Below are 144179 nucleotides of genomic sequence, written 5' to 3'. Positions count from 1 at the left end.
TTGCTATCGAGTGGAAGACTCCTGAGGAAATATGGTCGGGGAAACCTGCTGATTATTCACGTATATTCGGATGTCTTGCGTATGCTTATGCGAGTGATGGTAAACTTGAGCCGAGGGCGAAGAAGTGCATATTTTTGGGTTATGCACATGGGGTGAAAGGTTACCGACTGTGGTTCACTGATCCCAAATCATTCGATTTTCTAATCAATAGATATGTGATCTTCAACGAGACTGCAATGTTTCAATGGAGGAGTTCTGAGACACAACCGGTAGAGAAGACAAATCATGGTGTCATTAGTGAGGTAGAGCTTCAGGTGGAGACTTTGGAGACCTCGAAGGTAACAAAAGTTGAGACTGTAGATGAAGCCGCAGTTCCTAAAGTCGGTGATAGTGAACAACTAGCAAAGTGGCAACACACTATAACCGCGGATAGACAAAGAAGATAAATTAAATTATCGGTACGTTATGGTTATACATATATTGCTTATACATTGATTGTAGATGATGAGGTGGAAACAGATGAGCCTTCATCTTACTCTGAGGCAATGGCTAGTTCGGAGTCGTCGTAGTGGCTAAGGGCTATGAGTGAAGAGATGGAATCACTCCATCGAAATCAGACATGGGAGCTAGTTAATATACCTAAGAGCCAAAAGATTGTCGGAAGTAAATGGGTTTTCAAACAAAAAGATGGCATTCCCGGCGTTGAGGCAGCAAGGTATAATGCGAGACTTGTGATGAAGGGGTATACACAGCGTGAGGGCATTAACTACAATGAGGTGTTCTCTCCTATGGTAAGATATACTTTTATTCGTGTTTTACTTGCCTTAGTTGCTTCACAAGATCTCAAGTTAGAGTAACTAGATGTGAAATCTGCGTTTCTTTACAGAGAGTTGGAGGAGCAAATTTACAGGAGGCAACCAGAGAGATTTGATATTCTAGGTAAGAAAGATCATGTTTGCTTGTTGAAGAAATCTTTGTATGGGCTAAAACAATCTCCTAGGCAGTGGTATAAACGTTTTGATACTTTCATAGCTAGTCATGATTATTCAAAAAGTTAGATGGATAGTTGTGTTTACTATAGGGAAAATGGTTCTTTGATTTATCTTTTCTTATATGTTGATGATATGCTAATAGCAGTTAAGAATATGTCTAATATTCATGTGCTAAAGAGGCAATTAAACGCTGAATTTGAGATGAAAGATTTAGGTGCTGCAAAAAAAAATTTGGGTATGGAGATTTTGCGTGACAGAGCTACAGGAGTTTTACATCTATTTCAAAAGAAATATATTGAGAAGATTGTGGCGAGTTTTAATATGCAATTGGCAAAATCTATAAGTACACCTTTAGCAATTATTCCAGCACCCATCACAAAAAACAATGCAAAAACCATATCAGTCATAGAAGAAAATAAAGTAAAAGAAGAGAGAAAGAGAGGATGAAGATGAAGGAAAGTAGGACCTGCGAAAGAAGAAACTTACAAAAGGAATGCAAAGGCTACTGAAAGATGGAACCCACAATGCGTAATATGGTTACTATCGCGACCTTCCCGAAGGTGAATTACCCAAGAGACAACTAATGGATTATTAAGTCTGAAGACTTAGCATGGATCCTCTCAAGTCCTATCGATCGCAACTTGACACTAAAAAAATTATCCATTTAAACATGCAATTTTACTCAATTTGCAGCCACCACTAATTAATTAGGGTTGATTAAAAACTCAAGTAAAGTATAAGAGAATACTTTACCTTTGCAAACCAGAGATTCAATAAGTTCGGAGACATGATTAGGCTAAATTGATCTGACGCCTTTTCAATACATTTTCATTTTAATTTCAAAAATATTTTGCAAGTAGTCTTAATTAATTTGAACTTAATCCACTAACATAGAAAGGGTGGTCATGTAGACGCACACTCAATAAGATAACATTCAATAAACCCAAGTGATAAATTGAAAGAATTATGACTAACCTAAGCAAAACAAACTACGACTTTATTGAGGTTTATTCTAAAAAAGAAAAAAAGAAAAAAGCCTACAAAATGATAATTAAAAATGCATGCTCTAAACATGATTTCTAAATGATATCACACCTAATTTTTTTAATATTAATTATGTGCAATCTTAATCTAAATTTGATATGCATGATTTTTGCTCTAATGACGCGTATGACATAACTTGAACTATCATAACACGTGTGCAATCTAATTTACATGATCTTAAATATGCATGTGCTACATGATATGGAATGGATGACGTGGTAATTCTATATGCATGTCTATTTGTCTTATGATTTTAATTTTTAATTTTTTATGACTTTTTGTTAGAAAAAGAAGTTACTCCATATTTATTATGTTATTATCTAAACTAAGGAATAACTAAATCTATCTTAACCATGAAATTTCCTATATTTTCCTAAAAGGCAATTCTTACATGAAATGCAATCTGACCTATTATGTAATGCAATTTTTATATAAAAAAATTTATAAGAAAATTTACTAGAAATTAACACAAGAAATGTAATTAGCCACATAAAAGATAATTCACCACAACTCAAGACGGAAGATCACAATAATAAAAAATCTCATCTGATGTCTCTCGGCTCATTATATTGATCATCGTGAGCCTCGACACGACAATCTTCTTGATCAGATAATGTCTAACAAAATCACCAATCATGATTAGGAATAAATAACTGTAAATTAAGTAACAAAATAACCAAATTAAATTCAGTTAAAGAGATTACCTAGCTCAGAGAAATTATCTCTGAAGAATGGGACCAGCAAGGAACAATGCCAAGCTCACACGGCTGAATTCACAATTGATGTGAGAATTCCGCTAAAAATACAAGATAGCAAGGTAGACCTTCTCAAACACCAAGTAACCTGCACAATGTTAAATTAATGTCTCAAGTTTGATTTTGGATAACGATTTGTTAAACCGAATTTTTTGATAAAGTTTTTCTTCGAAGGATTGGAAATTGGATGAAGAAAGAAGAAACAATTTCCTTTCTTGGAATTTTTTCTATGAAACATGCAAAGCAAGACAAAAGGAGAAATAAGAGATAAAAGAAAATGAAAATTGAAGTTTTTCTTCTTCCCTTGCAAGTTTCCATATCCTCATCAAAGAAGAAAATTAAAGTGGTGGGGCCCAATTGACCTTGGGCACACATGTACACACAAAAGAAAGGAGTAGGTTTTTCTTCTCTTGTAAAAAGTGACTACTGTAGGAGCTGCAGAAGGGAGCCGCACATAAGAGGAGCTGAAGCCGCGTGAAGCCTTGATTTAGAACACGAAGCTCGAAAGAAAAATGCTGGAGTTCTTGATTTTGGCGTACGTAAAGCGTTATATTTTGAGCTTGAACGTGCGGTAATTTTGTGATGTGAGTTTGTGTCCAAATGAGTTATTTATTTATAAACACTTTGGGTTTGGGGTTCAATCTAGATATGGGAAACACTTGAGCATTTGATCGATTGTAGACTCTAATACTCCGATTATAGTGGATTATTTGCTACTAACTCTCCCCATGAACGTAGGTACCAATTCTCGGACCGAACCACGTAAATTTCTAATGTCCTTATTATTTATCGTTTATTTTTCTGATGATTTTGCGTTGGCATAAATTGCAAGATCATGTCATTTGCGTGTATTATATTCCAACAATTGGTATCAAAACTTGGGATTGGATTTCTTGATTGTGATTTAGAGCTTTTGCTTGTTTGATTATTATCTGGAAATTCTGTTATTGCAATTATGTTTGAGGGGAAATCTAAAATTGAGAAGTTTAACGGGAGCAACAACTTTGTGTTATGGAGCATCAAGATGCAAGCTTTATTGACAACCCAAGGTTTGGGCAATGTACTAGATGGTGAAGATAAGTTGCCGATTATAATGAAAGCCTCAGAGAGGGTAGAGCTAATGGAAAAAGCAAAGAGCACAATCCTTTTAAATTTGTCGAATGAGGTCTTAATAGAGATCACTAAGGAGAAGGATGCCGCAGCATTATGGGCAAAACTTCAAGCACTCTATGTGAAGAAATATTTGACCAATTGTTTGTACATGTTGACGAAGATGTTTCAATTTAGATATACTAAATATACGTCTATCAAAACTCACCTAGATGAATTTAATAAACTCATGATGGATCTGAAGAACATCGATAAGATAATTAATAATGAAGAATAGGGCATGATGTCATTAGCTTTTTTACCAAAGTCATGGAAGCACTTTGCTAGTTCACCGTTGCATGGGCGTACTACTATTACCTCAGAAGAGGTAAAGTCCGTCTTATTCTCTAAGAAGTGGCAGAGAAAGTTGCGAGATGATGGTCTAGCACAAGGAGTAGCGTAAGCACTGACGATTCGGGGTAGAGAATAACATCAAGGGCTTAGTAGTAGCAGAGGTAAAAGCATATCAAAATCACACCATATAAAGTCCAAGGAACACGTGAAGTGCTTTAAGTGTCACAAGGCGGGGCACATCAGGAGAGATTGTTCAAAGCGGAGGAATAAAGTTGATAGGCAGAATGCCACAAGCAGTGTGGCAAACGTTGCTGAAAGGAGCAATAGTGATGCAAAAGCTATTTTATGTGTGACTGCTACTTCGTCAAGAGATGAATGAGTGTTAGATTCAGGGTGTTCTTATCATATGACGCCTCATAAGAATTGGTTTATTACTTACCAGACTGCAATGATGGTAGAGTTCTTTTAGGGAATAATGCAATCTATAAGGCTGTGGGGATGGGGACAATTCGGATTCGGATGCACGATAGGGTGGTGTGCACATTAACAAATGTAAGGCATGTACCTGAGCTTAAGAAAAACCTTATTTCTCTGGAGACTCTCAATGACATTAGGTGTAGGTACAACGCTGAAGGTGGAGTATTGAAGATCTCTTGAGGTGCCATGACAGTGATGAAGGGGAAGAAATGAATATTCTTTATCATCTACTAGGAGAGACCATGATCGGAACCGTTGCAATTTCATTAGTTTGACTCAATTATGGCATATGCGTTTAGGGCACATGAGTGAGGCAAGTATGATGATGCTGAGTGAAAATGGGTTGTTGATGGGTTAAAAGACAAGGAAGTTGGACTTATGTGAGCACTGCATCTTTAGGAAGGAGCATTAAGTTAAGTTTACTACAGCTATTCATTTGACCAAACGACTAGTTGAATATGTTCATTTAGATGTCTGGGGCCTGTCTTCGGTTCCTTCGAAAAGAGGTGCTCAATATATGCTGACATTTATCAACGATTATTTGAGTGATGTATGGGTATACTTTCTAAAGTATAAATATGAAGCGTTTGATCAGTTCAAGAAATTTAAGGCATTGATTGAGAAGCACTAAGATAAACAAATCAAGTGCCAGAAAACCGATAATGGCATGGAGTTCTGCAGTAAAGATTTTACCGAGTTCTGCAAGAAAGAATGTATTGTGAGACACCACACAGTACTTGGGACACCACAACAAAATGGCGTGGCAAAACGGAAAAATAGAAATTTGCTTGAGCAAGCTCAATGCATGCTTTCGCATGCAGGACTTAGTAAATAATTTTGGGTCGAAGCATTGAACATGGCATGTTACTTGGTTAATCGATCTCCATCATCTGCTATCGAGTAGAAGACTCCTGAGGAAATATGGTCGGGGAAATCTGTTGATTATTCCGGATTACGTATATTCAGATGTCCTACGTATGCTTATGCAAGTGATGGTAAACTTGAGCCGAGAGTGAAGAAGTGCATATTTCTAGGTTATGCACATGGGGTGAAAGGCTACCGACTATGGTGCACTAAACCCAAATCATTCGATTTTCTAATTAGCAGATATGTGATCTTCAATGAGACTGCAATGTTTCAACAGAGGAGTTCTGAGACACAATCAGCAGAGAAAACAGATCATGGTGTCATTAGTGAGGTAGAGTTTTAGGTTAAGACTTTGGAGACCTTGAAGGTAACAAAAGTTGAGACTGTAGATGAAGCCGCGGTTCCTAAAGTCGGTGATAGTGAACAACTAGCAAAGCGACAGCACACTATAGCCACAGATAGACAAATAAGATAAATTAAATCACCGGTACGTTATGGTTATACATATATTGCTTATACATTGACTGTAGATGATGAGGTGAAGACAGATGAGCTTTCATCTTACTCTAAGGTGATGGCTAGTTCGGAGTCGTCGCAGTGGCTAAGGGCTATGAGTGAAGAGATGGAATCACTCCATCGAAATTATACATGAGAGCTGGTTAATATACTTAAGAGCCGAAAGATTGTCGGAGGTAAATGGGTCTTCAAACAGAAAAAGGGCATTCCCGATGTTGAGGCAGCAAGGTATAATGCGAGCTTGTGATGAAGAGGTATACACAGTGTGAGGGCATTAACTACAATGAGGTGTTCTCTCCTATGGTAAGATATACTTTTATTCGTGTTTTACTTGCCTTAGTTGCTTCACAGGATCTCAAGTTAGAGCAAATAGATGTGAAAACTGCGTTTCTTCACAGAGAGTTGGATGAGCAAATTTATAGGAGGCAACCAGAGAGATTTGATATTCTAGGTAAGAAAGATCACGTTTGCTTGTTAAAGAAATCTTTGTATGGGCTAAAACAACCTCCTAGGCAGTGGTATAAACATTTTGATACTTTCATAGCTAGTCAGGACTATTCAAAAAGTTAGATGGATAGTTGTGTTTACTATAGGAGATTGGAAAATGGTTCTTTGATTTATCTTCTCTTATATGTTGATGATATGCTGATAGTAGTTAAGAAGATGTCTAATATTGATGTGCTAAAGAGGCAATTAAATGCTGAATTTGAGATGAAAGATTTAGGTGCTGCAAAGAAAATTTTGGATATGGAGATTTTGCGTGATAGGGCTACAAGAGTTTTACATCTATTTTAAAAGAAATATATTGAGAAGATTGTGGCGTGTTTTAATATATAATTGACAAAATCTATAAGTACACCTTTAGCAAAGCACTTTAAACTTTCAGATAAATTATTACCGCAAACTAAGGAGGAAAATGAGCATATGTCCCGTATTCCTTATTCTAGTGCCGTGAGTAGTATTATGTATGCTATGTTGTGCACTAGGCCTGATATTTTACAAGCTGTGAGCGTGGTTAATCACTATATGAACTGTCCTAGTAAAGCTCATTGAAAAGCTGTGAAGTGGATTCTTAGATATTTGAAGGGGACAATAGATGTGGGTATAGTGTACTGGAAGGACAGCAATGGCAGTAAGACCACTGGTTTTATGGATTCGGATCACATCAGTGACTTGGATGATTGTAGGTCTTTAGCAGGGTACATATTTACGTTAGTGGGTGGTATAATTAGTTGGAAAGCGTCCTTACAGAATTACATTGCCTTGTCTTCGACTGAGACAGAGTACATGGCACTAACCTTTATAACGAAGGAGGCAATATGGTTACAAAGTTTGCTCTCGAACTTTGGGTTAGAATAGAAAAGTATGGATATACACTATGATAACCAAGGTGCGATATATTTGGCGTATAATCCAATTTATCATGAGTAAACGAAGCATATCAATATCAAGTACCACTTCATTCAAGGTGTCTTAGCTAAGGGTAATATTATTGTCAAAAGGATTGTTACAATAGATAATCCAGCAGACATGATGACTAAATCTATTCCTTTGGTGAATCTCAAGCTCTGCTTGAGCTTTATTGGCGTATGTGGAAAGTGAACGCACGTCGGGGCATTCGAAGAACAGCATAAATAATGAGCACTATAACTTGGCTTCAAACATTGAGCCAATGTGGAGTATTGTTAAATTAATGTCTTAAGTTTGAATTTGGATAACGATTTGTTAAATCGAATTTGTTAATAAAGTTTTTCTTCTAAGGATTGGAAATTGGATGAAGAAAGAAGAAAAGATTTCCTTTCTTGGACTTTTTTCTATGAAATGTGCAAAGCGAGAGAAAAGGAGAAATAAGGGATAAAAGAAAAAGAAAAATGAAGTTTTTCTTCTTCCCATGCAAATGTCTGTATCCTCATCAAAGAAGAAAATTAAAGTGGTGGGGTCCAAGATCAAACTTTTGACCTTCGGCACACACGTACACATAAAAGAAAGGCGTAGGTTTTTCTTCTCTTATAAAACGTGACTATTGTACAAGCCGCAGAAGGGAGCCGCACGTAAGAGGAGCTGAAGCCATGTGAAGCCTTGATTGATTTAGAACGCGAAGCTCAAAAGAAAAATGCTGGAGTTCTTGATTTTGGAGTACGTAAAGCGTTATATTTTGAGCTTGAACGCGCGGTAATTTTGTGCCATTAGTTTATGTTCAAATGAGTTATTTATTTATAAACACTTTGGGTTTGGGGTTAAATCTAGATGTGGAAAATACTTGAACGTTAGAGCGATTGTAAACTCTAATACTCCAATTATAGTGAATTATTTGCTGCTGACTCTCCCCGTGGATATAGGTACTGATACTCGGACCGAACCACGTAAATTTCTGATGTTCTTATTATTTGTCGTTTATTTCTTTGGTGATTTTGCGTTAGTATAAATTATAAGATCTTATCGTTTCCGCGTATTATATTCCAACACGCAAGAAAAATGGTTCCAACAATACACAGTTGGAAGACCTATGTGTGTAACTAGCAATGGTGTTATCACCAATGAAGAGCTGCAACGTGGCTGGATGTGCAAGAGACGTCAAAAGACCACACCAGAAATGTTGCCAGGAGTAAAGCACGTTGGAGGAACGTCAGGACTGAGCTTGAACTCGCCAGTTTAACTGGTGCGAGGCCGTAAAACACAATGCTGAGGCAAACTAAGAACCTAGGACCCACAGGGCATGATTAAGATCTTGCCCGGATGGCTCGAGGATGTTGCACAATGTCTATCAGAGGCGTCGAGGAAACGTGTTGATAATATTCATGTCAGTGCGGGCTTCAAGAACGCACGACGCGACAACCGAAAGCGCAAGACTTTGCAAATTTCTCCCCCCCGGTCAACCAAGCCACCCCACCTTAAACGAAGCCTCATCAACACTTTGCAAATTTCTCCCCACCGTGTCACTCATGAACACCCCGCAAATTTCTCTCCCTCTCACCTTTTCTCATTCCCCTTCAGCGGAACCTCACGAACTCTTACCAATTTCTCTTCCCCCACTAAGCAAAGCCTTTCACTCTCTATTTATAGAAAAAAAAAAGTAAGTGAAGATTGTTCAAGATAATTGCATATATTTATTCAACCGCTGACGATCATCTTAGGAAAAGAGGGGATACACTCAACAAGAAAAATGCTCCATTATTCAAAATCTAAAATCTTTCTAAATCTCCCTCCACAACCAAATTATTTTATTTTATAAATCATTTTTCTATTCTCTCTTTTTTGTTTTCTATTTTTTTAGAACAATTTTTGAAAAGATAAGTCCAGTCCTAAATGTTATTGTTACCTAAATGTAATGTTATGAAATGTTTAATGTAATTTTGACATTTTTATATGACGAACAAGTAAGTAAAATAGTCAAAATTTAAGTGTCAATAGTTACAGTACTTTGTTGGAAGTGTTTTGGCCAAATTAGGAATGGAAAAAATGCAGTCATTTTCTTTTCAATGAAGTTATCCCCAAACAAATGCACTTTGAATGTGTTTATCTATACAATTTTTGAGTGCTTATCGTAACAATCATCGAAGGAATGGCATGTTTCCAACATGCAATTTCAAGATCTCTATTCACGCTTGATTTTGACTTCATCCCTGATAAATTTTAAAAATAAATAAATTCATACAAGCAAATTTTTTTATGGGTGCTTTGGGCAAGATAAACCCTAATTTTCTTTTATTTTTTTGTGTGTATTTTGCCCCCGGGTGGGGGGGGGTGGCGTTAGAAACATCGTCACTGAAAATTCAGGACCTACCATGAAAATGAAACTTGAATTAGATTCTACGGATGGTGTGGAAAATCATTCATCTGTAGTATGTCCTCGTGCTTATTGACCCATAATTCTCAACGTGCAATTAGTGTGGAGCACGTTGCTCATAACAAAGCTCGAGCTTCGTGTCGTCGTCGACCTTGACAAGCCTTAATGGATGACAACGAGATATCTTGACGCGAATATCATACCTTGACGAGATATATGCAAAATCATGTTTTATAAGTGAAAACGGAAAGATTGCCCAAAACATCCTTAATCTATTGCACTTCAACTAATGCAGTCTCAAAATTTTGATTTTACCAATTAAATCTACATTTTACTAATTGAATTTATCTAACTAATTTTAGCCAGAAATTGCTAGCGTACATACCGGCTATCCTACATAACATGTTGGCATTGATGTAATAATTTTTATAATTTTTTTTAAATCTTTAAATATTTTTACTTTTTCTTTCTTTCTTTCTTTCTTTCTTTCCTTCCAAGCCTAGCAAGGATCACGGCCCCTCATCTAGTGGCTGACAAGGGTCGTCAACCATCCTACATAACACAACATTGGCATGATAATTTTTATAGTTTTTTTTTTAAATCTATGATCTCTTTTACATTTTTTTTTCTTTCTTTTGTTTTCCTTCTTTTTTTCCTTCCAAGCCTAGCGAGGGTCATAGCCCTCACCCAATGGCCAATAAGGGTTGCTAGCCCTTGCCTTTGGCCAGCCGGCAACCCTCAATGGACATGATCAGAAAATAAAGAAAAAGGAAAAATAAAACTGAAAAAAAAATAAAAAAAATTTATAAAAAAAAAATTGTCCACCTTAATGTTGGCCATCCTACATAGCACTACGGGTGTCCGTGTTATGTTTTTTTTAGATAATTTTCCAGCAACGAACTTATGTGTGAAAATTCACATAAATACAATCAAAGATAAGTCAGAAAAGGTTAAAGTAAGATACATTACATGATACTAGAAGGGTCTATTAAAAGGGAATAGGTAAAAAGTTCAAAGCCCACTTATGTTAGTTCCCTACTCCCACACGCTCCCATTAACTTGAAAAATCCCTTCTTTCTTCATTTTTTGTAGATTGATACATATTTAAACGGTAAAGAGTCTCGCCTAACAAAAATTCTTCCATGGATGGGATCTATTCATCAAAATAATAATAATAATAATAATAATAATAATAATAATAATAATAATAATAATAACTACCGCATTACGTTTAGTACTTGGAAAATGACTATCAAAAGATGCGAACTCTCTATTCTGCACGGTACTCCCATCGGTGACTCGATTTTTTTAACCAATGAATTTATGGAAAGGAGCTGGTTGTAATTTAGTGAGATCTATGAAGACATCAAGAGAAGCACCGTGCGAGATAACAGATATTCCTTTCATTTAATGTAAAAGAGAGAAAGCAACTAATGTCAGAAACAATTGTAAAGTTGAATTTCGCCACAAAAAATAGGCAAAGAAGAAATGTCCATTCCTAGCTACACATTCCATCGTAAAATGCCAATTCCAACTTTATAACTTAACAATAGAGATGGAAACGCTCTCATTTTATGCCATTAGATGAAGCCAAACAAATATATGGTGATTCGCCAAATCAACAGTGATTCGAGGCCAAAGCAAAGAAAGTTTTACATAATATTCATGAGGAGAGACGACCTATGCATGTGAGCCTCTCGTGTGGGCACACCCACATCGAGACTAATTCAAAGTACGGCAAAAGAAGGGCTTGGAATGCCTCTACATGAGGAGGGAGATCAGCTGGAATAGTGCGAAGGAGGTGCCTGCGGATCCCAACCGCCGGAAGCGACGGCGTCCACGACAGGTCCCATCTGCTTGTAGTTGTAATACACGAGACTCGGGCTCTCGTGGTTGTGGACGCCCTCGTACGTTGTCATCACGTAGCTCGAGTCGTCCCTGTCCCTCTCCACTCTCTTCTTCACGAGGCACCCTCTGCTCGAGCATTTGTAGTAATTCCTACAGCACCAAAGGGTCGACACAAGTGAAATTTAACTTCGCATCAACAAGCCATGATCAGAATCCTTCACGAGCTCGACATGAACGCGATTATATTTTTTCTGCTAGCTATCTACAGTGCTAAAACACGAGGCATTGAATGAGAGTATTCCTTTCACAGATGCAGAGTATCCACCATATAAAACACCCACGAATCAGCAGAGTATAGATGAAATATATACAGAATGCAATCGAATATTACTTAAAAGGCAACTTAATCAACACGCCGTCAGGACCACAAAGTTCGTACACCTTAATGGGGTCCTTGTTTCCAATGATAACGAAGTGACGGCATTTAGGTTATGCGTCCACTTGGGTAGATTGTGCCAATCCCTATTGATTTCGACATACAGATATTTCCGCACTAGCTAGAGATTACACACCGGCATTCGTAGCTTCCCGTTGGATATTGCTCCAATACCAACACCAAGTTGCACTTCGGACATATGTTAAAGAGTGTCCACAAGCATCTTTGGCAGCGGACAAACCCTAGAAAGTAATGTTCTTTCATGGCCATATTGTCCATCCAAAAACAAGGTAAAGCATGTTGACAAAATAGCAAGACAGATACTTGAATTTTGCCCCTATAATATTGCAAGTTATATATATTTCCATCCATATCCTATTTCCCATATAACTAATTTTCTTAGAGAACATGGGTTAATTGGATTTATGAGCTTGGACTTAGGCATTCTCTTGTTAATCTCTCCGAATGAAAGTATTAGATTTCTATTACATCAACCCAAGAATTCTTTGAATTACTTCGTGCAAATAACTTCGTGTTTGGATTATCTACTCGGGTTTCGACTCATGCATCATCCAGTCTACAAGTTTAGTGATTATTTCATGAACACGAAAACTATCCACCTATGAAGGGGTTGGACGTTACAGAAGAGAGAAGCAGAAAACCAACGGCCATAAAAGCGCCAAACTAGGGGCTGCATGCATGAGCTGAGAACCACACTATCGCTTGCTCTGTGCAAGGTTTTTATATTCTTGTGGTTGCAGAAAAGTAGGTCGTCATGTCACCGACCCGGAGGGGACGGATGCAATAATCCAGAAAATGAGAAAAAGGTCTGCAAAATTAAAATAGATGATGGTGAAATATGGTTTATTTTGTTTGTGTCTTCTGATAAGACATGTCATTTTCATTTTGCCTCTGTACTTATTCATTCAAAAACTATATTTCTCTTTCAGATGGGGCTAACTCCCAAAAGAGATTTGCTTATTTTATATATTAAACGAGGAACTCAGGCTTGCATGTGACTGGATTGATAAAACCCTCATAGCAATTCCTTCATGTTCGAAAGAAGAGAACGCAGCTGATTGCTTTATCATTCATATGCCATCACCAATTAACGAGCTGGAAACGAGAAAGAAAACCCATCTGCTTAAACCCTAAAACCCGCTTGAAGGAAGCAGGATCAACTTCTTTAAAGTGAAACTAACCCATGAACATTCATCATGATAGCTCGTGTAAACAGAACGTTATGAAGACTGTCCATACAAAAAGAAGATAAGAGCTAAGCTCATGATATCGACCCACAGTACACTCCTCAAACCACACGATGAGGATGAAGACCAATATGCAAAATGAGAAGGAAAGGTGCGGTATGAATATAATATGAGAATTAAATTGATGCTAAAACAGAAATGAACTTGTCAAGGAGCACTTCGAAGTGTCCCATGTAAGTATATGTTCTAATTATGTTGTGGTCAATTAACGTAAATGATGAAAGCGCACAATCTACCTTTTATCCGAGAGCACTTTACACCACAATAAACCCTTCAACACGCTCTCACCACAAAAGGAGAGCACGAGTGCTACTTTCCCCATTAAATATCGATAATGACAAAAGAAGTTAGAGAATATTATATATATATATAGTGTGTGTGTGTGTGTGTGTGTGTGTGTGTATTTATACGCAAATTTTGGACATCACAGAGCAACCTTTTCTTATATTCATCAGACGAAACCTAGACAAATCACAAAACCGATTGCCCTGCGAATATCAACTAATTAAGATTCGTCTGCTAGCCTTAAAATATACCCACATTAAATACAAGGCAATAACGGGTCCACAGGAAATGGCACCTTTCAGATCTAGTGGTTTTAGCGAGCCATATGCATTTATAAAAAGCTTTGACTGATTAGATCAATAAATGCGAGCGATTCAACCATTATTAATTTATTTTGTAATTACAACAAAAATCTCTTTTTATCGCCGAAATGCAAAGATATATGATAATATCGTTTGATGAATGATGATGTTGAAATTGAAGCAAACATTACCTAGGGTTAGGGCTGTTCTTGACTGATTTCTTCCCATACTTTCGCCATTTGAACCCGTCATCCATGACCTCGAGCTCCGATTTTGTCCTGAAAGCAACCCTCATTCCGGTACCAGACTTGTTCTTCCCTCTTTTGCATCTTCTGCCAGAGAAGAAGATACATTCAGTAATTAATTAGATAATTACATCCTGATCACAAAAAAAAGAAAAAAAAAGATCTAAGCATCCACGCTCGTCTTCTAGGAAGAAAGGGGGACCAGCGTGACAATCACACAAATAGAGGGCATGATCAATAATTCACTTGCATGTTACTGTTTCTTCTTTCACTGGCTTCGGGGGGAGCAAACCCGTTGGAGCTGCCCGCGGAATTTTCCTCGGAATTAGCCATTGTTTTCGCGGAAAAATCTCCCTCGAAATCACCTTCGAGAAGGAGATAATCTGATAATTGGAACTCCGGCAGATCCACCATCTCTTCGAAGCGAGTGTTATTAGGGTTAGGGTCCTGAGGGCCGTTCATGGTCAAGGATATGGGAGAGAGTGAAAGAGAGAAGGAGAGAGGGAGAGAGAGAGAAGAGCGAAAGGAGGCAATGGGTGTTATTCAAGATCTTATCTTAAACTCGATCACATGAAGACCCTAAAGAAAGGAAACTCTGTTCATGCTATTTTTCCAGGAGGAGGTTGCAGAGAAGGTGCATGCTTCACTTGGCGACAAAAGGGTCGCAAGCGCATGAGATAACTATGAGGTCAGCAGATGACCTAGGGTTCTCTTTTTTGTGTGGTGTTGGGGTTGGGACATGAGAGGGGATCGTGGCATTGGGACCTCCATGATTGGGACTTTATTCTTTATTATTTTAATTTAGGCAGCGGCGGCTAACGCGCAAATTATTGTGGGGGCAGTGAACTTGGCCAATTCGGATCTTTGTGCGCGCAAAATAGCTCTTGCTGTTCATGCTTGAATGGTGACTTTATCTGAAAAGTTATTGATTGCATTGTACTCTCGATGGAAAGCGAATATGGTGGGCTAGGTATTCGGAGCATCTGCGTATCACGAAGTATCTCTACTTACTTCTAAATTTAATAAATGGGTTCATGAAGAAGACTCGGACAGAGTTGGCATTTGGTGGAGTCATGGTGAAGAGCTTTCCCATCTCATGGAGGACCTCTCAAGAGATCAGTCTGCGATGATCTGTTTTAGTGAAGACATCTCAAAGTCGGACTTGTCATAGTAAGGAAAAATTGTTCGAAAAAAATCATTAGTCTATTGCACTTCTATTAATTAAGTTATAAACTCTTCAATTTTGTTAATTAAATAATAAATATTTTCACATTTTGTTAATCGTGTCCATCTAGCTAAGTTTGACGAGAAATCGATGATATGGATGTCAACCATCTTACGTGGCATGACTGACAATGACGTACTAAGAAGCATCAATACTTTTTTAGAGTCTTCATGTCGTGTCGGATACTTTAATACGTGTCCGACACTCTCGGACACTTTTCAACACTCGATCAACACGTGTTGAAAAATTCAACATTTGATCAACTTTCTCGACACTTTTCAATACTCAAATTGGAATTTTAACATGTGAGTTTTTAATTTCGATATGCGAGATCAACTTTAAAAAATTTCAATAAATGAGGAGTCAAAATGTATATATGTAAAAAAATAAATAAATAAGGAAAGAAGAAAAGTTAATTTTCTCTTATCTTTTGACTCTCACTTCCCATGATACGAAATTCACACCCCAAGTTTTTTTTCTTTCTTTTCGATATGTCTGACAAGTGAATCCATGATGTGAATTGCTTGTTTTCCTTCTCTAAGTTTTATGGATAATTGGAATGGAGTTGAATTTGTTAAATTGAAACAAAGAATGATATCAATAAATGATAAATTAATATTTTTAGTTTAAATTCATCCTAGACTTTTTTTATTTATTTATTTATTTATGAATTTGAATCAAATTAATTTAATTGAAATAATCATAAAAATTATAATTTATTATGTATATATAAAAATATACATTTAATATACAACATATCGAAATTCTCTTTTTTGAGAAACGACGTGTCACGTGTCATGTCGCGCGTCACGTCCCGCATGTATGTCGCGTGTCAGTCTTCTTAGATAACATAAATAATTTTTAATAATACTTTAATAATCTTTCAAATTTTTATTAAACTTTTTATTTTTCTTTTCTTTTATTTTTTCTTTTTACTTGTAGCCGACAAGGGTCCAGCAACCATCATCGACCATTGGGCAAGGGTAGTGAATCCCCACAAGCTATTGACAAGGGCCATGACACCCTCGATAGCAAATAAAAAGAGAAAGAAAAAGATAATATAAAAAATTTAAAAATATCATTAAAAAATTGCCAACATCAATGACGCCATGTCACGTAAAACAGTTAATGTCCATGTCAGTAATTTCTTACTAAAATCAACCTGATAAACTCAATTAACAAAATGTGAAAATGTTTGATACTTAAATGATAAAATAAAAAGATTTAGAATTGAATTGATAAAAGTACAATAGGTTTAGAATTTTTTGGACAATTTTTTCGCCGTAGTAGTGTGGAGTCTTTATGGTTACACCAAGGAAACGTGGCTATGTCAGTCGCCTCTGCTTCACCCATTTTCTAGAGTAATGAGTTTGATTCAACTTTTATATACATATTGGTTCCTTCTTATGATAGTTTGAATTTTGAGGTGGCCTGACCTTTGACACTTTGGTGAGGTACCACTTCCTAACCGTAGAAGAGGACCACATGCTTGTTCTCTTTGCGCGGTGAGTAGGGCAACTAATCGGTGGTCCTATATTGTAAAGATCCAATTGCCGTCAAGTGATGTGCAATACTATGATTATTTGGGTGCATATGCGCGTGTCGATTTATAATTCACTCAGTATGACCTCTCCCAACCAATAAAAGACTCGGGATGCAATATGTGTTGTCACGTGGTGGATAAGAAATTGACTTAAATTAAATTTTACTTATAGACTAAGATGGCTGTATAGACAATGGATCATGCCTTTATTATCTCTTTTTGGCAACTTAATGGAAAAAAGGGCTTGCAATTACCATGCAGGCTCATTCATAGGAGCACCAATTAGTGTTAGGATTAAGCAAAACTCTTGTTTATCCCAAATTGAAACGTTTTGAGACTAAATTAGCATATGTATAATAAGTTTATGACTTTTTTAATCCCATTGGACCATATATATGTCATTTACTGGCAAGCCCATCCTTAATCTACTTAAAACCATTTAAAATGTTGAGATAAGCATGTTTGCACGTCACTCAAGTCAACACCCAACAAGTTAAAGTGTTTAAACATTATTTTCAGTCGACGCATCATTAAAAAGTAAAAAATCGATGTTTGGAATTCTAATCACAACTAAGGGTGAGCAGCGGTTTAGGGTCGACCCTGGACCGACCCCCTGACCGCCCAACCCCGGTCCTGGTCCGGTTCCCATGGGCGGTCGGTCCTTGGCCCCGAATTCCAAGACCAACACCGCAGTGCGGGTTGGTCGTCCACATTTTGGGTCGGTCTAACCCTGGACCAACCCCGTATATTATATTATATTATATTATTTATAATTCTTTTATATATTCAAACCTAAGTAAAATTTATGTTATATTATATTATATATAATTCTTTTATGTATTCAAACCTAAGTAAAATGATGTTAAAGTTGTTGACTCCTCATGCTCACAGTCATGGACAGACGGCATCCAATTCCAAAAGGCATGAAGTTTACGCTGTAAAAGTCTTCACGGCCTCCTCCTCCACAATCTAGACTCCATAGTACATTCTTCACCGTGAGGACCAAGGATCCTCATAGTCATGGACTCGCGATGTCCAAAATGGCGCGAAGTTTATGCCGTAAATGTCCTTACGGCTTTCTTCCCTAAACTACGTTCTCTTCCATTTTGTCTTCTTTGTTCTTCAATTTGCCAAAATCAAAAGTAGCAACATCCCGCTCGCCTTTGGTTGCCTGCGCCACTCACCTTTGACCGTGCACGCTGCTCATGCCGCTCGCCACTCACCACTCGCCCTTTGTTGTTGTCGCTGGCCTCGCTAAACGCTCGCCACTCACCACTCGCCGCTAGTCTCGCTCAACGCTCGCCGCTTGCCGCTGGCCTCACTAAACGCTTGCCGCTTGCCGCTTGCCAGTTGACGCTCACCCCACTTGACATTTGACGCTTGCGCTCGCCACTCACGCCGGTCACCTCACTTATCGCCGAGTAAATCAAAAGGAAAAAAGAAGAAGCCCTAATTAGAAACCCTAATGCTCGCTTGCCCTTGCTTTCCAAACACAACTTGACTAGTGATATCTACTTTGTGCTTCATTTGAGATCTTGTATTGGTATTTATAGTTTAGTTGCACAATGCCGCATTATCGATGGATGTGTAATTTGAATTTGTAGGTTTACTTTTTAGGAAGTATAAAAACAAGACGAAATAAATTATCGATCGGTCTTAGGGTTGACCGAACCGGACCGAACCCATTGGGTTGGTTCGGTCCTTGGTCCCAGGCTCGCAGGGTCGGTCATCGGTCCTAAAAATTGAGGATCGACACTGTACGGGTTGGTCCTAGGGTTAGGGGGTGGCCCGGACCAACCCGGACCATGCTCACCCCTAATCACAACATAATCCATTTCTCGATCAAAAAACGTTGATTTTCATTGCTTTCTGGTATAGTATCACTATTAAGTGATTTTCGAGTTATTTTCAAGAAAAACCCGAAAAGTCAAACGGTTAACTTTTGGGTTAACTTTTTGGTCAACCCTTTGACTTAAAGCCACTCCCAGGCTAAAAATTGACTTTTTTCCTAAAAAGATTTTATTTACTTTTTATTTTACTCTTATCAAATAATTTCTCAAAAATTCAAAGATTTGACTAAAGAAAATCAACTATCTAGGAAAGGTCAGCTAAAGAGTTAACTTTTGGTCAAACCTTTGACCAAAAATTAAAAAAAAAATAAAAAATTCACAAATACATTCTTTTTAATGTCAATTTGACTTTTATGTCGAACATTTCATAAAAATCGATTAAACACCTTATTTTCTGAATTTTTCAGTTTTAGGTTCTAAATCAACAAAAAAAAAATTTACTTTTATTTTAGTCATAATTAGGCATAGTTACTTCTTCAACATTTGGTTTAGGAACTATTTTAAATTCACCCATGCATTCAATTTCACAAATTACTGAGTCAAATGCGAATTGGCGTTTTGAGCCCTAATTAGAGGACCAAAATCGATTCTACATGACTTGCAAACAGACAATTGTTTTTCACTCATTTCCTTAAGATAAGTCCAAATCCAAAACCGATTTTGGAAAATTCATATAAAAACTTCTTAATTTGAAGAATTTTACTTTTCCAAGCATAAGCAATTAAGTTTCAATCAACAAAATTTGAATTGACCCATTCATGGTTATGGTTTAATTTCATAAATCTATGTCCAATTTTGATATCGGGCCTAGATTCATTTTTGACATAAGCTCGAGCGCATCAATTCAAGGTCAATTTGAATGCAATAAGTGATCTTACACGTAGGTAGGTCATTAGATAGGACAATCGTGATATTAATTGAATTCAATTTTAGTTAATATGCAATCTTGCCAATTGAATTGTAAATTTAACCATTTTAGCCATTTAGACTCAATTTAAAGCACCATGGTTTTGATCCATTGTCTTTCACAATAATCATTCCATTAGATCCATAAAAGATCCACAGATCATATTCATAAGGTTTGATTAGTTTAATTGAATCTTAATCGGTCAATTTCTTTTTAAATAGGATAAATTTCATTTTCAATTTGATCATTTAGGAACCAAATTGCATAAATTTTGTACCCACAAGAGTCCAAAGTGGGTGAAATAGCCGAAACCGGACCAAATCAGTTAAGAACTAGTCAAAAATCAGTCAAACTAGAACGAACTGGTCTGACCAGTCTAATCGGACCCTAGCGGGGATGGTCGGTTCAACCCCTTTCTAGTCGGTTCTAGACCTCTTGCGACCAGTTATGGGATCATTTCAATGTCAATTTCACTTCTACACTTTCAATTTCTCAAAATTTTACAAATTATCCTCGAATTTTATTAAATTGCAATTTAACCTATAATTGGATATTTTGACGCAATTCTTGATTTTGGCTCGGGTTTTTGAAATCAAACCCATTTGATAGACTACTCAAAACCTTGAGATCATGACCCAACCTTTGAAAAATTTCGACTGTCAAATTGAACCGACAGACAAAATTGGATGGTTTAAGGATAGTATATAAGCCTGTTTTCCCTCCATTTTTTGGGGGCTCATTTATGCACAAAATTTCCTCTATCTACCAAATCTCTCTCTCTCTCTCTCTCTCTCTCTCTCTCTCTCTCTCTCCCCGCCTAACCATCTCTCTCTCTCTCTCTCCTCTTTTTTCTCTCCACACTAAGTCGGTTCTTACTAATCTACCACCATCAACCTCACACCGGTGCTACCGTTCGCCGATTCAGCCCTCGACAACCACACCTTCCTATCCTAGCCATTACAAGCCGATGATCAGATCAGTTTTGATCGGAACTTTTCCAATCAAATTGAGCTCCCTCGATGATACAAACCAGTCCATTTGGATCGGTTCAGTATTGATCCATGATCCGACCGATTTGAAGTTGATCCTTGCTATTTAGATTTGGTCCTTGGTGGTTCACTTAAGTTTCGACGAAAGTTTCGATCGATTGCAATCAAAATCGATAAAAACACATCAAAAGGTAACGATCTCGATCTCGAACCCCATGAAGCAAGACCAAATTATCCGATCAGGGCTAGGGTTCAATTTTAGATTAATATGCTATGTTTAGATGTAAAATCGAAGTTTGATGTTGATTTGCTGTATGTGATTGTTCTTAAATGATATGGATGATTGAACTTGATTTGGTCTTAATCTGCATTTTCACAGTTCTGTAATAGGCTTGTTGTTTTGGCCAAAACAAGGTCCAAAATGACATTATTTTAGTTGAGTTCTTCTAGACTTTGATAATATACGTCACAAGCTTTGAATCAATAAGTCGCACACCCCAATCAAGTGACGTTTGACCCTCAAAAAATATCTCCAAAGATGAGTGATTCTATAGTAATTTAGGTTGATTTTCAGTTTTGTCCAAGTTCCGAAATGTGATTTTGTTACTTTTGTGCAACTTTCTGTGTTGATTTATGGAGGAACTTTCCTCATGAAAGTTATTTTTTATTGTGTGGTATATGTTATGTATTTTTTTTCCAGAATTTTAAGACATGATTAGTTATGTCAAAATTACTCAGATCCGAGCCTAGGTCAGTCAGCTCTATGTTGATTTTTGATTTTGTCACTCCTGTATTGATCTTTGTATTGATTTCAAGAGAAACTTTCCTTCATGAAAGTTGCTTGTAATTATGTGGAAAACATTCTATAATTTTTTTGAAATTTTTGGATGTGTTAAATTAGGTCAAAATCACTCAGATCCGAACATAGGACAGTCTGCCCTACATTGATCTGAATTGCATTTTGGTAAAATTGAGTCCACAAATGAGTTTGTTTGGTCTCAAATTCTTCATGAAGAATGAAATACATGATGTGTGTTCAACTGAGTGGACGATATTCAAAATGTCTATGATGCTTGTAAGTGCATTTATGCGAGCCCTGAGCTAGCCTTGGTAATTGAATGTGTTCCATAGCCTAAATTTTCCTTAACTCGAAATTTTTCAAACCTCTTTAAATCTTGATTTGACATTGTGAAATGTCACTGTTTGAATTGTATTCAAAATGTCTGCAACACTTGTGAATGCATTTATCTGAGCCTCAAGCTAGTCTTGGTGATTAAATGCCTTTCATAGCTCAGGCATCACTTTGTCTCAAAACATTTCATGGATGATTTCGAAAGATGTCTTCGAAACATCACATATACTCTATGCTTACAATCATGTCATTCATTTAGAAGTGCTTGTGTTTATGATTAGCGTATGCCCTTAGTAATAAGTGACCCGCCGACGTTCACTTTCTTGCTTGATTGGTTGAGAGACAAGGTCCAAAAAACTTGCATACATGTTTAATTCCTGCAATACATGTAATTTTTAGATGTATAATAGGATCAATGCATGATATCGAGGGAAAACCCTAAGATCACATAGATCGTTTGGTTATGAGACTGATAAGTGTTATTAGCCATGCAAAAACACAATTGATCAATAATGGCTGTAAGTTATAAAATGAATAGGGCAGGTGTCTTAGAGAGACCTACGCATGAAAAACAAAGGCCGACCCTGAGGCTTAAATCTGATTTGTGAAATTGAATTTCTTTTGAGAGATCGACCTTAACATGATGTCGTGTTTTTAATTGTTTTGATGTGTATGCTTGTCTCTTTTAATTGTATGTACCTAGTTATATAGTTTTTTTAGGACTAGGTTTAGATTAGAATCCTGAAGATGGAGAAGACATGAAGATGGTGGAGGTCAATGTCCATTCCAACTATTATTATGTACTATTCATTCTCCGACATATGTCTCCGGTTTCTTTTGTTATATAAAGCTCGACGAGTTGCGGGTTCTCTTTTCTTCTTATTCTTTTCGTTTGTGTGTTCCTTTTATATTTGTCCTAGAATTGCATGGTAGATTTACCATTTTCCTTGTTTGTTTACTTAATGCTTTGCAAATTTCAATTCAATTGGATGTTTCTTTTCATTTTCTTTTGAAATAGAATATCATAAAAACGATCAACAACGTATGATCGCTTAGTTTAGTACTAATGATCCTGAAATTTTAAAAATAAATGCATGGACACATTAGATAAACACAACATATTGTTTAAGTACCGAAAGTGCTAATAGAAATATTGGTGTAACCTAAGTTCTCAGACCTAGATATTTGGCTGCGTAAGAATCAAGGGAACACTCCCGCCCTCAATTTAATTTCTAGCCGACCCCCCAAAAATGAGGCTAGTGGCTACTCCCGAATTGTTTCTAGGATGTTTTAAATCATTAGATCGTATAAATGAACCCGTCACGTGGAGTATGGGTATTGATCAAACTCATCATGGTTTAGCATACCCGCATGTGGAAAACTCCTAGTGGATGAAGTGACACCATCCTTAGGGAAGAGAGTACCAAAGGGAGGGCTACCATAGTAAACCTGTCAATATTCACACTCGACCTCCTCTCTCGAGGTGTGTTGCCCATGTAGATACAAGTCGCGACACTCCACTGTCACGCTGGTTATGAGTTTGGGAGGACTTACAACCTTGTAAGGGGAACTCACAAGAGGTTCATCCGGGGGATAAGGTGATGACATTCCTATGATTGAGAACCGTAAGGGAACTCTCCCAGTCAAATACCCTTAAATCCAATTTTTCCCCATTTCTTTTCCTCGAGAGAGGGATTGGCGGCGAGATCGGGTCGCGACAAAAGGCAAGATCAAATAGACTTAATTTAGCTTGTTTCCATGTCAAGAGGGAACTCAACATTCAATATATGTGTTTGTTACAATTGTTGCGGAAACATAAGCAAACAAAACAATTACAATAAGAAACAAATTGCAGAAATTAGACCTGCATACAGACGATTCAATGTGCACCCTACTGGAGAATGACAAGAAAAAGCCTGTTTCCCTAACCTAGGGCTTCCTAATCTTGTGAGTTTCCTATTTTGGAGGGTATCAATGTTATGTTATAAAAACCATGTTCTGTCCTTTTTTTTGTGCAGTGAGATTGCTTGAGATGTCGAGGGATTCAGAGAGACGATTTTTTTTTCCTCTCTCTCGAAAGAGAGACATGAATTAAAAGTCAAGGATACACGGGTCGCAATGCATTTTATGAGACCATGGGAGCAAAATTCTCAAGTGAGATTGAGTGCCTCTTGATGACACTCTGGGCGTGTGAATTTGAATTCGCACCCTCGTTGAGTTGACCCGCCACATCAACCTTCCGGAGTACCGAGACGTGAATGTGGTTGGAAAAAGTATAAAAAATTATTTTGAATTTATTATGTTTATGTCAATTAAGTTGTAAACATTTCTACCGTATTAATTAAAATCCTAAACATTTTGACGATTTATAATGTAGTCCTTCTATCTAATTCTAACATGAAATCGCTAACATGAATGACTACCGTTCTATATAATACAACCGGCACTAATACGGACATATTTTGATTTTCTCTAAATATTATTATTTTTATTTTTTTTTATAACTAAATCAACCACAATTGTCTTGCCTAGGCAAGCACGGCAAGGCCCTAGCTAGCCATGAACAAGGGCCATGACACGCTCATGAACCACAAACGAGGGGCTTGCGGCCTTCTCCTCGATCAGGGCGAGGGCAAGGAGGACCTCGCCTGGACTAGTTGGTCCACAATTGGGAAAAAAAGAAAGAAAAAACAAAATAAACTAACAAAAAATTCCAATTTTTTTTAAATGTAATAAATTGTTAATGTTAGCATCGGCCATTCTACATATATTGATCAACGTTCATGATAACGATTTTTAATTATAATTAGCATAATGAACTATATTAATAAATCGTCACAAGGCATATCATATCAATTTGCATAGGGAAACAAATGCATCCTCCCCTTCAAGTGCCTACACACACAAGGAAAGACATGTTTCCAACATTCAATTTCTATATCTCTATTTATGTTTAATTTACCTGCATGTATATCAAATTTGGAAACTGTTTATACAGGTAATCTTTTGCTGGTGTGTTGGGCAAGATGAAAACCCTAAATTTTTCATTTTCTGGGATTATTTGTAAGGAACATATAGTCAGTGAAAAATCATGACCTACCCTGAGAAAGCACGTACGTTTCTTCGAGTTCACCTACGGAAAAAGAACTTGTCTAGATTCTACGGATGGCAGAGCACATCATTCACCTGCCGCATGTCCTTGTGCGTATTGACCCATTAACTACGGAAAGCAAGACCGACGACTCAAAGACCTCCTGTTGACTTTGACCAGAAATTCCAATGCCTCCAAGAAAAAAAACTATTTTGATAATCATCATTTGTGGGAAACAAGAATAAGGAGAGAAGCGACTAGTCAAATTCAAGATTAACTCATCATTGTCATTCTTTAGATTTTATTAGGAGTAATTTGCCCTTTAAGAGAATCAAATCGAGATGTTTTAATATATTACAATAAATAGAACTCCTTATTCCATTAAGTAAAATTACATCTTAAGCTATTTTATAATAAATAGGATGACGTATACGTATATATATTGACGAGATATACATGAATTCAATTGAAATTGAGTTTAAAAAAGAAAACCCGTCCGATTATAAAATTCAAAATTGAGGTGTGAAATGAGATTAATTGCACAAATTTCTCTCTCAACAAGGGGAAAGATGAAGAAAATAGGACAACCAAGATTGCTGACTCGGCCGTCTTGGTGCGATTTTGACACGAGGGGGACAAAGACATGGTTGAGAGATGGGGTACAGATGGGGTATGAAAAGCGAGAGAGAAGGTGCAAGGAAATGTCTCATGTGATGACATTTATCTTTGACCATCCATCTCCAAAAGTCCTCCTTTGCTTTTCGATTTTCCTGGCATCAATTATTGATAGGAAGGAGGAGCGAAGCTTCGGATGAACTTGACCAAAGCATGCGAATCTCAATTGATTCGATGATTGACATTCATTTCAACCCACGTGATATGGATAAATTATTTAATCAATCTTAAATTTATTATATAGATGTAAATTCAACCATAAAGTTTCCAATTTCGTCAATTTGAGTTCTAGACCCTTGAGCAAAATTCCATATATTGTTAGAGTAATTAAATATTAAACAACTTATTTATCTAATAGCTTAAACTTTTAAAATAGTTAGTAGTAGTCTCACAAAATCTCACATGATATCAGAACTAGAAGTCTTGAGTGCGAATCATTCCATGCCCCATTTGCCTTCCCAATTAAATTTTCACACTTAGTACTGAGTAGAAATGACCTAATTAAGTGTGACGGGGAGTCTTAAAGTAATGTGGTGGTATGCCACTTATGGATGTCATGTTAGCGATTTCCAACAGAAATTGATCATAATGACTACATTAGATTTTTGCTCAAAAGTTTAGGACACAATTGGCGGAGTTGGAAAGTTTATGAATGAATTGATGTATGTACAATAGATCCATAGCTAATTGGAAAATTTTCCCCATATGACATGCTCATCTTATAACTACTTATGATAGATATGGATATGAGCAGATAATGGCAAAAATTCACAGAATTTTTTTTTTAAGGTACAGCATACACGCATATGCTATTGGTGTCCAACAGTTTTTTTTTTTTTTTTTTTTGGTTGGTGTGTTCAACAGTTGAGATTCATCAATTTGTTGACTTCTATGTCGATCGATGTTGTCCAACAGCCGACAGCTTATCAGATGGAGGCCCAATGCATTGATGTAAGTTTAGCATCATGAGTCAAACACATATAGCTGTTCACATTGACATGAAATTGATCATGAAATTGTTTGACAGAGTGACAATTTCACATTCAAGCCAAGAAATAGTGTCCTCATGATACCCATTTGTCGGTTTTGATCCCCAAAATAATAATAATAATAATAATAATAATAATAATAATAATAGAATGGATCTTGGGCATGGAGCCCTAATGGGACGCTTAGGCCGGATACTTGATAAAGGGCATTGAGTTATAAACAAAGCCCGACCCGGATCAGAGCACTTGGACAGCAGATTAGATCCAATTTCCAGGCCCGACCCAAAGGCTTACTCAATGATCACGATTTGTGTATAGTTAAGGCCTCTCCCTGTGGTTGTAGTTTGTGCTTATCTTCTTCTGATAATTATTCAAAACAACAGCCAAAAAAAGAATTTCGAGAATTACCCAATGAGTCCTATCGAGAACTCTAGCGATTTCATTGCCAATCTGGGGAACTGAATCAATCCGAATGGCAGAATTTCATATTAATACCACAAATTAAAGTTAATAACATGGCGGTTGTCGACAATAGGGGTCCATTTGCACTCATTTCCGTTGGGGGCCACTGGGCCAATTTAGATCGCCGTCGTAGCACTCACTGTTGAAGACTGGCACTCACAATTGAAGACGATGCGAATCACTGGTGTGATCAATCAAAAATTGGCATTTGAGTGGGCCTCAGATACCCACGATATGGAAAGGGAATGAATAGGTTTGATTTCACGGTAATTCTAACATCACTATATTTTTTGGAATGGAAAAAAAAAAAATACTATGTTCTCTTATGACATTAAGATTTCTTTCCATCTTAAGACCACTACATTGGAAATCTAGTAATACAAAATTGGACTTGATGGACAACACGAAGGCTAAGGGCCCGTTTGGTTTGGCTTTGAGGAAATGCTATTGAGGTTTTTCGAAATGTTACACCGTTTGATAAATTGTAACATTAAAAAGTTACTCAGCATAAATATCGTTTAGCAAAACTCACATTTGTAATGGGCTTTTGCTTCTTCTTCTTTTTTAATTTGAAAGTTAAATTTGGCGGATTGAGGCCTGGTTCGCGCGAGCCAAAGGAGTTGGAGCACAGAAGCAGGGAGTCAATGCGGTGCTACTTGTGCTCGTCGAAGGGGATGGATTTGCCGCAGAAGAGGAAGGTGTCGACGGTGGAGGCGAAGGCGGCAATGGGGCCGGCGGAGAACTCAAAGTCAGGGGCATCCTAGAGCGGCAGGGTGGGAGGGCCGTCAGGTTGGTCGAGGGGGGTGGTCAAGGCCAGATTTGGCGGCCTGAGGCCTAGTTCGCATGAGTCGAAGGAGTCAAAACGCAAAAGCAAGGAGTCGATGCGGTGCTGCTCGCACTCATCAAAGGGGATGGATCTGCCACAGAAGAGGAAGGTGTTGACGGCGGAGGCGGCGGCGGCGGTGGCGGTTGCCGGAGAAGCGTAACTCTCAGGCGGGAAAGACAAAAACGAATGGGGAAGAAGATGAACAATAATAATACATGAACAGTGGAACTTGCATTTTGGAAATACCGAATGCTCAAAGCACCTCAAGACTTGCATTGGGCTTTCAACATTGGGAATGCTGATATTTGCCCAATGAGCTTTCAAAAATGACTCCCAAACGCAAATATTTTCCCCAAGGGACTTTGGATAAATTAAACGAGGCCTAAGTACAATGAGCAACTTTTCATCCTCTTCCCTAACACCGTAATATTCAGATCTCACAAAATTACTCTAAATTTAATTAGAACCAACCTTGGGTTTTTGCCTCAATTGGCCTTGCTTCATTGACAATGAGGCTGAACAAGAACCTCCCTCATGATATAATCCTCCAAATTCTCAAGTGGTTGCTAGTGAAGCCTCTTATGAGATTCAAATGCGTGTCCAAATCATGATGGTGCATGATTATGTTGTAATTATGGTTATAATTATGGTTAATGGATCAACGAAAACCAATAAATTAAGATACGTTTTTTCTATTCACGTATCTCTTTTGGATTCATGAATTTCCTCAACTTTTATGTTCACGTATCTATTGAATTCATGAATTCCCTAGATTCATGTATCTTTTAGTTCATGTATTTATTTAGTTCATGAATCTCTTGAATTCACGTGTTTTTGGACTCATGAATCTCTTGGATTCGTGTATCTCTTTATTCATGAATCTCGTGGATACATGCGTCTATTTAATTCATGTATCTCTTCTATACATGAACTAAAAACTCTATAAATAGATATGAGCATAGAGCTTCAAAAAAGTGTTGGTTTTGATTTTGGTTTTTCCGACTCGATTCCATAAAAGCTTTGATATACTTTTACTCCTTTGATTTTTCTGAGTATGCTGATTCAATTGAACGGTTCGACTAAGTCCTGTTTGCATAGAGCTAATCCAAATAGGTTCGAGGTGTTGTATCTTGGGAGGCATAGTTCGTGAACTGTGGAGCGCCTTTGGCAGGAACTAATTGCCTTAAGGAGATTCGGATATCCATACCTCACCTCCATTTTTATGTTATATCTTATTTTCTTCTTCTCAAAGAGTTGTAAGTTTACATAAAAAGAAGAATATTATATAGCTGTTATCATCTTCTTTACATTGATGTTCTGATTACAACAAACATTGTGTATTCTTTGGATATAATTTCTAACAATCTTAAGGCAATTATCATTCACTGTTTGTTGTTCTTGTCAGATTATTGAGATGGCTAAAAACAATCAAGTGCCTTTTTAATGTCCCAAATGTTTCAGGAGACGTTCTTATGGTGATTCAACCATTGCTATGGAAGATGTTCAACCCTTAGGGTCTAAATTTGTAGCAGCCAATGCTACGGGCCCTTGGGCTAACATCAATTTTGGTGGTGCCGGTATAAGTCATACGACTGGTATGCCCGGGACTATTTTTCATAACAGTATAGGCCAAATGGCTTTTGGCTTTGTTTCTGGAGGGACGGTTCAACGAACCTTGCCTACTGTGATTGCAACACCTCTAGTTACAGCTAATGAGAGATTGTCTACTGTGGTGATGTCCAAAGCATCTCTAGTGTCGAACACTAATGGCTGGTGGCTAGATATAGGTGCCACGAATCACATCTGTGTAGATAAACACATGTTCTCATCTTATGAGAAGGCTGAAGAAGATGAGAAGATTTATATGGCTAACTCTACATCTGCAAAGATTGCCGGAAGAGGAAATGTGATCCTAAAGGTTACATTTGGCAAGGTCGCCTTGTTGAATGTGCTGTATGTACCAGAGATTCGAAAAAAAATCTAATTTTTGGCCCCATACTTGTCAATAAGGGTTTCAAAGTTGTATTTGAATCCGACAAATTTGTACTATCGAAATGAGGGATGTATGTGGGGAAATGGTACTTGTGTAATCACCTATTTAAGGCCAATGTGGCTGTCATTGATGTAAACTCAAAGTATGTGTACCCAAAGACTATTAATAAAGAAAAGTCTTCAGTTTACATTGTTGTGTCTCCTTATCTATGGCATGGTAGATTAGGACATATAAACTATGGTATAATGAAGAGAATAGCAAACTTGGGGTTGGATGCCCGTTACAAGTGTAAGACTTTGTGTTGAGACCAAGTTTGTCAAGAAACCTTTCAAATCCATTGAAAGAACAAGTGAACCTCTACAATTAATCCATAGTGATCTATGTAATTTAAAGTTTGTAGAAAGTAGAGGTGGAAAGAAGTATTTCATCACATTTGTGGATGATTGTATTAGATTTTGCTATGTTTATTTACTAACTAGCAAAGATGAGACTATGGGCATGTTTGTCAAGTATAAAAATAAAATTGAAAAACCAACTTGATAAACGAATCAAAGTGCTAGGTCTAAAAGAGAAGGAGAATACAGTTCAATCAATTTCAAAGAGTTTTGTGCTAGTTTTGGAATAATTCTCCAAACGACCACACCTTATACTCCACAACAAAATAGAGTTGCTAAATGATTGAACAAAACATTAAAGGAGATGGCTAACGTCATGCTTTTGAGTTCAGGTTTACCTCAGAACTTGTGAAGGGAGGCGGTTTTAACTGCAAATTTTATTCTTAATAAAATACCCCACAAAAGGCTAGGTAAAACTCCATACGAGTTATGGAATGAAAAGTTATCATCCTACAATTTTCTTAAAGTGTGGGGGTGTATAATGTGATTTATAACAGTAAGTCTAGACACATTCGTCGTAGACATAATACCGTAAGGCAGTTGCTCTCAAATTGAATCATTTCTTTAGACTTTGTAAAGTTAAAAGAAAATATTGCGAATCCGCTGACAAAAGGTTTGTCAAAAGAGCAAATAAACTGTGCATCGAGGGAAATGGGTTTAAAAGCCTTAACCCAATAAAGAGATTCCAGGGTGGAAACCTAACCTATGCGATTGGAGATCCCACGGTCTAGGTTCAATAGGACAATGCAAATTTTGGAAATTCTAGTGTAAGCATTGTCTCCCATTCCTATGATGCAACAGTGCTTTCCTACAACGTTATTAAGGGTACGCTATGCGTTTAATGATTTCTATAACTTGGAATATAACATCCAAGTAAGATATGATAGGATATCTTTAATAGAAATGCACCTATATGCGTGGAGCTGGCCAACTCTATGAAAATCTTTAAAGGCTAGATTTTCTAAAGCATGCATGAATCTCGAGAGGTTCAAGGCCAAAAGAACGAACACAACCGAGAACCAATCTTGAATTGGAAATACTCCGTGTGAGGTTTATTGTCTAAGCTTATACAAACAACTAGCGATTCAAGACTTAGTCCATCTACTAGTTAAGCAAGTCCGATAGGCTTTCACTAAAGAATGTTCAAAGTGAAAGCTACCTATCTTGATGCGGTGTATTTCAACAGGCATGCTCAGATTCCTTCGAGTAAAAAATGTTTTGTTGATCCATTAATGTGGGGGATTGTTGTAATTATGGTTAATGGATCAACGAAAACCAATAAATTAAGATACATTTTTTCTATTCACGTATCTTTTTGGATTCATGAATTTCCTCAACTTTTATGTTCACATATCTATTGAATTCATGAATTCCCTAGATTCATATATCTTTTAGTTCATGTATTTATTGAGTTCATGAATATCTTGAATTCACGTGTTTTTGGATTCATGAATCTCTTGGATTCACGTATCTATTTATTCATGAATCTCGTGGATACATGCGTCTATTTAATTCATGTATCTCTTATGTACATGAACTAAAAAGTTCTATAAATAGATATGAGCATAGAGATTCAAAAAAGTGTTGGTTTTTGGTTTTGGTTTTTCCGACTGGATTCCACAAAGGCTTTGATATACTTTTCTACTCTTCTGATTTTTCTGAGTGTGCTGGTTCAATTGAACGGTTTGACTGAGTCATGTTTGCATAGTACTAATCCAAACAAGTTCGAGGTGTTATATCTTGGGAGGCATAGTTCGTGAATTGCGGAGCATCTTTGGCAGGAACTAATCGCCTTAAGGAGATTTGGATATCCGTACCCCACCTCCATTTTTATGTTATATCTTATTTTTTCTTTTCCAAGAGTTGTGAGTTTACATAAAAAGAATAATATTATATAGCTGTTATCGTCTTCTTTACATTGATGTTCTGATTACAACAAACAGTGTGTATTATCTGGATATAATTTTCTTAGTGGCAACAGTCTCTTGGATTGATTTTCTTGATCAGATGAGTTGTAAGTTTACATAAAAAGAAGAATATTATATAGCTGTTATCGTTTCTTTACATTGGCCATTACAACAAACAGTGTGTATTATCTGGATATAAGCACTCTATTCTTAGTGGCACGAATTGGTACGTTAGTCTCTTGGATTGGTACTTTTCTTGTGATCAGATGAGTTCTTTGTATCCAAATAAGTCTCTTACTGTGGCTTCTAGCCAGAAATCAAAGTTCCATTCATTAGCCCTATAGGCAATCATAGTGCGGTGGGTTCATGGGATGGATTGATTTGTACTACTAAGGCTAATACCAAATATGGCAGTCAAACAATATTTTTATGGAATGTATTCATTAGAAAGCACGAGGTAGTTCAAAGTTCGCGTCCAGATTTTGTCGACGCTCGAATGATTTTAGGATTTGGGTATGGTGACAGAATTAATGACTATAAGGTGGTTAGGATTACTTATTTTCATGATGAATATGAGGGATACTAGGGCGGATTAGAATGTGAAGTTGAAGTTTATAGCCTGATTACAAATACGCGGCGGCCGGTCGCAGTTGAAAATGGGTGTGAGCTGAGCAACCTCTTTGACAGTCTCTTTCACTGGAAATTTGCATTGGATATTGATCGTTGCCGATGAAGACCGTTTTTGTTGTTATGGATCAATAATGACATTCGAGGTAGCGAATGAGGTCTTCAACGAGATAGTGCTGTCAAAGAGTATCTTGTTAGAGTCACGTACCATCATGCCTATCTGACAATTTTGAATAGCTCATAGGTGCTGTTGATTAATCATGTGGACTCGAGAGGTCAATTCAACGATATGTGTTATGTTTGAGTTATGAGGTAATATGGCGTGCCCGAGTCTTGGACTAAGTTGCACACCTTAGATCTCAATGAAGGAGCGTCGAGATTTCATGGCCTCGTGAGAAGCGGCGAGCTTCTCATGGATACATACCAACATGAGCTGATATCATTGGAATCCAAGCATGGGATTGACACGATTCTTTTGGACACTAGGGGCATTTCATTTAGTGACTGGTGGAGAGTCACAATCAATTTTTCAATTTAATAACTATTGAATAACTGTTGTATGCATGTAAATTCATTTATAAACTTTTTAATTTTATCAGTTTAATCTTAAATCTTTTGACGAAATTACAATGCACTCTTTTGATCAATTTTCACAAAAATCGCTGATATGGCGGTCCAATTATCACTAACTGTCCTGCATGACACATCGTCTTGTCAATGATTTTTAGCAAAAATTGACCAGAATAACTATATTATAATTTTACGCAAAGGTTCTAAACTAAATTGAGAAAATTGGATATTTATGATTAAATTGATATCCACACAATAAGTTTATGATTGATTGGATAATTTCCCTAAAAAAGACAATAATCAGAGTTCAGTTCATCTATGCAATACAGTTCGGTTTATATATTGTTTATTTTTTGTCAAACTATATTGGTATGACTAGCTAGTAGATCACTTTTTTTTTTTGTCGACAAAAATTTGTATTCATGGCTCAAAAGGATACATAAGAAGTACATAGACTTTCATAGTAAAGTAAATTGAAGCAATGCACAAGCCAGAACACTACAAAATAAAGCCAAATCCTGAAAACAATGAGGATCAATAAAGCACCAGCAGATTAAGCACACACTCATTTCAAGAGAAAAAAATCTATCAAGCAAAATAATTGGCAACCAATCATAGGTTCTTGTATCATCATTAGTGATGAGCAAATGCCAAAAATTCATTCTCCAATAATTATAGCATTGCAATTTGTCGATACACGCCTAGGTTTAGCTTTCTCTACACCATCACCGTATAGAGACAATCAAAATAGGTTGAATAAACAAATATTTAACCTTTGAAAGAGCAAATCTTTATAGTTTAGCAAGACAAGTTTCTACGATCATCATTGAAATTGGAGGCAGAAAACCTATACGCATGCAAAGTATGACGGTATCGAATCCCCAAAAATATTATTAAACTTCTAGATCTAAATTAGGAGATAAGAACTCCTAGGTCTAGAACTAAATTTGGAGAGTTCAAACTCTCGATTTAGAACTAGATCAGCATAGCACAACTTCCTGATCTAGATCGAGAGAGAAAAAAGAGGAAAAGTATAGAAAGAAAGAAAAAAATTCAAAGAAAATCAAAACATATGGAGGGGAGGGTGAGACTAGCTCAAACCCTCCCATGGTTGAAGGTTGAAGAAGACAATGAAAAAAGGAGAGAGATGAAAAGAGGAGAGAGAGGAAAGGACTTTCAGCTTTTTGCTAGTGGATCAAGTTCAAATGCTAAACTTCTGCACGAATTTGAATGCCAACAATCTAAATTTACATGTGGGAATCACTCTTGAGCAGAAATATTTCATCCCTAGTTATAATGACAATTGAGAATCATTCTGCTAGCAATTTTAAATAAATTTAGAAGATTTACGAATACAATTGGAGCATTCATATTGTACCTGTAGTTGGACCCGATCCATTCAAATCATGGGTTCTGGTAACATTTTCAATAAATCACCTCTCGAATTTGAACTGGTATGCAAAATTCGATACGGACACTGAAATACGTGGGAATTCAGTTGGGTCTTGCGTGAAAAATTGAATGTGAAGTCCTAGTCCGTATTGGACTTGCTGGCTTAATCCGGTAGATGCAAAAAATTGGAAAGTTTGACTTGGAGTCAAAACACACATAAGGGTGTCATATGTGTTTTGAAGAGAAAATACTGAAATACGTGGGAATTCAGTTTTGGTTTTAGAGAAAATTCTAAATAAGGACCAGAAGTGTCTTTATTTTTTCAAATTTAAATGCCCTCACTTTCTTAGATAAGAGCTTGAAATGAATATTATTTCAAATAAAAATATAAAGTTGTCATATCATTCTTAAATAAGGCCTAACTCACCGGCTGATAAATGCATTTTAGTCTTTTACTTTTTTGAATTTTCTTCCTTCTTTTCCTTTTTTTTTTTTTTTTATATATTGGATGAAAAAAATAAATTTAAAAATAAAGGGGAAGGGGAAGGGAAGATGGCATGGGCTGCAGCCGTCGTCACCCCACCATCATCGAGAAAAGTGGGGGATGGCCGACCTCAGGCCCTCACCCAAATCAAGCGCGAGTCATTGGCCCTCCCCTAGATCTAGTCAAGGGCTGCCACTCGCCTTGCAGTTGACCCCCACTAGTGCGGCCCTTGACCAAATTTGGGCAAGGGCCAAGACCCAACTCTTGCCCAACCATCCCCCATCATTTCAAATGCTAGCATTTGGCCAATGAGGCCTCAAAAAGCTTAACCAAACACTTAATATTTTTCTCAAAGGACTTTGGAGGCTCAAAGTCTCTTGGGAATGCTAAACCAAATGAAGCCTTAATCTGTGCAGTCGGTTAGCTTTTGCCATTGCACGACATTTTGACCTCAGAATAATATGCTCAAGAGTAAAAAACATCATACAATTTGCCATGATACTGATCATTGAGTCATAGCAATTTAGCTGTGGCAGAAGACGCATCCAACCCACCTCCAACTATTGAATTATTTCTTACTTTTTTTTTTCCGTTTGGTAAGGCAGGATAGCTTATTGAATTTTCAGTTTGCGTCCAAATCTACAAAAAGTTTGGTTTGAACATGTTGTCTTGAATGCGGCACACATTTTTTATCTGAATGCCATCTATAATAGAATTATTTAAATCTGTAATAAAGTACTAATATGGCATGCATTTAATAGAAAGGGATGGAATATGGCTCAAACGGAATGTTTTGTTATAGGTGTGAAATTCATATAGTGATGTTTGGGAGATTCCATATCATTTATTTTCGCCTTTTTCTAGACTACAAATATTATTTCATAAAAAAACATTTCAAAGTTGGTGCATGCACAAGGGCAATGAAAGAGTCCCACGCACATCACACTATGAGTTCAACCTTACTTGATGCACGTGGATATGATGGTTTATGCATATTCATAAAGATTAATTGAGTCAAAAGCTGAATAAACATGCTAGAAAAAAAAAAGAGAGAGAGAGAGAGAGAAGAAAACACTTATTTAGTGCATTATCGTTGGGGAGAACATGAACAAAAATCTCAAACAAACGATACCTGAAAAAGCCAGCGGTGCTTGCTCATCATGTCTTAATAATGGCATATCATATCAAACAAAGACCCGGTACTGGTCATCCCTTGCCTCCAAAGTTTTCTGAGCTGTCGAACGTTATTTTAAGGTTGAAAAACTGGAGGAATGTCCTAATTTCTACCTCGGAAGAGGAGCGAGATGCATTAAAGAACATAGGGCTAAGTTCATAGACTGTTGAGCCAGCCATTTTGGGGGTGTGCTTTGGCTCCTTTTAGTTTTTATGGCGCCTAATTTGCTGTGTCGCTGGCTATGTTTTGTGATGCGGGTCATAATTAGATGGTATCTCGATCAAATTTTCACACATGTCAACCTCTCGATTTCGATCGAAAACCGAATGTCCATGTGGGCACTAGCGAAACAAAACCCGTATCTAGATCTTGGGAGTGTTGTTGGATAGAATCTTTCAGTATTCTTTTTAGCTATGATAAAAAGTGGTGTGGCTTCTATAAAATATTGGACAAACACTTTGCAACTGCATAAGTTTCAGGCAACTTTTGAGATTCTGTCTTGCCTCAACTTTTAGGACGTTGCAACTTAAAATCATGTGAGGAAAATTAGGGTACAAGTCATAAAAATTATTAATTTCGTGCATTTAAATTCTAAAATTGGACAACTTTATACACTCAAATCCTTCCATTATCTGTGGATAGAAAACACCAAGTGATTTTTTTTCTTCGCATTTTCCATCTTATGTTGCCATTAATGTGGTGAGGGAGTGCTTGCTACCAAAACATCTCTCTGGCACCATATTAAAATTATAAAGAAACACAATTAGGAAAAACTATTAAAAAAATAAAAAATAAAAATCCGAAAAATACAAAAAGAAAACTAAAAATAAAATAAGAAGACGGCAGCATGGGCGGCACCGCCGCTGCCCTCTGGACCGCCCACCCAATCCTTCATCTGCTATCTTTTTTTGTTTTTTTCTATAATTTTGAGATTATTTGTGGGTTTTAAAGATTTTGTTTGTTCTAGCTGTGTTGTAATTTTCTGATGTGTTAGGACAAAGGTGCACGAAGCTGCTGACGAGGAGAGCACACGTACTAAGACGGTGGTCTCAAGCACGTCCGTGACCAACCTGGAACAACATACTAGAGGTCTGAAGCATGTCCTGGGGACACAACGGCCAAAACAGTCGGGCTAAAATCATGGAAGAAGACAAAGATGGAGGAGAAAGAGGCAGTCACGACAGAAGAGCCAGGAGGAGGAGTCCACGAGAGGAACAGAGGAGAAGAAGAAGAGAAAAGGAGAAAGTTCTTAGCTTTGATTGGGTTTGATTTGACTTGATTCCGTCTTTTCTTAATGGGATAAAAGAGCTTCTTCGCTGGCAGGTGCCCATTTCTCGTTTCCTTAGTTGGCGAGCCTCACATGGCCCCTTGGTCCCCTTCACATCATTGATTTATCACACCGAACAAACCCACAAGTAAATTAATAATTCTAAGCTTGGCTCCACGGATCACAGCAAGCTCTGGAAGAAGGGGAAGGAAGAAGAATTGCCAGAAACGTTCCTGTGGAAAGTGGTCTCTGGAAGAGAGAGATCATTAGGTGTTTCATCTTTTGGAGCTCATACCCACGAGGAGAACAGGAAAGAGCAATTGGAAAATAGGCTTGTGCTGTGGGGAGTGTTGCAGTCACTTTCCTCTGCCTCTCTTGGCCTGCTTTGTGGAAGGGAGAATATACATACGTTAAAATCTGAGCTGGGTCTTCATGGATCCTTTGAGGAGAAGAACCTTGCTCAAGGTCATAGTTCTTGGTGACAGTGGGTACACTCTCTCTCTCTCTCTCTCTCTCTCTCTCTCTCTCTCTCTCTGGGTAGAATTTTTCACATGACATTTCTTTTGGATAAAGCTGATGATATTGAGAATGTGATGAAATTTCTAATATGGTTGAGTTTTTCCAGAGTGGGAAAGACCTCCTTGATGAACCAGTATCCTTCACAGCAATATCATGTTTTTATTTCACAACCATCACTCACGTGTCTGCAGCAGATAAGTAGTACACTCATCATCCATCAAACCAGATATGATTGAATTTACATTCTCTCTGTTGCATAAGTTGTTGCAAATGATTTAACTCCCGCAATTCAATGGGTTGCAGCTCTGGCGCCAAGGAGCAAGCCGATCACCATTTCAGCAAAGCAATTCTAGGTTGAGAGAATCTGTTCTCAAATAGATAATCTTAAAATATCAGTGTTCTTATTAGTGAAGTGTGGCATATCCGTCATATGAAACACTTTCTTATTTGTGTTACCCTATTTCTTTTAGACAATTACCCAGAAGGTAGTTTGTCTACACAATGCTTGCAACAATTACTACAGCGAGCGGAAAGCTTAGAAAAGATGTGTTTGTAATTGTACCATACCAAGTGATACTCACTTGAGCTTCTGCACACTGGTTTAATCTAAATACATACTTTGGATGCTTTTTGCTAGTAATCTGCTTGAACCCTTGACTGGTTATTTAGATACGTGTACAAAAAGTTCAGCCAACAATATAAGGCTACGATCGGAGCTGATTTTGTCACTAAGGAACTGCAGATTGATGACAAACTGGTCACCCTACAAGTGGGTGATTCAACTTTGTGTCTTCTTTGTCTTCTTAGATCCATTTCAATCTGCTTGTGAAAATATTCATAAATCACATGCGTTTGCTGTTTGGCAGGTCTGGGACACGGCAGGGCAGGAACGGTTTCACAGCCTCGGAGCCGCATTTTACAGAGGTGCAGATTGCTGTGTCCTTGTATACGATGTCAACGTCGGTAAAACCTTTGAATCACTTAGCAACTGGCGCGAGGAGTTCCTTAAACAGGTCAGCAGCTTATTAAGTTCATATGACATCTTCAATGATATTCGACTTGACGTTTGGAAAGTTCCTGCTGAGGTTAAACTTCAAGTTGGCAATGGCACGAATGCACCTCTGAATGATCATTTGAAAAGCACATGGGAGATGTATTGAATCTTCTTCAGTTATCTTAAATGCAATTTCTTAATTAATCAAGCATATTGTCTTACTCTGGCCAGGCAGATCCAGCAGATCCGGAGGCGTTTCCCTTCGTATTGCTCGGGAACAAAATAGATGTAGACGGCGGGCACAGTCGTGTGGTAATTAGCACACGCAAAATGCAAAACTTGGCTTTACAGAAATTTCTTTAATGAATCATAGTGCGAACGGTTATATCTCTTGCAGGTTTCTGAAAAAAGAGCAAAGGAGTGGTGTGCTTCCCGGGGAAACATTCCGTACTTCGAGACCTCAGCAAAAGAAGATTACAATGTGGATGAAGCGTTTTTCTGCGTTGCGCAAGCTGCGCTGGCGAGTGAACACCAACAAGACATGTAAGTTCCATCTAAAGAAGCACACTCAACCTATTATTCTATACCTTCTCTATATAAAGTGAATAGGAGCTATTTGCAGTGATTCTTTTGCAGAAACCGATTCTTTCAATTCAAGCTTCCATTAGGCTTGGATTTGACAGTGTTGTTTTTAACCCAGGATGATTATTGCATTACAGAAATGCACCTAAATGAGAAGCATCTTCCCACAACTTATAAGGGTATATGATCTTTAAGCAAAAACCACATGACTGGCCTTCATCATTTAGCTCAGATCTTGTGTGAAAAATACAATTACATGATCTGTGCAAGAGAAAGAAAACAGAAACCCCTTTAGTTCTTTACTTGGTTACAACCTACCAATCACATCGCCTATATTTATCCCCATTTTCCCTATAGATGCATGTACTATTTTACTTGATGAGAGGGTCACGGATAAGTTCTATGTGCAGTTACTTCCAGGGCATCTCAGAAACAGTTTCCGAAGTCGAGCCAAGAGGCGGCTGTGCTTGCTGAAGTTCGCTTTCTAAAGATTTGCACAGTCTTACTTTGATTCTTTCACAATGTTCTACGCAAATTATTATTATTGTTATTATTTTGACATGCCGAGTGTTGGAAAGAGGCAGGTGCCCCAACCACATCGAGTGGCTTGCACAAGCATTCGTTTTTGGGGAATAATGTAATTCAATTCTCAAAAGTAGTCTCAGACTGCTTCAACCATGAAATTCATTATTCTCAAGGAATAAAAGAAAGATACTGCATGTATGTCTGTGGGTCTGAGTCATATCACCTCCAAATTAAACATGCTTATTCTGTAGTTTGATCATATCTCCAAGCTAGTGCAAGGATCATATTCCTAGCATGCTGGACATCTCTCTTTGCAACTATATTGCATCTTCTTTGAATAGAAGTGAAGCTGTAACGATCTAACACTGCTTCACACTTTTGTCCAATTTGCAACTGTCGATGAAGATTTACGAGGCCTCCAATCACACTTTGAGCACTTAGAGACTATGTTTAAATGATTGCGTTGCCAGTTTTATGGAATTACACCACAAGACACTAGACAGCTTCCCTAATGGCCATGCATTTTTCTTTCACGGCTAATCTTCTAGTGAAATGCCAAAGCATTTCCATGAAGCAAGAAAAACACCAGCATCCCCAGTCTGAGATACCAAATATAATGTTTCCATAGCAATCAGTGATTTGGGGAGAAAGCTTCTTTTATGATGCATTAACGACTTATGCTAAAATAAATGGTCCTAAGGTTTCTACACTAATACTTACATTCACCAGATACATTCTTTATCGCTATCTTGTGTTTGAAAATGTTGCCTTCGCATCTATCAGCACTTTACAATCTCCTTCTATAATAGCTGGTACCAAGGCATATCATCCATCCCCTGGAAAGCCAGCAACAAAGCTTCAGTCTCTCAGGAGCTGCATCAAAACATCTACCCTTCATTTCTCCATACGCCTGCATCCACTTGCCTCATCATCTTTAGCTGAGAAAGCAAGAACATCTTACCATTCTTCCATGCATCACAGTTGAGCTTTACTATCCCAAGGAGGTTTGCCCCACTTTTCTGTCATAATTTTGTTTTTGGCTTCCTTCTGCCCTTGCAGCATTAAGAGATTCCTTCCACTCTGCATTGACTCACCTATGGACTTCCAACATGTCAGGTAGATGAATGAAACACAACAGTAATGTAAGGACTTATCCTACGGGATCGGTGAATGATTATGCCTAACTCAGTTCTAGAATCCTTTATCATCATCTTCTCTGCCATGTTACTCACTAATAGTTTACAAGGGCGGATGCCAAATCACTCTAAGGGATGTAGAATGATAAAAATATGGTAGAGGCAAAAATATTCTATAATCATCATTCATCACCACTTCCACTGTAGATAACTGGGAGGAGGAGCACTTTGAATACCAACTATGTCAATCCTGAAGATTTTATAATACATTTGAAGCAAGATTATGATAAATATATGAGCAGAAATATCACAAGGATTGAAATGAATGTATTAAGGATGTCAATGAAAGCAAGTAACAGATATCAATCTAAAGGACTCTCACTTTTGAAAGGAAAAGCTTAAGGAGGACCAAATCCTTTTCAATCCTTCTGATTGAGAATTTCCTGATGATATCAGAGATCCAATTTCCTTATCCCATTTTCAACAAGAAGTCACATAGTGATATGTTTGATGTATGATCAACTCTTGAATCTATCTTAGCCATCAATTTAAGTACAAAAGAAAGAGGAAATAGGTACCGTTGCAAAGAGAAGCTCCTCATGAGATTTTTCCAGAGGTACTAGTCTCTCAAAGGTTGAAGTTCATTTTCCAGTGTCGCCACTCCCATCGTCTAGTTTCACCATCAACAGTTGATAAGGTGGTCCTGTCACCTATGAAAGAAATTCATTCTCAAGACTCAAAGCTTCCATCTCCTTCAGATGCTCGATAAAAATTCTCAAAACCATGTAGATATCAACCTCTTGGATATGATTCCTATCCCCAGTTACAAATACATGATTTTTATTTTTTATTTCAATCCAGCTGCAACCAGGGACTCTCATCATCCCTTTCTCTCTCATGTCCTTTCTTAAAGTCGAGACACTCTGCCATCTACCAGCAACAGAATGGGCATTAGACATCATTACGTAGGATGATACATCTTTAGGATCTAAAGCCAGAATCCTTTGAGCTGCCAGTTCCCCCAATTCAAAATTAGAATGAATTTGGCAGCCTCCTAGCAATGCCTTCCAAAATCCAATTCCTGGATCAAAAGGCAAATCTTTAAGAAAATCTTCTGCTTCTTTGAAACGCCCGCAGCGAGAAAATAAATCAACCATACAGGCATAGTGCTCTGATTTTAGCATGGTGGGGTTCTCTAATCTTCCCTTATTGAAGTAGGAGTAGCCCTCATCGACAAGTCCTGCATGATTACAAGCCCACAACAAACCAAGATAGGAAACACCATTAGGCTCGAATCCCGTGGTCCGCATTGTCTCGAAGAAGTTAATAGCTTCCTTTGCCTCCCCATTCTGTGCAAAACCACATATCACAGCATTGCATGAAACACGATTTTTCCCCACTTGCTTATCGAAAACCAAAAGACTATCTTCCATGCTTCCACATTTGGCATAGAAACTAATTAATGAGTTGGCCACGAACACGCCAAACTTACCCAAGCACTTAATTGCAAAGCCATGGAAGCTTCTGCCTATCCCAAGAGCTGCAATATTGGCAGATGCCGTTAGCGCACATGGGAAAGTGGATTCATTGGGCATAAACCCTTCCCTCAGCATCCTGATGAATAGATTGACAGCCTCCTCGCTGTGACCAGCTTGGCTATGGCCACAAATCACCGCGTTCCAAGAGACCACATTTTTCTCCGGCATATTCTCGAAAAGAGCTAGAGCATCACCAAAGCTACCCTTCTTCAGGTACCCACTTATCAAAGTCGTGTAGGATACCACATTGGGCTCCCTGGTATCTTCGAAAGCCCTGCGAGCCTCATCGAGAGTGCTCAACTTGGCATACGCATCCAAGACCGCACTGCCCACGAACACGATCGAGTGGAGGCCCATCTTCATCGCGCAAGCGTGGAGCTGCTTCCCCACGCGAACGTCTCCGAGCACAACCGATGAGTGAACCGCGGTGCCGAACGTGAACTCATTGGGCCTGATACTCGAAGCGAGCACCCTGGAGAAGAGACGGATCACCTCGTCGTGGCGGTGGCCACGAGCGCAGCGTCCGAGCAGGGCCGAAGCCGAGACGACGTCCCAGTCGGACAATTCGTCGAACAGGTGGAGGGCACGCGACGGCGGGTCGATCCCGGGACCGGCTGGGGGAGTGGCATTTGTGGAGTAAGCTTCTGGCGGATCGATGAAACGCTTGCGAGGATTGGAGCGAAATGCGAGGTTGGATTGCTTGAATTTCGAAGGAGAGAGCAGCGCTAGCGCCAGTGTCGCTCGACCGATGATGGGTTTCATCAACTAATCTTCGTAGGTGTTTCGGACTTCCTAGTATTCCGACAAGTAGAAATCCGAGGTTTGAGATTTCATCAGATGAGAGAGATCATTCTCTAAGGATGCGTTTGCTAATATTTCCATTCCAAGAATAACTTATGTTCAAAAATAATTTTTTTGATTTTTGATTTTTCAAATTAGTTTTTGAGTAAAAAAAATGTTTGGTAATTATATAAAATTTCCATTCTTGAAATAGAAGACAAACAAAAATGCATTTAGTTCAACCCTAAAAATTTTATTCCCAATTTTTTTATTTAATTATAGAGAGACTTAACATTTTATGTTTCAATAAAACTAGAGTTTTGTAATGATTTAATTTATCAAGATATTCTAAAATGACCTAAGAAAATCCAACATAATAATTAGTCGAAGATGAATGGCTGGAAATGGTAATAAAAAGTCTCACTAGTTTATAACTCACAATATAAGAAAATTGATAGTAAATCTTCGGGTATTATAATAAACAGTTAAATATATTTTTGAGAAGAAGAGCAAACCTTACTTGGAGTCACTCATTAGTTTATAACTCACAATATAAGCTTTTGTGACCTAACATTTTATTTAAAAGAAAAAAATGGCATTTAAAAGTCAACATAGTAAATCCCTAAAAACTTATTCAATTTTGAATCTAATTATCATCAAAATATTCACATTTTTTATGCTAAACTAAGTCTAAACTAGAATTAAGATTAAAATCTAGTAAAACTATTCAAAGTCTAATTTGTAAACTTTTTCCTAAATCTTTGAATTATTTATTTATTAATAAATTTTTATTTTTTAATCCCAAAATGGGGATTTATATTGGATTAGGAGATTGGACCTTGTGTCAATTGTGTAAAGATAATCATTAAATTATGTTGAGCTGGCATTTATAAAATGATTTCTTTTTTCATTCTCCGCAACAAAGAAGTAAGTTTTTTCTACTTTTGTTTCTATTCTAAATATATTCTCTAACCAATGATTTGTTTCGGGAATAGAAAAATTAGTTGATGTTATTAAACGGATTTTTATTCTTTTTTTTTAATTCGATAGCAAAAAAAAAGAAAAATAGAGAAATAAAAACATTACTAAACAAGGCCTAATTAACCCTCAAATTTGGAGCATTTTCGCATACTACCCCATACTTGACTTGAATTACCTCTTACCTCTTAATGCATCTGTGTCAATATACCCCTTAATGGAACTCCGGTGAAAAAAAATCGCCATTTAATTAGGGGAAAAAACCCCCAAAATCCTAAACTTTCCTCTAAGGCACCATAAAATCTCAAATTCATATTTGTGTAATATATTTGCCCTCTCTCAAAATTTTATCAATGTTAAAAATTTGTTTATACGAATGCCAGAAAGAAAATTTTGGTAACAAGGCATCCACATAGTTTAAGTGAAGTAAAAACGATGTTATTTTGACTGAAAAATCATCTGATAGAAGATAAATGTGCCACATAAATATAAATTTTGGATTTTTTTATATCATGAGGAAAATTTTAGGTAAATGTGTCAAGATAATACTTTGAAATTTTTTATATCACAAAAAAATTAAAATAAAATTAAAAACAAATATGTCGCAACGGACATAGTTTGAGATTTGTAATAGCATTTTCTTAATTACACATGTGAGGCGCACGTGAGGCAGCCTCTTTGTCAACGACATTTGGCTTTTGGGCTTGATTTGCACAAACATGCCAAATGTAGGGGATCGTTTGAGACAAGATCAAGTGTGAGGGATATTTTGCATAAACTTTCTCGGTCCGGGGGCCTAATTGAAATTTTTCCGGGCAAAAATGCTATAGGTGTTAGATATAGAAGAGGAAAAGATGCTTTCTCTTTTGCCATTTAAAGAAAAGTAGAGTAGGGAAACAATTTTGTTCAATGAAAAAATAATTATTTACGATTAACAAAATTAGATGCTTCAATTTCAACAAAAATTAATGTGTCCTTTCAAACATTTGACTTTACTTTCGATATTCCCTTTGCTATATCTCTTCGCTAAATTGATAACACCTATTGTATTTTCATTCCACTGATAAAAATCTAGCCAATCATAAAAAAGAAAATCAATTTAATTTTGGGAAATAATTTGAGTATCAAGAGGATTGCGAAGACACAATGAAACAAAATTTAAATTTCCATCTTCATTTTACAAGTTTTCGTAAATTTAAGAAATTGAAAAGTTGGAAAATATTTTTCTAATTCCGAAGAGGGCATTATTATATATGTTTTCGTAAATTTAAGAAACTAAAAATCGAAAAATATTTTCCTAATTCCGAAGAGAGGGACATGAATAAAATTTTGGTGGCCTCAAAAAATGGAGGAATTCACAAAAATTTTCCCTCCAATACAAACGAAAAATATCATTTTCACCCAAAAAGAAAAAAGAAAAAAGAAAAAATATCAGACGGAAATAAATAAAAATGGGGAATAGAGTTCCGTTAGGTGACGAACTTCTCTCTCCTCCCTCTCTCTCTCTCTCTCTCTCTCTAGCTCTCGCTCGCTCGCTCGCCAATGGCGTTTTCCGCAGCAGCCATCAGCTGCCGCCCTCCTCTCCGCGCCGCGCCCGGTTGCTCGACGGCGGCGGCGGCGACGGCGACGGCGACGGCGGTGTCCTTCCCTGGCGGTCCGGTTTCCCTCCGATTGCGCAGCTCCGGCGCCGGCCGGAGGAGGAGCGCCCCGATTCGATCGGCTTCCGTTTCGGGTAACTACGATCTCCCCCGCTCGGTTCTTCCCGTTAGTTGCGGTGGCGCCGTCGCGAGATCGTCGCGCGCGTGCACGGCTGGCGATGGCGACGGCGGCGGCGATGGCGACGGCGCGCCGTGGCTTGTCGTTGTTGTTGTGGAAATGGCGGTTTGGTGAAGAGTGGTGATTATTTTGATGCGGAGGAATCGATCGTTTTAGAACGTGAAGAGGAAGGAGAGTCTTAGGACGGTCTTACCATCCTCTTCGTGAAGTGGTTGGGTCTTCAGTTTTCAGCTCGCAAATCGATGAGGCTAATTTTCAGTTATTCGTTACTGTATGGCACCTAGAGAAGCTGTCGATGATAGATGGTTGGCAATAGGAATTGCGCGAGTCAGGAAAGTCTGTATCTTTAAACTTGTTTCAAACAAATTTTGAAGATGTTTTGGTGACAGATTGGTTGCAAATGGTGTCGAAAACATGATTTGCTGGATCAAAGATACTACTTCTAGTCGAGCTTTTCAGTGATGTGGCAGGGATAGACACTGGGGTCTACCGCTTTTCGATGATTAGTGCAACGTTGAAGGGAAAGGGGGAGACGAGGAAAATCATTTTCTGGTTGTGTGAGCTCTGGTTGCCTTAAAGATTTGGTTGAATTATTGCAAATCCGATGTTTTCCATGATGCTGAAGTGTGCAAATTGCATTTTTGTCTTTTGGCTATTATGTTCTTGGTTCCTCTAGGATCATAATCCAATTTGCGCATTGTCCTTCTTGTTACAGCTGCGCCAGCTTCTGAACAGCTGAAGCCTGCCATCTCCCTCACAGACAATGCTCTGAAGCACTTGAACAGGATGAGATCTGAGCGCAGTGAAGATTTATGTCTCAGAATTGGTGTCAGACAAGGTGGATGCTCTGGCATGTCTTACACAATGGACTTTGAGAACAGGGAAAATGCAAGGCCTGATGACTCCATAATTGAATATAACGGTTTTGTTATAGGTAGAGCTCTGCACTTTTTATTGATTAGTTGTTTTCCTATTATCTCTTTAGTAAGAAAATAGCCATTGGTACTGCAACCTTGGTTTTATCACAAGTCCTGTGGATGCTATATTTTGTTATTCGTAGATGGTGCAGATGACAGATGTATTTTGCAAAAAAGTAGAAATCATAGAAGTTATAGAGGATCTTCAAATATTTGGGGGTTCCTAATTTTGACCCATTGAAGGTAACCATTATTTAAGGTTATAATGGAACCTGGTCTTTTGGAGTTATCCTTTTATTTTCTTGAATTGGGCATTACCATTTAGGTCTTCTTTCTTCTTTATCTATCTAATGTCATTATCACTGTACTTCTTGTTGTTATTGTCCATCATCATCATCTTTGACATTTACTTTAGATTTCAGATCTTTCCTTTTTTGGTTTTAGATTTTCGTAGGCAATAGGTTGCCTGTCATTTTCCAGCAAAACGTTGTAGATAGTTAAGAGTGCTATAGATGACAGACTTTAAGTACTTGACGCTGCCAGCTGAGGATTAGTTTTTTGCTGCTCAGCTAGCTATTTTGAGTGGTGATGTGCCTTAATGGCTTCTAATACAGATTTGTTGTCTATGGCTTCTGATAGAGTAGATTACTCAGAATATCTGCATTTTCTATCAACTAATTAAATTCATTTTAGTACAGCCTTGTATATTCTGGAAAATTTTTTTAGAAATTATATTAAACATGATTATTCTCATCAATCGGACTGAAAGTATCATGGATCAAGAGTTTGTGTTTGATGGAGCCTGTGATGAACCTTTTTAATTCCTTTATTCTGAAAGTATTCAAGTGGGAAGGAGAAAGAATGTACTTAATTGTCCTGCTAGTGAAAATTGAGCTGCAAGGATGTGTCTGTACTCTGTAGTGCTTTCAAGTTCTACCTTTGGGTCTGTGATGGATGGTTAGAAGACCCCACGCGTCATCCATTGTGCTGCAGCATGCCTTACAGTTGAATGGCACTTCAACATCTCATCTTTTCTATTCCAGTAAATTGCCTGAAAGGACTTCCTTTCACGTTAGAGCAGATCTTCCCTTAAGCCATATTTTTTGTTGAAGCTTTTCCCCAAAACAGACATTTTTTTTTTTTTTTTTTTTTTTGTTTCTTGAATTTGACATCATTGATGTCTTTCTTTTTAATGAACTACCCAACTCTTCTCTTTTTGGTGGAACAACCCACTCAAATTCTCCCTGCTGATTGATGACTTGCAAGAAAGATAAATCTATTGCCTCCCTGCTGTTTAGGTGACAATTATATGGTATCAGCAACTTGATTTGGCTATATCAGATTGTTGAGTGTATTGAGAGGATTAGCCCTAAACATCCAAAATTTTATTCTAGCAAAGACCAGATAGTACACAAATTAATTTTAAAACCCAAGACGATGAAGTATGCTGCCTGCTTAGTTTCTGCAGTCCAATGGGTAGTCATTGAATTTGAGTACGATTTCCTGCATATGTGATCTCTGGCTTACACATGGCAGAGAAAGTAGAAATCACTTTCAAATACATTGCTTTGATTTTACGAGAGTTATGATACTATCTATCTCCTAAAATCATCTGCTGGCCACTTATGATTCCCTGTTGCCTCTGCAGTTTGTGATCCAAAGAGCCTTCTCTTCTTGTATGGAATGCAGTTGGACTACAGCGACGCTCTGATTGGTGGAGGCTTTTCATTTACAAATCCAAATGCTACCCAAACATGCGGTTGCGGCAAATCCTTTGCTGCAGAGATGTAAGTTATGCAGAAAAAGCAAACTGAATTTTATGTTAAAATTAGCTCGCTAGTGAACATGCACCCTGTGGATGATTGAACTCAACCTCTTGGTTGAAGATAGTTGTTACAGCTCTAGTGTATCTAATGTTAAATAAATTATAAAGTCTTTATCCCCGTGACTCCTTGGAAAACTTTCCCATTTAGCTGCACGTATTGTCTCTGTAAGCTCACTAAAGCTGAACCAGTCAAAGGCAACTGGGAACTTGGATTGGTTGTGGTAAAGCAATGAACCCACATGAAACCAGTTCCAGATCCTGAAATATCATCTTCTGCCCTTGAAACAATGAGAACCTATGTAATGGAAATAATTGTTAGCTCGTCTTCGATCCCTTTTTCTTTTCCTTGTTGATAGTTGACACTGTTTAAAAATATCAGGAAATTTCTGCTGAACTGTTCTTCATCCTAGAGTGCAATATGTTAAGATTGTCGAAGAATGATGGATGATAGGGTAGTTCATGCATAGCTCCATCAAATGGTGTCAACAGCTAAAAAGGGGTGTGAAAGGGATTGGGGAATTGCAATAGGGTTGATAAACTGACACTCATCGACGCAATTTGATACTTTCCAACGGATATTCCACGACCTGAAATTGGCAGGAATCTGGGATTCCCTTTTCCGGCACATACGATAAAAAAAATTGGCTTTTGCAATGCCGTTTTACACGATTGATAAAGGTGAATTGCATAAATGGTCCGGCTGTGATGAACTTGATCCAACAAACGAATAAAGGCAAGGAAATTTGCCTTAGATCGCCGAATGGTACACTCATTTTAATTTTGCTCATGAAGAACATTACTAATTTAAGGGAATATCTATATAAAAAGATTAATTCAATAATAATACCGTACGGTAGAGCCAAGGTTGGACTTTATTTTATATTGAAAACCCTACAAGTGCCTGGAACGGTCTAGACATGTCTGAGATGACACCACCCATCTCAGCTTAAATTGATACATCGGATATAGTTGAGATTTTCATCGAAGTTTTTTTTTTTTTGAACAGTTTTTCATCGAAGTTAAGAGTACAAATGATATATTTATTTTTCCATCTTTCTCCTTTCTTATGGAAAAAAGAAAAAAAAGAAAAAAAGAAAAGAAAAATCTACTACATATGGTATCACCAGATCTACTCAAATGGGTGGGTCTCGATATCCCAGGTAGGCTTTTTAGTGAGACCTAACATTATCAATTGAGTGTTGTCTAATACTAAAGAAATTGTATATAGATTTTCAGATTTGAAAAGACCCTCAAATAAGCCAATGTGAAACAATCTTTGAAACCCACACCAGTAAGATGAAAAAAGAAATTAGGCAAAGATACTGTTAAAAACCCTGGATTATCGACTGTGATATCAATACTCCAAACATTTTTTCTCGCTCAAAATCCCAAAATTCCTACAATGTGACAAAAATATTTTCATCAACCGCTAGAAATCTTCAACTTCATCCACCCTAACACGTATGCCCAAACTTCTATTTTTAGTATCACGAATATCCAAAACTTGTAATAACGTGGCAAAAATATGGGTAATAGCTTCAGGGTGGGTCTAATTTAGACGTTTTGGTGACGGTTGACATAATTTAGTGTACTCGACGAAAAAAACACAAAACTTAAGGTATTGATGTCGCAATAGGAATTCATTTAGTTTTTTTTTTTTTTTTTTTTTTTTTTGCCAATATTAACCCAAAATTTAGTCACGACAAGGGATTTCGATACTCATTTTTTTTAAAAGTAAAATTATGATTTTATTAAAAATATATATATTCTTATCAAATAATTAATGAGGAAATATTTTACAACCATTAAATATCACCATTAAAAAAAGTAGTTCAAGCCGTTGGTTAGTATAATCGCGCCACGTTCTTTCGTTCTTCTCCGGACAACGCAAGATGTCTCTCGAAATTGCCAGCTTGAGAGCCGGTCTCCGCCGCCTCCCGGCCTGCCCCGCCGCCGCTCCGTCGCCGCCGCCGACGTTCCGCCGCCGTGGAGCTCCCAATTCCTGCAGCCCGAGCCTCCGTCGCGCCGGAGCTCCTTCCCCGGCGGCGCGAGCCGCGAGGGCGGTCGTGGAGACGAAAGAGCGCGCGGCGACGGAGGCCGCCCCTAGCCCGCCGCCGGTGAGGATCGTCGCCGTCGTCGGAGAAGGCGCGTCGAGCCCCCTCAAGGGCGCGACGTGGAGCGAGGTCATGCTGCACACTGTAAGTTATCGAGATGGGCCGTAGCCAAGTCTCTGCTTTCGTGATGGTTTTAGTGGAGAAAACGACTGTTTTAGTGATTCAGGCTATGGAGGAAACTCAATCTGAGAGATAAAGATGGTGACTTTGATTAGAATGAATGCTCAGAAAGTTGTTCTTACTATCATCGAAAGGATAATTAGAGTAAATTTTTTGGCCGATGCCGTGTAAGATTGTGGGTTGAGTTTAGTTGATGGAATTAATTAAAGGGCTTGATTGGCATTTGCTAAAGAGAAGAAAAATTTGAGTGCATAAAAGCATGTTTTAGGATTCAGATGCACTTCGGGCATAAGGTTTTTAGGCTTCTAATGCAATGATCACGTCATTTGAGTAAATTGATTTATAGATGGTTTCTGATGAGAAATTTTGTGTTTGCTTTTGCTGAATCTACTTTCATTATGATTATATTCCAAAGATTGAACAATCATGAGTCAATCAATCTTGGGTCCTTCCTCCGGATGGCATCAGGGTCCAAGCTAGTGAGGATACCAACTGCACTCATCTTGTAAAGAGATTCCCTTCATCCTGATTTGGCTAATAGTCCAACACATAGAAGCATATGAAGAGTTTTCTTTTCTTTCCTTTCCTTTTTTTTTGGTTGAGGACACCTTCCTTGAATTGTCAGTTCTTTGGTAAATCCTAGTTGAAAGCTGAGAAATCTACTCGACTCTTCTGAGCATCGCCCCGGATCCTCACATTTCTTAGCAATGTGTATATTTCACTATGTAGGTAATGCATTATCTGAATTCTTTGAAATATAATTTCATTTTCATTCTCTTTGTGACCAGGCAAAGAGACTGAAATGGGTTGATGATGGATTTGAAATGCATGTGTTTACAGATAATTTCTGCCAATTTAAGGATCAGGCATCTGCAAAACTTCAGGAGGAACTGAGACATGCGGACATTTTGGTTATCATTGCGGTAACAAGTCAGGAATCAGTCAAGTGGATTGAGAGAAACAGCAAAAATATCCAGAACATAATTAGCTTCGATTCATCCCCAGGTTTAAGTAACAAGCTAGGTGGATCAGTTGTTCAAACTGAAACAAAAGGGACCATTTTTGGGAAACTGGTGGGAACATTTGAATCAAAGCAAACCAAAGAGACCAGTGATGTGATTGAAACAATATCGGAGGCCTGGATGCGTCGCAATTCTGATGATATAAGGTTCTGTTTGTTGATTGTAATCAATGCTTACATAAGGCCAGTTCCAATTCTAAAAAACCTGAGGTCAAAGGGTTTTTCTACATTGAACTGCATGGTGAAGAACTGCGGGCCTCAGATATTGAACTGCCTCCTGGATCCCAATTGTAGAAAGGCTCTTCAGTGCTTGAACCAATGTAGTCCTGTGGATCAGGTTTGCAACTACAGATGTATTGCATCATATGAGAGCCCGAATTTGGAAGCATTTTCTTTGTGTGTTCTGCAGAAGAATAATTGTCTCGAGTTGGATGCTGCAATCCCTGAAAAACCATACATCCCTCCCATGGTTAAGTTTCGAGGCGAGAACATCTGCCACGAATCTGCAGAAGATCTCTTCGTGGGATGGTTAGGTAATCTTGATTGGAGTTGGCGTGTTGTAGCTGGTCAAAACCCAGCTTATGATCAATTCCCGTGCCAGTACCAGCTATTTTACAGAGGAAAAGCGAAGGGGTCCTTTTGGTATGAGCCAGTTTTTCAGGTGAGAACTCTGGAGGGAAAGATGGTTTGGAGGAGGCGCAGGTACCGGGTCAAGAGAGGCAAGATCCCAGGGACGTTTTACTTCAGTGTTTTGGACAATGGAGTGGTTTCGAACGAGTTCTGGACTATTGTCGATGTGTCTGATGATCTCAGCTGGGGTTTGTTTCACTACAGTGGTGCAGCACGAGTCGCAGGGCAGTCCTATACTGGTGCAGTGCTTGTGAGTCCAGATGGGCAGTATCCGAAGGAGACGGATGATGGTCGGCTAGCGTCGGCGCTCGAGAACTGTGGAATAAAAGATTGGGAGCTCTATGCCGTCGACAACTGCTCATGTCTTGATCCTCCGCTCGGGATACCGGAAGGTTCGAGCTTGCATTGTGTGATTCAAGTGGACAAGCCGAAGTTGTAGAAAGACAGCTGAAGCTGTATCAGAAAGCCTTCTACAACATTATCATATTGTTGAATAGAATTAATAGGTCTGTGGTAAGATATGTGGATTTGGATATATTAAATGCTTTGAGGTCATATAATACTGTAGAATCAATTTTTACAAATAAATCCTCATTGCCTTCCCGGGTCATACATATCAAGGTGGAGAAAAGAACCTTTTCTTTTTCAACGTACCAAAATTGAAATTCAATAGGACTTTGTTTAACAGACAATTCTGTATACTTATCTTAATTCCATATATATATATATGAAATGTAATTAATTCATTTTTTTGAAATTAGTATAGGAGTTAGTAAAAAAAAAAAAAAAAACAGATCCAAAAAAGCATGGACCCAAAGTGTGATTACTTTAAAGGCTTGTGCACGTGAGAGTCACGTGTCAATAGTCAGGTGCTGACTCAAAACTATTTAACAAGTGCTAACTCAATAATATTTAACAAATTTTGTGGGAACTTTATTAAAAGATATAAATTTTCATATAGAATGAGCCTCAGAATTGTAATTAGACAATGTATGAACGAAAAGTGAACTCCCTTAAATTACGTAGACCAAAGATGTAATTTCGCGTCAAAAAAATATTCAAGACTACAAGATTGAACAAATTCAAATCCAGGTGTTAATTGGATTTTAGAAAGCCATCATTCTATGAAATGAATATACTAAAGTTGTAATAAACTAATCTATGTTTTTACAGCCAGGTTGTTTGATAACGCTTCGGAAAACTTGTTCTTTTATTTTCTAGAACAAAAATAGAATAGAAACGCATTTGATAATTTTTTTTTATTTCAGGAAATAAATTTGAAACATAAACAAGAAAAAAAAACATAATTATTTAATTTTTTTGTTCACAAAAACAAATTTAGAATAGAAACAAGAAACAAAAATAAAATTATTTCTTATTCCCAAGAACAACTTACCAAGAACAACTTAAGAACAAAATTTTCTTTTCTCTTCCTTTGCTCCATTTCTTTTCTTTCTTTTTCTCTTCCTTTCTTCTTCCCCCAATCGGTTGCCGGCCTCGACGATGGCCGGCGACCGGCTAAACGAGGCTTGACAATCTCACCAGCGCCTCACTAGCCCCCAACAAAGCCCCCTTGAGCCTCGTCGTGGCAGGGCGAGGCTTGACCTAGCCTAGATTTGGCGAGGCCAAGCAACTGAGCGAGGCTGGGGCTTAGCGTTGCTGGCTTTGGGTGAGGTCGCCTTGCCTAGCCAAGGAGAAACTGAGCCTTAACATGCCAAGGTGAGGCTTGGTGGGACCTCGCTAGTGGCTAGCTAGGTTCCCCCAACCCTCATGTGGCTGCGTCGATCGGCCATGACCAACGCCAACGACCGGTTTAAGGAAGGAAAAGAAAAAGGAAAAATAAATATAAAATAAATTTATTAATAAATTAAAGAAATTCCAAGTCAAAAAAATATTTGTGGTCTTACCAAACGTATTTTCGTTCCAAAGACAAAAATTTTATATAATTATCAAATACTTTAAAATATTCAAAAACAGTTCCTCCGAACAAAAATAGAAAAAAAATGTTTCTAAAAAGAAACTATTACCGAGAACAAACGTTACTAAACATGCCTTAAAATACTAGTCTTTTTTATTTTACCCAAGATAAAAGAACATTTGTTGAACCTCCATCATGAAAATGTTAGGAATTACTATAAATCAACTATTAAATAGATTTTGTAGAAATCTCAATTCCATTGAAGATTGTAGAACAATATTTAATATTATTTTAATAATTATTTATTTATTTTTAAGTTTTTCATTTCATTTCTTTTTCCTATTTTTTTTCCTTCGTCTTCCTCCAGCCGGTCACCAAAACTTGGTGACTGGCCAAATGCGAGGGCCAAGTTGCTAAGTTCTAACGAGGCTTGAGCCCTCACCAAAGGTTGTAGGGATGGCCTCGCGGTCGCAAGGGCGAGCCTCGCCGGGGGCTAGGTGAGTCATGACCTTGCTCGTGGCCAATGAGGTCCCTCGCCCATTCTTACCTCTAGCTAGTTGCTGCTAGCGAGCGATTGGAGGAAGAGGAAGGAAAAATTAAATTCAAAATATTAAGATATAATTAAAAGTTGTCAATATTAATATCGGTCGTATCACGTAAGTTGACTGGCACCGTTGTTAGCAATATTCGGCCAAAATTAACCAAAATGACTAAATTTGCACTAAGTTAAAATGTTTAGAACTAAATTAGCATCATTAAAAGATTTAGAACTATATTAGCACCAAAGAAATAAGTTTAAAACTTTTTTTTCACTTCTCCATATTTAAGAGTATATGTTTACGTTAATGAACATAATAATAAATTTCTTAATAAATGGATGACAAGTCACTTGATCATGTAAGTTAATTAAATGAAAAAGGGTCATGAGATTTTGACCAATAATTTTTATCGAACTTCAATCGATTGATTTCTCCTTCTTGACTGTCTCAATTTCCTTAACTTTTCGAATGAGAATACTTCTACACTACTTTAGCTATACAAGTTACATTACCAAAAAGGGAGGGAGCATACCGGTTCCGATTCCTTATCGATCTTTGAAAAAACATACAAAAAAACCCTAGTGCTAAGACAATAGGAGCTTGTTGTAAAGGCTAAAAGACAAAAGAATTTAGTCAGGCTAATTTGTGTTTTTGGCCATATTAACAGGTCTGGCTTTCCTTAATTATTATTTCTTTTACCAAAAAAAAAATAATAATAATAAACAGGGCTGGCTAGAATTGGAATTTATCAAGGGAACCTTAATTTGGACAATAGGACTGTCCCGGATGAAACCATGTTGTTAAAAGGCAACAGTAATGAACAACAATCGCTTGTCTCCATGCCAACTAAATATAGTATGGAATCGACAATACCGACCAATGCTTCAGCCGCAAATGGGAGGCTGTCTTCACCCAAAGATGATGCATTAAAAAACTCCTAGCTCTCTTCCTCGCTCTATTCTTCCGTACAGCCATTCAAACTTTTCAGTTGTTATCAACCAATATACCTTGCAACTGTTTTTCTTCCATTTTTCACCCCTTAGGAAGGAAACCAAGCTGCTTCATATTGGGGCCTTTCTTCCGGTCATTTATCTCCCAGAGGCGAAACTGGCTCGACCGAGATGGCCCGCCAAACCGAGTTCCTGGTCGGGGCCTGCTGCGTGTTCGTCGCCCTGTCCAGCGTTGCCCATGGCATTGGCGTGAACTGGGGGGCGATGATGTCCCATCCTCTGTCGCCGAGCATCGTGGTCGGCATGCTCAAGGACAACCATATCAATAAGGTCAAGCTCTTCGACGCGGACTCGTGGACGGTCAGCGCATTGGCCGGGACGAACATGGAGGTCATCGTGGGCATTCCCAACGATCAGCTCAAGAAGCTGGCGGATAGTTACGATCATGCCAAAGATTGGGTGAAAGAGAATGTCACCAAGCATCTCTACGACGGCGGTGTTGACATAAGGTCATTGATCAAGAATCGAATTTAGCCTGCCTTCGTTTTTGGGAATTCTTGTATGATCTTGCTCGACAAAGTTTAATGCTGAATTGGTACTTGTATGTTATCATTTGAACAGATATGTGGCGGTTGGAAATGAACCATTCTTGAAGAGCTACAACGGCAGCAATACGAAGACGACACTCCCGGCGCTGGAGAACATCCAGAAGGCGCTCGACGCAGCCGGCCTTGGGGACAAGATCAAGGCGACGGTGCCGAACAATGCCGATGTCTATGAATCCCCTTCGAACAAGCCTTCCGATGCCGTTTTCCGTAAGGACATCAGAGGTATCATGATAGATATGGTCAAGTTCCTCCGCGACAACAAGGCCCCGTTCATGGTCAACATATATCCCTTCCTCAGTCTCTATTTGAACAGCGATTTCCCGTTCGATTTCGCCTTCTGCGATGGCAATGCGAAGTCGATACATGACAAGGGCACTGAGTACACGAACGTGTTCGACGCGAATTACGACACCCTCGTCTGGGCATTGAAGAAAGCCGGAGCCCCCGACTTGAAGATCATCGTCGGGGAAGTCGGGTGGCCCACGGACGGCGGCAAGAATGCCGACGCGAAATTGGCCCAGAGGTTCTACGACGGTTTCATGAAGAAGATGGCTGCGAACAAGGGAACCCCATTGAGGCCCGGGCATCTGGACGTGTACCTCTTCGGTCTCCTCGATGAGGACACGAAGAGCATCGAGCCCGGGATGTTCGAGAGGCACTGGGGCATCTTCCGGTATGATGGGCAGCCGAAGTTCCCCGTCGACTTCACCGGGAAAGGCAACGACAAGATGCCGGTCGCGGCCAAGGGGGTCCAATACTTGCCCTCGCAGTGGTGCGTGTTCAACGGGAACAACACTGACAAGGACGCGGTGGTGAATGAACTAAGCTACGCTTGTGCGAACGCTGACTGCTCGATCTTGGGTTACGGCGCCAGTTGCAACAACCTCGATGCCAACGGCAACGTCTCATACGCCTTCAACATGTACTTCCAGGTACGGGATCAAGACGTCGAGTCGTGCACCTTCAACGGCTTCGCCGAGATCGTGACCCGCAACTTCTCGAAAGGGAGCTGCCTGTTCCCGGTGCAGATCTTGAGCGCTGGAGACAGGCTGGGCTCGGCATTGGGCGCCAGCCTCCTCGCAGGATTGATTTCGCTCTTCTCGTTGCTGTAAAGGGCTTTTTGCCATAACACGACTTGGGCGCCAAGGAAAAACCCAAAAAGAGAGCTGAAAAAACACAATGTAAAAGCTCAGCATACGCCGATTCATGTTTCGGCTGACTGTTTCGATAAAAACATGTATTTTTTACCCTTTTTTTTCCCCAAACATCTAGATAGTAATTAATCAATAACAACTCGCATGTTATACATTTCTCAACTTCAGCTATATAATAATAAAAATAATAAAAAAGAAGACGAAGAAGAAGCGAAGTCTCTATCTTCAAACCCTTTTGGGGGTCTCAAATACCTTTACACTATCCTCTGTTGATGTAACCAAGAAATGGCGATACACCCTTTACAAAAAAAATTCATACAAGGCGTATAACACCATATGCCCAAGCGCCAGAGAGGGGGTAAAAAAAAAAATCAATGGCAGCAATTGCAAAAAAAAAAAAAATACAGGCAAAAGGGAAATAGCAAGCCAAAATCAATTTACAAGGATCAATCGACCTAATCTAAACCTAATACATTTCCTCTCACCAATGTATTTGAAAAAAAGAATATCAAAGAATGTTTTCTTAGCCACCTCTGTCTCTTCCTGAGTCATGTCTGTCCGAGAGCGTTCGCCGAGCCTGCTGTTTTCCTCCGCTTCCCAAGCTCACGGCCTTTTCTCGGGAGCAAAACCCAACTTGAGGTGTAGATATGGCGGTTTTGTTCACATTAGGGGAAGATAGGCGCCGCCGTGCCCTCTTTTCAACACGAGCGGGCCCGCGTTTTCAGGTACCTTATCCACTGCCATCGTGCACGCGTCAATAACGTCCCCAAACCCTGTTGCAATGGTAGCCATCTGCATGCGTAGCCGCAAGTCCCTTGTCCTCTTCAACAAGCATCTAAACGACCTCGCCAAGTACTTGGCCCATTCGGCCGGTAAACCGCCACCGCTAATCCAGATCGCGAATTGATTCTGATCAACTCTAGCAGCCATTTCTACCCTGAAGTATCTTGCTATCTCAATAAGCATCGATGGGTGAAGCGGAAGCACGGCCACAAATTCGGCCACAAATTCTTCCATCAGTTCCGGGTTTAGCATCTTGCTCCAGAGCACTGGCGCCCACTCGCTCGGATGGTTGAGACCGTAAGCTTCTGCAACTATTAAAGTTTCTTGGAAACGAGACTGCTCAGCCATTGCACGCCTTGCATTCGTCGGATTGCAGTTAAGCCACTGGAAATCGGGCATTCTGATTTGGAGGGAAACAAGGCAAGCCTGAGCACATGCCTTGAATGTTTTATTCCCAGCATCAACTGTGGCAAGAACTTCTGCAGCTTCAATGAAGTAGCGCATGGAATCTAGTAAATCTTCATTCTGGTCTTTGTCATGACGTTGGAACCACAGTTGAGAAGACTGCTCTGCTCGTGCCTCCAAAAGTGCAGCCGTTTCATGCCTCATGTCGAAGTGATTATAGACCTGCAAATAGATTTAAAATAGTGTCACTAAGCCAAACCGAGCACCACCCTCCCAGAGTAAAGTGATGAGCACCTCCCATGAAGCCTATCATTTAAATAATGCTCAAATCCACGTGTTTCAGCCGGTGCGCAGATTAGTCAGGGCAAAAGATAACGTGACGTAAGCATTCTTGTGATGAAACTCTCCAAGAACTAATGAAAAACTTGAACAAACTGCCCTAATAATTTTCCTCTAACCTAACACACACAAAACACCCCCCCCTGCCCCCCTGGGGGGGCCCAAAAGAAAATCCGAATCCTCATGACAAGCATTGAAAAACACTAACCATGGCAAAAGCATCAATGTCGTTTGGGTTGAACTGCTTCAATGATGTCAACACAGCCATTCTGAATCCTCTGATAACTTTAGCATTATTAGCTGCAGCAGTACCAGAACTTGCATCTATAGCAGCTGAAAACTTCTGAAGAAGAAGATCCAGTTGACCATTCTCAATGAGAATGCCGAGGATAAAATTAAGGGCATGGAAGTTTCCAACTCCAGTCATTAGGCGAGCCAAACACGAAAAATCACCCTCAGACACATAAGAATCAACCCTGGTAGCAGCAAGGGCTACAAGAACATCAACTCCATCCAGGCATGCTGATGATTTGTAGAAGTGATGAGACAAAATAAGAAGCTCCACCTGTAAAGAAAAATACATGCCTCATTCAATTCTAAGTGCTTGATGAGATCATGTATATGTTATCTGCTCCTGTAAGCCCTCTTAACATTTACAAAATGCTCCCATGATTGTTTAATGTGAACCTAGGAAGAAATAAACAAATAGCATGCCCGTTGGAAAGCATAGCATTGGGTATACACTTGGGGGTTCAATTCCATTTATACCATCTCTGAGTCATAGGAGTACCCCAAATATTGCATTAGCTCCAAATTGTAATTACCAGTATCTAATTCATATGTTCCGCTATAAATATCAAGCTATGCTATAGCATCTGTAGATCTATCATATGACATCTTTATGCTATAATTACTAGTGTCATGAAAAGACAGCACACAACAGTAGACATCATGATATATGCACATCATCTCTGATTTAACATTAAAGAAAGCCTCTCGACCTCAACTAGAACAACCTAGTCCTTGAACCTCATTATTGGGTAAACAATAAAACCAATTAAAAATTAATCCATTTCAGTTCATTTTCTTTCTTATGAATGACACGACTGTCATCAAACAAGCTTCAGTTTGCCTTTGCAAAGAACATTGAACAAGATCATGCTTACACAGAATGAGCACAGCTAGATAGAGAGAGCCAGCTCAATTCTATCTTTTTGTTAAAACAGATATAAATAATCACTTAAAACTCACAAAATCAAAACTTTTCAGTGATGTAATCTAACATACACAAACAACATTTTGCCATTAATCATGAGGCTACAATGACTAGCAATCTCCATTAAATACAGTGTTACACATTTACCTCACACGCATGTGGTATTTCTTGCCCAGTTATAACCAGGCGCATCAGCGCATGTCCAATTTCAGATTCAGAAGGACATAGTTCAGCCCACGTAAGAAAATCAGAAATTCTCCACAATAAAGGAGATGGTCCTTCCTCCTTTTGAGACTCCATATATCCACCCCGATGTGCAGCCAATAACCCCTGAAGTACAAGAAAGCAATGCAGGCTCAAAAACATAGGAATAAACCAAACAGCTAGTTTTGACATTAATAAAATTAGTAAAGAAAACCTAATACCATCAGGAAGCCTACAAAACCGCAAATCACAAGTGGGTGAACATGAAGATGATTTTGACATTCATAACATGGAAAGATAGTTGGGGTAAGTCTCTGAATTGGAACTGACCAAGTTATCACGAACAAGAAGAAGATAAACTCGTTGGTCATCCCAGAATTGCATCTTCATTCATAAGATTGCTCACAGATGGTCTGTTAGCATATCCCTTAAAGTATAGAGGAAGTTAAAATATTGTTACCATATGGTAATATTTCCTTCAAATATTTTTTGTCACTTTTAACTATTCCATGGTTGGCATTATACATTGGTCTCGGTCTCACGTTCACATACTCCGAAGCAAAATGGATTAGCTGAATGTAAAATACCAACATCTAGGTGGAGACACTAGTTGGAACTAGAAGTTGGGTACCAAAAGTTTATAGGGATGGTGCAGTTCCCATGGCTTGTCATCATACCAGTGACATGTCATCCTCATCTTCTTCTTCTTATTCTTGTTTTATGATGTAAAACAAATGCATATAGGAGAGGAGGACGAAGTTTTGGAATTACTGTGGAACATAGATACAGGAACTTCACCAATTGATACTGGGACTACTGTCACGTCGAATATGGACACATAGATTCCAGCTAAATCCCCAGGGAAAGAACAGTGAATATAATGTGGTTATCTTACTTAGTTCTCTTTCCTCAAGGACCTCTGTGAGATTTCTCATAGACAGTTGAATGTGTTTCATCTGTTATTTACTACTGACTGTAATATAATTTCTAAAATCTACAAGGACACAATTGTTGTTATATGCCCACTAATTTATTCTATAAGAGGAAGCTAGCACTGTTTCGGCTGTCCACTCACTTAACTTTTTTCATTCAGTCAACTATAACATCATGGAGATAGCAGTACAGAAAAAACAGAAAAAATTTACCTTTAGAAATGATTCAGCAAGAATTTGGGCTATACTAGCAGCTGGCATGAAATGAGTATGGACCAGGAGCTTTGCTTCGTCAAATGATTCTTGGGCTTTTAGAGAAAGTAGCTGTAGGACCTCAATTGGCTGCTTCTCAAAAGCTTCCAAAAATGAAAGACCTAGCACATTAGCAGATTTCACAACTGCTACTATCCTTCTACAAAGTCCCCGTCCTCTACCTTCAGGAAATATGGTTGTTAAACTCTCCAAGGCCTACATAACATATGAAACAGAATTCAGATTCCGCATATACTTCATCACAAGGCTAAAATAATATGCTTAATCAGGAAAAAGAGGACGCAATGCATATACTACAGTGGATGAACAACACTTGGTATATTTTTTAAAATCTACTAATATGTAAATTTATAAGCATGTTAAAGAAGGCAATTAATTAAGGGTTAGAATATTACCTGAAGCAAGTTGAGAGACTGCTGGTCAGCCAAAATATTGCATGATCGAATCACCGAAATCACTTCATCATCGATCATGTACACTGGTATTTCACTACGAGGTGTTGAGACAGCTGCCAGTTTTAGAGCTGTATCAACTAGCAAAAATTCTGAAGGTACGTGCCCTGGTGACAGCTTAAGTTGAAGTTGCTTCGCAGCACTAATTTGCCCAAACTCTAATAACTGCAGAACAGCCCTCTCCAGCTCTTCTTGTCCTACTCTTTCCTCCCACTTTGAAAGTGGAAGCTCCATTTTTGAGTTCTCATCATGTAATTGCAGGTCATTCCTAGCATTCAGACAACTGATACCATCTTCAGAATCAACCATGTTGTCCATGGTATCCACTACAGCACGTTTGAATGGTGCAGAGCTTTTTGGCCTCCTTTTTGTCTTTGCAGTGCCACCTGCGAAGTACGAGAGGCCAGAGTCCAGTCCTTGGTGTTTAAGATTTGAACCCCCGCCTTCCTTTGTGTCATGCTTCTCAACAGTTCTACTTCTCATATTATTCATATGATTATCCATTTTCGATATGATGCTTGCAGTCTGGTCAACCATGCTGGGACCACAATCCATCCCAGGATTGTGGCTTGGACTAAATGGACTCGACTCACCTTCACTTTTTACTTGAGCTTCTGATTCTACTGCCAGCAGCCATACTCTGGTTTCAATTTCTCTTATAAGATGCAATGGATAAACCCTGATGATATCAAGTTACAGGTCAGAAAAGAAACCATATCCCTGGAAAATTTTAGATGCTTTATGAACAGAGTATGCTTACGGATGGGAAAGGGTCATCATCCCACTCAACCACTGGAGAGAAAGCAGCAACAGCTCATGAAGCTCCTTAGCTGGAAGATCTTTCTCCAAAGTTTCTGCATGTTTAAGGAAGAACAATCCAGCCTGCAAGCAACCTCAAATCAGCGATATAAAACAGCATTTTAAAGCAGAGTTCCTTGACAAAAATACATATAAGATGATTCAACCTGTAAAGGTGGAAAAGAATGTCTGATGAACAGCGTTTGGCAGTGACCCCACAAAGCTAATCTTTCTTCAGGAACATCCCAAAGGAACTCTTTCCACTCCGCCACCATAGATTCAGCCTGAAGAAGCTTGAAGAGTGAGCTCTAAAGCTAACATGGTTACATGCCGTACCAGGAATATTTCAAGCATGTCTAGGTAGATCAAAGAATAAGCCCCATTTGGATTGAAAAATTTGAAAGGAACTTGCAGAATACAATAATATCAACAGAGAAGAGTGAAGTCCTTGGGCATTGCATTTGCACCTAAAGCTTCTTTAAGCAGCATATCTAAGGCTTTTTTATGCACCACATTGAGAAGAAATTATATAATAGAATTCAAAAGCAAACAATTGCATAAACTTTAATATATTTAGGTCTTCTTCATAATTCAGTTGAGAGCCCAAAATTAAACCAGTTAGCACTCAAAGAGATTAAGTTTGCATGGTAAAAACAAACAAGTTTTGACTTAATTGATTAAAATAAGTGCACATTATACTTAAGTCTGAATAAAGGAACGAGCTTCTTGATACATTTAAGGGGTATCCTTAGTGACATTCAGGATGTTGTCAATTGAATTGCTATAATCTAATATTAACAAAACCACATTATAAAAGAATCTAATCACATTCAACATTTAATTTTCAGCAACTAGAAATACTTTTAGTTTAATCAGATCTGTTTTCCACGCTTAAAAATGTTTTCTCATGAAAAATAATAATCAAAACAACAGTTTCCAGCATTTAGTATGTTTAAAGAAGAAATTCTTCTTTAAGACATCTGAAATGGGTAAGTAGCAAAGGGTGATCAAACATCCAGGAGCGGTCCATGACAACAACTATCATCAGGTATTAGCAATGCCTTCCGATTTTAAAAGGGTATTTTTATTTTTTATTTTTGGATCAAATGCAATTAGGAGTTGAAAATTCACCAGCAACATAATATCATTCACCAATTTTCTTCAACTATACCAATTTTTGCATGCAAGAAATTTATAAATATAATGCCATAAATATTCTTTTCTATTATCTTCATAAAATGTAATGTCATCAGAATTTATTACGTCTCTGATGACAAGACCCTTCCAGGACCCTATGACTAGTCTCACTAATCATCTTCATTGAAGGATTTGCTGTAGAATCACAATTAACACGGTTAGCAATACCGTTAGTTAATTGACTGGTTTCTTTGTCAAGTTAGTTTCCATTTCAGTACCTGCGCTACTTGGAATTGCATTGCTAGCGAATTCTATAAATATGAGGCCCTAATTTCTGTCTAGATGTTCAAGAAAGTTTACTTACAAAAGCTGCTTTATTCAGGAATAATGTTAATACAATTTTCAAGTGTGATGTTTGAGAAGCCCCATGGCAGATGCCTATGGATTCTCACTGTGATTGGTAAACCTTCTCTAGGACTCTACACCTTTAAATTTCTATCCAACTTGGTCTCAACATTTATCTCTCACAGTCGTACAAAAGAGAATATGGTCTGGCCTGGGCCATGAGGACATCGAGACGCTAGAATATGTCACAGTCAGCCAAATCAAGTTACTCCCACCATTTATCACATCTAAATACCATTAAGGGTCTACTTTTCATCAATCAGCAACACAAGAGCAGCAGCTTATGTACTGTTAGCCTTCTGTGATCAACTTGTGTATCCATGGACATTTCCGTCTTAACTTTAGGCATTTAACCAATTCTTCTCTAGAACAAATACAAGTAGGACTTGTCAAAAGAAAAAACCAAATGCTCCTCCAAATCAAAGTACTTTGATTAATCCACATTACTTTCATCACCATGGTTGTATGATGTATTTAAAAGATAATAAGAATCTGCTGAACTGTGAGGTCAGAAAGTTTGTGCTCTAAAACGGGAACAAGCCAAAAAAACAGGAGGCAATCTCGGACTCCTAGTGACATCACGTATTCAGCTGGATAAACTACTAGACAGTCTAAGATGCTAAATAGTGGTAGAAGATTAACATTTGTTAAGTATCTTACCCTTGTATAGGTTGATTTGGGAATTCCTATAAAGGCTTGACAAGACTTCTTGGCAATCAGAAAAATGAAAACAGAAAAACTGGAAAAAGTTGTACCTGAGTTTCAGTAACATGGTGAACAGAAGATTTCCAAGGTCCCCCACTGGCATCCAACTGTCTGGCCCAATTTCGTGCTTGGTCCCAGTAACCGTTCTTTTCTAGCGCTGCCAAAAGAGAAGCATCATCTAGAGTCTCATTACCAAGCTGCAAGACGTCGTCTTTCCGCAGTAAGGGCTCAGCTAAGTTGATTTTCCAGTGAAGCCGTCGATAGTATGCTGCAGCAGATCCTCCATCACCAAAGTCAGTTGATGTAAGAAGTTTCAGTAAGCATCTCTTTTCATATGGAGATGGACAAGTAGAAAGAACGGCATTCGCAGCTGTTACAGCAGTAGAACTTATCCATGAGCTTGGTATATTCTCTTCTTTTTTCATACTAGTCTGTAAGGTCGTTGGTTCTTCCTTAACTCGGGTAGAAAAGGAACCCAAATGCGCTGAAGCTTCAGATAAGCGCATCTGAGAGAATGCCTGACAAAAACATGGTGTGTAGAACATGAGTCATCAGGGCTGCATGTCATGTAAAACAGTTGCATACCTATGGAAGGATACAGCTTCCTAGACCTATAAGAATTCATCCAATAAAATGCCACTTTTATCATTCTAGAGCACAAAATTAGATAATATGAACATGTGACCCAAATTTATTATTGTTAGGAGGAAACATCTGCTGCTATTTTTCCCTCTTGATTGCTTAATCTGTTCCTGGATAAAGTCCCAGATGCAGTCTTTGCAAATACTTAGTTATTGCAGAGATACTAATCCAAGACCAAAAGTATCAATCAAGGGGGGGAAAACCCTCAAAATCTAATGCCTAAAATCAGTTGAGCTAGTTATGCACATATTCTGTAGACTCACTTAAAAAGAAACACGTGCTATATAGTATCTTCTATCAGGAGAGGATTGGCAGAAGACGCATTCCTTTCATTCCCATGTTAGATATTCTAGCCCTTGACTTACCCTAAGAAAGGAAAGCAAACACTAAACAGCCCTTTCACAGAAAACATGCACCAGTCAAAAGGCAAAAACCAATGGCAAAAATAATCCTGTGCATCTGAAAGCTATAGCACCAACAAATTTGAATTGTTGATAATCGTTATGATGGACATTTTTAAGCTCCATGATAACCATCATCTCTTCTGGAAAAAGCACTTCGTTCCCAGACTCTTCCATCTACATAAAATCCTAAGCACATTATCTTTACCAAACAATTTCAGGGTAGATCTTTCCTGCTGCTCGTACTAGTTTTAATAACTACTTAGTGTAAAATGTGGTGCACATTTTTTGGCATGTCCAGACCAAAAATGCAATAAATAAATAAATAAAGCATGTTCTCTCATCTTGCATTTTCATAATTGAGAGACGAAGGAGTCACTAAAAAGTTCTCAGCAGATTGCAAATTTCTGTGGAGAAAAAAAAAGGCCCATACTAGATCTAACGGATAGAAAATACAAAACGATGTCAGACCATAAGGCAGAAACCTATAGAACTCTAGGGACAAAAGATAGTAATTAAAATTCACATCCCTGCATCAACTGCAATTTATTTAAGAAACAACCAGTAGTAACATAATAAAACTTGGAAAGGACAAGAAGATACTAAAATTCTCATACCTGCAGAGCGCGGATAAAAGGTAATAAAGAGCACGAAGGAAGGAACATTTCAAATGCCCTTAGCAAAGGCAAGAACAGTCCTTGCTCACAAAGCATGGCGACCATCTTTGACAAAGAAGTAGGTCCTTCATCACATATGCTAGAAACTCTGTCTGTGACTACTTCACCTTTCCTTTCGCCCATAGGACTAATGCCCTGATCAATAAATGCCATTTCCTTGGAGAAAACATTTGATGATTCACCATCTGGGGCTGATAGATCAACAGGTTTAGGTTCCATGACCCGCCTACGCTTGGGATTGCTTCTATTGTAATGAAATGTAAGAGCTCTATCTTCTGTTGGCTGGGAATTAGAAGATTTCACAGCTGCTGCAACATTATTTGCAATGTGCAAAGTCATGTTGCTGACCTTGACCAATGAAGTTTCCCTGCAAACAAAAAAAGGGCTGCTTAAGTATAATATGTTATTATCGTGAATGTAGATAGACCCTGAGAAATATCATATTGGTTGGAAGCAACAGATATATTGCATTGCATATCACAGAAATAAGCAGAAATTTGAATGAAGACCAGCATGCATGCACTGAGAAATATCTAGAGGATGCAGAATAACCTTGCTGCAGTAATTTCCAGCCAAACTCTTAGGCAGGAAAATGGAGTCACGTCTGGGAAGCAAGAGGCTATTGTCGCCAATATAGACCATGACAACTCTTTTGCTTTGACCAAAAGAGCCTCTCCAGGTTTCTTCTGCTTTTCACAATCCGCAAGGATCCTGAACAGTTCTACATGAATATATGTGTTTTCATCCAAACAAGATATTTTGCTCCCCTTTTCTTCAGTATCAGAATGTGATGACAAGCCAGCTTTTTTTCTTGACTGCATGTTTTTCATCACAGTTAATATATGAAGCTTGAGCCGAGGGTCACTAAACTCCTTCAATGCCTGATAAAGACAAAAAGTGTTGAGCTGGAAGTGGACGTTGTATGTATTTTAGTGATTTAAAGAAATAAGGTGATTAAGTATAGGCTTCACTTACAACTTGAACTACTACATCAAAGGGGTATGCTCCAACCTGAGCTTCAGACAAGAACCCAACCTTTGATGATGACAAGAACACTGTAAGATTCAAAGTGAACAAAGAGTTTATATCACACAATTGAAAAATAAATGACAATCAGGGAATACCCAATCATTATCTCTTGCCAACAGTGCAAGGTATCTTGTGCTCAATGGAAGTTGATGCATCTGGCAGAAAGCTGTGACTAGATTCCAGCATTGGCTGGCAGCTTTTTGTTCTGATCTTAAGTCAGCTCCGTCACCTTCACCACTTCTGAGCCAAAACCCACATGTCCTTCCATCTACCATCGGTGGGAGACTAGCCTTTTCCAGATGCTTTAAGACGAGCATGAGAGGTCGTGATTGTCTCTTACCATTAACCAAATCCGCAACGTCCTTCTGTTTACTGGAACTTGCGCAATCATTGTGCAGATAATCATCTGCCAGTGCTTGAGCGAGTGATTCTGTTAATTCTGCTCCTTGTGATGTTACATGAAAAGCCGAGCCTTTGGGAGACAACTGTCTATAGTTCTCATAATTCTCGCTAGACTTGTAATAGGAAGATATTCTTCTCAAAGCAGCAATGTCAACTCGGAGCATACTAGCAGATAAACCACAAAGCTCCAAGCAAAATGCACAGGAAGCAACCAACATAGGATCCTCAAAATGCATAATAGCAAGTGGCATCACCTAAACAAATTCCCACAAGAAATAGCAGACCATATTATAACTTGAATTCCACAGCAACTATAATTATCAGTAATTGGACTAACTTATCACACCCTACACTAGGCATATGCCCATATGCTTCGCAGCAGAAGGTAATTTTATGAGCAAAGTTCAAACTTCTTTGATCCAGGCCACTATTTAAAAATAAAAAAATAAAAAATAAAAAAAGCATATAAATATTAATGTGAAGAATGTTGAGTAATTTATAATTCGATTTGGGAAATATAGTGGAGTAAGTCACTGAACTATAAATAACAGCGCAACTGATACTTTCCTAAACAAACGCAAAAATTCATCATTCAACATCAACCAAAGATTCTTTTCATAAAGGGAAACAAAGGACAAAATGATAAGAATAGAAACGAAAATGGATATTAAAACTCCAATGTCTCAATCTCAAAATAAAAAAGCAAAAAAAAAAAAAAAAAATTACTTCTAATATCAATAGATCGGTAAAGGTATAAGAGCTTAAAAGTTTTCACTTAACAAAAAACTTATTTATGAAGCTAAGCTATGAGTACTCATCTAAATGTTTAGAATACAGTGTATCTAATCTGACATGTATGAAATCAATCCTCCCTATCAAGTATGCAAATTATAATGGGCATTGTTTGAAGTAAGAACAAAAACATCAACATGGTTCCTAGCATCTGTGCTCATGCACAACTATATATGAATGCGAAAGATAAGTTTGGTTCAAGTGGGAATGCCACATGTTTAATTTTCAATATGCAAAGTTGAAACAAAGACCCACCAGGGCATCACACTGTCTTTTGTATTTTCGCCAGTTCAAATGATTTATTTTCTGCAATTTCAATTTTCCCCATGATTGTCTGTTAAGTTATCTAAAATTTCATCTTGACAAAACGAGTGTAATAATTGTTTAATTCACGGTGAGATGTCGATATGTTCATTCACAAACTTACTGACATTCAGTCTTTGTCTGGCAACAAATCAAGAGAGAATGTAATGAGAATTAATGACGTAAACAATCTGCTTATGTACATCAGTTTCAATTGCTATCATCAGTTATTGTGCTGCTCATTTCTCAAAACGCCCTCACTAAAAATCAAAGTCAATTGAAGGTTTCAGAAAATGTACTTACTCTTTTTTTTTTTGGTAAGTAATATAAAATGTACTTACTCTTACTCTTTTCAGAAAATGTACTTACTCTTCATCTCTTTAACTAGAGACTTTTTAAGCAAGTTTGTCGCAGTAAAGACGATGCCTTTTTTTCCAGTTTAGTCCCTTTGTTTCAAAAGTTGTTTCTATTTCTACATCTGTTTCTTCCGCACTTTCCCCTTTCTTCCATTTCCAATGCTTCTTCCAATTTTTTAGCAACAATTGGTAACAGTAATATGCCAGCAGAACAATAAGCCTAAGTATGCAGTATCTTTTTAGACCATTTGATTGATATTTGATACTTAATTTGGGTTTAATATGGCACTTAAGGACGTGTTGCTGATCACTATTGCAATTTCTTAGGTCCTGGCATTTCTTTATGAATGAATAATGACTACCTCAATAAATTATAATCATATGAGGTAACACAACAACATTAAATGCTAAGAAAGAGTCCGCCAATAAATACCAATTGATGCTTTTCTCGCTAAAGTTATGAGTATTTCTTCGTTTTAATCAAGTACTTTAAAGTTGAGTCCATCACATTGGGCATAAAACCCAAAATTGCTATAACATGTTTTCATTTAAAAAATGTTACAAAGAACAGGAAAAAACCCAAGATAAAGAGCATTGTTGGTGTAGAGTTAGTGCATTCACTATCTTAGGTGGATGTTTACCCTTGCAGGAAATAATTCCTCATATATAGCCCATTCAACTTGGAGATAATTGCACAACCATGCATGTTGAAATTGACCACATAAGTAGAGATTACGCTTGCTTATAGTTCTTTGTCATTGTCCATAATATAGATAGGCAAAGTAAAGAAGAATAACCAGGAGGTTGAAGAAAAAATTAATTGAATGGATTGATCTAGGATTTTATGACTGTTACACAAATAATTGTGTATTAAAAGGAAGAAAACTAATGAATAGTGAAATTTCTTAACGTCATTGATAAAATAGTAATAAGTATATAGAAAACAAAATAAGACAATAATCAACAACAATGATCACCTCAGTAATTATGAAAATATTTGTGGATTAAAACATAAGAAAATTTTAAAAATATAATGATGACAGCGGGAAAATGTTACTCTCAAAAGTGGCAGTACATATGCACCATATTTAAAAAAATTGAAAAATATATATAAAATAAAATATTAGAGTTGGAGAAAAATGGACTCAAACTGCTAAAATCAGCCATAGGATAAAACCACCACCTCTCCAACTCCACAGCCAATTCATATTTAGAAGATAAAATTAGTGGAGTCAAATCTTACATGCCCTCTTTGGCACCTTCACTAGCTTCTCTATTGTGCGAAACTCAAATAAGCAAATATAGATATTGATAATTTCTTATGTTCTGTCTAATGCTCGATATCTCAATGTCAAAGTCTGATTAGAAAACAGTGCAGGCATAAAGAAGTTCAAGACCCCAAAATCAATTGAGTCAAAGAAACATGGTGCCCTGGGATCAACTGGTTATCAGTAGTTTGCTATGTGGACCAAACACCCATTGAAACAAATTGCACATAAATTCCTTGAAAAGGGTCCCTTACAGATGCAAGAAGCAACTCTTCATTCTGAGTAACGGGGCCAAGCAGTGTCTGAATATCTGACTGAACATTGCCTTGTACATGCACTCGTCTTTCCAACTTCAACTTCTGGACTCTAACACCAAGAAGGTGGTTAAATGCAGCCAATGGACGGCCACGATGTAAGTGGTGCTCAAGGCTAAGTCCAGTTTCCTGAATTCAATGTGAGTCCTCAGGATATAACAAATATGTTGGAGCAACTTTGGAGTAGCAGAGTTAATCCAGATAGCAAAGCAGGTGAGATTAAACACTCCCCCATCCCCCAAAACAAGAGAGAGAAGGGAGCTGAGAGTCCATTTTATTTGCAGAATAAGTAGATAAGGGATATTTTCAACATTTTCCACATTGTAAATTACAAAAGACAATCCTATCTACTTATTAGCATTATCTGTTCTCTCAAACTCACTTCTTATTGTCCAACCAACACATCTTAGCACCCATAAATTGACCTTAAAAATATGCCCCCATAATCACTAATTAGCCACCAATCACCACCAATGCTGACAATGTCACCAACTCCGGTACGCCAGTAAATCCACATTAGAGTTGTGTGCCAACACCCACGCCACCCTAGCAACCAATATTTTCAGGAATTTATCTCAACACAAAGATATATAGAGCAGAGCGAACTTAGAATTTCTTTTCTTTCTACAAAAATAAAGAAATATGTTTCCTTATGAAAAATTTAATGCAAAACAAATGGACCTGAGATAGAAATAGTATAAAGCATATAACCTCATATACACAAAAGGACCCTACTTTTTTCGCCAACATCTAAGGACAGGGACAGTGTTTAGAGCTTTGAAGAAGTGTGGAAGGTTAGGGGAAAGACTGCAGTCTCTTGGCTGACAACCCTTTTAAACAGAACCTTAAGATCCAACAAAATGCCAATGAATAGAGAAAAAAAGACCTTGGTGCCTATCTCCAAGAACAATGGAGACATTCAAAATTGTGCCAACTACAAAGGGACAAAGCTAATGAGTAATGCCATGAAGCTAAGGAAAGGTAATCAAGCACAGATTAAGGTAAGCCTCGTATCTCAGTCAAATAATTTGCTTTTATGCCAGGTAGATCAACTATTGAGGCTATTTACCTATTACAAAAATTGATTGAAAAGTATAGGATAAACAGCAAAATGTGCATTTGCTGTTTATAGATATGGAAAAAGCATATGATAGAGAACCAAGGGAAAACCTTTGGAGGGTTCACAGAAAGAGTAGGGCAACATGTTGCCTATATACAAGCGACAAAGTATATGTGTGATGGAGCCGTCACATCCATTACAACAAATGAAGAGAAAACAAAGAATTCCAAATAACTATAGGACGGCAAGTTAGGCCAACAATGCTTGATGACACGGAGTGCTGGAGATTAAGCAATAACATGTGCACAAAAAGAGCTCAGCAAATGCTTAGTTGGATGCAGTGGCACACAAGAAGAGAGAAGATTAAGAATGAAGCTATCAGGGAAAAAAAAGGCATTGCCCCAATTGAGAATAAGATGAGTTTAGACCATCTGAGATGGTTTGGTCATGTTGAACGAAGGCATATAAATGTCCCAACAATGAGGTGTGAACAAGGATTGGCTACATTGCTTGAACAGGGTTGGGGAAGGCCTAAAAAGACATGAAAGGAGATGATAAAGAAAGATATGAAACATCTAGAGCTCAGAGAGAATCTAATTAAGAATCAAGCATAATAGCATCACAGGACTCATGTAGCCGACCCCAGTTACTGTGAGGCTCGATTGCTGTATCCCCACAACTTCTGAATGTTCATTCAAAATAAGTAAAGACCCTTACCATCTTCCTCACTGCTGACTATCTCTTACGAAGGCCAATATCATAAAATGACATCAGCATTTATCCACTTTGTCACCAACCACCACTACTAGCTAGAACTGATTTGCAAAGGCAAACCCATGCAATATGTAATGAAGTTTAAAACAAATTTCATAAAAGTTGAAAAAAATCTTCCAAATAATTCAATGTCTCAATTTCTCATAGAGGAAATAAACTGAAAAAAGTAGTGTGAAGATTCTCATTTTGTTTTTGGTTCTTTATTTGAGAACAGACATGGAAAGAGCAATTGAGCATACCTTAAGTGAAGAATCATAGAGTTCCTCTTTAATGTGCTTTTCAATGGTTGCTTCCCAACTGATAGCACTAACCTGAGCAAGTTCATTACCATTTATGAAAAGATCATCTCTGTGTAGTAAATACTCAGAAGTGGATGGCATTGTCAATGACTGCCATCCAAGAGGACCCTGCAATTAAATGCCGAGAATGTGATTAATAGAGAAAGTCACATAAATCATAAATCAGACGGCATCTAGGGGTGAGCATGGTTTCAGGATAGAACCTAGAACCTGAGAACTGGACCAATGGGAACTTGTAGGTTCCAGGTTCTAAGGTATACAAGGTAGGTTCCAAGTTCCAAAAAATAAGAAACCCATTTCAACGGGTAAGTTCCAAGTTCTTAGTTGGAGGAACTTGTAACCTACAACCTAAAACAAGTTTTAATATTTTTCTTGATCCATGTCTCCGTACAATCTTTCGATATTCTATGTTGTTCGATGATGAGTATATAATCTGAAAGCATTAGTTCGAATTTCCCTTTTATGTCTAAGATTTTTACTTTAATAATTTTCATATTTTTTTGTGTATCTATATATAAGTTATGATTAATGAATTTTAACCGTTCATACAATAATATAAGTGGGACTTGAGAAGACCTTGGAACCTATGACGAGATAGGTTCCAAGTTCTAGAGTATGTAAGGTAGGTTTCAAGTTTCAAAAAAATGAGGAACCTATTTCAATGGGTAGGTTTCACGTACCAAGTACTTGGTACGAAACTTAGATTCGCTCATCCCTACTTCTATCTAGTTAAATTCCTTGCCAAGAATTCCTTTTCTTCTATTGATAATTTTGTTCATTTTGTATTCTTTTTTATGAATGACAAGCTTGTCTATTATTATTGCGTTCAGTTTCGTTTTGTTTAACTAAAAATGAAAAAAAAAAAATGTTGGGACTTTGGAACTGAGCCTGGAACTTGTGATAGGATAGGTTCCAAGTTCCAGGTTCTAACGAGTAGGTTCCAAGTTCCAAAAAATGATAAACAATGGTAGATTCTAGGTTCTAGGCAGAACCTATAAGGAACCCAGAACCGCTCACCCCTAACAGCATCTACACTAGAAGCAATAATGCAATCCACACACAAAATATGTATTAACCAAAAATGCTAGAGAGAGATGGTGTAGCAGCAGTGGGAACTGAAATAAAACATATGCAACCTGTATGTATAGCTGTACGAGTCTCCTCACGACCTTGGGAAACCAGCAAGGTAACATTTGAATGAGTGAAGTATCACGGCCAGTGGAGAAAAATATATGCTCACGCCAACTTAAGTAGTCTGATAAAGCTGAAGATCCAAACACTGTGAATTGCAAAGCAGAAGAAAAAATAATCAAGTGTACCATTACATGGCAGACCTCTCATCAAAGAAAATCAAAGGAAAGGGTTTCACAAACTAACCATTTCTTACTTTACTTCCAGGAAGATTGCAATTCCCATCTTGCCCTAAACATGCCCCTACAAGGGTGCGCCACAAAGTTGGAAATTGTTGCAAGGCAGGTCGAAGGTTCTCCAATGTGCATTGTGAGGAAGTACTCTGCCTTTTAACACTGCCTGTGCTCAAGCAGTCTTGAATGGGGATAGGGGCATACATAAGAGTTGCAATAGCAGCCAATTCTCCCCCTCCTTCTGCAATCTCATCCACTGTGCGTATGACAGAGTGCGTCTCCAACACATTCAGATTACTACCAGGAGATAAACCAGGAGCTACTATTGCACGAGAATTAGAAAATGATGCTTCATATTCACACCCCTTAACTCTAGCAAAGAGCAACCACCTCGCCCATTGACAATCGCCCTACAAGAACGGATGGTATAACAGGTCACTATCTCAGAAGGATTGGCAACAGCGGCAATAACTAATTGATCTCTAGTATAAGTAGCCGAAAGAAAGAAAAAAAAACCTCCTTTTTGCCTCATCATGGATTTCTCTTCACTTCTCACAAAAAGTAAGTAACCCAAGAACATTATAAAGGAAAGAGATGTATAATATAAGAGTGACCCTACAACTAAAGCATGACATTAAGAACTCTTGAACCCTGTAGATCATGTAAGGATCCACAACGTAACAAGGGATGCCCAAGAGTTAAGTAGTCAAATTATTCTGGCAATATTTTGAGCTATAAAGAAGAAAAGGGAACATGGGCCATATATAGGCACCAGAGTCTCTCCTCAAGAAATAAGTTAAACCTTATCTTATTGAGTAATAGCTAAAACTAAGTTGCTGCATTATCCATGATGTTCCAAATCTCAGTGTTACGAAAGTAAAGAGAGTCTAAAATGCTCATTTTTTTTCTGAAACTCCATGGGATTCCCAATGATTTTGGGTGCATCTACGTCAATATTTTCAGAAATGAACTTCCATAACAGATTTTCCTGACAGATAGATAAGAACAGAAAGGCAAAAAAGATCAGTCGGCAGTAATAGCACTATGAAAAGCACGAAAAGTTTATCCAATGAAGATATCGTAACCCTCTTATTACTACAATAATGCAAATTCATATAGTTCGCTATCTTACTGGCTTCTCAATCAAATTATGTTACCCAAAATGTCACAAGATTGACAAGCAGGTTATCACCAGAAATCTAGACATCGATTAGATCATATCGTGTTCATAAATCAGGACTTAACAATCATATTATCATCCCACTTAAGCTCCATGTCTAGAATTTCTCTCATCTATCTCACCCAATTCCAGAAAAGTCTTCAAGAATTTATATGATTTATAAGGTAATAGCTAACAAACTGACAGTTAACTCAGAAGACCAAAATGACAAAGAGAAGAGCTTGTCTAGCTTGAGAGTTGCTATTCTGATTGCAGACAAAAACTAGAAGCACTTCTAGAAGGTTATGATACCGCTTGCCTGCCAAATTCACCTGATTATTTGACGTCTACAATCAGTCAAGACTTCACCATCCCATCATCTAATGCTGAAACCAAAACTTGGCAAACCATCTATAATTAAGTTGGTCAACTATTATAATAGAAGATTTATTCTAATGAAACTATATTCATGCACACAGTTTCAAAGTGCGCTCTAGCTATAAGCTATTCTTTCTACAAAACAGAGGTAGCCAATGAAAGCATCCAAGAACTCAACATGATAATCTCCCTCTTTTGGCTTATTGTCAACAATATTTAAAAAATAAATTCTAATAAGTCCCTGAAGAGTAAGCAATAAGGCTGGCAACATCCAAATTGACAGCATGAATAAGGAGAACACTAAATGAAGGGGAAGAAATGACAAAGCGAGCAGGATAGAAGATAACTCTCCCTTTTAAGATTTGGACAGAAGAAAACAGAGAAAGAAAGTGAAGATTAAATCCAAATAGTTTGTAAGTTGAAAACTACTCGTTATGCAATGAAAAGAAAGTCACAGCTATGGTAATTATAGAAATTTCATGCATTTTCTTCTTCAAATTTTCCTTACTTATTAAGTGATAAACTCTCTCCCACAATCCTTTCAGATTTCGACTCAATTTCATCTCTGCAGTCTCTGCACATAAGGAGGGATCAATTTTCTTTCCAAAATCATTCAAATTGTCAAAATCTTCCTTTCCTTATCTCTTTGTCCTCTCCCAAAAAAAGTGCAAAAGAAATCTAGTCAATGTAAAAACGAGTGCATATACCATGATCTGGGATGACCTAGCAACTAATACATTGACTCAGATCTATTATACTTCTCCGTCAGATAGTGACATGATTATAGCAGTAACTAAGGTGCCATCACCCAGTACATCATACTTCATTACAAGCAACCGTCCAAGGTTTCTTTGACAAAGTTATATTCGATGTCAAATTGGTTGAAAAGATTTATTAAGTCATGCAAACAAAAAACAAAAAAAGCACTTCAAAAGATGCAGACTGGGTCTATTTGTAAATAAGAAAATTAAAATGAGGACCAGTAGCACTCACTGGATGTGAGAAAACTTACAACAGCTTCCAGCAATGGATTGAGGGATTCACTATCCAAACCAAGCATGTGATGATCAAGATAAAGGTCCAGAAAATCCGGCAAGCTGTACTGAGCACAATAACGTGCGATGACCTTATGCAAATTTTGACTAGAATCAGTAAGACAAGTTTCTCCGGCACTGGAGGCATTAACATTTGATGGTCCACTCTCTAATGGGGCATGATACTTTCTTGTAATGAAGCTCGAACGAGCCAGGAGAGACACTATGTTACATGTGTCTTCCCAGTACTCTCTTAAGAAAATAAACCTTTTTGCAAGCTCAGGCTCAAGGAGCATTTTTACCCACATAGAACACATCATATCTGCTGAAAACCTGAAAATCTTAACACCTGGTACATTGATGTAGGGGTCGTCGATTTCATCGGGAGAGAATAAATCATCAACGTGGTAAGAAACTTGCTTGCTATATCCATCTGTAGTGCAAGGCTGCAAATCATGAGAAGTGATTTGGAGTCTTCCGTCACATACTGCAGATGAAGGCATCAAGTCCAACAGTCTGGCAACCTCCTCCCATTCATTATGGGAGATGTGGTACTCAAGTTGCGAGTCCCAAAGACAATGAACCCCCATCACAAAAGGCTGATCAAGTACAATCTGTACAAGGGTAACAAAGTCATCCTCAGACTGAATATACTAAATCCAAGATGTTAATCAGCCATGTCAACCATCAAAACAAGATCCACTATGTTCTTATGAAACGACATAAAAGCAATAATAGAGATGGAAATCACCATCATAAGTCCAATGAGAATCACAAACTAAGAAACCCAAAAGCTCTATTAGTTCCTGTTCTCCTTTAAAGCAGTGAAACAAAAGAAACGCAACAAAATGGTTCTCAGAACTTAATTTCAATACATGAAAACCCAAGAGAAAGGACTGATCCAGAATCCGATCAGCCTTGTCAACCATCAAAAACAAGATCAATCATCTCCATGTATGAATAACAGGAAACCTTTTTAAAGCAATGACAGTGGTGGAAGGACAACTATAATCACATTACCAGTGAAAATCACTGCTGAAAAAAGCCAAGAATTAAATTAGTTCAAATTCTCTAATAAAGCAAAGGCATATGGAGAGACAATTTGACTCGCAAGCCTCTTGGAACAAAAGAGATGAAAAGGCTATCAGAATTAAATTTTGAATGGAAGCCAGGTAAATTTGCAACACAAGCTATAGAGAATAGCATCTGTATTTTCTGTATGTTTTTTATCAAATTAAACATAAATATCCCCACAATGATAAAAGCTAAATCAAATAACAAACAAAAGACCAGAGTTTTTGAATAAGTGCATTAATTTGCCTTTGCCAGCTCTAGTAACAGACTACAAGCAAGACAAGAAACTCAAAGGCATGAAGTGAGGCTTTGAGCTTTCATGGTAGTAAGTCAGCTATTCAAAACACTTGATGGAAAGATATATGAACATTTTAGCAAAAGTGGGACAGAAGAAGCTGAAAAGACAGACCACAGTGCATGATGTCATCAGCTAACCATAAAAAGATCAGAGAAGAAAGAAATGAATAAGAACATTCTGCTACAGAAAAAGTCCACACCAACATCAAACCTACAGTCAACGGCAGAGATATGTAGGATAATCTCATATATTTAAAGATATTTCCAACAATTAGATCTCACTATAGAAACAAAATGAGCAAAAGTGAAGAATTAAAATTGAGCCTACCAGGTCAGGAATGAAGATAGTAACATTATGCCTAGTAAACAATTCCTAGGCAGACTATAAATTTTGGGGAAGCAATTAAGTTTAAGCACAGCAGGAAAAAAATCAAGAAATATTCATTGTGATTATTTATATAAAATGGGAATGCTCAAGAAAACCAAATATCACACCAAGTGGCATTCCTTTTTTAACTTTTGATTCAACTAACATGCCCTGTTTTGAATAAAGACAATGACAGAAAAAGAAAAGACAATGCATCTAACATAAACTTACAACCAAAAAAAAATGACTCACCCGATCAATGGTTTTCTGATCCCAGATGCTAGACCAAGCAGCTGCAGCAGCCCAATATCCACCATGAACACTCTCTTCATTAACCAAAGGATCTAAAGAATTACCAACGAAATTTACCCATGAACCTATGACAGCTCCATCAATCTCACCGCACTCAATGGTAATATTAGTGAACATAGGTGAGAGCAACAATTGCATATTAATTTGCTCCGCTGCACTCTCCATTTGGCCCCTCCGGCCAAGAAATGTTTTCCAGAAACAACTGCTGGGATATAGCCTCTGTCAGACCGCCACAAGACAAAGAAAGATATTAGAGCAAAGAAAAAAAATAGCAAAATTATATATGCTGCAATGCCTTTAGATAAAGGATTTCCAGAATGAAAAATGCCTAATACCTCAATTAACGCTATAGTTTCCAATATCTTCAACTCACTGCCTCGCAAATAACCACATCTGTCCATCTCCTCCGCAATCTGTACTCGGAGAGATCTCCTCACGGTGCCAAAAAGTAATTCCTTCAAACAGGTTTTTATGTCTTCTCCAAGCTTTTGAAGCGTTGCTACAGCATGTCTTGTTTCACCCTGTTAACCGTGTTTCATTGTAATGCAATGACAAAAATATTTACCTTATGAGAAAATTCATTACCTACTTACCTTAAGAAACAAGTCATATGCAATAGCCCTCCCAACTTCACGAACTTCATTGAAAGTATCATAATGCTCATTCTCACCAATCAGATCTATTGACTGATGGAGGTGCAACTGAAGAACGGCTAAGGGGAGGCGGCCGGAAAAAAGAGCATCTCTGACCACAGTCTTAAGATCAAGATTGTCCATTTTCCACCGTCTCACCATCTCATTGGGATTTTCCAAGGGAAGAAGATTCCTTCTAGGGATGTTTCCCTCAACCACTCGGGGTACAATGGAAGATGTATCATGTGAGTCATCTAAATTCGTGAGTACTCCAGAATCCAAAGAGTTCACTGTCAAAGCCAGATTCTCATTATTTCGAAAACCCAGGACTTTAACCGGTAGAGAAACATCATGGTGGTTAGATGCTGTAAGGGACATCGAATTTGCTGGGGCAACTGAAAGTCCAGATTCATCAGTAGATGGCTCTGCATCCACCAAACTCAATGCTTCCCCTACATCCACCTGTAGAAATTGACATAATTATTAGCCACAAACATCTATATAAAGAAATCAGAACAAGCATAAGCATATCATACCAATCCTTGGCCCGGCCTTTGAAATTTTGCAGCAAGTTGTCCTTGCAAATTCCGAATGATCTCCAGAAAATATGCCATTTCATTAAGCCTTTTCATTTTTTTTATTTCACTTTGCACTTCCTCCACTAGAGGGGAGGGAGGAAGTACTTCACTGTCACAGCCCTCAAAGAAGTAAGCATGTTTCTTCTGCTGTGGCAAACCACATGTTCGAATCAGTTTGGTAGCGAAGGAAGAAGCCAATGCAAGAAGCCTGTCATAAATTCAAGATAAGGACAGCCCCAATTATGCACTAAACAATGACAAAATGAGGAAAGCCTTTAAGAAAACATACAAGTTGCAGCATAAACCCTTTACATTGTCTGACCAATCAAAAGCATAATCTGAAAAAAAGGACCTTCCAAAGAAAAGCATAAGTTTTTTCTTCCAAGCTTAAATCAAGGTGAAAAATAATCATGATAATGATATAACCACACTATGATGCACAGCAATGCAACTTGAAAGGTCTCTTGTGTGCTAATAATGCATTACACCTACAAGTGAGAATATTTTGGCTGAGTCAATTTTTACCAGTTTTGCTTTAATCAATTGATTCCCCTTGAAATGACAACTTGATAAATGAGAAATTCAATAAATAAGCACAAGCCATCTGGAAGTACGTTCTTGCCTCACTTGGAACACAACCAATTGAATCTCTTCCAGAAGGAAGTATCAGAAATTCGAATGCCATTGACAATTTAAGTGATCATATCAACATATCAAAGGTAAAGGGCTCCATCATATGTGCACAATTGAAATATTTTTCCAAGAAAGAAGTCTCCATGTGATGGGACATCTGTACATAAATGAGAAATCCAATTCTTAAAACTGATTTTGACACATGATAGTAATCAATATGGTAGACAAAAAAAGTGTAGCCAATAGGTCAGCATAACCATTAAGAAAAATAACATGGTGCCCTGAAAGACAAAGTTTATCAGGATACCAAACCACACACTCCTTCCCCTAGAAATCGATCAGACTAATATGATACATTTCGAAGTAGAACCTCTAGCTCAATGTCTCTAAATGGATATAACCATTATACTTTCATGTGATGCATCTATGAACATGTACCTTTACGTACTTTTTACTATATTTCGACAAAAAATAAATAAAAAGTTTCTTAGTAGGATGCAGTCCTCTACAGATAAATCAAGCATATCCATAGGCATGTCCTAGTACAGGAAAACAATCAAATTTTAGTCCCTTCAAATAAGCCGACCATATCCCACGTTCAGGATAGATTTATTCTATTTTCCCTTTTCTTTCAACAAAATGAATCAATCACGACTCCAAATTCCTCGGAACATGCTTGGCAAACAGTATAAGCTTATTAAAAAGCAATGTAGATATGTCCAGCTTCATCGTAGTGTAGTTTTCTTGTTCACGAGAGAAGCTAATAAAGGCGTTTTTGGTAATGTTTCTATTTCTTTGTTTTTTTGGTTCTTTTTTCCTCAAAAAAACAAATCCCTTCGTGTATGTCAGTTAATTTTTCTATTTCTAAAATAGAAAAGTGGCCACGAAATAGATTTGGAATAGAAACAAGAAGTAAAAAGAATCTACTTTTTTGTTATCAAGAACAATTGCTGAAACAAGCACATTTCCTTTTCTTTTTTTTTTCTGTTCTTTTTTTCCTTCCTTCTTCTTCCTCCTCTAGCTAGTTGTCGGGCCTCAGCGATGGCTAACAACTGACCAAAGACAACGGGCAACAAGTTCAGCCTTGCCTAGGCACCGATGAGGCTCAACCTTGCCCAACCACCATAGGTGAAGCCTTGCTCGAGGCCCCAAGGTCGACCTTGCTGGCCATCGTTGAGGCCCAGCAACTGGCTAGAGGAGGAAGAAGGAAGAAAAAGAAAAGAAAAGAAAAAGAAAAAATTCAAAAGAAAAAAAAGAAAAATCTCAGAAAATTATTAAAAAAATTCCACGTCACAAAAAAAAAAAATTAGCGACGTACCAAAATTTCTGTTCTTTTTCTATTCCGAATATAGAAATTTTAGGTTCATACCAATGCATTCTTCTACTCAAAAACTCATCTAGGGAATAGAATAGAAAAAACTATTTCTAAATAGAAATTTTTCCCAATAACAGAAATGTTACCATACACACCCTAAATGTCGTGAAGTCCTTAATTGTTATTTGGAAGAAAATGGTTTGGACAGTTTCTCATACTTGCACCAGGTTATCTTCTGTTATTGGAGGTTCCATCGAGCAAGAAATTAGGCTTGGCACGTTATTCATTACCAGAAGAAAAGAAGGATCGCCTCAAGCCTCAATTCTTCTCTCTGCTTCTTGGTTGATTTGGAAGGAGTGGAACAAGATACTTTTGATGGAGAGTAAGGGTCTGTTTGTTTGTGTTCTTTTTTTGTTCCCCGAAACACAATTTCTGCTCTTTTGTTCCGGGGAACAAAAAAAGACAAAAACACGTTTGTTTACACTTTTGTTATTGGGAACAAAAAATCTATTTTTGTTCCCGGAACACTTCCGAGAAACAATCTCTCTCCTATTTTTCCTTCTCTTTCTTTTCTTCTTTTTTCCTTGGCCAATCGCTAGCCTCGGCCATGGCCGCCGAGGGCCAGCGACCTCGCCGGAGCATCGCCGGCCCCCGGCGAGGCCAACCTCATGCTGGCTAGCAAGGCTCAGCCTGGCCAAGCCACCACCATGCAACACCAACCTGGCAGTGGCCCGGTGAGGCTGCTGGCCCTCGTCAGCCAGTCGCCGACTATGGCCGAGGCTGGCAACCGGCCAAAAGGAAGAAAAAAGAAAAAAAGAAAAATAAAATAAAAATATTAAAAAATTAAAAGAAACAAAAAAATTATACAAGTTTACTAAACGTGTTCTTCTGTTCAAAAATTATTCCCCGGAACAGAAATAGTTTTTTCTATTTGTGTTTCCTGGAACAATATTTGAACAGAAAAGTTACCAAACGCACCATAATCTTCCATCTCTATTTTTATTAAAAATTAGCTCAAAGTAACACACTTTTGGTATAGAGGAAACCTACATGTGGATGTAAATGCCTTGGTTAATATAGTTGATGATAATCTTGTATTTGAGCTCTCTCTTTTGGTTTTCAGAGCTGTTTTGTAATGGCTTCAGCCTTCTTTTCTTGGACTCCTTATGCACATGGGTTTGCGGCCCCTTACTGCCCTAAAATTTAACTTTATCTATCAAAATTTATTTTATTTAAAAAAAAAAAAAAAAAACCCTTATAAATGCCCTTTTCTAATGGCTAGCAAACTCTGGACCTTCCTGTTACTATGTGGTCACTCACTGAAAATATGGAAATTCCACAAACTAAAGAAAGATCAATACTGTCCTTATGCTTTTGGTTTAAAAAAGGTTTCAAAATTGGTCAACATTCTTGAAACTGATATAAGGGTTAACAGTTCTGTAATACCGCTTTAGGGAATTTATTAATCCTGTATAACAGAAGTATTCTCCCAGCAAGAATTTTGATCATTATGACAAACAATGAGATGTAATTCCTTCTTTCCCTTGTCCTTTACAGCATCAGTAGCAGCAACTAACAGACCAGCCAAAGTTCATTTGAAAGCTACATCCAAATACATTAAAGTGGGACCTGCCAATGAGTTTTGTGTTTCGCAGAGAAGCAAGGCCCCGCCATTCTCCTCATGCTCTGGGCAGGATAAGGGAGAAGATACAACTTCCTGTTCCTATAGTTCAAGTTCTTTCACTTGACATGACCCATTCTCTAGCAAATTTTTGAGACGGGTGTTTAATTATGATATGGATATTCTGATAGATTTATGCAGAAATCTTGATCAACTTTCAGCAGGTTAGGTGAAACTGTACTTATTATTGTCTGTAGAAGTGATGACCTAGAATAGAAATGCATAAATAAGATGACTGCAGCACTTCCATTAGGAAGTAAATTAGGGCCTCTAACAATGGTATTCTGGAATATTGTAGTTTCTATGTAATTGTATAACCATGGAAAAGATGAACCGAAAATGAAGTCTTACTTTGATGCCACAGCTACATCAGTATCACTGCCAACTTTTCCATACATCAAAAAAGCAGCCTGGAAGATTATTCTCAAAATGCCTGCTTCCGAGAGATCGACGCCCACAAGCATATCTAGGGATCTAGTCATCCAGCAAAAAATAAGAGAGAGTCAGAAAAAGGAAACAGAAATATCATTGTCAAAATTGAGTAAATCAAAAACTGTAGAGTCAACTCTACCATTAAAAATATTCAACTTTTAGATAGTTTTTTTTTAACTTGGAAAAAAGAGTTCTGATGAAGTCTGACTTTCTGTGACACAAAACAGCCAGTATTATCTGCTCATGTTCCATGCTTGTTTATATGCTAGAAACATCTAAATTTTGATTCAAGTTTCCCATACTTGTAGCAATTATGTGATCACGTTTCCAAGTACATCTTTTACTCTTATAAACCGGATTTGACATAATTTTCGGTAATAACCCATCCACTTGATTCATTCATGACAGAGAACGATGAACTGCAGCCAACTAGTACATTTTTCGAATTGACCAAATATTGAAAATGGCAATAAAGACCATTAACATCTTGATTTAGCTCTTATAATCTCTATGGACTTGCAGAAAGCAAAAGCTATTCCCTAATAACAGTAATGACAAACAGATTCGAATATTTTGAGGGATATGAATGACTAATCCATTGACAAATGTATACTCTACTTTTGATCAGTAAAAAGATAAATGTCATTAAAGGGCACCATGATGAAGGCTTGCTGGCTAATAGTGGAGTCATTGCCCTACAGATATGGGATGGATAAATATAAGGATGGACTGCAAACTGTGCTTAAATGATGGCATTCCAAAGAGCTCAAAGATCAAATAAGAACTCATTCACAAGAGAATCTACCATGTCTATGAAGCCAATTACATCCCTGAAGAAAAGAGAAAATCAATGCATAGAAACAATACATAGATATGACAAATAAGTCAGTTAGACTCCATTACTAAGACATCCATTCCAAAAACATCATGGAGTGTCTGCCTGCCTTTGCAAATTCCCAGCCCCACCTCAACTTAAGAGAAGATCAGTCGTTTCTGGTACAATTCATCGCAACTGGACATCAAATTATCTCCATGTGGTCAAATGTCTAATTTGAAGAACACTAAACCATCATCTCCTAGGTTTGACCTGACCAAACCCCTCAAACAAAAGGGAATTGAATATGGAACCATTTGTTCCAAAAGCTGAAGTTCTTAGATAAAGGAAAGACATGTATATTATACATTACTACACTACATGCTAAGGCTGGCAGTATGACAAAGGCTCGAAGGCATGTCAATCAATATGTGTGGTTAAAAAGATAGTGAGACCCATAATTTATAAAGAAGCAAGATCACTTAATTTTGGTGATGGGAAATGAGGAACCAAAGGACACGTCATTTAAGTCAATCAGTCGTTCTCAATGGTTAAGTATATGTAGTCTTCTTCTCAACATGAATAACAATGGAACAAATTATACGTATTGTCAACATGATGTGAGACTAAAAGTATACATGCTAAAAAAACACTAGCACGTTCCACCAATTAAAACAGGCAAACAACATAGCAAAGTAGAAAAATATTCAAAATTTTCTACACCAAAACCATGACATAAATTAAGGAGTGACATACAATTTCATAAAGAAACTTCAGAATATTACCTCTCTATTTCATCAAATTTCAAATAGTCCAATGCTAGTTGTAATTGACGTATTCGAGAAACTTTTAGGTCCCATCCTGCCAAGACAAGCACCATTCACCGCTAGGAATCCGAAATACTTGAGAAAAAAGAAAGGAGTAACAACTGATCATAGTGAAATGACTACAAAGAAGTAGATGATATGATCATAAAAGGCAAAAGAACATGTGTATGATATATTATTTTCCAACAAACAACAATTGGCAAATTAGGGACCACACTTTATAACAAACAGGTTGAAGGCCAAAGAGATGCACAAGTCTTGAGTATTGTTAATTTCCTATCCAAGCACTATTTTGTCAACCAAACATAAGGAATTTTTTTCTATTACTATCTGTATGACACTATAGCACATAATTAAACATCAAAAGATTTCAAATAATATTCACAAATAAGCCTTTTGAATGTGAATGTAGTTGTTCTTATCACATCAAGGTTAAAATAATTATGTAAATGTCATACTAAAAAATATAGAAGCACTGACCTTTCAAATATTTTTCATCTTCATTTTCTTTTTCAGACTGCGACTCATACAAGACATGTTCAGTTTCATTTGGTAACAGGAATTTCAAATAGTCCAAATTTGATCAAATTAAAGTACTAAAAGTACACAGAATATGCTAGATTTGATCAAATCTATCAACTCATCTAATGCTTTTAAGCTAAACCCCTTCCTTCAACATGAAATATCATTCGTCTTCCAATATACTTCAATTATTTTAAATATATTTGGCTCATTTGGAATTGCTTTTACAGCTTGTGACAGGCCAGGTCCTTGGATTTAACCAGTTCACTGCTTAAAAGTTTGAATATCAGGATCTTATTCTTGACTAACAAGATAACCATGTTACACATCTGCCATAATAATAAGCCACTAAAAACCCCCTCAAACCAACTGCAATCTGAAAATACATCTCCTGCAATATTCAATATAACACCAACACAAACCACCCCCCGGGCGGGCAGATCTGCGTCATTTTTCCTTTCTTTACTTTATTTGTGTTTTTAAGGGGTGGCTGGGGTTTGCATCCTTGACAGAACTTTTCTTTGTCACTGGTAACTAAGTCACCAGGAATCATTTAATTTATATGAACGATAAAGAGTCATCAGGGACAAAAAAAGAGGGAAAACAACAGCCTCCAAAGCTAAAAGGAAAACGATGGACCTTCCAATATGACTTGCTAAAATTTTCTACTATAAAACCAGGAGCTTTTCTCCTAAGTATACCACTCCTATCCAGAAGTCAAAAAAAAAAAAAAAAAAAAAAGAGCCATTGGACCTTCTGTCTGAAGTGGCAGACTTCGGTCATTGATTAATCTTAGTGCTCGTGATGACGATTGTGTAGCTCAAAAAGAAAATAAAACATAAAGATAAAAGATCCTCAGAAGAAAGTAAATGATGATAAAGAAGCAGCAATAACACGGTCACATCCAGCTCAGCCTATTCCTCTCACAGTATTAAGTTCAGCTTCAGCCTACTGTCAATAGGATGAAAATATCAATGCCAAATATATTTGAATAAAAGAGTCGGAAGCCCAGTGCAAAACATTTTTTCATAGGTAAATTACTTCGATTATTCTACAATTGTAATTATATCAAGCTTTCATGTCTACATACAGTCCTCTCGAGACAAACAATTTCAGGCTGTGAAGACATGCTCCACATAGAAATACCAGATCAACTAATGTTCAAGTCCAAATAAACACGGTGTATATAAATTCAAGGCCCAAAGAAATGGCTACTGCTGACAGAGCATAAAATGCCAAAACATGGTTTTCATGGCATTGGCAATTTGATATATCAACAGCCAACTAAGAACAAAAGGACCCCCCTACTAGTGTGCTCCAATAAACTCAGATCTCGTATTAATTCCAGCTAGTTTCCATTCCAGTTAAAAACTTAATAGTTCATATCAAAGTGTGTGAAGTGGTAACACATCCACATTGATTAAGAGATATATAATTAGGATTCTTGTGTGTACTTATGGAATGTATATGTGAAGTTAGATCACATGCACAATGATGCTAGTGTATAAGCTTGTGCACCTATTGCTATTCCCTTATCTCCATGCTTTAGCACAGCTAATGATCCACAATGCTGATACATGTCATATTCACTGTCATTGGCTACGTTCTTTCGCAATATTTTAACAGGTGTCACAGATTTTCTTCAGAAAGATTTGCCACAACATAGCTAGCATTCATGTTCACAGCTCCTGCTAAGTTGGGTTTAACCAGTCAACAAAATGACAGAAAAGAAGCACTTCTGACATATCCAATCACAATCAAGATGCTTATCCAAATACAATAGCCAAAGGACAGATTGCCAAATCAATAGTAGAACTAATGAAGAAAACTTGGCCAATGTCCAGACTGCAGATGCAATTACAAGGAACAACCAGCAATTGTAGATCTCACAACCACTACGAAGTAATGAAACATAATGTAGTCCTTCAAGCTAAAAGAAAGCATGAAAGAATATGAACCTCACCATTCTCTAAGCATAAGCAATCCGCCACTCTTGGGCCCTCACAGAGAATGACTCTATCTAAAACGTCAAGTTTCCAAGGTGACCAAAGCCGGTATCTTTCTTCAATTCCCAAGTGATTACCAGCTTCATCTAGAGCGCCTCCATCATTACTTCTGAACTTATATCCTATAGATTTAGGAAGCCTATTTGGTGAAACTGAAGTTGAGGGAAGAACTACTGAAAGTCCATGCTGTGTCACCAAATACAGGCATCCCTGGAAAGTGCATCCAACTGCTTCTCCAAAGAAACCCCCTTCACCCACTTGGAGATTGAAGGGCTTGGTCTTTGTATTCATACACTGGTCATTACAAACAGCAAAATCCACTTGAAGATTACAATGCATAACTTGGCAACCATCTTGCTTCAACATGTGCTTTTTAGCTAGCCTAGTGATTCCCAGAGGAGACAAACATATGCAGTCATCTGCTTTAAAACCATCCGTGGGAAGAAAGACTGTGCGCCTGCACTTTGATTTTAAGTTTAAGCCCTGAGAACTCTCATATGTTTTCATCGAAGTGGCAGATCCAGTCAAAGATGAGTCCTGCTCACTTCTCATCCCACTCAAATACCAGTTCTGGTATTTCTGAAGCTCCTTACTTCCCTTGTTTCCATGTTGCATTCTTGAAACACCAGGATAAACCAACGAATGCCCTATATCAAAACCACCAACCTCCCACCCAACTAGTATCCCCAACTCATGAATAAGTGGCGGAAGCAGTGCACTCAAATAGTGTTCAGCTGGTAAGAAATCGGCAGCAGATACTACATATGTCACACCATTTTCATCAACTGCAGCTAGTAGAGATGTGTAAGAAGCAGCAACTAGCCTTGTAAACTTCCTTTTGACATTAAGACGACTGCTTTGATGGGTCAACTCTTCAAAAGTCTCAACTGGTTTGACCTGTGGTTTTCTGCCCAGGTGGATATTTTCTTGCTGAAAGGAGCTCAACTGAGAACTTACTCCGCAAGCTTGCATGATATCTAAGCTTCTCACATACTCACCAGATATTGCCACATAAAAAGATATCAAGCCGGAAGCAGCAAGGCAAACAACTAGACTATCAGAAAAGCAAAAGTCTGTCCACACTCCTGGCAGGTCCAAGGTTAAATGTTCCCCAAGCCTTACTGAGGAAACCCACTCAATTCCCAAAGAAGCTACTCTGAGAACAACAATGAAAGTTCTGCTCCCCAATCTTTTAGTGGCACCACTACTGCTAATTGAACTATAATCTTCTGATGTTAAGACAAACCCAATCAAGTAATGTGAATTGCTGGAGAAAATTTTGGAACAACTATAGTGACAGTCAAGGCCAACACCTAAAAAATTGGATAATCTATCCGACTGAAATTTAGGGCTGGAATTTACAGATGCATCATCAAGTGGATCAAGAACTGTTTCAGGTTGAATATCTTTGGCGTCTCCAACATAATGACCATTGGAAACAGCATCAGGAGATGAGAAATTATTGTCAAAAATGGTAAAAGAAACAACCTCAGCAGAGTAAGGATAGGACAGCCCCGAAGGAAACTGGATCCATATTTTACCATCAAATTCCACAGTTTCAACTCTGGTAAAGAAGGACCGCAACCACCTCTTTGAAAGCATGTTGCTTAATGACTCATCCTTATCTGAGCCTTTGTGATCACCCGTCATTTCTTCAATTACCTCAGTGCAATTTCCAGAGACCTCCAGTGATGAGCTAGAAGGCTCTGTAGTTTGAGCAGTCGAAGCACAAGGGCCCCATTCCATCCACCTTCCTTCCCCAAATTCAGACTCTGGCACAAATTTAGTTCCTTCACTGGAATTATTATGTTGACGAAAAGCATGAACCGTCACCCCCTGTCTCCCGGAAACAAAAAGAAATTCCTTGAATGGAGTATCCTGGTGATGACTATAGGTGTCACCACATGCACCCCAAGCCAGTGAATTTACATCTGAAATAAATGGATAACTATGATCTCCAGGAAAGCTACTACGATAAGAAAACTTGACATCACATTCTGTTGCTGGTCCCGATGTGGATGGCAAATTATTCCCTAAGTTTGACCTATTATAATCTGTCGAAGGTGACAAACCGTGATCCTGAGAAGTCCCATTGCCGCAGCACTCTGAATTATTTGCGATGTTCAAGTCCCCTGCAGCAAACATACACCAATGTAAAATAAGGCCAATTTGTATTGGAAGAAAGAACTCTAGAACCCTAATAACAAAAAGAATCATAGTTAGCAATCCACTCAAAGAACAAAAGCATATCCAAATCTCATCCCAGCTCAAATTCGCGATGCACATAGACAAGATACCTCTAAGCAGGGGAAGGAGCGCGGCTTCGCACTGGTACGAGAGCAGCAGCAGCAGCTGCCGCGTGGGGGATATGAAAGCCTCGCGAAACTCCGAGAGGTTGAGCTCGGCCCGTGGAGGGCTCCATTTCTGGAGCTGCAGCACGGCCGGAGCATGACCACCGAGCGGGTACTCCATTCCGGAACTCTGCCACCAATCAATCGGAGGAGCAAAACGTCAAAACGCCAAACAACACTCTTTACACCCGCGGCCAACTCTCTACTCCGCGCAATCAATCGGACGGCGGTTAACGCGGCGGCACGACGGCCGACGCTCGGCGCGCGCGCGGGAAAAAAGAACGTACGGATCTAAGAAGAGCCGCAAAAGCTCGGAGGTACGGGAGAATAACGGAACGGAGCGATCGTCGAAGGAGGCGCGGAGAAGGACCTGGCGTTCATCCAAGAAGAAGCGAGCATCCACGGCGGCAAGCTCCGATTGCCGAAGCGAAGCGGGGCCCGCCCTGCCCTCCCTAGCGCTCGGTCTCTCTCCCGTCTCGTCGGTCCGTCGGTCGGTCGGTTGCCGCGCCGACGCTCGGGGACCGCTCGCGGCGGAGCGCCCCACGATTCCGCCTTATCCGCGCCCGGCGGTGCGCGGCGGGGAGAGGCGGCGGCCTTTCCGCGGAGGGCGATTGGTACGGAGGAGGACGGCGGAGGAGGACGGCGGAAGGAGGAAGTTTCCGCGATTCGCCGAAGAAGGGGTGATGTCCCGCCGGTTAACGGGAGGGGAGAGAAGTGGGGAGGTGGTGACACGGAGGGCATTTTCGTAAATCCGGACCGACCCAGCGCGGTTTGTCCTGATCCAGCGAAGTTGCGTGCGCGTTCCTTTTTCTTTTTTTCTTTGGGGGTTGTTTTTTCCTCGATGACGTCAGCGGCGGTTTTGTTTTCTTGCGAATTCTGTATTTTCTTTTCTCTGGAAAGTATTTCTTTTTCTTTTTCTGGGGAGGGAATTGTCAAAATTATCCGTGCGCGGTCCGCACATCGCCACAGGCTTTGGTACGGCCTGATTTAAGGATTATTTTAATATATTTTTTTCCGGCTGTATATTAACGAGAATTGACGATTAAGTCCCAAAAATTATTATTAATAAAAAAAAACACTACAAATGTCATAACTTTCTTATATCGCTTTCAATCAATGACTTGAATACTAATTTTTTTTTCAAAAGACATCCCCTCAAGTGCTAACATGACATGAGTCATGGATTCTCCATTTTTTATTCCATGTCAACATGGCGAGTCAACAAATTTCATCTACATCTAGATGGGCACTTGAAATACATCATAATATCATGGTCGGAAAATATTATAAGGTCCCATTTTTTTGAAAAATAAAATAACGTGATCAAAATTGAACCATTTGCGTAATTTCTCCTATTTTTGTTCACTTGAGTTCAATTTGAATTTTTAAGTAGTGTTGCGACCGCTTGGCCACTATAAAGCTTGCCCGAACCCAATTGACTCAAAGGGCAAATGAACCGTCTTAGGCAACAATAATTGCCTTGGGCTAGCTCTCTCGAACCCGATTGCTTTTACATTAGTTAGAACCCAACGCGCTCCAGTGATTAATCAGATAGGGTTTAGGTTAAAGAAGGTTGCGGATGATTTAAAAAATTATCGCGCATGGAACAACGTTTAATCTATTCCAATCGAGCTTGTAGAACATGATTAACGAAAGCTCTTGCATAAAACTAATAGACCAGCTTTTTTTTTTCTTTTAGAGGCTATTATTTTCACTGTTTCTCAGGCCACTTTTTACTTTGAGCCCTTACATTCTTTAATAAAATCTTAATTGAGTCATTTTTTATTAAGGATAATTTAGTAGGTGGACACAAAATTTAAATGTTTGTTTGTATATAGCAGTATAAATACTACCGTACGTACTTATTTTACGAGAAATCTGTACTTATTTGCTAAAGCTCTTCTCTAATTTTGTCCATTCCGCTCGTACGGGAATATAATACTTTTGGAGTTACGGCAGTGACAATCTTCTATATGTGATGGAGACAATGAAGAAACTAAGAAATCATGTGAAAACAATATAAATCACGAGAGATATATAACGTAAGTTTACACTAACTAGATAATTTATATGTCCTATTTTACTATATATAAAATTAAATTTATCTTGGATTAATTTTTGTTTATAATATGACATTATTGTTTTCTCGTCATCTTTTAGGCAATCAATTGCTTTGCGCGGAGTATATGTACAAATTTAAAATTGAACATGATTTGCCTATATATTAGAGCCAATACCATAATTAGTTTGGATCTCGTGCAAACCTCGGCAACTCTAGATGTAAAAACACTTAGAGGGTAGAGTTAGGTATAGAACTCAAAAAATATATTGTACCAAATTTGGGGGCTAAAGTGCAAGCACCAATACGCTAAAATAAGGAACACAACCCCGTCAACTTGCTTATAGTATACCTGTTAGACAGTAGGGCAGCCCTTGATTGGTGTCACAAATCGTGCTTCTTAGTGAAGAACCCAAAAACCACTGTTTGGCAACGTGCCAAAAAAGGATCGATTCCCGATTTTTGTTCCCGAAATCGGTTTGGGACAAGAATCGCATTTGGTAAAATTTTTGTTCTCGGGAACAAATTTGTTCCCATAATCGTTTGGGAGTAGATTTGAGAATAAAAAAAAAAGTTGATTCTCGCGTCCGAGAATCAAAAAAGAATCAACACAATAAAACTCTTCTTTTTTTCTTCCGCCATCTCGCGACCGTCGCCCACCGCCGCCCGCCGCCGTCCGTCGCCGCCCACCACCACCCGCCGCCGGTCCGGCGAGCTCGCCGAAGGCTCGCCCAGCCCCGGCGAGGCCCGCCTGTCCACCGGCGAGGCGAGGCCCGCCTAGCCACCGGCCGGGCTCGCCTAGCCTGACCGATGGCCAGGCGGGCCTCGCCCAACCCCGGTGAGCCTCGCCTGTCCACCGACGAGGCTCGGCCGACGAGGGCCAACCTTGCCGAGGGCCGGCGACGCTCGGCGAGATCGCCGGCCACAAGAAGAAGAAGAAAAATAGGAGAAAAAGGAAAAAATGAAAAAGAAAAGGAAAAAAGGTAAAAAGGAAAAAAAGTAAAAAGTAGAAAAATTATTTAAAAATAAAAAATAATAATTTGGAACAAAATCAATAAACACGTTATCAAACGTAGTTCTATTTCAGAATCAGAAATTTTAGACATTCTAAAACACGTTCTTTTACTCAAAATTAGTTCCTGGGAACAGAATAAAAAATAATCATTTCTTGTCAGAATCAGTTCCCGAGAACAAAATCGTTGCCAAACGCGCCCTAACTTTTGCTTTCTAAAATTACCATTGCACAAAAAGTTAACAGCTCTCTTAATTAACCACTCAATTTACATATCTTTAATAACCATCTAATCCATATCCACTTGGTTAAATAGTCACTTAATCCGTAAAAACCTTATTCTTTACTCTTAATGTATGTGCCTTAACGCTAATAAACAAGTAAGCATGAAGAAAACTTCACAGTAATGTGCTAATCGCCTAATAGCATAATATTTTGATATTAGCCAAACATTATCATTTTGAGCAACTTATTTTGTAAAATAGTTTATTTAATATTTTGACCTAATATATTTCAACTATTTTCTCTGTCTCAAGTACATGTAATTTGACATACATTTATTTTAGCAAACGTGTTTGTACGCTATCGTGTTAATATTAAGGTAGAGCACTTCTTCAATAAAAGAGAATTACAATTAGAATAAAGAAATAAGCAAGAGAAAAGGGAGGGAGGGACATTTTGGTAATTAAAAAGCAGTCAAAAGAGGGAGAGTGCAAGGGAAAGTATTCTTTGCAATGAAAATGTTCAACCTCACACAAGAATAAAGCTCTATATAAAAAGGAAATTGTTAGGGAAAAATAGATACGCACCAACTGTTATTTGGTCGACGTTGGCTTGTATGTTTTATTTAACATCATGAAAGAGAAGACCACTACAAGACTTATGGGTGCCCTATTGAATATGAATAAGAATCCCTCTACAATCAACAAATCTAGTTGATGCGGCATCTATTTTACTTAAAAACGGACGAAGATATGATGGTTGCTAGGGGTTCGTTTGGCAATGTTCCAATTTCTTTATTTTTCTGTTATTTTGTTCCTCGAAATAAAAAGAAAAAGAAATAAAGAACAATAATACATTTGATAATGTCAACTAATTTTTCTACCCTCCGAATAAAAAAAGTGACACGGGAATAGACTTGGAATGGAAATAAGAAATAGAATAAAATAATTTCTTATTCCCGAGAACAATTTCTAGAAATAAATTATTTTTTTTTTTTTTTTTTCTTCCTTACTATTGGCAGCTGGCAATCGCGCCTCTCTTTGCTCGACCGACCGATACTGCAAAGAAGTGTGAGAAAAAAAATAAAAATAATAAAAAATCTTTAAAAATTATTAAAAAATTAAAAGAAATTCTACATTACAAAAAAAAAAAAAAAATTGTGAATCATACCAAACACATTTATATTCTTTTCCCATTTCAAGAATAGAAATTTGGTATAATTACCAAATACGTTCTTTGCTTAGAAACTGTTCTAGACAATAGAAATAGAAAAAAACTATTTCTGAAAAAAAAATTTATTTTTGGAACAAAATCGTTACTAAACAGACCCTAAGCATATCAATGAATTCAATGTGGTCATTAGTCAACTAGGTTTATTGAAATTGACTTTGATCATTGGGTATATGCTTTGTTTCTATTATCCTCTTTATTTGATAGTTTGAATGCTATTGTTATTACTAAAAAATTCCCATAGGTCAAGAAGCTTAGCCTACATTTGATCGTATGAATTTCCGATTTAGATAGGACCGAATAGGATAGAATATGAAATTCATGGATTTTGTTATATTATATTCATTGTTTGGTAAATCGTAGTAATAAATTCGGATATATTCACATCATATCATATCCAGTATTTAATATAAATGGCATATCGATAAATGAACCTAAAAGTTACATAGACAAAAATTATAAAAATTTCTCGCAACACTCTTGCTTGTTTCATTTTTATTTATTTTTTTTATTTTTTCCTCTTCCACCATTCTCTAATAAAAATTTATTAAATACTAAACTGTACTAATATACATAAAATATGTAATCAATATAAATATATATTTATATTTATATTTATATATTGAATTTATATTATAAGATATAACTAAATTTGAATATATAAATAAAAATAAATTAAATTAAACAACTAAATTGTTTTTTATTTTTTGTTATTTTGAATTTCTTATAATATAATTCAAATATTATTTATATTGAAATATAATTTTAATCTTTTTAATTTAAGAAATTTATTATTTGAGAAAAATAGCTTTCTTATAATGGATATCGAAAATCCTACCAATTTTTATCCCACCTCCCCATAGGCTAATTTTATCAAGTTTATATCCCTCTTATATATGACTTTATCCTATCTTGAAAAGGCACATAACCTTGAGGTTTGCAATTTGATTCTAAGTGAAGACATTAGTAAGAGAGAATTTAATGAACTTGTGTCTACTACTTTAGTAGGTAAAAATAGATGAAGAGTTTTTACTTGTGCTAAGATTATCTTATGAGCGTTTCGTGTACGAATCATATATTCTGCTTCTCGCCACCGACTGTCGCCCGACAGCCGCACGACCGCCGCACGACCGTCGCACGACCGCCGCACGACAGTCGCACAATCACCGCATGACAGCTGCCCAATCGCCGCACGACTGCCGCCTGTCGCCGCCAGCCACAGGAGGGGACAACGGTCGGTGGGATATGGGTGCCGATTGGTGACAACGGTCAGCAGCGGCAAGAAGAAAAAACGAATAAGTACAAAAATTTATAAAACGTACCAAACGCATTTCTATTCTTTTTCTATTTCAATAATATAAATTTTATATCGTTGCTAAACACATTATTTTACTCAAAAACTGTTCCTCAGAGCAGAAATAGAAAAAATCAAAAAAAAAAAACTATTCCCTAAAGTAGAAGCGTTGTCATGCACACCCTTAACTTCCATATATAAAGAATGCAATATTTATAGATGAAGTATAACGTGTTATCACGGCAATTACACTAACCTTTCAATCACCAGTCTTCTACTAATAACGCATTTGATTTACACATTCCGTAGGATTTAGTCAGGGGATACTCCAAGGGGTTTGATGTACTTGGTTACACTCCCGATGACCCTGTCTTGTCCTCGTCGCGGAGTTCAACGCAATTTATCCTATAGGACATGATCTTGCATGAGAATCAGATCCCACTCTTCATTATCGACCTGTTGTTCTGCCTTCAGCGCGGCCGACTTGACTAGCACGGGGTCTTGGCCAAGTCGGCGCTCCAGTTCTTCTCCTCTCTGAGGTCGACAGACTGCCCCCTTAATTGCCTCACCAGGATAAAGCTGGAGTTTGACCCGTTACCCCTTAAGGGCGAGCTCCATTGCCTCGAATTGTTCCAGCAGAGCCTCCTGTACCCAGGCCCGAAGTCGGCAGCAACCCAGCAGTCGTTACAAACTGGGCTACAGTTCCTCCACTACGTGACAAAGCTTCGGAAAAAATGGATCAAGTTTAGAAATTGGGAGATGGAGAGTTTCCAAAATGTCAAGTTCAAGGACGGGACCCTCAAGATTCCCCGGCTTGTGATCCTAAATACCGCGATATCACTTTTCCTCAACTTGATAGCCTTCGAGCAGTGTCACTTCAATTGCGGCAACAACATGGACGACTTGATTGACTCCCCCAAGGACGTGAGGCACCTCCACGATTGAGGGATCATGAGGCATGGGCTCGAAAGCGATGCCGAGGTCGCTGACTTTCTCAACCAGATTTGCAAGGAGATGGTATTAGTCGGCAGCCATGGTTATCTCTCTGATTTGTCTAAGCATGTGGACACTCACTCCGGAAACAAATGGATTGGTTGGATAGCCATTTTGGAGCTTAAGTACTTCAGTAATCCCTGGTCAATCATTTCCTTGATTGCTACTTTCAATTTGCTTCTGCTTACTTTAACACGGACCTTGTAGGGAGTCTATGGCTACTACAGGCCTAGCTCTTGATTTCTCGTAGACTAGAGACAATCTTATGAGCATTTGGTATACGAATCATTAATTTTGTTTGCTTGCACTAACCGCCGCCCGATTGGCGCACGACCACCGCACAACCGCTGCACGGCAGTCGCACAACTACCACACGACAGCTGCCCACTTGCCGTACAACCGTCGCCGACCGCAGGAGGGGACAGCAGTCGGTGGGCTATGGGCGCCGGTCGATGATGACGGTGGGCAAATGGCGGTCGGCTATCAACTATGGCAAGCGACGGTCGTGCGACGACTGGCGATAGTTGGCGATCCGTGAGCAAGAAGAAAAAATCAATAAATACAAAAATTTATAAATTGTACTGCCGCATGACAGTCGCATGACCGCCGCATGACAACTGCCCGATCGCTACACGACTACCGCCTGCCAATGCCGGCCATGAGAGAGGATGGCCGTCGATGGGCTATAAGCACCGATCGGTTATAATGGTCGGCAGGTGGCGGTAGTTGGCGGTCGACCCGACCAGCACGGGGTTTTAGCCAAGCTAACGCTCCAGTTCTTCTCCTCTCTGCAGCGGACAAACTGCTCCCTTAATTGCCTTGCCAGGATAAGGCTGAAATTTAACCCATTACCCCTTAAGGGCAGTGAGCTCCATTGCCTTGGATTGTTCCGATGGAGCCTTCTGTACCCAAGCCCGAAGCCGGCAGCAACCTAGCAGTCGTTTGAAATTGGGCTACAGTTCCTCTACTACGTGACGAAGCTTCGGAAAAAATGGATAAAGTTTAGAAATAGAGAGGTGGAGAGTTTCCAGAACGTCCAATTCAAGGACGGAACCCTCGAGATTCCCTAGCTACTGATCCTAGATACGACGATGTCACTTTTCCTCAACTTGCTATCCTGTGAGCAGTGTCACTTCAATTGTGGCAACGACATCACCACGCACATGTTCTTCATGGACGACTTGATTGACTCCACCAAGGACGTGAGGCACCTCCACGATTGCGGGATCATGAGGCACGGGCTTAGAAGCGATGCCAAGGTCGCTGACTTTCTCCATCAAATTTGCAAGGAAGTGGTATTAGTCAGCAATCACAATTATCTCTTTGATCTATCTAAGGATGTGGACACTTACTCTGGCAACAAGTGGAATGGTTGGATAGCCATCTGGAGTTTAAGTACTTCAGCAATCCCTGGTCAATCATTTCCTTAATTGCTACTTTCAATTTGCTTCTACTTTACTTTGACACGGACCTTGTAGGGAGTCTTTGGCTACTATAGGCCTGACTCTTGATTTCTCGTAGAGTGGAGATTATCTTATGAGCGTTTGGTGTACGAATAATTAATTTCGCTTGCCTCCACCAACCGCCGCCCAATCGCTGCGCGACAGCCGCACGACCGCTGCACGACTAGCCCACAACACCTGCCTGCTCGCCACACGACCGCCGCTTGCTAACACCGACTATGGGAGGGGACGTCGGTCGGTGGGCTATGGGCGCCAGTTGATGATGATGGTCGGCGGTTGATGGTCGGCTGTCGGCAACAGCAAACGACGGTCATGCGACGGCCGGCGGCAATTGACGATCCGTGAGCAAGAAGAGAAAATCAATAAACACAAAAATTTATAAATCGTATCGCCACACGGCAGTCGCACGACTGCCACACGAAAGCTACTCGATCGCCACACGACCGCCGCCTGCCACCACCGACCGCGAGAGAGGACGGCAGTCACTGGGCTATGGGCGATGGTCGACAGCCAACGGTCGTGTAGCGGCCAACCTGACCAGCACGTGATCTTAACTAAGCTGGCGCTTCGATTCTTCTTCTCTCTGTGGTCGACAAGCAGCCCCCTTTATTGCCTCGCCAGGACAAGGCTGGAGTTTGACCCGTTACCCTTTAAGGGCGAGCTCTATTGCAACAAATTGTTCCGGCGGAGCCTCTTGTATCCAGGCTCGAAGTTGGCAGCAATCCAGCAGTTGTCACAAACTAGGCTACAGTTCCTTCACTACGTGACGAAGCTTCGGAAAAAATGGATCAAGTTTGGAAATAATGAGGTGGAGAGTTTCCAGAACGTCCAGTTCAAGGACGAAACCCTTGAGATTCCCCGGCTTGTGATCCTGGATACGGCGAGGTCACTTTTCCTCAACTTGATAGCCTTCAAACAGTCACTTCAATTGCAGCAATGACATCACCACGTACCTGTTCTTCATGGACAACTTGATTGACTCTGCCAAGGACGTGAGGCACCTCCACGATTATGGGATCATGAGGCACGGGCTCAGAAGCGATGCCGAGGTCACTGACTTTCTCAACCAAATTTGCAAGGAGGTGGTATTAGTCGACAGCCATAGTTATCTCTCTAATCCGTCTAAGGATGTGGACACTTACTCCAGCAATAAGTGGAATGGTTGGATAGCCATTCTAGAGCTTAAGTACTTCAATAATTCATGGTCAATCATTTCCTTAATTGCTGCTTTCAATTTGCTTCTGCTTACTTTGACACGAACCTTGTAGGGAGTCTTTGGCTACTACAGGCCTAGCTCTTGATTTCTTGTAGAGTAGAGATTATCTTATGAGCGTTTGGTGTACGAATCATTAATTCTACTTGTCTCCACCGACCGCCGCTCGATCGCCGCACGACAGCTGCACGATCGCCGCACTACAGTTGCACAATTGCCACACGATAGTCGCCCGCTTGCCGCACGACCGCCACCTACCGCCGCCGACCTCTAGAGGGGACGGCGGTTGGTGGGCTATAGGTGCCGGTCGATGACGATAGTTAGCGGTCAGCTATCGACAGCAACAAGCAATGGTCGTGCGACGACCGAGAGCAATCGACGATCCATGAGCAAGAAGAAAAAATCAATAAACACAACAATTTACAAATCGTACCACTGCATGATAGTCGCACGACCACTGCACGACAGCTGCCTGATCGCTGCATGAACGCCGCCTACCGCTACCAGCCGCGGGAGAGGATGGCAGTTGATGGGCTATGTGCGCCGGTTGGTTACGACGGTCGGCAGTCGGCGGTAGGCAACGGTCGTGCAACGGCCAACCCGACCCGCATGGGGTCTTGGCCAAGCTGACACTCTAGTTCTTCTCCTCTCTGCGGTCGACAGACGGCCCCCTTAAATGCCTCGCCAGGAAAAGGCTGGAGTTTGACCCGTTACCCCTAAAGAGCGAGCTCCATTGCCTCGAGTTGTTCCGGCGAAGTCTCCTGTACCCAGGCTCGAAGCCGGCAGCAACCCAGCAGTCGTCACAAACTAGGCTACAGTTCGTCCACTACGTGATGAAACTTCGGGAAAAAGGGATCAAGTTTAGAAATAGAGAGGTGGAGAGTTTCTAGAACGTCCAGTTCAAGAACGGGACCCTCGAGATTCCCCAGCTTGTGAGCCTGGATATGGCGAGGTCACTTTTCCTCAACTTGGTAGCCTTCGAGCAGTGTCACTTCAATTGCGGCAACAACATCACCACGTACCTATTCTTCATGGATGACTTGATTGACTTCGCCGAGGACGTGAGTCACCTCCACGATTGCAAGATCATGTGGCACGGGCTCGAAGCGATGCCGAGCTCGCTAACTTTCTTAACCCATTTGCAAGGAGGTGGTATTAGTCGGCAGCCACGATTATCTCTCTGATCTATCTAAGAATGTTGACACTTACTCTGGTAACAAGTGGAAGGTTCTATAGCCATTTTGGAGCTTAAGTACTTCAATAATTCCTTGTCAATCATTTCCTTAATTGCTGCTTTCAATTTGCTTCTGCTTACTTTGACACGGACCTTGTAGGGAGTCTTTGGCTACTACAGGCCTAGCTCTTGATTTCTTGTAGAGTAGAGATTATCTTATGAGTGTTTGGTGTACGAATGATTAACTCTACTTGCCTCCACCGACCACCGCTCGATCGCCGCACGACAGATGCACGATCACCGCACGACAGTCGCACAACTGCCACACGACAGTCACCCGCTTGTCGCACGACCACCACCTGCTGCTGCCGACCGCAAGAGGGGACGGCGGTCGGTGGGCTATGGGCGCCGGTCGATGACGATGGTTAGCGGTCAGCTGTCGACGGCAGCAAGTAACGGTCGTGTGACGACCGGCAGGAGTCGATGATCCGTGAGCAATAAGAAAAAATCAATAAACACAACAATTTACAAATCGTACCACTGCACGACAGTCGCACGACCACTGACTGCACGACAGCTGCCTGATCTCTGCATGAACGTCACCTACTGCCGCCGACCGCGGGAGAGGACGGCGGTTGATGGGCTATGTGCGCCGGTCGGTTACGACAGTCGACAGCCGACGGTAGGTGACGATCGTGCAACGGCCGACCCAACCTGCATGGGGTCTTGGCCAAGCTGACACTCTAGTTCTTCTCCTCTCTACGGTCGACAGACTACCCCCTTAAATGCCTCGCCAAGAAAAGGCTGGAGTTTGACCCGTTACCCCTAAAGGGCGAGCTCCATTGCCTCGAGTTGTTCCGGTGAAGCCTCCTATACCTAGGCTCGAAGTCGGCAGCAACCTAACGTCGTCACAAACTATGCTACAGTTCATCCACTACGTGACAAAACTTCGGAAAAAAAAAATGGATCAAGTTTAGAAATAGAGAGGTGGAGAGTTTCCAAAACGTCCAGTTCAAGGATGGGACCCTCAAGATTCCCCGGCTTACGAGCCTGGATATGGCGAGGTCACTTTTCCTCAACTTGGTAGCCTTCGAGCAGTGTCACTTCAATTGCGGCAACAACATCACCACGTACCTATTCTTCATGGATGACTTGATTGACTTCGCCGAGGACGTGAGTCACCTCCACGATTGCAAGATCATGTGGCACGGGCTCAGAAGCGATGCCGAGCTCGCTAACTTTCTTAACCAGATTTGCAAGGAGGTGGTATTAGTCGGCAGCCACGATTATCTCTCTGATCTATCTAAGAATGTTGACACATACTCTGGTAACAAGTGGAATGGTTGGATAGCCATTCTGGAGCTTAAGTAGTTCAGTAATCCCCAATCAATCATTTCCTTAATTGCTGCTTACAATTTGCTTCTGCTTACTTTGACACAGACCTTATAGGGAGTCTTCGGCCACTACAGGCCTGGCTCTTGATTTCTCATAGAGTGCAGATTATCTTATGAGCGTTTGGTGTACGAATCATTAATTCTAATTGCCTCCACCGATCGCCACTCGATTGTTGCACGACCGCCGCACGGCAGTCGCACGACTGCCACACGACAGCTGCCAACTCACCGCACGACCGATGCGTGCCGCCGCCGGCCACGAGAAGGGATGGCGGTCGGTGGGTTATAGGCGCCGGTCGTTGACAAAAGTTAGCGGTCGACTGTCGGCTGTCAACGGCGACAAGCGGCGGTCGTGCAAGGGCCGACGGGAGCTGGCGATCCATGAGCAAGAAAAAAAAAACCAATAAATACAAAAATTTATAAATCATACCGTCGCCTGACAGTCGCACAACCGCCGCACGATATCTACCTGATCACTGCACGATCGCCGCTTGCCGCCGCCGACCGCGGGAGATGACAATGGTCGGTGGGCTATGGGCGCCGGTCGATTACGACGGTCAGCTGGCGACAGTAGGCAGCAATTGTGCGATGGCCGACCCAACCAGCACAAGGTCTTGGGCAAGTTGGCGCTCCGGTTCTTCTCCTCTCTACGGCCGACAAACTACCCCCTTAATTTCCTCGCCAGGACAAGGTTGGAGTTTGACCCGTTACCCCTTAAGGGTGTGCTCCATTTCCTCGAATTGTTCTGGCGGAACCTCCTGTACCTAGGCCCGAAACTAGTAGCAACCTAGCAGTCATCACAAACTAGGCTACAATTCCTCCACTACGTGGCAGAGCTTCGGAAAAAAAGGGTTCAAGTTTAGAAATTGGGAGGTGGAGAGTTTTCAGAAGATCCAATTCAAGAACGGGACCCTCGAGATTCCCCGACTTGTGATCCTGGATACAACGAGGTCACTTTTCCTCAACTTGGTAACCTTCGAGCAGTGTAACTTTAATTGCAGCAACGACATCACCACCTACCTATTGTTCACAGACGACTTGATTGACTCCACCAAAGACGTGAAGCACCTCCACGATTGTGGGATCATGAGGCACAAGCTCGGAAGCGATGCCGAGGTCGCTGACTCTTTTGACCAGATTTGCAGGGAGGTGGTATTAGTCGGCAGCCATGGTTATATCTCTGATCTTTCTAATGATGTGGACACTTACTTCGGCAATAAGTGGAAGTGTTGGATAGCCATTCTTGAGCTTAAGTACTTTTGTAATCCATGGTCAATCATTTCTTTAATTGATGCTTTCATTTTGCTTCTGCTTACTTTGACACAGACCTTTTACGGTGTCTTTGGCTACTACTGGCAAGGCTTTTGATATCTCGTATAGTGGAGATTATTTTAAGAGCGTTTGATGTATGAATCATATATTCCACTTGCTGCAACCGATCACCACCCGACTGCCGCACGACAATCGCACGACAGCCGCATGATAGTTGCCTAATCGTCGCACCACTGCCGCCTGCTGCTGCCAATGGCAAGAGGGGACGGCGGTCGATGGCTATGGGTGCCGGTCGGTGACGACGGTCGGTGGTCGGCGGTCAATGGCGGCAAGCGGCGGTCGTGCGGCGGCCGACGGTAGTTGGCGATCTGTGAGCAAGAAGAAAAAACGAATAAATACAAAAATTTCTAAATCATACTGCCACACGACATTCGCATGACCGCCACGTGAGAGCAAACTAGTTGCCGCACGACCGCCGCCACCTACAAGAAGGGACGACGGTTAGTGGGCTATGGGCGCCGATCGGTGCCGACGGTCACCAGTCCATGGTAGGCGGCGATCATGCGACGGCTAGGGGCAGTTGGCGATCCACGAGCAAAAAGAAAAAACGAATAAATACAAAAATTTATAAATCGTACCAAACATATTTCTATTCTTTTTCTATTTGAAGAATAGAAATTTTGTATGTTTATCAAAAACATTATTTTACTCAAAAATTGTTCATCGGAGTAGAAATAAAAAAAATAAAAAAAAAAAACTGTTCTTGTAGTAAAAGCGTTGCCATGCGCACCCTTAGTTTCCATATATAAATGATGGAATATTTATAGATGAAGCATAACCCACTATGACGGCAATTATACTCACCTTTTAATCACCGGTCTTCTACTAATAACGCATTTGATTTACTAACACATTCTGCAGGACTTGGTTAGGGGATTCTCCAAGGGGTTCGATGTACTTTGTTACACTCCCGATGGCCCCGTCTTCATACAATATCCTTCAGGGAAAGAGACCTATGCCTGGAGGTAGGTTCCATGTTCCACCAATTAGGAGAAGTGGAGTTGGCAAACCAGTGCCAACTAGGAATGATTTGTGTCGCACTTGTGGAAGGCGACATGGACCAAACCAGTGCCTTCGAAGGGCGGGCACTTGTTATGAGTGTGGTCAGCAGGGCCATCTGGCTAGAGATTGTCCTAGAAGACCAAGAGGACAACCACAATTATCGCCACCACCGCAGATGGGACAGATTAGAGGGTACACCCCTCAAAACGTGCCACAAGAAGGACAGCTGAGACCTCCAGTTCTTGGCACAATTTACGCTATCACACAAGGTCAGGCAGAAGTTGCGCCTAACGTGATCATAGGTATGGTTTCGCTAAACGACCAACCTATTTACGCTTTATTCGACTCTAGAACAACTCATTCCTTTATTGTCAAGCAATATGTTAACTTATTAGGATTAAGTCCTATATTGTTGGAGTCGGCATTTTGCATATCTACACCATTGAAAGATAAAGTGATTGCTGCTTTGGGTTGTTCTAGTTGCAAGTTAGCGATTGGTGAGCGAGTGGGGAATATAGACTTATTAATGCTAGACATATATGACTTTAATTTGATTATTGGCATGGACTAGCTCACTAAGAAACGAGCTATAATGGACTGCTATCGTAAAGCGATTCAGTTTGACCCGTTAGAGGGTAAGAGCTTCGAGTTTGTCAGGAATCGAGGAGGACCCTCAATTGTCCTAATCTCGTCGCTAGAGGCAACTCGTCTATTAGACGAAGGGTGTCAAGGTTACCTAACAACTGTCGTGGATACAACAGTTGTGGAATTAAAAATGGAAGACATTACTATAGTGCAAGAATTCCCGGATGTCTTTCCAAAGAAATTGCTAGGTCTACTACCAGAAAGAGAAATAGAATTTGTGATTGAATTAGCACCCGGGACAAAGCCAATCTCTAAGGCTTCTTACCGGATGGCGTTATTTGAGTTGAAAGAACTTAAGGTGAAGATGCAAGAATTATTGGATAAGGGATTTATTCGTCCTAGTGCATCACCTTAGAGAGCACTAATTCTGTTTGTAAAGAAGAAAGATGGTTCATTGCGTCTGTGCATCGACTATCGGCAACTCAATCAAGTAACAAACAAGAACAAGTATCTACTGCCAAGGATTGATGACTTGTTTGATCAACTGTAAGGAGTGTCGATATTTTTAAAGATCGACTTAAGGACGGGATATCATCAGCTGAGAATTAAGAGAGAGGATGTTCCTAAGTCAGCATTTCGTACTCGATATGGTCACTATGAGTTCACAGCAATGCCATTTGGGTTGAGGAATGCTCCTGTTGCCTTCATGAATTTGATTAACCGAATATTCAAAGAATATCTTGATCAGTTCGTGATCGTATTCATCGATGATGTTCTGGTGTATTCAAAGAGTGATAAAGAGCATGAGAGTCATATGAGATTAGTGCTGCAAACACTGAGAGTCCATCAGTTGTACGCAAGTTTAGCAAGTGCGAGTTTTGGTTAACTCGTGTTGCTTTCTTAGGGCATGTGATCTTAGGTTAAGGAATTTCGGTTGACCCAAGCAAGATAGAAGTAGTGATTAACTGGCCAAGAACGACTACAGTGATAGAGATCATAAGTTTTCTGGGTTTGGCAGGTTATTACAGACGGTTTGTGGAAGGGTTCTCATCTTTAGCATCGCCTCTAACAAGACTCCTGAAGAAAGATGAAAAATGTGTATGGGCAGACAAGTGCGAAAGTAGTTTCTAAGAGCTTAAGGAAAAGCTGACTACCACGTCTATGCTAACCATTCCATTTGGTCCTAGAGGGTTCGAAATTTATAGTGATGTGTCACTCAGGGGATTTGGTTGTGTGTTGATGCAATATGGTAGAGTTGTTGTATACGCCTCTCGTTAGTTGAGATCTCATGAGCTGAACTATCCAACGAATTACTTAGAACTCGCAACTATCATATTTGCATTGAAGATTTGGAGGCACTACTTATACGGGGAAAAATTCCAGATCTTCACGAACCATCAAAGTCTCAAGTACATGTTCTCTCAGAAGGAGTTGAACATGAGATAGCGCCGATGGATGGAATTGTTGAAGGACTACGACTGTGATATTCTATGTCGCCCGGGAAAGGAGAACAAGATTGCCGATGCTTTGAGTTGAAAGTCTTCAATTGCTCATATATTTATGAAAGAGTGGAATCTAATCGAGAGAGCTCGAGATTCGGTATTCAAGTTTGAGGTAGGCCACCTTTCAAACCTTATAGCCACCTTCAGAATTGAACCGAACGTCCAGGTCAGAATCAAGCTACTCCAACCAACAAAACAAGATGTGAAAAAAGATTCCAAGAGGATACGGAGAAAAGAAAGGCTGACTTTTAGATTTCTGATGAAAGAACACTAAGGTCTTTAGGACGTTTAGTTGTACCTGATGATGTGGAGCTTAGAGAGGATATTCAATTTGAAGCACTTCATAACAATTACAGCATTTATTTTGGAAGTATCAAGATGTATCAGAATCTGCGTCAACACTATTGGTGGTCAGGTATGAAGGCGGACATCGCCAAGTATGTCGCCAAATGTTTGACATGTCAAAAGGTCAAAGCTTAACATTGCAAGTTGGGAGGACTTCTGCAACCTCTCGCGATCCTAGAATGGAAATGGGAGCATATCACGATGGACTTCGTGACCGAACTACCGAGGAGTCAGAGAGGAAATGATTCGATTTGGCTGATAGTCGACAGACCGACAAAGTCGGCTCATTTCATTCCAGTGCAAAAAGACCTTAGTCTGGATTGGCACGCAAATCTGTACGTGCGTCAGGTGGTTCGTATGCATGGATTGTCGGTTACGATAATTTCATATAGAGACCCGAGATTTACCGCCACTTTTTGGAAGAGCCTACAGAGTGCCTTAAGTACCAAGCTTCAGTACAGTACATCATATCATCCTCAGACGAATGACCAGTCCAAGAGGACCATTCAAACCCTCGAGGACATGCTGAGAGCTTGTGTATTAGACTTCAAAGGAAGTTGGGAAGATCAGCTACACTTTGTGGAATTTGCCTACAACAATAGTTATCAGCAGAGCATTAAGATGGCTCCTTTCGAAGCGTTGTATGGCAGAGTGTGCAGAACACCTGTGTGTTGGGATGAAGTTGGAGAAAGAAAGATTACAGGCCTAGAGTTAGTTCAACAGTCAGTGAAAACCGTGGTAGTGATCAAAGGCAGACTAAAGACCGCTCAGAGTAAATAGAAAAGTTACACAGATAAGCACTGGAGGTCTTTGGAATTCCAAATTGGTGATCACGTTTTTCTAAAGGTGTCACCAATGAGGGGAACTTCGTGCTTTGGTAAGAAAGGAAAACTGAGTCCAACGTGTTAGAAGTATGCCCTAAAATTAATTAACTAATTAAAAAAAAAAAAGCTTCATGCATATGTGCACATGCACGAAGCATAATGGTTAGTGGTTGCCGACCATTATGCACGAAGCATGGATGGTCGCAACCGCCGACCATCATGCCAAGATCGTGCATGAGCGGTTGCTCATGCACGATCGTGTGCTTTGGACGATCAGCAATGGTTGTTGATCGTCCATCGATCAGCAACCGTTGCTGGTCGGTTTTTCTATAAAAACCATTGAGGGACGAGAGAAAAAGGGCTGCTGGAAAATTGGAAAAGTGTGCGTGTGTTCTTATGTCTTTGAGACACGAGGAAGAGAAACAATTCTCTCGTTCGGGCCGTGACTATTATACATCAAGAATACGACGGATTCTTTCCACGTGATTGCTAGCACGATCGAAGTGGTGAATATCTGAAATTCTCTCTTCCGTTCGACATTCGTTGTTGGTGTGTCTGAACTAGAGGTCCGACACTTGTGGGACTCGAACTGTAGAACATCCGAACCGACTTGTTTAAAGCGCGCTTCGAAAGGTATTTCGTTTAACTCCCTTTTATGTTTAGATTTTTTATTAAAACGCACGAACAACGCCTTAGGAGAATCATGTGTAAAATATATATTTGTTTCCGATGCGTACTTTATGTTAATATTTCTTATACATGATTCATGAAAACCCAACAGTGGTATCAGAGCCAACCTTAGGCGTTTCGTGCGTTTAATTGATTTATAGTTCAAATATATTTTTGCGTTCTAATGGCCAATTTACTTTTGTTAAGAGAATAGGTTCTCTTGCTCTTATGTGGCCTATAGAAGTTGATTGATTTATGTGATAAATTTAATCAATTAAGCAAAAATTAGAACTAAATCAATTTTGAATCAAAAATCCATAACTTGTTGTACTTCGTGTTTATATTCTACAAATGATATGCAGAATTTTATGCATGCCTTCCAGAGCTTTAAATTTTGAATTTATGGCTCGTAAGGAAGGGTGGTGATCATGGAAAAATCCTTAATTGTTGTGATTGTTGTATGGATGAATGTATAATGATGACAGGTATTCTTTTTGGGGATGTAATTATTAAATGGAGGCTGCGTCCTTCTTTTTATTTTACTTTAATTTTTCTTGATATGTAATTTTTAGTATAGTTTAGTATTTCAATTGTTGATGTAAATACTACAAGAGAGGAGGAGCCATTGGAGGAGCCATTAAACCGGTGAGCTCTTTGGGCCCGGTCTTTGAAGAGTTCAAAGATTGAAGAAAAAGTGAAGAGCAGGTCCATATAATTAAAACATTAAAATGGCTAAATGGGTCTTTTTGGCTCGAGACCCATTGAACCATAATTCCATGATCACCACATAGGATAGATATTATGTGATATCTATTTATTTATTGTGTTTATGATATCGTGCATGTTAAACCAGTTAATGTGCAAAGTGAGACCGTTAATAACGACCCAAATCTCCTTACAAAGAATATTAAGTCGAAACGGGTTTCGGACTCGTGGCCTTCCATCGTCGTGGTTTGATCCAATATTATAGTGGTTAACTAACCGGTTATGGATACATAGGGGTTAATTACCATTTATAATATTGGACCACTCCATTATGCATATGATGTTGTGGGGTTGGAGCCAAATGATTTCCAATAACTGTTAGGTGAGGGAATCATTTGTGTTTTCAATACTTGCATGAGACGATGGGCTAGACTTAACTATGATCATGATGCCAATAACTGTTAGGTGAGGCTTTCATGGTCTAGAGGCCGAAGTTATGATTGGGACTCGCATATGATGCGTTGAACAAGCTGGTTCACTCACTAAGTTCATAGGACACCAATAAGCTGTTAGGTAAGGTGAACTTTGGGCTAGTGGGACTCCAATCCCCACTAGTAATCTTTACCCAACAAAGATTACCGCTTCCCATCTTAAGGAGTATGGGATTCGAATATAAATTTAGTGGGAGGATCTATTTCATTTAAAGGCCAAAATGAAATAGTTACTTTGAAAGATACAACGGCTAACAATTTATTTTCTGCAACATATATATTATTACTCTGAAAATGGTGACCACAAACCCACTCGCTTCTATACTTGACAACAGTTGTTTGACTGGACCCAATTTCACTAACTGGGTGAGAAATTTGAGAATTGTTCTCAATTCAGAAAAAATTGGGTATGTGCTTGATGAAAAGATGCCAACCTCCTTTCCTGAGGGTGGGACCCAAGAGGAGCGTGTCACTTATGATAAGTGGTGTGATGATGACTTAAAAGTTAGGTCATATATGCTTGCTTCTATGAATAATGAATTACGAAGAAGTATGAATCTATGGAAGATGCTTTGGTCGATCATTTTGCACTTAAAGGAATACTTTGATGAGAATGGTCGAACCTCTAGATATGAGATATCTAAGGCATTGTACCGTATGAGGATGGCTGAAGGATCATCTGTTAATGATCATGCTTTGAAAATGATCTGGCACATTGAAGAATTGGCTAGGTTGAATCTTGTTATGGACAATGAGTTAGCTGTAGATTTGATCCTCCAATCTTTACCCGATTCCTTCTCTGGTTTTGTCCAAAACTTCCACATGCATAAGATGGAGAAAACTCTTGCTGAGTTACATAGCATGTTGGTAGTTTATGAGAAGGAAATGCATAACACGAGGCCAAATGTAGTGGCTATGGCTAAGGCTTCTTCTTCAAAGGGTAAGACCGTTTTAAAGAAGAATAAATGGAAGAGGCCTGCCAAACCTGTTGTGCAACCAAAACCCATGATTGATAAAGGGAAATGTCATTATTGTAGTGTCAAAGGGCACTGGAGGAGGAACTGTAAGAGGTACCTCGCGAGCTTGAAGGTCAAGCCCAAGAACCGACCTTATGAAGGTATGGTGTCTATGCTTATTGAAACCAATCTTATGGTTAGTACCGAATCCAGCTCATGGGTTCTAGATTCTGCTGCAACTTCACATATTTGTATGTCTTTGCAGAATCTGAAATAAGCGAGATGCTAGGGCGAAATGAGATTGTCCGACGTTTGCCAATGGAGCAAGAGTTGCTGCATTAGCTATAGGGACTTTTCGTTTATGTTTCCCTTCCGGACATGTAATGGTTTTAAAGAACTGTTTGCATTATAAGAATACTCATTAGGAACATCATCTCGTACCTCGTTTGGGTAAAGAGAATTATGAATTTTCTTTTGCCGATGATGTATGTTCTATTTATCATAATAGAATTTGTGTTGGTTCTAGCTTATTAACCAACAATCTTTATACCATTGCAATGTCCGTAATGCGATTACCAATGTCAATAAGCAAAATAGAATTGATATAAATGCCATAACTAATAAACGCCCTAGAGACGGTCCAAATAAAAAGTATGTTTGGCATCTCCGATTAGGTCATATTGGAGAAGATAGAATTAACAAGTTGAGTAATGATGGATACATTGATCCTTCGAATTTTGAGTCATACTCGACTTGTGAGGCATGTCTTCTAGGAAAAATGACCAAAGCGCCTTTTGGGGACAAAGTGCGCGAGCTGCTGACATATTAGAATTAATACATACGATGTATGTGGACCAATTAATGAAACTGCTAGAGGTGGTTATAATTACTTCATTACCTTCACCGATGATCAGTCACGGTATGATTATTTATACCTCATGAAGTATAAAAATCTGAATCCTTTGAAAAGTTCAAGGAATTCAAGGCTGAAGTTGAGAAACAAACAGGAAAATGTATTAAGGCTCTTCGATCAGATCGAGGAGGTGAATACCTTAGTACTGAATTCCTGAATTTTCTTAAAGAGAATGGCATTTTATCACAATGGACACCTCCTGGAACTCCAGAACATAATGGTGTATCTGAACAAAGAAATCGTACTTTATTAGATATGGTACGGTCTATGATGAGTTACACCGATTTGTCAATATCCCTTTGGGGATATGCCCTTGAGACAGCTGTATATATACTGAATAGAGTGCCGTCCAAATCTGTTCCAACTACGCCCTATGAGATATGGCATAGTAGGAAACCCGGTCTTAATCATATTAAGATTTGGGGTTGTCCACTTTTGTGAAAAAGCTAAAAATGGAAAAATTGGAGGCAAGATCTGAACAAGGTCGCTTCATTGGATATCCAAAGGAAACTCTTGGATATTATTTCTATTTTCATTCAAACCAAAGAATTTTGGTATGCAAGCACGCTTCTTTTTGGAGAATCGGTTCATCCAAGAAAGTGGTGCTTTGGCGGAAAATAGTCTTACAAGAAGAAAATAATGAAGTGCCAAAATACCGAGTTCGAGATACCAATCTCGATTCGATGGGAGCTTCGATACACAACCTCTTAGGAGAAGTGCGAGAACGTCTCGCCCACCTGCTCGTTATAGACACTCGGTTGATCATATTGAACCATTATTCATTGTGAATAATAGTGATCAACCCGGTGATCCTAAAACCTATGAGGAGGCGATGTTGGACATCAATTCTGGTAAATGGCTAGAGGCCATGAAATCCGAAATGGATTCAATGTATTCCAATGAGGTTTGGACCTTGACTGACCTGCCTGATGATATTGTACCAATTGGCTGTAAATGGATCTTCAAGAGGAAAATGAATGTTGAAGGTCAAATTGGAATTTACAAAGCACGGCTGGTGGCGAAAGGATATCATCAAAAAGAAGGAATTGATTATGACGAAACTTTCTCACCTGTGGCCATGCTAAAATCCATTCGGATTATGTTGGCTATAGCTGCACACCTTGATTATGAGATATTTCAAATGGATGTCAAAACGGCTTTTCTAAATGGTTTTCTCGATGAGGACATCTATATGGAACAGCCACAGGGTTTTTAATCCAATAGTGAAAAACAGAAGGTGTGTAAGCTTAAGAGATCCATTTGTGGACTCAAACAAGCCTCCAGAAGTTGGAACATCCGTTTTGATGAGGTAGTCAAATCGTTTGGCTTCATCAAAAATCCGGATGAACCTTGTGTATATAAGAAGATCGTGGGAGTGCAATTGCATTTCTGGTTTTGTATGTCGATGATATACTTTTGATTGGAAATGATGTACCAATAATATCATCGATAAAACTATTCTTGTCACAGAAATTCTCCATGAAAGATTTAGGAGAGGCAACCTACATTTTAGGTATCAAGATCTATAGAGATAGATCAAGACGATTGATTGGCCTCTCACAATCTACGTACATAGACAAAGTGTTAACACGATTTAACATGCAATGTTCCAAGAGAGGATTATTGCCTTTTAGGCAAGGGATCCGTCTTTCTAAGGAGATGTGTCCCAACACTCCTGAAGAAAGAGAGCGGATGGCAAAGATACCATATGCATCCACTATTGGAAGCATAATGTATGCTATGCTATGTACTAGACCTGATATTGCGCATGCTATAAGTATTACCAGCAGATATTAGTCTGATCCAGGAGAAGAGCACTGGATAGCAATCAAGAATATTCTTAAGTACTTGCGAAGGACTAAAGATTTATTCTTGATATATGGAGAAGGAGAATTTAAAGTTGTAGCTTATACTGATTCCGATTTTCAATCGGATCCTAATGATTATAAGTCTACATCTGGGTTTGTCTTTACATTCAATGGTGGTGCAGTTAGTTGGAAAAGTTCCAAACAAAGCATAACTGCCGATTCCACCACTGAGGCAGAGTATGTAGCTGCTTCTGAAGCAGCAAAGGAAGCCGCTTGGATGAAGAAGTTTATTTCTGAACTTGGAGTCGTTCCTTCAATTGAGCAACCGATCACATTGTTTTGTGACAACAATGGGGCGATAACTCAAGCTAAGGAACCAAGGTCTCACCAGAAGTCCAAGCATATTGAGAGACGCTTCCATCTCATCAGAGAAATTGTTGGGAGAGGTGATATCGCCTTGCAGAAAATTGCCTCAACAGAAAACGTGGCAGATCCCTTCACTAAGGCCTTACCTCAGTCTTCTTTTGAAAGACATATTGACAAAATGGGTTTGAGGTACCATACAAGTTGGCTTTAGTGTAACTGGGAAATTGTTGGATGTATGCCCTAAAGCTACTATGTAATAGTTACATATTAGGGATTTCAGTTGTACTTTCATTATTATTATTTAATTAATGGCAATGACGTATTCATTCATTTGTCCAATTATTTTATATTGATGAATAATTCCATGAGATCAGTTGCAACTAGACCTATTCTTGAGACGTCAAGAATATATGTGACGGGTTCATAGTTAGACTGAATCTTTAAATTATTCCCGGTCGATGGATTATTAAGTGGATATTAATAATCCTGTTGAGACCGGTGTGTTCTTAACTTCGCCATTAAGTATTGGATACTTAAGGGAATGATGAGTCACATGTCATTGAGTATTATGATACCTGAGTTAGAACACAGGTGTTTGTATTAGACAAATTCACTAAACGTGACGCATATGGAACGATTAGCGACATGGAAGCTTTTAGCATGGTCAATGTCTAATTGTTCATGTTTTGGTCTTGTGTAAATAATCCTTAGACCTGAGGCACAGTGTTAACTTGTGTATCGAACAACTATGGTTCACAGGTGCACATAATGTCGGGTCGTCGATCCGTCTTTATACTTGATGGTCATAGTTTGTTCATATACGAAGTTACACGTGTGCGCAATATGAAATCTGTTTCCTTGTTATATGCAAGGTATGATAATGATGTCCTATGCGATCTAATTGTGACACTGTATTGAAATCCTCGGCCGGGGTTGTAATCGAGAATAAATTGTTTATGTCTTAAATAAAATGCATGTCAATTAGATTTGTGCATATGATCGAATTAATGACTTGACAAATATTCCATGGTCTTTATTTGATCGGGACATAGTAAGATAGAGGAATTGAATTACACTGTAGCCAAAGCTGACAGGTTCATTATGTTCTTAAAGTATTCACACTATCTGGGTAGCCATGACATATTGCTAGATGTCAATCGTGGCTTGTAGGACCTAAAAGATTAATCGGGACAATTAATTCTTTTGGAAGTACTAATGTGTTAGTAAAAGTCTTACTACCAGCTTAGTGATGAACCTAGGGATGTCACACACCATAAACAACTAGGATGACGTGGAACAAGAGAGAAATATTATTGCAAATGTGTTTGCAATTACTGCAATCGAATTGAGTCGATTTGAAATTAAATTAAATGAGATTTAATTTAATTTGTATTATAGTCACGAGCCTACTTGCATATGATGCACACGCATGCCCAAAGTGGATATATGTTAACATACCAAACAAGTTGGCTTTAGTGCAAGTGGGAGATTGTTAGAAGTATGCCCTAAAATTAATTAACTAATTAAAAAAAAATTTAAAGCTTCATGCATATGTGCACATGCACGAAGCATAATGGTCAGCAGTTGCTGACCATTATGCACGAAGCATGGATGGTCAGCAACCGCTGACCATCATGCCAAGATCGTGCATGAGCGGTTGCTCATGCACGATCGTGTGCTTTGGACGATCAGCAACGGTTGTTGATCGTCCATCGATCAGCAACCGTTGCTGGTCGGTTTTTCTATAAAAACCATTGAGGGACGAGAGAAAAGGGCTGCTGGAAAATTGGAAAAGTGTGCGTGTGTTCTTATGTCTTTGAGACACAAGGAAGAGAAACAATTCTCTCGTTCGGGCCGTGACTATTATACATCAAGAATACGACAGATTCTTTCCACGTGATTGCTAGCACGATCGAAGTGGTGAATATCCGAAATTCTCTCTTACGTTCGACGTTCGTTGTTGGTGTATCTGAACTAGAGGTCCGACACTTGTGGGACTCGAACTGTAGAACAGCCGAACCGACTTGTTTAAAGCGCGCTTCGAAAGGTATTTCGTTTAACTCCCTTTTATGTTTAGATTTTTGATTAAAACGCACGAACAACGCCTTAGGAGAATCATGTGTAAAACATATATTTGTTTCCGCTGCGTACTTTATGTTAATATTTCTTATACATGATTCATGAAAACCCAACACAAGGTACGTAGGTCTGTTTGAGATTCTTGAGAGAATAAATAGCCTAACGTATCATCTTCCGTTGCTGTCAAGATTGGCACAAGTGCATGACGTCTTTCACGTGTCAATGTTAAGGAAGTATGAGCCTGACCCGATCCACGTGCTCAATTTTGAGGAATTGGACGTGGACGATCATATGTCATACGTTAAAAACCTAGTTCATATAGTGGATCGAAAAGAGCAAGTTCTGCGTATAAAGACCATTCCATTGGTTAAAGTGGTCTAACAACACCACAGTATTGAAGGAGCAACGTAAAAGACTAAAGACTCAATGAGCCAGTTGTACCCCCACCTTTTTTATGAAATTTTGTAAAGTTTAAATTTCAATGACGAAATTTTTATAAGAGGGGATGAGTTGCGACATCCCAAATTTTCAGTCCCATTTTCTACTGAATAAATCGGGCATTTCATTGACGCGCCTATAGGGTTGTATCAGAGATTATCACTCTTAAGGGCAAAAGTCCACCACAAATGCCATAACTTGGCACGCCGGGACACTTAAGTGCCATAACTTCAAAACTAGACACTTAAGTCTACTTTTTTTTTTTTTTTCGAGTGGGACACTTAAGTGCCACCTCCGGCGACCCTTGCGGAAATCCTACGTCGCAATATTTTATTATTATTTTTGGCCTACGTGGCTCGCCGAAGCTCCAAATCAGCATAAAAATTAAAATATATATAAAAAAATATTAAAAATTTAATTTTAAAAATTAAAAAAATTTTAAAAAATAAGAAAATTTTAAAAATATTAATTTTAAAAAATTTTAAAAATTTAATAAAAAAGAAAATTTTAAAAATTTTAATTTTAAAAATTTTAAAAAAAAAATTAAAAAATAAGAAAATTTTAAAAATTTTAATTTTAAAAAATTAAAAATTACAAAAAAAAGAAAATTTTAAAAATTTTAATTTTAAAAATTAAAAAATTTAAAAAAATAAGAAAATTTTAAAAATTTTAATTTTAAAAATTAAAAAAATTTAAAAAATAAGAAAATTTTAAAAATTTTAATTTTAAAAAATTAAAAAAAAATTATAAAAATAAGAAAATTATAAAAATTTTAATTTTAAAAATTAAAAAAATTTTAAAAAATAAGAAAATTTTAAAAATTTTAATTTTAAAAAATATAAAAAATTTAAAAGAAAAGAAAATTTTAAAAATTTTAATTTTTAAAAAATTAAAAAAATTTAGAAAATAAGAAAATTTTAAAAATTTTAATTTTGAAAAATTAAAAAATTTTAAAAAATAAGAAATTTTAAAAATTTAAAAAAAATAAGAAAATTTAAAAAATTTAAAAATTAAAAAAAAAGGGGGAGGCGGCGGCGGTGGAGGTGGCGGCGGTGAGGGAGCCGGCGGCGGCGGCAAGGGAGCCGCCCCGTTCGGCCTCCCACCCCCTTTTCATAATTTTTTATAATTTTAATTTTTTTAATTTGTCTTAATTTTTAAAAAATTTTAAAATTTTCTTATTTTTAAAATTTTTAAAATTTTTTAAAATTTTCTTATTTTTAAAAATTTTTAAATTTTTCTTAATTTTTAAAATTTTTAAAATTTTCTTAATTTTTAAAATTTTTCTTAATTTTTTTAAATTTTTTAAATTTTTCTTATTTTTTTAAATTTTTTTAATATTTTAAATCTAATTTAATTAATTTATATATTATTATTTACACGTAGACGCGAAACGGCGTCGTTTTTGCATTTTCTCCGCCACGTCGCCGTGCAAAACGACGCCGTTTTGGACCGAGCTCGCCGGAAAGTCGTCACGTCAGCCATTTGGCCGGATTGGCACTTAAGTGTCCCATTTTACTCCGATGATGGCACTTAAGTGTACCATTTTAAAGTTATGACACTTAAGTGTCCCGGCGTGCCAAGTTATGGCACTCCAGGTGTCCTCCTCTCCACTCTTAAAATAACTAGACTATCCAAGGAAACCATTAAGGAATTTTAATGCAATAGATTTAAGAATTCGACCAGGAATCGACTTATCGACTGTGCCCATCTTTAGAGGCCATTACGGCATCGTATAAAATTGATTTGAGATCAGAGATAGGTCGACTCAACTGAGATGTGTGGCTAATCGTGGATGATACCACTAAATTGGAAAATTCTCATCGACTGACCCTAGAATGATTCTTCTGTCGTTTTGGTACCCTATGTCCCTATTTGAATTATTGATATTTTCATGATAATCGAAAGTCGCCAATGTGTCGAGTGAATTCATTGTGGCTCAAAAAAAATCGATAACGGGTCATTTGCACTAAAAATTCCTAAAAACTACCCGATATTTACACTAAAAACGTGTCAAATGGAAATTAACTGTGAATTCAAGTCCGATTTCAGAAATTAAAGATCCTGTCACATTATAATAAATTCTAGGAGTATCGACTCAGTCTCAGAAGATTTTTCTAAAACCCGAGACATTTTGGGAAAAAGTCGGCATAGGACCGTTTTTGTGCAGAAAAAGGGCGGGGATCGTTTTGATCGCTTAATTGGGATACAAGATGGTTCGAATGATGAGAAAAAATGCTAATTTGAGTATTGACTTGTTAATGGAATTTATTGAGGTCAAATGAGAGTGAATTTAGCAAGATTAAGTGCCCAATTGAGAGAGATTTGTTGGAAATTCGTGTGCCCCCACCACCCACGACATTTGGACCGTCTTGGACTTTTAGAAGCGAGCATTGTTGGTGGATTGTGAGTCAAGGACCAACACTTGGCCAAGGATGAATCTTGGAGAACAAGCTTGGAAAAATTGGCCATGGTGGCCCACATTTCTCTTATCTCTTCCCTTTCTCTCTCCCTTAGCCGGCCAAGCACTCCATAACCTCCTTCTTTCCTCTCCATTTTCGCACTAGCAGACCAAGGAATCGCAAGGGACCACAACTTGTCGCCGGACCGCCTGGATCGTCGTTGCACGCCTCGCCGTTGCCGCTAGTAGACACCGCTCGCCCGCTGCCCAACCGCGCACGTCCGCCTCCCTCACGCCGTCTAGCCACCTCTGTCGTGCATCTTAACCCTTGGCCGAGCTCAGCCAAAGTTGTCCTTCGCCGTTCCTCCACCGGCAAACCTCCACTTAGGCCCGGTTTGGCCTCTACACCCTCCCTCGATCAATCTCCGTCCATAACCAAGCTTGTGGATCTCTTTTCCAGCCAAACATAGGTCAGAATAGAGTGGGTATTCCAGCAGCTTTGTGGCCTGTTTTGAGGTCGATCCTGACCCCGAAACCTAGCCCGCTTTGGAGAAATTCGGCCCCCATCGCATTCCCAACGTTTTGAACCGCTCGGCTCATTAAACAAGTGAGTTTTGCTCACTAATCATTGCTTAGTTTGCTAATGATGCTTAGGGGTTGATTAGATTTAATTAAGTGCAATTAGATTGATAGATTAGATTAGAATAATTAAATTAGGAATTTACATATGCATGTTAGGTAAATAGTTAGTGTACTTAGCAAGTAAACAAGTCCTATTATTTATTGAATGAGTCTCGGTAATTTTCCAAGCTCATCTCGACTTCCAATTAGGCATTACAAGCCTAAATTGGATTTATTGTATTTATTTAATAATTTTTGGAATTATTTATTTATTTATTTATTAATCGAAAATTAGGCAGGGATAATCGACGACCGGAATTTTATGTTGATTATTGTGGTGCAGTCTGTTTATTTATTTGAGCATTAGTTTGTGCTGAATTGATTTATTAGTGAATTTAGGATTTATTCCTAAATTGATTAATTTTGGTAATTAAGGGAAAAATTACTGGGCATTGGTCTACAGCGTCAAAAATCTGTTCTTATACTGCCGAAAGGAGTGGGTGAATAAAAAGGAAATTATTATATTTTGGTTAAGGTTGACCGTGTGCCCACACACGGGTACTTTTATCAAAAATGATTAAAATGGTAAAATTGATAGTGTCTTCGAAACAAAAATACTATAACGGCTCGATGATTCGTATATCATCTGAAGAATGGACGTTATACTAATATAGTTCAATGACTCTCTTGTCATCTTGAGAAAGAATTGCTTGTATACCGGCTCGATGACCCTATAGGTCATCTTGGAGAATGGACAGTATGAAATGTTGGCTCGGTGATTCTATAAATCATCTTGGAGAATGGACGACATGCCATAATGGCTCGGTGACTCAACATGTCATCTTGGAGAATGTACATTATGATGAATACACTTAGTAACTCTATATGTCATCTCGGAGAACAAATATTATAATATACTAGCTCGGTAACTCAATAGGTTATCTTGGAGAATGAATAGTATGTTATAGCAACTCGGTGACTTAGTGTGTCATCTCAAAGAATGAATCGTGTAATATACTGGCTTGGTAGCTCAATAGGTTATCTTGGAGAATGGACAGTATTGAATGAAATGACCGGAGAATGGTCTGATAGACATGTAATCGACTAGGTCGATTGATCAATGATTCGATCTGTGGTGAGTGATTGGGTGCCTATTTGAACTGTATTGAATTGCAGGTGGAATATGAGGCCAAGATAAGTTCTCTGACCCATGTTGTGCTTAGGCAGTCTCTAAAGTGTATTAGCCTACTAATCGAGTCTTAGGGACTAGAACTTGCTGAGACATTATCTCACCGGTTATTAAATAACCATTTTCAGGTCCTTAGATTACATTAGTGAAGGACGGGAGGCCTGAAGTATAGAAGGGGAAGCCTGAAGAATTGACGATCCTATTGGATTAGTTAGTCATAGGGCAATTCTCTTTTGATGGAAGTCAATTCCATTTTGCAAATCTATTTTAGGAACTGGTAGTTTAAACCTGACTTAACAATTCGACTTGTATATATTTGCACTATGATTGGTACTGTATATAAGTGTGGTTGCTTTTAAAATGGAAATTTGAAATCCTACTTTCTTATCCCATTGTTTTATTGTCTGTGATTTCATATGCTTCTGCATGCACATATTAAAATAAAATGGTCGGCGATGCGTCCTGGAACGTCGCTATTAATCGACCAAGTTAAGGGATGTGTGCGTGCTCGAGGATCGGGGCGTGACACAACCCTGTTGAAACTACTTCCACTTCAAGGGCATGTAAGTCCAACTTCTCTTTCTTCCGTAAAGATTTCTTTTTCTTGGGCTTTCTGAATCGAAGCAATTCTTCTTGAGTGTATTAATCAGACGAGGTCTTGGTAGATGAGGTGAGATCTTCATAATGACTATTTCAAGAAACACCCTGCAGCCTCCTTCTTAGTTGTATATGGAGTACATGAAACCTTTTTAGAACGACCAAGCAGACCTCATTCCTATTCTAACTAATGCTGAACCACAATATGCAGAAAAACTAGTTACCTCTTCCAATTTCTTTTCAGCTTCATTGGTCAAACGTCCACTTAAGTCAAGAGTTACCCCCTGAAACCATCAAAAGAAGTGGGAACACAATAGCTAGATATGACACTTATAATCAAAAAAGAGAAAGAAAAAAAAAACTAACCTCATCTTGAACCAGATCGTCAAATTGTGGAAGTGTTTTCTTCTCCGATGCAGGGTCATCACTGAATCTAAAAGTGACAGTGCTAATAACAAGTTGAGTGTATGCATATACCAATAGGGATAAGAATATTTGGCTTACTTGTCATCATAGATTCCAGTTTTCTTCTTGGCAACTTTGTAAGCTTCATCCCTCTGTTTCTGCTCTCCAATGTCCACATATTCAAGCATATCAAATTCTAAAGTCAAACCACAAATTACAGCTGAAAAAAGATCTTTAGCGACAAATTGATGAAGTTCCACAATTTTTATTGATATAGCTAGAAGAATCACAGTAGCACAAAAAGAAGAAACTTTGGTCACTGCATCGCCATTTGTCCATGTGAAAACTTCTAAACACATTTGTAATACAGGAAGAGCCAGACCTTTGTGCTTCATAAGGAAACTGTAAATGGATTAGAAGAGTGAAAAGAATCAAATATGAATATACCAATTCACACAAAGAACAAGGAATAACAAAAATCTGTTCATCATTTATACCTAACCATAGAGCTTTGTGAGTAGACATCCAACTCCTGCAGAGAAGACGTGTCAATGCGGTTGGCATGCCCCAATTGTTCTAGTGAAGGAAGCCCTGTATTTAATGCCGGGGAAGCTATCGTAGAGAGAAGTGCACATATTTCACGAATTAAATCTCAAAGTAACTTCTCCTCCATAACCTCAACTTTCAAATCTGAACTAGCAACCATGCCAGTAGTATTCAGAACCTTTACTCTACCTTCATGGGGCAGACTGGACCATGAGCTGCTAAGAGCTTGTTGAGAGTGGATGAACAATGGTTGGAGGAGTGTCTCTAGCTAGGTTTCCCACAAGTCTATGGGACAAGATTGAATCAATGGGACTACAACTAAATGAACAAGCAGCCTTATATGTCGGAATTCCATGGATCGGATATTTTCCATCAGTGCTACAGCGACAGAATGAATATCCGAACATTTGAAAAATGCATCACCAAGAGTAGTTGATAAGCCTAGCACATTATACCTGAAAAATTGAAACACTGGTTTGAACCTTGTAGAAGAAAGTTCTCACAGAAGAAAAAAGTAATGGCAATTTGTTAGAAAATAAAACCAAACATCCTTAAAGCAATCTATCATGAGTTTCCTACCTAGAGACCCTTAAGGGAACACTACTCTTGTGTACTAATCTACGTGATTAGGTCTGAAAAGATAGTAGGAAACTAGAGGAAACTTCTGATATACGCCATAGAAAAAGTCAAATTATTGTGAAACTTTTGAACCCTCATTCATTAAGAGATTAAAAAAAGTACAATTAAATTAGATGCCTCATTTCGCCAATGCTAATATTTTTTTCACCCAACATTATTCTAAACAGAGTACAATTCAATAAAATAGCACCATTTCAGACACTTTAGTTTGTGGTTAGTGTTAGGAGTAAGAAGGGTAAATTAGTCTTAGGGTAAATTAGTCTTTACCACTTTTAGGGTTTATTTTTGGTGTATATATATTAAACTTTATTGAATAATACAATGCAAGTTTTCCTTACATGGTATCAGAGCCTAGGGCTTAACCCTAGAGCAACCGCTCGCCGCCGTCGATTCGCCGGACCGCCGTCGGTTCACCGGAATAGGGCTTCTCTCTCGCGGAGCTCACTCGCGGTGCTCGCGCAGCTCGCGCGGCTCGCCCTTGGGGCTCGTGCCGCCCATGCTGACCGCACGGCTTGATTGTGCTGCTCGTGGGGCGCGCTCGCCCTCACTCGGCTTGCTCGCGCGACTTCCGCGCTCGTGGGATTTGGTGGTGTAGCTGTGTTGCTTCTTGTACGTGAGGTCTGTGAAGAAGGAGGAGCTGAGGATGCCGGTGGTGTTTGTGAAGGAGGAGGAAAGTTGCTGATTTCGGGATGGTTTTGTGGGTTATAGTTTGCTTTAAAGTTGCTGATTTGGCTGATTAATTTGTTTGAGACTTGTGATGAAGCAAGTTGCTGCTTGGGTATAGTGCAATTATTTATTTGATGATTTGAAAGTTGTGGGGTAGCTTCACATCACTTTATTTTGATAGCTTCTGTCACTTTATTTGGTAGTGGTATTATTGGGTTATTGAATTATTGAGGCTGAGTTATTTGACGGAAGCTAAGGTCAGAGTTTGCTTATTCTTATTTGGAAAATGGGCGATGAGAAGAGCAATGCTGTGATGACTGAGGTGATTTCTTCTTCATCTAATCGAATTACTGATAAGAAGCTCGCAGGTAGTGCTAACTTCCACCAATGGAAGAAAATTGTGAAGCTTACTTTAACAAAGGTGAATCAACATAGACACCTAACTGAGTTTAAGCCCAGAGATGATGTTACTTGGGGTGGTGTTGATGCACGTATTCTTGGTCAAATGCTGAATTCTATGGAGAGTAATATAGTTGACATGGTGACTCATATTGATACAGTGAGAGAACTATGGGAGTATTTGAATGTGCTGTATTCTGGCCAAGATAATTTGTCACGGATTTATGAGCTATCGCAGGAGTTTTATCGATTTGAAAGAAAGGGGCGCTCTATTACTCAGTGCTTTGCAGACTTTAAGAGATTGTATGAGGAGTTGAATGCTTTGTTCTCCCTATTTCAGTGATGTTCAACAAATGCAACGTCAAAGGGAACAATTGGCTGTAATGGGATTCTTAGGATGTCTTGGTTCTGAGTGTGAAAATGTTAGATCTCAGATTCTTGGAGGAGAGAATATAGCGTCACTCACAGATACATTTGGTCGAGTTCTTTGAGTATCTCGTCAGTCCTCTCAGGATACTACATCTATGGTAGGAAGTTCAGCCCTTGTGTCCCAGACTCGAACTGGTAGTGGTAATAGGAGTGATGGAGGAACCCGTGGCGGATATAGTGGGCGTGGTGTCCGAGGAGGAGGCCGAGGCATTGGAATAGGGAGAGGTCAAGGTAATCAGCATCCTTATGGACAATTCCATATATCTACTGATAATTTGGGAACTACACGAGTTTGTCATTACTGTGGCAAACCTGGTCATATTCAAAAAATTTGCTACAAGCTACATGGGAGACCAGGCAGCAGCACCCGGTTTGCTAATACGGCATCTAATATTGACCCTACTCCACGCTCATCCAAGACAAGGTGGTGGTTATGTCTGTGAGGAATATGCTCGGTACACACAGCCTCAAATCTCACAGCTGTTTCTTCCATCGCTACTTTGGCTCGATGTAATGCTACCGCATGTCTTTCGGCTACTTCTCGTCCTTGGATCATTGATTCGGGGCTTCGATCACATGTCGTCTTTCGGTATATTTTCCTCTTTTTCTCCATCTTCGTCCATAGTTACTCTAGCCAATGGGTCACCTACACATGTTAGGGGAATTGGCACAGTTAACCCAAGTCCTTCATTACCTTTGTCCTCAGTGCTTTATCTTCCACAACTTCCATTTAACCTAATGTCTGTTAGTAAGTTAACCAAAAACTTTTAGTGTTCGGTAACTTTTTATCCCGATTCTTGTGTCTTCCAGGATCTGGCTACGAAGAAGACGATTGGTAGAGGACGTGAGGAAGGGGGGCTGTATGTACTTGAAGATGCTTCTTCAGTTGCTTGCACAAGTGTTGCGTCCCCACATCAAATCCATTGTCGTCTTGGTCATCCTTCTCTACGTAGTCTTCAAAAGTTAGATTCTAGTTTTCAATCTCTTTCTAGTCTAGAGTGCGAGTCATGCCAACTTGGCAAATTACATCGTGTTAGCTATACACCTCGAGTCGTTAAACGATCAGCATCTCCTTTTTTATTAGTTCATTCAGATATTTGGGGTCCATGTCGTGTGGTTTCCAATTCAGGTTTCAGATATTTTGTTACTTTTGTCGATGACTATTCCAGAGTTACTTGGTTATATTTAATGAAAGATCGTTCATAATTATTTTCTATTTTCCGTGCATTTATATCTGAAATTTATACTCAATTTGGCATACGTGTTAAAGTTCTGCGTTCTGATAATGCTAAGGAGTATTTTTCCACATCCTTTTCTGATTTTATGACTCAACATGGTATGATCCATGAATCTTCCTGTCCTGATACTCCACAACAGAATGGTATTGCTGAACGGAAAAATAGGCATTTATTGGAAGTTACTAGATCCATGTTATTTGAGATGAAGGTACCGAAAACCTTTTGGTCTGATGCTGTTCTAACTGCATGTTATCTCATTAATCGCATGCCTTCTTCGTTCGCAAGGTGGTATTCCTTTTTCCACCTTGCTTCCTAGTGAACCACTTTGTTTGTCTTACCACCCCATATCTTTGGTTGTGTCTGTTTTGTTCGTGATCATCGACCCGGAGTATCAAAACTTGATCCCAAGGCACTCAAGTGTATGTTTATGGGTTATTCCCGCACTCAAAAGGGATATCGCTGTTATTCTCCATTACTGAGAAAATATTTTATAACAGCTGATGTTTCATTTTTTGAATCCACTCCTTATCATAATGTTCCAATTGATGTGTCTGAATTAGATGAAGACATGTATGTGACCACCATTCGGTCTACTATTCCCAATGTTTCACTAGTATCTACAGAGAAACCACCTCCTCTCCAGGTTTATACACGACGTCATCGTGATGCTACTACTTTGCTCCCCCGCTCCTCATGTCACTACTACGTCGACTTCACTCCGCATCCGCCATTAGTTGTCCCTCCTCTTATATCTGATCTTGATCTTCCTATTGCTCATCGCAAAGGTACACGTACTTGTACTCAACATTCTATTGCAAATTTTATTTCTCACTCTTCTGTGTCTCCTACTTTTCGAGCCTTTTTAACTACTGTCGAACAATATCCTATCCCTAAGTCTGTTGCTAAGGCGTTACAAAGTTCTGGTTGGAGGACAGCAATGGAAGAAGAATTACAGGCTCTTGAGATTAATCAAACTTGGGACTTAGTACCACTTCCTCTAGGCAAAACTGCTATTGGTTGTCGATGGGTGTATGCTGTAAAAGTTAACCCCGATGGTTCTCTTGCTCGTTTAAAAGCAAGACTTGTTGCAAAAGGGTATGCTCAGGTGTATGGAATTGACTATCTAGACACATTTTCTCTTGTTGCCAAACTTACTTCGTTCGTATTTTGATCTCTCCGGCTGCAACGTATAATTGGCCTTTATTTCAGCTTGATGTTAAGAATGCTTTCTTGAATGGCACTCTTCATGAGGAAGTTTATATGGAGCAACCTCCGGGTTTGTTGCTCAGGTGAGTCTCGACTAGTTTGTAAATTAAAAAAATCTTTATATGGTTTGAAACAATCTCCACGAGCATGGTTTGGAAGATTTTCTGAGGTTGTATTGTCTTTTGGGCTATCAAGATGTGGGAATGATCATTCTTTCTTTTATAAACAATCAAGGGGAGGCAAACTATTCTTGATTGTGTATGTTGATGATATTATCATCACGGGAGATGACTTGGTTGGTATAGCTGAGCTAAAAGCCTATCTTCAGCAACAGTTTCAAACTAAGGACTTAGGAAAATTGAAATATTTCCTAGGAATCGAAGTGGCACAATCACAAAAAGGTGTTGTTCTGTCACAGCGAAAATATGTCTTGGATTTGCTCACTGAAACAGGTATGTTGGGATCAAAGACTCTTAATTCACCCATGGAACAAGGGGTTAAATTAGTTGCTGATGGAGGAGAAATTCTTAATAATCCTGAGAGATATAGAAGACTGGTAGGTAAGCTGAATTATCTTACAGTTACTCGACCAGACATTGCTTTTCCTGTCGGTGTAGTAAGCCGCTTTTGTCTTCCCCTCGTACATCTCACTAGGATGCACTTATTCGGATATTGAGGTATTTGAAGAAAGCTCCGGAAAAGGAATTCTCTACCAAAACCATGGTCATAATAGAGTTGAAGGTTTTTCTGATGCTGATTGGGCTGGGTCTCCAGATGATAGAAGATCAACTACTGGATATTGTACCTTAGTCGGAGGAAATCTGGTATCATGGAAAAGTAAGAAACAAAGTGTTGTTGCTCGCTCTAGTGCTGAGTCAGAATATAGAGCCATGGCACAAGTGACATGTGAATTAGTGTGGATTCGACAGTTATTGACTGAGTTAGGCTTTAAAGATTTAGTACCCATGACACTGTGGTGCGATAATAAAGCTGCTGTGCATATGGCTTCCAACCCCGTGTTTCATGAATGAACAAAACACATTGAGGTTGATTGTCATTTTATCCGAGAGAAGTTGCAGAATGGAGTAATTCTTCCCAGTCATGTTCGAACTAGTGAACAACTTGCAGACATCTTTACTAAGTCCTTGGGTAATGGGAGGATAGAATATATTTGTAACAAGCTGGGCATGATTAATATTTATGCTCCAGCTTGAGGGGGAGTGTTAGGAGTAAGAAGGGTAAATTAGTCTTAGGGTAAATTAGTCTTTACCACTTTTAGGGTTTATTTTTGGTGTATATATATTAAACTTTATTGAATAATACAATGCAAGTTTTCCTTACAGTTAGTACCATTGGAGAATGCTTCATATCAAATTGTTTTCAACGCCCCACCTCAAGTGTTACTAGTAAGAGTTTTACATCCTGCTTTAGTCTGTCTAAACCCCAAAAGACTTAGGTCTAACAATCTTTAAGAACAGAAATTTTAGCAAAACAAAAACCTTCTTCTAATGTCCAAGAAATGTTTACAAATTTTTGGTGCCCCTATTATTTTCTTATCGGATCCATATCACGTGCTCCAATCCCCCACTTTTCTCCCTCAACTAGAAGGACGAGAAGGTAATGGGGAAATACTCATCTAGGTTAGTAAATATTCACACATACCCACTATCTCTGACACCTTTCAACCAGTTCCAAATATCATTTTCATTTGGCTCTGTATTTCCTTCCTTTCTCAAGTCAGTTTGAGATCCATCCGCCGAATTCAATGTGGACTTTGAAGATTTAGGAACCCCCTCTCCAAGAAGGCCGGTTTGCTCCACATTACTTATGGTCATTGCAGCCTTTAACTCACTAGGTAACATATAGAATACAGGAGGAGACCAAAGGGAGTGTATGGCATGAAGTAATTGCATGACAAACACAATGAAGAGCTCAAATTCGCGCAATGATGGTAAAAGCGTGATATCATGGATTAAACACATCTACAAAAAGAGTACTTGCATACTTTTAGAAGGGGAGGCAACATCCATGACAAATGCGATGCCAGCGAATGCATAAAAGCTAAATTTCCTTTGCAGCAATTCTACAAATTCAAATTCCATTTTCTGTATCCACTTCTCTTGAGCGCCTTCTCAAAAAATGTAACTGTATGGAAAATTGACCACATAAAGGATGTCTCAATGCACAAGCCAACCAAGCCTAAAGTTTCAGATAAATAATTGTTTTGTCATTCTGCTTGGATCCATTGTTGGCTCAGTGGTTTCAACAACCAAAGTAAAACTTATTGCTGCTGTTTGAATCCTGTAGCAAGTTTGGATTAAGAATTCGAACATTTTCTAGTGTAGAAAAGGAGACAAGTTCAGGAAACCAAACATAAGTGATTACCTAGTAGCAAAAGCCATTACAAGAAATGCTTCTCCAAGAATATGAGGTTGGGACACCTGGAGTGCCATAACTTGGCACGAAGGGACACTTAAGTGCCATAACTTTAAAATGGTACACTTAAGTGCCAATATCGAAGTAAAATGGAACACTTAAGTACCACTTCGGCGAAAATCCGGCCAAATAGCTGACGTGGCAATTTTCCGACGAGTTTGGTCCAAAACAGCGTCGTTTTGCACGCTGACGTGGCGGAGAAAACGCAAAAACAATGCCGTTTCGTGTCTACGTGTAAATAATAATATATAAATTAATTAAATTAGATTTAAAATATTCAAAAAAATTAAAAAAAATAAGAAAAATTTTAAAATTTTAAAAATTAAGAAAAATTTAAAAATTAAGAAAATTTAAAAAGAGGGGGAGGTCGAACAGGGCGGCTCCCTCGCCGCTGCCGCCTCCCCGTCGTCGCCGGCCCCCGGCCGACCGACGGCGAGGGCTGCGAGCCCTCACCGGATCCCGGCGAGGGCCGCGACCCGCCCCAAATCTGGGTGAGGACTCGCGAGCCCTTGCCGTCGGCCCCTGGCCAGGGCCCAGCGACCCCAGCCGACCCTCCCCACTCCGTCACCAGCCCTTCCCGGCGGCGGCGGCGAGGCGGCGAGGGCCCGCGAGCCCTTGCCGGATCTGGGCGAGGGCCGCGACCCTCGCCCTAGATCTAGGCGCGGGCCACGACCCTCGCCCTAGATCTAGTCGCGGGCCCTCGCCGCCTCCCCGCCGCCGCCGGAAGGGCCAAAGCAACGGAGTGGGGAGGGTCAGCCGGGTCGCCGAGCCTTGGCCAAGGGCCGGCGAGGCCGGCCGACCGGCAACGAGGGCCCGCGAGTCCTCACCCAGATTTGGGGTGAGGGTCGCGGCCCTCGCCGCGATCCGGCGAGGGCTCGCAGCCCTCGGCGTCGGTCACCGGGGGCCGGCGACCCCACCCGACCCTCCCCCTCCGTCACCGGAAGGGCCGGCGACGACGGGAGGGCGGCGGCAGCGAGGAGCGGCCCCGTTCGACCTCCCCCTTTTTAATTTTTTTTTCTTAATTTTTAAATTTTTAAATTTTTCTTAATTTTTAATTTTTTAAAATTTTCTTAATTTTTCTTTTTTTTTCTTTTTTAAAAAAAATTGAATATTTTAAATTTAATTTAATTAATTTTTATATTATTATTTACACGTAGACACGAAACGGCATCGTTTTTTTTTTTTCCGCCACATCAACGTGCAAAACGACGCCGTTTTGGATCAAGCTCGCCGAAAAGTCGCCACGTAAGCCATTTGGCTGGATCTTCGCCGGAGTGGCACTTAAGTGTCCCATTTAACTTCAAAACTGGCACTCAAGTGTACCATTTTAAAGTTATGGCACTTAAGTGTCCCTCGGTGCCAAGTTATGGCACTTGGGCTGTACTTCTGCCCCAAGAATATTATGTTCACCACGCAAAAGACAACCTTCTCTTTGAAGATAGGTCATTGTGTCAGCAATCCCCTTTAAAGGAAAGAACAAAGAAAGGAAGCAGAGACAATTAATGTCAGAAGAGCTAGAATGAGACACAGATAGGCATTATAGCTGTAAGTAACCATCCATTTAAGTAGAGTCCTCTTTTACTAAAAAAGCAATTCAGTTCCAACTTCTTGGAAAAAGATATCCTATTTGGCTAAGTATTTAATCCTCTAATTGGCAAATTTGTACAAGTGGATATTCTCTTAGTCACTCCTCTTCTCCCGACAAAAGCCAGAGTAGACATTCAGAGAGACCAAAGAAATGACCATTCTTTCTCAAGGCAAGGTAAATGGTAAGCATAACTACGATGTTAACACTAAATCACGCAGCATAGAGAAAACCAGGTCCAAATGCATCATAAACTTAAGCCCATTCTATACTTGTGCTCATTTACAATACCACCTCTATTTTGCCCATGTCTCAGTATTGTTCTACTCATTTTTCTTTTCATGTTCTTCTTCCTACTCATGTATTTTTTTGATACCTAGAACTGTTTCTCTAGCTTGTATCTTACTTTTCAAAATGTAAAAACAACTATTTCAGCCAAACCGAAAACTCAGAGGCCAAGTTTAAATGTATAGGAAGACAAATTCATGTGTGGCAGAATGCTTTTATCAGCAACTTTGGCTATCCGAATAAATGAGGAATATACGTGCAATCTTGCATACCTAGCACTAATTGCTAAGGGATCCTGCCAAGCAACCATTCACTTAAAGGCATATCCTATACAGATTTATTAAATGTATCCCATCTTAGAATGATTAAAGAAACCTTAACGGCAACGGTAATTAAAAGCTCAAACAATTTGGTGATGATGCTGTCGGCAGCATTTGGAAAATACTTCATAAAGGGCCGAATACATCTAAATAGCGCCCAAGAACTTTCACAAGAACTGGTTCACTCCATTTCAAAGCAAGAAGTTGTTGAAGTAACCCTGCATCTCAGTTTTGAAGCAAAATGTTGTTTAGTGATAGTAGAATATCACGTCTCTAACAAAAGAAAAAGCGCAGGTTACCTTCGAATATGGTACACAATGTGAGTTGAACTTCAGAATTACCACCTCCAAATTCACCTAATCCATCAAAAACTGTGTTCACAACATTTTCTAAAGCCAACGGCATACTTTCCATCAAAGCCAAATCCTGGAACAAGGCGATACAAACTGTAGGATCCAATCATAGAATAAAGCAACAACAAATGAAAAACAAGGAAATGGGAAAACCCAATTTCTCTTCCTCCTCCCACCTAAGACAAATTTAGGTTTTAGTTAGAGATATAAGATCTTAGTATGAACAGATCTTCCAATTATGAGCCCACCGGAAAGATCCAAAAACCCAGTCCCCATTTTGGAGTTTGACAGAGATTTAAAGAATAATAGTTTAGACCTTAAAGAGTTCAAATAATTATTTATTGGCCTTTTTTTGTTCTTTTGATTAAAACTGTAAGCTGGGTTTTGGAGGTAAGCTATTACGTATTATGTCATGTCCAATAACCAACAATATGACAAATGCGTAGCACGAAATTAGTAGAACCTAGGGTATTAACCACTAACTTATCTTGAGGCCCACTTTAGCATCACAAGCTCTCTCAAATATAGTAGACTCCCATCCAATCTTTTCCCTTTATTATTGCAAAAAACAAAGGATAAAAGATTATGACCCCAACAATTCCCATAAACTCTTATAATAAAAGCCAAGTATGTTAAATGAACAATGTACTTGAAACAAGCTCTTGGCACTATTGCATTTGCAAATAGCCAAATTACTAGGAAAGAAACTCCATGAATAATGTACAAACCAAACCTAAGCAAGCATTAGAGAAGGCAAGGGATTCTTGATCATTGAAATGATTTTTTCAAATACTTACACCCAAAATGAGATTGTTGCATTGATCAATAATTCAACATCATAATATAGCATCCTTTATTGTAGCAAGAATAGTGAACTATACAAGTCCCAAAAAATATTTACAAATCGATCCAACTCTATGTAGAAGTGCATGCTCATAGCAAAAAGACGTAAGAGCTGCACATTGATCCTATCCTATAGAGAAGTGCATGCTCATAGCAAAAAAATCAAAGAGCTGCACATCGATTCTACCCTATGTATAAGTGCATGCTTATAGCCAAAAAAAAAAATCCAAAAGCTGCACTAACTGACATTAGTTAACTATCTACACTTTCAAGAGAATTTGTTTCATCATTTCGAAGTCAAAAAGCCATGCTTCATCTTGCCCATGTTTCATCATTAAGGTCAATTCTACAAACAAACATAATGAGAGTATTAGAATTACTTCATGCAAAAACAAGATAAGATAATTGAAGAAATCATTTGGTCACATTAAACAAGTGTCATACCTCATGCAAGGTGCCGCATATGCATGAAGACGCTTTTCTCTTTCTCTTCTCCGCAACGCCCTTGATCCGAGTATTTTGTACACCTTTTGGTCTTCTCTGAAAGGGATCAAATACTCGAATTCCATGATTTTCTACATATTCAGATTCATCACCTTCCCCCAAGAAATTAACATGATCATTTTTTTTTTTTTGGTAAAGAGAAATTAACATGATCTTTACCTATTAGAGATTGCATTTTGGTTATGTTTGAGAACGAAGACGCAACAAGACTGTAGTTGTAAGCTCCTCCGTTACATCATGATTGGCACTATCATTCATAACATTGAAAGCTAACCGCATCAATCTCTTCAAACGCAGTGTCTTTGATTTAACTGCATCATGAGAGCTTTGTGCAACATCTTCACAATAAGTCCCCTGTTTTGCAACTTTTATCTACCTCTTCAAAATAAATTGCGATGGAATGCTTGCAACATTTGCAACATTTGTCAAAATACATAGAGCATGCCTACATAATCATTCTTGCATTTCAAATAACTTGCAGCTACAAGAAATGGTAAAATCACTTGGACTAAAATGCATAATATGCTTTCATTCACTACTTCCGGTTCCCACGATATAAATATGTAAAGGCTCATCAGTTTCTGATCGAAGAACATATTCAGATAAAACATGCAAAATTCGGCCTAAAAATTCTTGTAAATGACATGAGTATATACTTGTGCAGCATGTTGCAAAATTCAACTATTTTCAACCACAATATGTGGCTTTCCTCGAGCACACTCAAAATCATCAACAATTTTAGTGTTGCGCATTTTTTCAGCATGCTTCTCATAATGACTGACAAATTCGAATAAAGTCATCATCTTACACGCCATATCTTGAAATATATTATTTGTGCTCTCACTTCTTTATGTAGATCTAATTCCTACAGAAAAAAATCACGGCCAAATGCAAGACACCATTTATGACGCAAGTGATACAAATTATCCAACCATTTGTTCTCACCTAAACTCCACTCCCGACACATAACTTTCCAAGTGATCTCCATTTCAATTTCAGATTCACAATGATATAGAAGTTTGTACCAATATTTATCACGAAAACCTAGCTTTCCGAGAAAATGTGCAATATGATGCGTAGCATTTTTCCCAATATGCCATATTCATAAATGATTATCAGAATTCGATAAAAGAGTTCTAATAGCATTTGCCATAGCATGATCTTGATCAGTGAAAATGGTTTTGAGTGTTTTATTATCCATTGCCTCCAAAAAGGATTGAAATGCCCAAACAAAAGAATCAATAGTTTCATCCATCAGAAATGCACAACCAAATAGAACATTTTTCCAGTGATGATTCAAGCCAATAAAAGGCGCACATATCATATTGTATTTATTTGTACAATAAGTAGTATCAAACACTTCTACATCTCCAAAACTATCATAGTTCAACTTGGATATACCATCAGACCAAAAAACATTAGTCAGCCTCTAATCTTCATCCAATTGAAATGTGTAAGAAAAATTACTTCTATTTGATTATAAGCAATTAAAATGGTTGATGAGCCTTGGACAATCACCTGCATCAATCAGATTCCTTCTTTTTTATTGTAAGAAATTTTAACAATCACATAATATAAAGCCAATGTTATTTGGTCCACCTGCTTCTTCACAAAGATAAGAATATGCTTTTGTAGCCCTTATATCAACCTCAATCATAGAAGTCAAAATACCTTTGCTAGTATCTGTAATGTGTCCATATGAGCGTATAATGTGTTTTTGCTTATCCTCAATGAAATGATGATTATGACCATCTTCAAACTTGGTAACTTCCCAGACTCCATTTTTGATTTTAAATTTAATACAAGCCTGACATCCTGTTCTCTTCACTATCCTATAAATATTTCTTTGTTCATGAGGTGGGAATGGTGGATAATATCCATCACAATTACATACAAATGTGCATCTTCGCAGTACTCTTTTACTATTGTTCGTTTTTTGTCCATTTCATACTCCAAATCCTTTGCAAATTGCATATGCATTGTATGTATTATAGGTTTCATTCTCATTAGCAAACATCATACCAATTCTAAATTCAAATTCTTCATTAACATTGTGTACAATAATATAATCGTTTGAAGCCTCTATAATTTGAGAAAAATATCTAATCATTTAAAGAAGAAAAATGAAGTAAATACAAATTTAATTCTAAAAAGATGAAGTCATACTCATTTCGCCCGAGAATAGTTCGACTTTTATTAGAAGTGAATGCCAAACACAAGTTTTGGTGTCCACCGACATTGGGTTCTTCATAGTTACAACCTCATAATCACTTGCAAAAATATTTTGGCCAACATATTCTGGTAACATAAACAATAATTATCCATTAGTAAGAATAATTAAAATTGAAAGTGAAATCAAAATAAAAGCAACAATTATTAGTCTAAATTACGAACAGCAAAAACACTATTCAACCTTACCAAGAATTGGGCAACATAGGAACTAGATTGTCGAAAAGGTTGGATGCACTCCAAGAACAAAGGTAAACGCAAAAGCCCCAAGGTTTTCTCATCCGAAACTTGTGCATCAACAATAATGACAATTGCAATCATATAGAATCGAGACTTTTGCCTTTACCCTAAAACAAAGTACTAAAGCAATGAGCATGACGAAAATTCCTAATGCCAACGTAGTATTCTCAATCTTGTCTCTCCAAAGCAACTACAAGAAATTGCACAAAGCTAAGCAGATAAAAGTTGTTCAGTTACATGGAAGCTCCTGTAAAGGCAACCAGAATAAAATTGATTCAAAATACATCAAAATAGCCAATTCCAACTAGAAAAAAAATAAGGTGTTGGGCATGTTTAATTCAAAATTGTACCTTACAATGCTTGGAAGACCAATAATAAGTAGGGAATGCATTACATGGACAAAATAACACCAATTGCAAATCAACCATGACAAACCAGGAGGGGCAAGCTATCATATTCATATTCCGAAAGTGCTTAGCAGCATTCCATAATTGTTGGAAGAACATCTTGTAAGGTAATCGTTGCCTAGACTAAAGCACAAGCACTTATAAACAACATAATTGAGTAAAATAAGGCATTGGCCTCTTCTATGACATATGTACAAAGTCAAGTGCACATTAATCTTCACGATCAAGAGGAGATGCGACCTTCACAAGAATCTCTTCCTTTTCTTGTTTCAACAAACTTGGAACCTTTACCTATAATTGAACAATAACCACTTTTATCATAGTGTATATCTATGGAAGAGTAAGCATAAAGATAGCAGATGAGATAAACACCGATACCATTTTCAGACTTAAATATCCATTAAATATCCATGCCTTGTCGATATTGCAAATGTCAATGAACTCTTTAAGTAATTGAGACCAGGAAGCTTAGTCTTCTTCAGTTGCAATGTCCATTCCTAAGTGCGCCACCATGTGAGGGACAGCCTAAGAAACATCCATGGGAGACAAGGTTATGAATTTTTTAGTGCAAATGGAAGCAAAGAAAAGAAAATACATTAGAATATAGTAAAACCTAATATGCAATCCAAAACTATTGTCAAATTAGTACCAATAAAAAAGAGTGGCAATTTTCAACCTCAACTAATAATGAGGAATGAGAAAACTCAGAACCTCAACATCTCATGTGGCATTAAACAACTCTTGTTGCAAAAATCAATGGATCCTACAACCAGTATTGATGACATCCATTCATCATACTTCATGTCTAACTAACAATAAGCAAGTATCATTTCTTAAGTTACAATCGGACCACAGGACGCACAAGCCCGTCACCATAAGTTGAGATAGACATGAGATTCCTCTCATAGAACAAAAAAGTAAGAAAGAGGCTACAATCCAACTCAACTAATCACCACAAATGAATCAAATTTTCCCAAAACGAGTAAGTTATCTGATGCATAGTCCAGCAGAATTTTGGCCAACAAATGAACCAACATCAACCCCATTTGATAACTTATCTTCCCATGCATACCGAAATCGAACTCACATCGACACGCAACCACCCACCGAGCACAGAGCGAAATGATCTTTCACCTCATGCTTAAAGAATACTTCTTTGCGCTTGCCCGAGCACAAAGTATATTCATGTCAAAGCAAAAAGATCGGTTCATTCAACGAGGCAAGTTGCAAGGCTCCATTAAACCAAACCAAAAACGAAAAGAAACATGAGGCGTGGCGGCAGATGATGATCGAATGAATCCACTTTCATGCTCCCTCACCACTCGTGCATTCGCTGGCAACTGAACAACCCAACAAGATGCAAAAACAACCCATTCGAGATTTCGACTACACATTTTAAAACCAGCCCATGAGAGGGGAGGAAGAAGGAAACTCACTGGTCGAGAGAGAAACGCATGGACGCAAGCAAAACGAGAGTGTCAAGTTAAAGAGAGTCAACGAAATGCGACTGAAATTCAAAGAGAGAGGCGGTGGGAATATGATTCTTGCTCATCCAATCCACAGCAAACGGGAATCCATCTCCAGCCTGCGCCTCTCCTTCTTCTACGCGCCGTCGACCCCACCCAGGTTTGTCAAGATCTCCCTCGCGACCAAGCAACCCAGCATCAGGGACAATGCCTAGCCAGCGGCGGGGAGCCTGGTGCCGCTCGGGAATGAGACCGAGGCCGCCTCCCTCTTGCCAGAGAATGATGGCTTCACGGCGAAGGCCGGCGGGAATCCTTCTCCAGCCTGCGCCTCTCTTTCATCTCCGTGCTGTCCGAGATCTCCCTCGCAGCCAAGCGGGGCCAGCGTTAGGCACAGCGCCCGGTCAACGGCGGGGAGCCTAGTGCTGCTCGAGAATGAGACCAAGGCTGCCTCCCTCCAAACGAAGGCTGATGGCTTCGCGGCGGAGGCCAGCACAACAGGGAGGATGAGCAAATGCCGGAGATGGAGGATGCAGAGGCAGATGAGGCTTTTGGGGGAGGTAGACGGAGCTGGGGCCGAAGGCAAACACAAATCTTCTACTCAATCTCTGAGGGAACAGTCGGAGGTGGAGGGGGTTGGGACCCGACTGCGACTGGTAAGGCTTCGACATGCTGGAAGCAGATGACTAGCGAGGCTTTTGGGGGAGGAAGGCGAAGCCGAAGTCGGAGGTGGACACAAACCTTGTACCCAATCCTCGCGGGAACAATCGGAGGTGGAGGGGGTCGAGCCCCCACTGCAACTGGTGAGGCTCCGACGTACCAGAGGCAGATGACTAGCAAGGCTTTTGAAGAGGCGAAGGCGGAGCCGAAGGCGGAACCGAAAATGGAGAAGGAAACGCAAGTCTTGATCGTTCTGTGTTTGTTCTCCCGTGAGGAGAGAGAGAGAGAGAGAGAAATTGCAGAAAATTCAATTGAGAAGAGAGAATGGTCTTTTGGACGAGAGCGTGCATGACCTGTCTTTTCTTTTGCCAGCAAGCCGAGTGAGTCCTTTCATTTTCCAACAGGTCCCACATGACAGATGTTAATATCTGAGTGGTATGTGCGCACCAGGTCAGCGGATGACATGGCGTGCACATACCACCGAATATTTTCTCTGCTACGAATAGTAACATCCGACACGTATGAGTATTCTAGCTATTCTTTGCACTAATTATGACACGTGTGGATTTATATGCCTCTGCTTAGGACTCGAGGGACTTAGGTTGAGAACAAGTTCCATCACATATATAGTTAAAGCAAGGCATGGGCTTTGCTATTGATTTGTCATCAACATGTTTGGGATGAGTAATCATAAGGCTCCAATACGAGGCATCCGCCTATACGAGGTTTAGGATTTTTACTTATTAAGTTTTCAACTCACTGTTGTTGTTTAATATTTTTCAAGTCAATAGGTATGGACCCCTTATCTCACCACTCCATGCACTTTGGGATACCTGTAAGCATGGAGATCACAGTGATAGACGTGTTTAGGGAGGACACTGCTTTTCAACGAGTCATCACCACTGTTTGGGTTGACAAGAAGTGCCGCGACCTTGTCCCACACTATTATTAGGCATGGTATGCATGGTTCGATGAGGACCTCTTCGAAGTGGTCCACCTAGACTAGGCGACGACGAGGGCCCGCCAAACAACCCTATGGATGATGCCTAGGAAGCAGATCCTAGTAAGGAAACCATTTTTGGTTAGATCTCAGTAGAGGAGATAGGCTCCCCTTTGCAGCTTTTAACTCCTCTCCCGTTTATATCTTTTGTGTGCGGGGATGACCAGTCAGAACAACTCGAGCTTGTCAAAGGCTGGTGAGGTTCAACTTGCAACTGGTCACTAACCGTTGCCATAGTTGGTGACTCGCCGAAGAAGAAGAAAGAAGAAGAAAAATAAAAATAATATAAAAAATAATTTCAAATTCGATTTTTCAAAAATAAAAATAATTTAAAATTGGAATTTTTTAAATTAAAATTAAAAAATTAAAAGAATGCATGGAGGAAAATCTAATTAGATTTTCTATACCAAACTGTGAAAAATATTTTTATTTTTATTTTAGATTTTAGACAAACAACGAAAAGTATCGATATTTATCTATAAAATGACTTCCTAAAAAAAAATTCAGGAAAATGAAGTGTCAATTTAAAAGAAAATTTATAAAACTTGTTCACTAAATGTATATTGCATGAAAGTATTTTAGCGATATGATTTAAAAAAAAAAAATCATAAGAAATAAGTTCCCTAGATTTGGTTAAACGGCTCAGGTTGAGTCGGGTCTAGGTTGAAAAATTTGCATGATGATAAATGGGCCATATATGGATTAAATGGGTCAATTTGGGACAAACTATTTATGACCGTCCCACCCATTTGATAGGTCTACCTTTGTCATGCTCAAGATTATTAACTGTTGACACTTAAATTTTTTGGCACAAGTTCAAATTTTGCACAATTGATTTTCTTCTTTAATTTAATTACTCCCCAAGACAAATCAACCTCCCAACTCAATAAACTTCCCAATGAATTTTGGCCATGACAATTAATGGGCTAGGTCAAATTTTCATCATCACAAGCTTAACTCCATCAAAGTCAAAACCATTTATCCGAGTCCATCCATCGCCAGTCCATTACAAATATATTAGTTTAATTAAATACTAATGCAAACACTCCTAATATATATGTGCATTTTAATTAATATTGTTTTAGAGGTTATGATCGACCCCTAAATTTTTATATGCAATAAACAACTAATTATGTCGTCAAAATTTAGGTGTCACAGAAAGGAAAAATGGAGAGGAAACAAAATTGATTTTGAAAATTTTTAAAAATTTCTATTTGTCCCTTTTTTTCTTTTAATATTATTTTCCTTTCTTTAAATTTTCAAGTTTTTTTTTTTCCATGTGTCTTAAGAATATACTAAAAAAAAATCACATTAACTTTTTTCATTAGGCGAATTAGACAAAATTAATAGAGGGACTTGATTGCTCCAATTTGACAATTTTGAGAATTTAATTGTCCTATTTGAAAATTTTAGTACTCAATTGCATTTTTTAAGACTTCATGTGCACTTATTCTCAAAAGATAAAAAGAATGATTTTCGAATTTCAAGCTTTTCGGGTCAATTACTTTAGTCTAGACTATTAATCCATTATTAATCCCCTACAAGTCATGAAATTTTAGTCAAGACTTCAAGGTTTCAAATCCATAGTAATGTTAGTTGTATGCCCCAAAGCAATCATGTGATAATTACACATTAGGGATTATTTAATGGCAAACAATTTTTCTCATTCATCGTCCAATTTATATGAATGAGGTCCATAAGATCAGCTAAACTGAACATATTCTTAAGGTGTTAAGAATATGTGTGACGGGTTATAGTTATGCTGAATTTTCAAACAGTTCTCGATCGATAGATCATTGAGAAGATATTGATGATTCTGTTGAAATCGATGTGTTCTCAAACTTCGATTCAGTATTGGATATTAGAGGGGATGATGAGTCACAAGTCATTGGATATTGTGATATCTGAGCTAGTACACAGGTGCTTGTCTTGAATAAGTTCATTGAACATGACATACATAGAACGATTGGCGACATGAAAGCTTTTTAGTAGGGTCAATGTCTTATCGTTCATACTTTGGTCAAGTGTAAAGATCCTTAGACCTGAGGCACGATGCTAACTTGTGTGTTGGATGGCTATGGTTCACAAGTGCGTAGATTGACGCTTCGTCGAACCGTCTTTGTACTTTATGGTCATAATTTGTTCACATACGAAGCCACAGGTGTGCGCAATATGGGATATGTCTTCTTGTTATACAAGATTGATGTCCTATGCGATCTAATCGTGACATTGTATTGAAAACCTCGGCCAAGGTTATAACCGAGAATAAATGGTTCATATGTCAAATAATACATGTTAATTAGATTTGGGCAAATGATTGAATTGGTGGCTTGACCTTTGTTCGATCGAGACATGGTGAGACAGAAGGATCGAATTACACGATCGCCAAAGCTGACAGGTTCATTATGTTTCGAGACATTTCACACTATCTGGGTAGCCATGATATATTGCTAGATATCACTCATGGTTTGTAGGAACAAGAGATTGATCTAGACAGTCAGTTCTCTTGGTTGTGTTAATGTGTTAATACAAGTCCTACTACTAGCTCAGTAATGAACCTAGAGATGTCACACACACCATAACCAATTAGAATGACGTTTGAACAAGAGAGAGAATATTGCAAATGTGTCTGCAATTGAGCCAATCAGATTGAGTTGGGCTAGAAATAAAAGTTATGATGAAGGGGCATCAGAGTTCACAAACTCTAAAGTAGGCTTCAAACTTTATGGCCAAATCAAAGCTCTAAGCGTGTTCAGATTCAGTGACCAAATTAATAATCTGAATTGAGTTCAGAATTAATAGCTGCGTTAATGATCCGAAGTGAGTTTAGAGTTAATTGCATCATTAATGATATAAAGTGAGTTCAAAATCAATAACCAAATTAATGATTTGAAATAGTTTTAGACTTAATGGCAAAATTAAAGATCCGAAACGTTTTTCAGATGTTACGGTCACATTAAGTTCCGAAACGGTTTCAGAACTTAACGGTCACATTAATAATCTAAAACGGTTACAAAATAAATTGGTAGTTTAATGATCTGAAACGGTTTCGAATTAATAACCAATTAATGCTCTAAAACAGTTTCAAAAGTAACGTCCAAATTAAGTATTTGTGACAATTACAAAGTTAATACACAGAATAAAGACTTGTAACAATTACAAATAAATGTATGGAATAATACTTTGTAACAGTTACAGAGTTAATACCTGAATTAGTGTCTATAACGATATCAGAACTTACGATCATCAAGAGTTACGGCCAAATTAATTCTAAAACATTTTAGAGTTAATGCGCCGATTTAAATGTGATATGCATTGTT

At 38.8% G+C, this 144179-nt stretch overlaps 8 protein-coding genes and 1 pseudogene across 13 annotated transcripts; 5 read left to right on the top strand and 4 right to left on the bottom strand.

The window, feature by feature from the left end:
• Positions 1 to 11395: 11395 nt before the first annotated feature.
• Positions 11396 to 14907, bottom strand: LOC104418194 (probable WRKY transcription factor 51). 2 transcript variants are annotated; one of them, XM_018862228.2, is made up of 3 exons: positions 14516 to 14907; positions 14212 to 14349; positions 11396 to 11879 (listed from the first exon to the last, which is right to left on the bottom strand). In XM_018862228.2, exons 1-3 carry the CDS (start codon positions 14725 to 14727, stop codon positions 11660 to 11662), a joined length of 570 nt encoding a protein of 189 aa, XP_018717773.1. In that variant the 5' UTR covers positions 14728 to 14907; the 3' UTR covers positions 11396 to 11659. The 2 variants fall into 2 exon arrangements, with proteins under 2 accessions (XP_018717773.1, XP_010027762.1); XM_010029460.3 differs by having other exon boundaries at positions 14212 to 14352; positions 14516 to 14903.
• A 22601-nt stretch (positions 14908 to 37508) lies between these two features.
• LOC104418193 (ras-related protein Rab7) lies at positions 37509 to 40581 on the top strand. Its single transcript, XM_039302186.1, has 7 exons — positions 37509 to 38251; positions 38389 to 38415; positions 38952 to 39051; positions 39149 to 39295; positions 39508 to 39588; positions 39674 to 39819; positions 40269 to 40581. Exons 1-7 carry the CDS (start codon positions 38196 to 38198, stop codon positions 40330 to 40332), a joined length of 621 nt encoding a protein of 206 aa, XP_039158120.1. The 5' UTR covers positions 37509 to 38195; the 3' UTR covers positions 40333 to 40581.
• A 402-nt stretch (positions 40582 to 40983) lies between these two features.
• LOC104418192 (pentatricopeptide repeat-containing protein At5g42450, mitochondrial) lies at positions 40984 to 43902 on the bottom strand. Of its 3 annotated transcripts, XR_720609.3 has the most exons (4): positions 42317 to 43902; positions 42098 to 42229; positions 41345 to 41477; positions 40984 to 41256 (listed from the first exon to the last, which is right to left on the bottom strand). XR_720609.3 is itself a non-coding variant. In XM_010029458.3 (1 exon), exon 1 carries the CDS (start codon positions 43817 to 43819, stop codon positions 42230 to 42232), a length of 1590 nt encoding a protein of 529 aa, XP_010027760.2. In that variant the 5' UTR covers positions 43820 to 43902; the 3' UTR covers positions 42101 to 42229. The 3 variants fall into 3 exon arrangements, 1 of the variants encoding a protein (XP_010027760.2); XR_005546642.1 differs by having other exon boundaries at positions 40984 to 41477; XM_010029458.3 differs by lacking the exons at positions 40984 to 41256; positions 41345 to 41477 and having other exon boundaries at positions 42101 to 43902.
• Positions 43903 to 46294: 2392 nt separating this feature from the next.
• Positions 46295 to 49654, top strand: LOC104418191 (iron-sulfur assembly protein IscA, chloroplastic). Its single transcript, XM_010029456.3, has 3 exons — positions 46295 to 46547; positions 47307 to 47525; positions 49157 to 49654. Exons 1-3 carry the CDS (start codon positions 46358 to 46360, stop codon positions 49297 to 49299), a joined length of 552 nt encoding a protein of 183 aa, XP_010027758.1. The 5' UTR covers positions 46295 to 46357; the 3' UTR covers positions 49300 to 49654.
• Positions 49655 to 51169: 1515 nt separating this feature from the next.
• LOC104418190 lies at positions 51170 to 53832 on the top strand. Its single transcript, XM_010029455.3, has 2 exons — positions 51170 to 51531; positions 52356 to 53832. Exons 1-2 carry the CDS (start codon positions 51226 to 51228, stop codon positions 53655 to 53657), a joined length of 1608 nt encoding a protein of 535 aa, XP_010027757.2. The 5' UTR covers positions 51170 to 51225; the 3' UTR covers positions 53658 to 53832.
• A 2629-nt stretch (positions 53833 to 56461) lies between these two features.
• LOC104418189 (glucan endo-1,3-beta-glucosidase 8) lies at positions 56462 to 58461 on the top strand. The gene is made up of 2 exons (XM_010029454.3): positions 56462 to 57134; positions 57247 to 58461. The coding sequence occupies exons 1-2, from the start codon at positions 56797 to 56799 to the stop codon at positions 58343 to 58345; spliced, it is 1437 nt and encodes a 478-aa protein (XP_010027756.1). The 5' UTR covers positions 56462 to 56796; the 3' UTR covers positions 58346 to 58461.
• A 134-nt stretch (positions 58462 to 58595) lies between these two features.
• LOC104418188 lies at positions 58596 to 92816 on the bottom strand. Of its 3 annotated transcripts, none has more exons than XM_018862669.2 (26): positions 92417 to 92816; positions 92076 to 92259; positions 89736 to 91910; positions 87209 to 87284; positions 85529 to 85651; positions 81507 to 81756; positions 80932 to 81432; positions 80674 to 80859; positions 80279 to 80557; positions 78267 to 78902; positions 75731 to 76127; positions 75490 to 75632; positions 74294 to 74461; positions 72161 to 72349; positions 68881 to 69441; positions 68732 to 68791; positions 68309 to 68637; positions 67697 to 68123; positions 66087 to 66554; positions 63957 to 64073; positions 63752 to 63873; positions 62935 to 63670; positions 62480 to 62734; positions 61278 to 61460; positions 60123 to 60479; positions 58596 to 59797 (listed from the first exon to the last, which is right to left on the bottom strand). In XM_018862669.2, exons 2-26 carry the CDS (start codon positions 92248 to 92250, stop codon positions 59048 to 59050), a joined length of 9663 nt encoding a protein of 3220 aa, XP_018718214.2. In that variant the 5' UTR covers positions 92251 to 92259; positions 92417 to 92816; the 3' UTR covers positions 58596 to 59047. The 3 variants fall into 3 exon arrangements, with proteins under 3 accessions (XP_018718214.2, XP_018718215.2, XP_039157636.1); XM_018862670.2 differs by having other exon boundaries at positions 92500 to 92816; XM_039301702.1 differs by having other exon boundaries at positions 75490 to 75617; positions 92076 to 92816.
• An 8085-nt stretch (positions 92817 to 100901) lies between these two features.
• LOC104420195 lies at positions 100902 to 101670 on the top strand. Its single transcript, XM_039302307.1, has 2 exons — positions 100902 to 101287; positions 101337 to 101670. Exons 1-2 carry the CDS (start codon positions 100902 to 100904, stop codon positions 101668 to 101670), a joined length of 720 nt encoding a protein of 239 aa, XP_039158241.1.
• Positions 101671 to 123587: 21917 nt separating this feature from the next.
• LOC104420194 lies at positions 123588 to 133789 on the bottom strand (annotated as a pseudogene).
• Positions 133790 to 144179: the final 10390 nt, after the last annotated feature.

Source organism: Eucalyptus grandis, chromosome 9 (genome assembly GCF_016545825.1).
Source record: "Eucalyptus grandis isolate ANBG69807.140 chromosome 9, ASM1654582v1, whole genome shotgun sequence".
NCBI classification, from domain to species: domain Eukaryota; kingdom Viridiplantae; phylum Streptophyta; class Magnoliopsida; order Myrtales; family Myrtaceae; genus Eucalyptus; species Eucalyptus grandis.
The sequence above is the reverse complement of the archived record's forward strand: the minus strand, read 5'-3'. Positions and strand labels throughout refer to the sequence as shown.

Excerpts from the sequence above, each read along its gene's own strand:
- LOC104418189 (XM_010029454.3), top strand. The coding sequence starts at position 56,797 with ATGGCCCGCCAAACCGAGTTCCTGGTCGGGGCCTGCTGCGTGTTCGTC. Across the intron at positions 57,135-57,246 it reads GACGGCGGTGTTGACATAAG|ATATGTGGCGGTTGGAAATG; the intron begins GTCATTGATCAA and ends TCATTTGAACAG.
- LOC104418193 (XM_039302186.1), top strand. The coding sequence starts at position 38,196 with ATGGATCCTTTGAGGAGAAGAACCTTGCTCAAGGTCATAGTTCTTGGT. Across the intron at positions 38,252-38,388 it reads ATAGTTCTTGGTGACAGTGG|AGTGGGAAAGACCTCCTTGA; the intron begins GTACACTCTCTC and ends GAGTTTTTCCAG. Across the intron at positions 38,416-38,951 it reads AAGACCTCCTTGATGAACCA|ATACGTGTACAAAAAGTTCA; the intron begins GTATCCTTCACA and ends CTGGTTATTTAG.
- LOC104420195 (XM_039302307.1), top strand. The coding sequence starts at position 100,902 with ATGGTCGACAGCCAACGGTCGTGTAGCGGCCAACCTGACCAGCACGTG. Across the intron at positions 101,288-101,336 it reads GTGATCCTGGATACGGCGAG|CAATGACATCACCACGTACC; the intron begins GTCACTTTTCCT and ends CTTCAATTGCAG.
- LOC104418192 (XM_010029458.3), bottom strand. The coding sequence starts at position 43,819 with ATGAAACCCATCATCGGTCGAGCGACACTGGCGCTAGCGCTGCTCTCT.
- LOC104418191 (XM_010029456.3), top strand. The coding sequence starts at position 46,358 with ATGGCGTTTTCCGCAGCAGCCATCAGCTGCCGCCCTCCTCTCCGCGCC. Across the intron at positions 46,548-47,306 it reads TCGATCGGCTTCCGTTTCGG|CTGCGCCAGCTTCTGAACAG; the intron begins GTAACTACGATC and ends TTCTTGTTACAG. Across the intron at positions 47,526-49,156 it reads ATATAACGGTTTTGTTATAG|TTTGTGATCCAAAGAGCCTT; the intron begins GTAGAGCTCTGC and ends TTGCCTCTGCAG.
- LOC104418194 (XM_010029460.3), bottom strand. The coding sequence starts at position 14,727 with ATGAACGGCCCTCAGGACCCTAACCCTAATAACACTCGCTTCGAAGAG. Across the intron at positions 14,353-14,515 it reads GAAAGAAGAAACAGTAACAT|AAGATGCAAAAGAGGGAAGA; the intron begins GCAAGTGAATTA and ends CTTCTCTGGCAG. Across the intron at positions 11,880-14,211 it reads AAGAACAGCCCTAACCCTAG|GAATTACTACAAATGCTCGA; the intron begins GTAATGTTTGCT and ends TTGGTGCTGTAG.
- LOC104418188 (XM_018862669.2), bottom strand. The coding sequence starts at position 92,250 with ATGGAGTACCCGCTCGGTGGTCATGCTCCGGCCGTGCTGCAGCTCCAG. Across the intron at positions 68,638-68,731 it reads TTGATGTAGTAGTTCAAGTT|GCATTGAAGGAGTTTAGTGA; the intron begins GTAAGTGAAGCC and ends TGTCTTTATCAG. Across the intron at positions 59,798-60,122 it reads ACATTGATGCTTTTGCCATG|GTCTATAATCACTTCGACAT; the intron begins GTTAGTGTTTTT and ends ATCTATTTGCAG.
- LOC104418190 (XM_010029455.3), top strand. The coding sequence starts at position 51,226 with ATGTCTCTCGAAATTGCCAGCTTGAGAGCCGGTCTCCGCCGCCTCCCG. Across the intron at positions 51,532-52,355 it reads GCGAGGTCATGCTGCACACT|GCAAAGAGACTGAAATGGGT; the intron begins GTAAGTTATCGA and ends CTTTGTGACCAG.